At 35.8% G+C, this 144,179-nt stretch overlaps 2 protein-coding genes, 2 long non-coding RNA genes and 1 pseudogene across 7 annotated transcripts; 2 read left to right on the plus strand and 3 right to left on the minus strand.

Moving 5' to 3' along the window:
- The first annotated feature begins 1,937 nt into the window (after positions 1–1,937).
- On the plus strand, positions 1,938–25,002 carry Pdcd4 (programmed cell death 4). 2 transcript variants are annotated; one of them, XM_003475153.5, is made up of 12 exons: positions 1,938–2,094; positions 5,336–5,440; positions 9,988–10,290; positions 11,382–11,476; positions 13,210–13,323; positions 15,625–15,846; positions 17,389–17,486; positions 18,355–18,469; positions 21,191–21,298; positions 21,499–21,609; positions 22,337–22,476; positions 24,280–25,002. In XM_003475153.5, exons 2-12 carry the CDS (start codon positions 5,398–5,400, stop codon positions 24,338–24,340), a joined length of 1,410 nt encoding a protein of 469 aa, XP_003475201.1. In that variant the 5' UTR covers positions 1,938–2,094; positions 5,336–5,397; the 3' UTR covers positions 24,341–25,002. The 2 variants fall into 2 exon arrangements, with proteins under 2 accessions (XP_003475201.1, XP_013013670.1); XM_013158216.3 differs by lacking the exon at positions 1,938–2,094 and adding an exon at positions 2,254–2,758.
- Positions 25,003–26,284: 1,282 nt separating this feature from the next.
- Positions 26,285–37,230, minus strand: LOC100717117 (uncharacterized). Its single transcript, XR_216389.4, has 3 exons — positions 36,891–37,230; positions 27,086–27,151; positions 26,285–26,416 (listed from the first exon to the last, which is right to left on the minus strand). It is a non-coding gene; the product is annotated as an uncharacterized LOC100717117 (long non-coding RNA).
- On the minus strand, positions 36,191–36,884 carry LOC134475211 (uncharacterized). The gene is made up of 2 exons (XR_010046231.1): positions 36,404–36,884; positions 36,191–36,273 (listed from the first exon to the last, which is right to left on the minus strand). It is a non-coding gene; the product is annotated as an uncharacterized LOC134475211 (long non-coding RNA).
- Positions 37,231–37,575: 345 nt separating the features above from the next.
- Positions 37,576–104,580, plus strand: Shoc2 (SHOC2 leucine rich repeat scaffold protein). Of its 3 annotated transcripts, XM_063244696.1 has the most exons (10): positions 37,640–37,677; positions 54,149–54,236; positions 64,765–65,701; positions 79,986–80,123; positions 92,384–92,514; positions 96,426–96,614; positions 99,037–99,159; positions 100,619–100,756; positions 101,061–101,178; positions 102,519–104,580. In XM_063244696.1, exons 3-10 carry the CDS (start codon positions 64,999–65,001, stop codon positions 102,725–102,727), a joined length of 1,749 nt encoding a protein of 582 aa, XP_063100766.1. In that variant the 5' UTR covers positions 37,640–37,677; positions 54,149–54,236; positions 64,765–64,998; the 3' UTR covers positions 102,728–104,580. The 3 variants fall into 3 exon arrangements, with proteins under 3 accessions (XP_063100767.1, XP_063100766.1, XP_063100768.1); XM_063244697.1 differs by lacking the exon at positions 54,149–54,236 and having other exon boundaries at positions 37,576–37,677; XM_063244698.1 differs by lacking the exons at positions 37,640–37,677; positions 54,149–54,236 and adding an exon at positions 56,019–56,086.
- On the minus strand, positions 89,964–91,141 carry LOC106028771 (protein arginine N-methyltransferase 6-like; annotated as a pseudogene).
- Positions 104,581–144,179: the final 39,599 nt, after the last annotated feature.

Below are 144,179 nucleotides of genomic sequence, written 5' to 3' on the forward strand. Positions count from 1 at the left end.
GGCAGTGCTTGAGATGATGGAAAGAAAGGATACAAACAGCTTGTCTCTAATGAGTCTTTGTGGGGAACATTTGCTAAAGCAGAGGTTTTTAAAAAATTTTTCAAAATGATAACCATATCCAATTTTTACAGATTGCAGGGTATTTTAGAATATTCCATTGGTGCTTAATAAATGTGCTAAATGAGTAAGTAAATAAAATAACCTAACAGGAATCAGAGGAGGCTGGTGGCAGGAAAGAAGAAGGAAGGGGTAAAAAAACTAAATCAAGTGATTAAAGGAAAGATGTGGAGGAAGAAAAGGATGAGTTTTTTTAAAAAGGGAGCCAGCAGTAACTGGTTAGTGGATAGGAAAGTTGGGGACCAGGGAAAGGAAACCACTGCAGATGAAGGCCAAAACAGCAAAACCTAGTGGCGGGGAAGCTCTGATTTTAAAAACTGAGTATGGCCCATGAGGTGAATGTAGATGCTGCCCAACAGATGAGGATGACCACTAACTGCTAACAACCTTCGTGAATTCAATCAAGGTATATTTATTACATGGACACAAGGCATCTTCTTAAGCACTGTAACGATAACTGATGAGTGAGACACAGATATGGTCTTCAAGAATATCACATCGTTCTTAAGCAGAAGAGATAGGACAGCACAGGGACTTAGGTAAAATAATGCCAGGTAGAACGTGACCAGTGCCTCCAGAGGCCCAGTAGGCCAACACTCTGAGGAACTGGGACAGGAAAACAGATCATATCAAGTAATGAGGCACAAGTGAGACGCTGAGGGAGGGCCATGAGGCATGGATAGCACTGCACCAGGTAGAGATGGGAGCAAGAAGGGAAGCAGTTCAAGGTGATGGAAAAGACCCATGATGAGACAGAGACGCATATGGAGTAGGGAATGCTGTCAGTGGTAGGTTACAGTGAGGGGGTTGTGTATGAACTGGCAAGGTGGAAGGGACACGGCTGCGAAGCTCTGAAATCATGCTATTGAGGCACTGACACTCTCCTGAGGCAGTGGGAAGCTAGTGAGAGGCATGTGTGTGTGTGTGTGTGTGTGTGTGTGTGTGTGTGTAAAAAGATACTAGCATTAGCAATGCTTCCCAGGCAGGTGCGACTGTGCAGAAAGCACTAACTTAGAAGACGCTGATGGGGTCGGCGGCCAGTTCAGTTCTGGACAGGCCAAGCAACCAACGAGGTTTATGCTCTTCAGACAGGAGGAAAATCCGGCCAGAGACAGTGACCTCAGAGCACCGAAACTGCATTTTCAGGTCGTTACCTCAGGAGACAGTGACCTAGAAAGTATGAGGAAAAGAGGAGGCAGCCAGGAGGAAAAGTCCGAGAGCAGCCACAGTAAGCTGTAACAAATCCGCAGTGATAGCCAGGTTGCGGAATCCCAGACTTGGAGCCCCTACTGTGTGCACCTGAACTCCAGTTGGGAGCGAAAGGACGCACGAGTTTCGAATCTCTGAGGAATGGGAACTATTTCTGTCTCAAAGGGTTGCAGGTATTCGTTGAAACTACTTTGCACCGGCTCTGGACACAGGAGGCGCCATGGAGAGAGAGAGAAGCTGCAGAAGAGGGAGAAGCTGCAGAAGGGGCTAGCGAGCAGGGCGACTCCCCCGGCAGCGCCCAGACACGGAGCCGGGCGCCTCGGGAAGCCCTAAGCCTGGCTGTCGCCCAGCCTGCCGAACGGCCCCTGAAGGGGATAGGCGAGCTGGGTCAGGGCAGCTTCCTGCTAACCTGTGACGTGGTATAGCTGCCTTGGCCCCGCAGAGCTAGATTTCCAGCTCCACTCCCGCCCCAGCTCCCGCCCCCGGGGGGATGGAGCGGCAGACGCGTGTGCACTCCCTTCCCCCACTTTCCACGTTTCACTTCCCTCGCTTTTCCTCCTGCGCAGCTCTGCCGCCACGATTGGTCAGGCGGTCCCTTCATCTTGGCCAATCAGCGCCACCCTGTCGCCCCCGTGTTACTGGGTAGAACAAAACAAAAACAGTGTGAGGAGGGCTATAGAGACGCTCGGAGGCGGCGGCCGAGGCTGAGGAGCTGGGCAGGGGCCGGCGGACCAGGGACCTGGGCGAGCGGCAGTGGTGGCCCGAGGGGTCAGTAGCTGTGGGCGCGGCTCGCGCGCTCGGGAAGACTGCGCCCTCTCCCCCAGCTCCTCAGAGGCCGCCGCACGTTGGGCAGGGGAGGGGGCGTGGAGGCCGAGCCCGGTCGTGTCGCGGCGGTGGCGGGGTGACTGGCTGACGGGCTGACGGGGTGGCGGGTGGGGGCCCCCAGTTCTCCGAGGCCCCTAAGGCCGGCCGCGTTCGCCCCAACGCCCTAGGCCGCGGGGCTCCGGCGGCGCGGGGTCCCGTCCTGTGGGCCGGGGCGCGGGCCTTCCCGTCGCCCCCCCACTCTTCCCTCAGCGGGGCGCTCAGGGGCTGCTCCTCAAGCAGCCCCCCGTCCGCCGAGTTCTTCCCGAAGCGGGACGCGGGCAGTGTTCCCTGCGAGACTGGATCCCGTGGGAAGGTCTACGCCCTTAACCCACCTTGGGGTCTCTAGGAGCCCCCGAGCTCCCATCCCCCACCGCGGCCTGGCTCCTCCGGGGGGCGACTTGCGGGGGGGGGGCAGACTCGTGTCCCTGCGCCAGCCTAGCAGCGCCTGTCCTCCAGCGGAGGGTTTCGAAAATTTTAAAGTATCATCTAGAGAAAACAAAGCCGGAAAGGAGCTCCCTTGCCGTGACACGCGTGCCGTGCGCGCTGCGTGTCACTCGGGGACCGTGAGGTACGCGGAGATATTTGCCAGGGCTTGGAGCCCTGCGCGAAGCCCCTAGTCCGTCTGCCCCTTGCGCGAGCGGGAACGGGCCGCGGCCGGCAGCTGTAATTAAAACGCGGTTAGGGGTGTGTGCAGGGAATGGTTTCCAACCGTTCTTAATATGTGTATTGACTGCGCGCTTTGACAGTTAGGCTTTGGCATACTTGTTAATTTTGGACTTTTTTGGAAAGCCAGCCTATGCTTTGAAGAAAAGAGACTGTGCAGATGACCTTATTGGTATTTATGCTCTTAACGTTTCATTATAGGTTCATTAAACTTAACTTATCAGTAAGCATTTAGAATTACAATTTGATTGATTTTCCTGTAGCACTAACATGAAGAGAAAATAATTGCTAGGACTGCAGAGATGCGGCTTGTATGATTTTCTATTTTTGCATTATTGTGCCAGTGTGCTTTTAGCTGATGTTAAGTTGCTAATTCGTATGACTGTAGCCCAGTGAATAAGTATAAGTAATTTGTAGTTAATGTGGTCTAAATTTGACTTAAAAATGTCAGAGTAATTTATAAAGTAGGGTTTTTTTGGGGGGGGGGAACCAGCACTGTTTAACTTCAGCCTTAATTTTTTTCTAATTTGTGTGGTTATTTTCTCATTGAAAAATAATTTTTACAGATTGGTATAAATGAGCTGGAGTAAGATTTTTAGGGCTTGGGGAAAGAATTTTAAGGGTTTTAAATTGGAAAAAAAGCCTATTTTGAAGAGAGTGAAGATAGGGAATATGAAACATTAAAATGCCTTTGTTGCTATGCAGTGTGACTTAAATTCTTTTCTTCATCAGGTTAACCATTGTCTGAATTGTCTAAACTTCTTTTGTTGTGCTTATTTGAAAAGCAAATGTAATCGTGGTAGTCCTTACCTGATAATTTTCTTTGCCCAACTGAATGTATTCTGTATCATAGTTTAAAATAATTGGTGTTTGGAAAGCAGTATTTAAAAATTTTGACATAGCAATAGAAGTCTGTTTTAATAAGCTTCTTTCTGTTAACCTTAAAAAGAATTTTGCTGTAGGATGTTATAAAATCTTATACTGAGTTTACCAGCTCTGGATTCTAGTACTTGTTCTTTCACTAAGTAGCTGTCTCAGCTTGAACAAATCACCTACCCTCTCTAATCTGTTTAATTGTAAGCAAACTGGAATATCTACCTTAAATTATCTTGTGGTACATGAAATAATGGGTGTAAAACTCAGTTTGAACTACAAAGGGTTTTGTCTGTATCAGTTAGCATTTCCACTGTTAGATTGTTCAGAAAATAGTCTCTCACATATTGTATCTGCATCAAGAATGAAAAAAGACAACTGTAGTTCAAAAAACTGACACCTGCGTATGACACGGTATCCCCTTCCCAGAAAACATTTTCCACTATTGAGGATAGTAAATGTTTGGATATACAGACTACCTATGTTCATATATCTGTGTGAATATTTACATTATTTTAAGATTCATTTTTTGTAAGTGCGGAGTTTGGAATTATGATGTTGAAAAGTTATATAGGCTTACAAGTTAGTCTGTATAGAATTAGAGAATGATCTTACAATTTTCTAAGTTTCTGAAGCAATATAGCATTTTAACATAGCCTAAGGATTATGCTGTAACTTGACCATTAGTTTTTGATTTTGTTACACAAATTGATACTTTTTTTGGAGAAAAGGGTAGTGAACCTAACATGATTTTAACATAGTAGTATATATTGAGAAATCTGAAGGTGGGTTTCACCTTTGAATCCCAGGAGGCTATATACCCACCCACCCACCTACTCACACATATATACATATGTGTGTATACATATAATAGCTATAGGTTACATTATATAAAAATAGTTTTTTTGCAGTTTACTAGGCATTTTCACTAATTTGTGTATTTTATGTATCAAAAGATGAGCACATTGCTAATAATTTTTAAGTCATTTTGAAACTAAAGCCTACAACATCTGTGCCACCTTTCTGAGATGGGTTAGATTATTTTTAAAAGAAGAGTAGATTTTTTTCATATTACAAAAGTAATAGACTCATTACAGAAAAAATTGACTTAAAAATTTCTCCTAATCTCAGTCTTACAACATGAATTATGAAGACCTAGGTAGTGTGATGGTACCTCTTCTGTACCTATATTTCTCTCTCTCTCTCTCTCTCTCTCTCTCTCTTTTTTTTTTTTTTTTTTTTTTTTTGTCTTTTTCCTTTTTATCAGTACCGGGGATCAAACTCAAGACTGCCTGCTTGTAAGGGAGGTGCTTATGCCACTGAGCTAAATCCCCAGTACCTATATTTCTTAACTTGAAGTAAACATATGTAGCAAATATATCTTTAAATTAGAGGGATATATTGACATATATTGAATTCCTTGGGATTTTTTAGGTTTTAATTTTCTTCTCTTTGACTCAGACTTGTCAAAATAGGAGCCAAATGTTAATTAGATGAAGCCACTTTGAATGATAACTTGGTAAAAAATGGAATTACACATTTCTGAATGACTGTAATTTTCCTTAATCTGTTTAGACAATGTTAAAACATTTTGTGTTTTTCTTTGAAGATTCTGACAGAAGACTTCCATTTGGTAATTTGTTTAATCAGTGCAAGTGAAATTAAGGAACAATGGAAATAGAAAGTGAACAGATACTGAATGTAAACCCCACAGGTAAATAATGTTTTGAACTCTCTGTCTTGTGAGCAAACATCACATCATTCTATGGTTTATGAAAACATGAAAGTAAAAATTTTTAAAGTACTATCTTAATTCATGCTATAGGAAAACAGGACACATTTAAAATCAAGTTTATAGTTCTTACTTTCATGTGAATTCATCACGTCTTTGTTTTTTTGCCTATCCTTTCATATTCCATGTATTTTTACTTGCTATTATTTATGATAAAGTATACACTACAGAATGTAGAAAGATAGCCTACTTATGAATATTTTTACATAGGCTAGTAATTTTTTTAGGTTAATAATTTCTATAATATAAACTGTAATCGGTATGTTTGATCTTTTCTCACAATTTGTATTTTATAAGTTACATGTGCTATTTTCCCATGATGCTTGCATACCACATTAATATATATATATGTATATATACACACACACATATATATTAGAACAGATGATCAAATGTTGAATAACTTAGTCTAAAAATTTTTTTGCGTGTCTTTTGAGACAAGGTTTCTCTGTGCAGTTCAGGCTGGCCTTGAGACTCACTTTGTTGCTTAGGCTGTTGCTGAACTCACAGTTACCCTCCTGCCTCAACCTCCTAAGTACCGGGATTACAGGTGTGCACACCATGCCCAGCCTCAAAACAACCTAGAATATAGTTATTGTATAGTTTTCAAAATAATCTTCCCAAAGAGTTAATTAGATTTTATAGTATAATAATGGTGAGAACTTTTCATATTGGTATATTTTAGTGGATTCTATGCTTACTAATTTTATTAATACAGAAAGTTTTCTATTTCTCTAGTTGTAAATATATTTCATAATTAAATATTATACCTTCCTTTAATGACTTTAATTCACTATGTGTACAACTTTGTGTCATTTTCTTTGACCTAAACAAATACTTTGCTGTTGAAACTTGTCATTTTATGTTTACAAACCTTTGATTTAAACTATGCTAGAAAATTATAGTTGAAAAATTGTTGCAGTAGTTAGTGATTATTTCTGTGCTCCTGTATACAATAGATATGTGAGAACTTTTTTTTTAGGATTGTGGGTAATATGTCCTTACTTAGGCAGGGATGGCAACATGGCTTGAGAACGTATTTCATATACAGGTAATTGCTTTTTTCCACAGTCCAGTATGACCATAACTATTAGGCACATAACCTGAGGTACTTGAATGTAGCTAGTCTGAAATGAGGTGAAGATGAAATTGCTCAGTAATTTCTTACATTGATTGGATGTTAAAATTATTATTACATTATTTTATTTATTATTTATTTATTTTTGGTACCAGGGATCAAACTCACAACCTCTCGCTTGCCAGGCAGGTACTTATGCGACTGAGCTAAATCCCTGACCAAAATTATTATTACATTAAGTATGTTAAAATTAATTTACTTGCTTTGTTTTACTTTTTAATATGGTTACTGGAAAATGTAAAATTACACATACAGTCCATGTTATATTTCTGTTAGCACAGCTGTAACCCATTTTTTGATTTAAGACCTAGTTATAACTCTTTTGGGTTCCTCTTTCCAGTACTTCCTTAAAATAATAACTCAATTTTTAGGTCTAAGTCTGACTCTCTTTGCAATAAATTCTTCCTACAGCAAATAGTCTTAAGTCAGGGAGACTACTTCCAGTTTCTGTCTTTACTAGTTTTGTTACTTTGAGGAAATAAATTACTTACTTTGACCTTCAGTTTTTTTATACATATAATTGGGATAAATATCCTCTTATTGTTAGGATTTAATGAGATAGTGTGTACAAGCATAGAGTGTATATTGAATATACCATGCATGAAAATATTGCTAATAATGTTATTATAATTGCGCCATTCATTGGGCACCAGAAATGAAAATGTAATTGTCTGATACTGTGGGCATATAAATTGAGGTGGTTATTACTGAGATACGAAAATTCTGAAGGAGGAAATTAGTAAACAGTAGAAAATAATTTTTATGATTACACATGCCATGTTCAGGGTTTTTATCCTTTTAATTTTGTTTTTTTTTAAAGTCAGATCAGTAATTATTTGGGTTCCATAATCATTTTATTGTGATTTTCAAACTTAGGTGAATAACAAAATATAAAAAAAACAATTGATGTAAACATGGGTCAAATACATAAAATATACCTAGGGAAAATGTTTATTCTTAAAGATCTGTACACACATACTTTATTTGAAAGATGGTTTAAAAGGTTGGAGAAAAGAATATGGGAAATAGATATTTTAATACTTTAATAATTCAAGGGACAGGTTAAAGCATTTTATTATACTATTAAATTCTTTGTCTTCTGGACCAGTTTTGTAGTTTACCTAAATGGTAGAAGGAATATGTTAGAGGTAGATGTTTAATGTTTCTCTCAGCTATCCACTCTTAAGGAAAACCGCATCTAATGTGTATATCTCTGGTCTTTTTTTGGTCTCCTTTACCTAAATCTTTTGTTTCTCTCTCTCTGTGTTCACTCCCTTGTTCATCCTTTTTGTGACTTTAGCTGTCAACACTGCTGTATTCTAGCTTTGAATTTTATGTAGTTACAGTCATATGTAATGTAAAATGGTAGTACTACTACAAGACAACAGTTACTACTACTAGGTAGTTTTGAAAATGTCTCAAACATACCATTAAAACATCACTTTCTCACCAGTTCATACTTGCAGGGTGGTATTTCACTCTTATTTAATCCCAAATCTGTTCTGCTGGAAAGCTCTATTTTTAAGAGTGTCACATTATTATTAACTCTAGTTACTACTCTTGCTTTTTGCCAGTTTGTGACTGAATTACTGTAATGATTTTTTAGCTGGTCACTTTTATATTTTGTTTTTTTTTCTAATATAGGCTATGTTTCTCTGCCAAACTAATCCTTCCATCTTTTGTGATAACAAATCTACGCTTTGGCCATTCAGATGTGGAGGTGGTCATTAGTGATTTTGCTGAGGGAAGCAGGGACGAGATCACGAATGACATTTCTTAAAGCTTTAAGTTAAAGGGTTTGTACTTTCTTGTGAGATAGTAGGAAGGTCTTTAAAAGAGTTTTCAGTGGGGGCTTGTTTTAGACAGTCTCTTCAGTTTGGAGATGGTTCTTGAAGGCTATAGCTAAGGAGATTCCTTATAAGACTAGTAACTCAATGTTTTCATTTTTTTTTTTTTGATGAGCACAGTATTTGTTCCTAACTTATACTTTTGTCAAGAATTATAATTATGCTTATATGTAACCCATGTATGCTTTTTATAGGATGATTTTTAGGTTTTTAGCCACAAAATATCTTAAAACATGTTAAAGTTCATGGACACACTTGACACATTGTAATTATAATTAGGCATATTTCAAAGTTTGAGTGAATTGCTCTGATGTTTGTTAATGCTGACACACAAAACTCAGACCTAGTGGTAGCTAATTCTGTAGTCTTTTTGGCTTAAAAGGTTTTTCAGAGCAAAGCTAAATAAATGTCTACATGTGTTTGCCATGGACATTTTAGTTAATGTTATAGAAGTTGCTTTACTAAGGGCTGATAATACAAAGAAATGGTGTCTAGTTGTGGTTCTTCCTTGAGACTTATGTGACTTAATTTGAAAAGCAAGACTGCTTATAAAAGGGATAAAATGACTTCTGTGTTGTGTTAAATGAACACTGGGCATTAGTGTTGCTGTGGCTAGAGTTGTTATGAAAGTTTTCATGGATGGAGTAAGATCTGAGGAATATCTTAAAGGAATTTTGAGAAGAATTACTTTATAAACTGGGGAATGATAGTGAACTCCAAATAGATTTTCTTTGAGGAGATAATATATGTAGAGTAGGAGGTTTTCAGAGGATAGGCAGTGATACGAGTCAGGTTTAGGGCAATGAATTAGGACTTTGAGATGATAGCTTTGAAAGCAAGTCTTGTCCCGAAGGGATAAAAGTATCAGCCCTTTGGCTTCCAGTCACACATATTGCCTATTGATTTTTTTTTAGGCTCTTTTGGACTAGTGGTAACCCCCGAATCCTAAAATGATTTTATAATTATAAAATGTGTGGCACATTATTTGAACACTGTTACTGTGCTTGTTTGTATGAATGGTATAATGATTATCTTTGAAACCTGTGAATAATTAGCAAAGTATCCAGGACAGCCTCTGATAAAAAATAGTAGACAGTCTGTAAATACTAGTTTATTTCCTTTTTTTCAAGATTCTTTGTCTTAATGTCTCTAGTCGCTTAACTCTCCTCTCTCTACTCACAAAAGTGTGTGTATGGTGTTGATATTAACATATGATCTAAATATGTGAGAAAAAAATACATTTTTTTCAGGAAAACTTGTTCATTAAGACTGCCTCATTTCTTTGGGAAATGGGAAAAGTAACCCTGTTTAGTTGTCATTCATTGGGTTGAACCATATGAAATTGCCAATATGTGATTATTACTAGTCTATAGAAATGATAAATTTCATGTGATTCACCTTAATGACATTTAGCAACTATACTTTGTATAGATTCAGTAATAGAGAATACTTAAAAGTTTACATTCTTCATTTTTCTCTTTAAGATCCTGATAATTTAAGTGACTCTCTCTTTTCTGGTGATGAAGAAAACACTGGGACTGAGGAAATAAGGAATGAAATAAATGGAAATTGGATTTCAGTATCCTCCATTAATGAAGCTAGAATTAATGCCAAGGCAAAAAGACGACTACGGAAAAACTCATCCCGGGACTCTGGCAGAGGCGATTCAGTCAGTGATAATGGAAGCGAATCCCTTAGAGGTGGAGTAACTGTGCCCACCAGTCCAAAAGGAAGGTTGCTGGATAGGCGATCTCGATCTGGTAAAGGAAGGGGACTACCAAAGAAAGGTCGGTATATACCAGTAGGAAGTGGGCAGAAATTGTCTAGTTCTTGTTCTAGGATTTCTGTTGTCCTAGGAATGAAACAGATTTAAACATGATAAAACTTCATGGTTTTTGATAGGATGATTAAATTTTTAGCTTCAAAATATCTTAAAGTCTAGTAGCAGTAATTTATTTGAAGATCATTTTAGGTTTTTTTCCTTGAGTAGTAGATTTAGGTTTCTTTTTTTCTCTGGTGCTCAGGATCAAACCTCGGTTCTTGTGCGTGTGAGGCAAATGGGGTATTGCTGGGGACATAGCTCAGCAATAAAACCTGGTTTTCTTGAACAGAATTTTCACTCTTATGTCCAGCAAAGTAAAAGTATACACTCATGTCTCTCAGTTGATTTGTGCATGTATTGTCTTTGAAAGAGGTAGCCAGAAATTCATTAAATCTGTTATTTAATGATTATATTTATGTCAATTGTTAAAAATAATGAATACAAATTTGGTAATATCTGGGAAAAATTTTCACATATCTGGTTCTGAATGCACTTTAGTTCTTTCTATTTTGGATATTGGAGTCAATTGATGTTCACTGTTCTGTCTTCAGCACCTGCAGTAGTGACTAGCATATGGTAGACATTTAAAATTCGTTGAATGATCTATCAGCTTGTCTTTAGTATGATTTTTGTATAACTTTAGAGTTCAGCTGCAGTATCATTTTTCTCAAGGTCCTTAATATGGCTATTTTCCTTACTTTTTGTTTGTTTGTTTCTGCTTTAAAACATTTTTTTTTTTAAACCGGGAATTGAACTTGCAACCTCACACTTGCCAGGAAGTGCTTATGCTGCTGAGCTAAACCTGGCTTAGCTTTTTGGTTTTTGACTCCATAGGTATTTCAATTTGATGTTTATAGAAATATATTTAAAAGAAAGTCTAATAATTATTGCAAAAGTGATCTAAATAAAAAGGACATATAATTTTTAATTGGAAAAACCAGAAAATTAAAAGTTTTTTTAGTTGTTATTTAACATTTATACATTTAGAATTGTTTCAGATTTCAGTTAAAGTTCGTGAACTATGAACTTTCCATATTCAATTCTAAACTCTGGCAGGTGGTGCAGGAGGCAAAGGTGTCTGGGGTCCACCTGGACAGGTTTATGATGTGGAGGAGGTGGATGTGAAAGACCCAAACTATGATGATGACCAGGTATACATGGCTTACTTTCTTTCATATTTAAAATGTTTATAAACTTTATGACTTTGTGTCTGTAGTTAACTCATAAATTTGTCAAATTCATTCATGCAAAATAAAATGCCTAAATTTTTTCAGTGATCCAAGATTACTTTGGTAAGTTCTGCTTCTAATGGCATTTTTTTATATCAGTCAAGTAATGTGTATGTATATATGCACATATGTACACATGTATCTATACAACATATATTTCTCAAACATTACACTCAGTACTTCTGGATTTTTAGGTTAATTTTAGATGAAGAAGCCATCCAGTTAACTGTTACTAATATATGCATAATTTTAAGAAAATCTTAAATTATTTTAGGATTATATTTACCAGTTTTCAATAGCTTCTATTATGTTTCTGTAGTCATAATTAAGAATGTTGTTTTGAAAATCATAAAAGATGTATAGATGTTAGGTTCCTTTTTAATACTAGTATTTAATATGCTAAATTTTGTTTTGGGTATATGCACTTTTTTCTAGGTATAGTACTGATGATGTACACTTTGAATACATTTTATGATTTTTTATGTTTATCTTTTTAATGGAAAAACATGAAAGTGAATTCTACAATGAACCTTCTTGTGCTCATTTTCCAGTTTCACCAGTTTCAATAATTATTAACTCATAGACAGTCTTGTTTTATCCTCTACCTTCATTTACTAGTCTTCTTCCCTAACCATATTCTGGATTATTTTCAAGCAAGTACCAGATACTAGCTTTTTAAAAAACAACTTTGTACAAAACAGTCTTGAGAGTTTTATATGGGAAAGTGTCAGGATACATATTAGGTTGTTTTTATGGTGTATTGTTTGTGTGTATGTACATACCTACTTATTTTAACTAACAGCTGGACATGGAAATATTTCTAAGAGAATATAAAAACATACATATTTAAAACCAGAGGGAGTCACATGCTGTGGACTCTGCTAAGTATCTATAGTCTATCAAGCATATGTTGTTAGACTGAAGTCATAACTTGCAAATTTAAAGAGTTTTTGTAGTGGAGAGAGGGACGATTTGGTATGGGCATTAACCTTACTTTTTGAAATTTCATTTGAACAGTATTTTTTCTTTAGAGATTTTTCAGTCACTATGATATTGATGATTTTATACTTTTATTATAATGTCACTCTGGAAGGTTTTGAATCCCACTTTTTTAATTGACACATAGTACATATTTCTGAGGTACTGTTTCATCTTGTAAACAATGAGGGTGGTTTTCTTCTTGTTTTTTGTATTTTGTTTTTTGTTTTTTGAGATGGGGCTTCACTTTCTCACTCAGCTGGCCTTAAACGCTCTCTCTTCCCTTCTTAGTTTCTTGAAGTGCTGGAATTACAGGTGCCACTGCCCCTGACAGGAAGTGAAGTTTTAGTAAAAATACTTGATATAATAGAAACCATAGCATAGGTTTTTGGATATTGAAAGATTTTTGAGAGAAACAGAAAATTAACACAAGATGATGGGGATAGAAACAAAGCTTATATTTGCTGTGGTTGATGGTTCCAACCTGCATACTGGCTTATTGAACTCCATATTTTATAAAACAGCAGTGATATACATTGTTAAATATAAGTGATTAAATCAGATAGCATATCTTTATCATGCCCTAAATGGAGATTACTAACCAGTTGGAATATAACTTCAATTTACCTGAATATTTTGCTCTTTAATTCTATAATTCTTTTTTCTTTTTCTCTCAGGAGAATTGTGTTTATGAAACTGTAGTTTTGCCTTTGGATGAAAGGGCATTTGAGAAGACACTGACACCAATTATTCAGGAATACTTTGAGCATGGCGATACCAATGAAGTCGCGGTAGGTTTAGTTACCAATATGATTTATCTAGTGTAAGAGAGAAAATGCCATTAGAAGCAGAACTTAGCAAAGTAATCTTGGATCACTGAAAAAATTTAGGCATTTTATTTTGCATGAATGAATTTATAACTCAAGGAACAGAATAAAATCTTACTACAGCTAATCAAGTTTTCTTATGTATTTGTGATATGCTAAGACCTGTGTGCCATTTCCTGCACTGGAAGATGGCACAATATGCTTTATAGTTTTATTTATGAAATCTATTCTTATGAAATATATGAAATATAATTTATGAAATATAATTTTAGCAGTTTCAGGGCATGAATGGACTCTCTGAAGCCTCTTTGGGGGCTGCAGTTGAGATTCCTACTTGTATTTTTTGACATTTACTTCAGTGTTTGGGAATAGGTTAAAATTTATCTTTGTACTTAGTCCAAAAATAAAACAAATACAAAGATTTGAAAAAAGAATGTATATAGTATAAGAGAATAAACTTACGTATTTTTCAAGTGTACTTTGGGGACATTTAATGTGTGTATTATAAATTATGTATAAAGTAAATCTAGAGGTAAGTGAAATTATTAGTTTCATTAGCATTACTGAGTTAAAATACAATTGTAACTTCTTAGAAGACCTATAATTTAGATCTTTTAAATTCAGACTAGATTTTATTCATTTTTCTGTTATCATGAGATTTGTAGAATTTTAATATAAAGCAAACATTTGTTTAGTAAATGCCACATGGAGGCATTTGAGATGGGTGATTCCTACCCTTTTAATGCTCAGTGAAATATAAATAGATTATTAAATATATTAATATATTAATTATTAAATATAAGGTGAAGCATTTCATTACAGAGGAAGAGATTTATTTTAAGTCCTATGAAGGGAGAAACCATTGAAGTCTAGTTATTTGACTAGGTATTTGTGTATACTGTGGTTAACAGGACTACTGTGAGCAGAGGGTTGTGGAAGCATAACATGGAGAGCAGTAAAAGAGGTGATTCTGGCCATCTGAAGGATAGGAGTTTGCCAGGAAAGGTGGTTGAAGGTGGTTTTCTAGAAGAATAGAGTATCATGTTTGGAAGTAGTGAGTTAGTTGTTCAGTGCAGTTGAAGAAGATGACATAGTGTCAGAAGAGAGTACTAACAAGGACATCTATTTAGATAGGTAGTGTACCCCGATTTAAAGATTCTAAGGAATCTGAGTGTGGTGGGTGCACTCCTATAATCCTAGCACTCTACAAGGTTGAGGCAAAAGGATTCTGAGTTCAGATCCTGTCTGATCAAGTTAGTGACTGAGAGATACCCTGATTCAGAATAAAAAAAGGAGGCACTCTTGAGTAACTGAGTTAGAATTTAACCTTGAAGGCTGTATTCTTCCAGTTGTGCAAGATGCCCTCTTGTATTATACTTGGATGCCCTCAGGTAGTCCCTGATTTGTTTGTGCTTTGAGTATGTCGAGAGTGATAATTATATTGAGCATTAAATGAGGTAATACAAAGTGGCTGCAATGCTTCACCCTTTGTAAGTGGTATTAGCTACTGTTATATTTTTAATAGGAATATTTGACTTTATCCCAGCATTTTTTTTTACTATAATCCCACTTTAAAACAATGGTTTAAGATTTTTTTTAAGTGCGAATTGCTTCATTTTATGTATACTATTTCACATCTTTTAAAAAAAAACTATAATGGTATGTCTTGGAAATACATCAGAACATAAAGAATTCCACATATTTAAAAAAAACTGTAATGATATGTCTTGGAAATCAGAACATAAAGAATTATATCTTTTCATGGCTGCATAGCATATTTGCTTCATTTAATCAGTACCTGTGTTTTTAATTGTTCTGCTGTAAGATCTCATTTTAATCTTAAGAAATACAAATTTTGTTTTCAAGAGCATAGTGGAGTATATGAACAGTAGAGTAGTAGAACAGTAAAATACATTAAACAGCTTATGATACCATACAATGAATTTTTCCACAAATACTCATCAAATGGTACTCTTAGAAATAAGATTGCAAAGCAGAAGGTTAAGTTAACTAGCACTGAACTTAGTGATGTTACGCAGTTTAGTCAGCTGTTTTCAGTGTAATTCACAATCTTGAATTTATGATACTCAGGTAAAGCTTGACAAATCAGCATTATTAATCCTAGCCCACTAAGTATGACTGTTTCTCTAATTATTTCTAAAGGAGACATAAAGATATGTAGATAAAAGCTTTATTTTCCAAAAATAAAATTGTATTGAACTGTAGGAAGTGACATAATTCTTAAAAAATTATTCTTTTGAATAGGAAATGCTAAAAGATTTAAATCTTGGTGAAATGAAGAGTGGAGTACCGGTGTTGGCAGTGTCCTTAGCATTGGAAGGGAAAGCTAGTCACAGAGAAATGACATCGAAGCTTCTTTCTGATCTCTGTGGGACAGTAATGAGCACAAATGATGTGGAGAAATCATTTGACAAGTTGTTGAAAGACCTACCTGAATTAGCATTGGATACTCCTAGAGCACCACAGGTCTGTATCATCATCATTTGGATCATTACCTTTCCCCTTTCCACTTAAAACTGTACCACTATCTGGGCTCCTAATGAATTCTAGTAAAGGGACAGGGCATAGGTCAGAAGTCTTATATAAAAACAGTTCCCTAACAGGTTGGTATATTTGTCCTAGCTGTTTTGCTTTTACTATAATCCCACTTTAAAACAATGGTTTAAGATTTTTTTTTATCCTTATGAGACTAGAAATTCAATTTTATACCCTACTACCTCACATGGCATATAGGTTTTTATATGTATATATTTAATATTTTTTGTTGACTATTTGCTAAATTTTTTACTAGCTATTATACTATTCTAAAAATTTAGATTATGATTTGCTTAGCTAATTTTAAATAGTTGTAAGTACTACCATTTCCTTTTGTAACTTTCAAAACATGTAGTGCTATTTAATATCGAAGTTTAAGAAAGAATATTTTTAGGGGCTGGGGATTTAGCTCAGCGGCATAAGCACCTGCCTTTCAAGTGTGTGGTTGTGAGTTTGATCCCCGGTACCGATAAAAAAGAAAAAGACAAAAAAAAAAAAAAAAAAAAAAAAAAAAAAAAGAACATTTTTGAAAGAGTATTGGTAGGTTATTCCCAATGCTGTGATTGATGGTAGTCTGTCTCAAGTATTGAGTTGTGACTCAAAAGTGGACTTCTTTTTCTCTATATACTAATGAATTTGTGAAAAGCCAAAAAGAAAGTCAGGTCAGCAAAAATAATCACTGTTAAGATTTTGACATTAAGTTTTCCATTCTATTTTTGGTTATATATCAATACATGACTTGTGTTTTTATTTAATTAAAAATAAAGTCATATTACATGTACCATCTCATGTATGTACTATTTAACTTTACGTTGCACATTGAAGTTTGAATTTTTATCATAACTATGCTAGCCCTATTAACATATTTCCAAATACATATTCCTATACAACTTTTCTCCATAAGATAAATTCTTCTAACTAGTTTTTTTTTGAGAAAGCCTAATCTAAGGTGTTTTCTTTTTTTAGAAAAGATTTCTCTTGATGTTATGTCATTCACTTAACAGATGATTTTGATCATGTATTAGGTCTCATGCAGTGTGTAAGGCGAAGGGGATTCAGCAGTGAGCAAAACATATGTGGCCCCCACTCAGGTGGTACTTAATTAAATTTTCAGGTTAAGATGTGTGGGAGTACATGCCAAGCATAATTCACAAGAAGTAGAAGGATCGTTGTGAGTTTGAGGCCAACCTAGGCTATATAGAGAGTTTAAGGCCAGCCTGAACTACATAGTGAGACCCTGACTCAAAAAAAAAACCCAAAAAACAAAAAAACACACACACCCCAAAACCCAAAACTGAAATAAGATAAAAACAAAAGTGATTAACAGGTGCTAAACAGGTGTTTTGAATATTCCAGCATATCTTTTAGGTACTAAGGGTGTAGTTCAGTAGTCTTCATTATTTGTGTGTATAGAAGTTGTATCCTATTAAAGGTTTTAGCTTTTTTTAATACAGCTGTCTTTCTTTCTTATAGTTGGTTGGCCAGTTTATTGCTAGAGCTGTTGGAGATGGAATTTTATGTAATACCTATATTGATAGTTACAAAGGAACTGTAGATTGTGTACAGGCTAGGTAAGTAACTTTACTACTTAGAATTTCAAAATAGGGTGAAATTTTATAGAATCCTAGTAAAATGTCACATTATATATTGTGGACATCTGTCACTTGTGTGTATTCTCTCCTGTTAAAATTGAAAGATTATTGACATGAAACAACTGGAAGAGGACAGAAGTGTTCTGGGTTCAACTAACTTACTAACTGCTGTCATGAGAAGCAACCCTTCTCTGAGCTTCAATGTCTTTATAAAATGAACGAATTGGCTATAGAATGTTCTTGAAGGTCATCTCAAGTTCTAACATTCTGAAATTATTGAATAGTCTGTTAAGACATAGCAACATAGATGTCTCATTTACAATTTTATTTTGTGTTTTATCTGCTCATATAGAAAAGTCATGTCTTTTGTGCTTACTCTTTGATATAATTCATTTAAAATTCAATGTGATATTTGGGATTTACACAATATCGTTTTTTTTCATAGATTTGTACTTAGCCATGTCTTAGGCTACACATATTGACTTAATTTCCTAGGGCTACTTCAAGTAATAGTAAAAGTCTCCTTGGGGAGGCATGAATCTGTGTAAAAATTAGTTGTATATGAAATGTTCTTGGTGTCCATAATTATTTTGTAATATCTTTGGATTTTTCTTGCTCCCAAAGTGGAAGTAATATAGCATAAAACTGTTAGTGAGAATTAACTTTTTGCTCTATAATTTCTAGTTTGAAAAATAGTTTTTTAAAGAGGAGTTTTGAATTTTATATTGCTTTCATATTTAGGCAAGTTTTCAGTACATGTGAGATTTTGTCAGTTTTATCTATAATTTAGCAAAATTTAGGCATATTTAGGTGTCAAAATTAACCTTTTCCTTTCTTTTTTTTACAGAGCTGCTCTGGATAAGGCTACTGTACTGCTGAGTATGTCTAAAGGTAGAAGGCGTAAAGATAGTGTGTGGGGTTCTGGGGGCGGACAGCAGTCTGTCAATCACCTTGTTAAAGAGGTACCTTTGAGTATTGTTTTTATTTTTTTTGTCTTTTTTGGTACCAGGGATCGAACTCACGACTGCCTGCTTGCAAGGCAGGCGCTTATGCCACTGAGCTAAATCCCCAGCCCCAAGTATTGTTTTTAACTTAATTTATACATATTGTGAAACACATGAGTAGTCTTATAGCTACAAATACAAATACAGCAATTCATTTATTTTAGGTTTATACTGTTATGCTACAAATTGTGTAACAGGTATAGTTAAATTTTTTTTTCTTTTTCAGTGACTTAAAAATGAGTGTTGGGCCAGGGATTTAGCTCAGCAGCACATATGCCTGCTTGGCAAGCGCAAGGTCATGATTTCGATTCCGGTACCAAAAAAAAAAAAAAAAAAAAAAAAAAGAAAAAAGACTGTTAAGCTAAAAGGGCTTTCATGATTACATATAAGCCCATTGCCAGGCGAGGTGGTGCATGCCTTTAATCCCCAGCCCTTGGGAGGCTGGGATAGGAAGATGAAGAGTTTGAAACCAGCCTAAGCTACATACTAAGATTAAGGCTGGCTTGGATTACATAGTGTGTCTAAAAACAAAATAAAACCCCAGAAAGACTATGAAATTTTAAGGAATTCCTAGAATCTTTTCTTATATTAGTATTTAAAAATTTTTATATACCTACTGTTAAGATTTTTGTCAACTATGTCTTTATATGAGCAACTTAAAACTGGATAGTCTCAGGTCAAAAATTACGTTGGCATTTGCAGTGTCAGAAACTTTTTTTGGGGGTGGGTATGGGAATCAAACTCAGGATTTCACGCTTGCCAGGTAGGTGCTACTGAGCTACATACCCAGCCTTCAGTGTCACAAAACTAATCTGTTTTTTTAAAAAATAAAGGTAGAAACATTGAGATGTAAAAATAACTAAGATGCCTAGGTAGTTAGGCAAGAAAAAAAATGAGTATCCAGATTGGAAAGTAAGAATAAAACTTAGCTGTATATATCCAGATGACATGATCTGTAGGCAGAAAATACAAATGAATGCACAAAAAAGCTCAAAAAATTAAGTTCCATAATCAAGTAATAATCAGTTGACAAGGTTGCAAGATAGAAGATCAGTATAAAAATTCAGTTCTTTATCTGTGCAGTAGCGAGTGATCTAAAATAAAATAACACTTGGATTTACAGTAGCATCTGAAATAAAATACTAAGAAATTAACCAAAGAAATGTAAATCTTGTACTCAAAAACTCCAAAACATTGCTAAATCAAAGACCTTAATAGAAAAGGATACTACATTCATAGATTAGAAATGTAAGATGATAATTATACTACTCCCAAAAGTAAGTAAGTTGACTGCTTTATGGTATGAGAATTTCCTCTTAGTACAAAAACAGACAAGATAAAAATTGAAATAAAACTACCAGTGTACAATCTGAGTTTGAGGCTGCAATTATTTGGATATTCATTTACATGGAAAGAAAGGTTAGACAAAGATTTTAGAAATATTTACATACTATTGTAACTTATTTTCAAAAATGCATGGAATTTGATGGTGAAACGTTTTATAACAAACTAACATAATTTAAATAACATTACAGTGATTCATAATCCAAAGCTCAGGAGCTTAATTCTTTTCACAGTTCTGATCACAAACTGAATTGGATGAGAACTGAATCAAATTTAATGGTTAGATTCAGTGTTGACCTTATGAGGAAATTTGATTGGGTTCTCATCCAATTTGGTTTGTGACCAGAATTGGGAAAGAATTAAGTTTGTTAACCAAGGTACCACTATAATTTGTAATTATAAATTATGAATATTCTATTGCAGTACTTTAAATATGTTTCCTTAAGTCACGATAATAGGAATTATTCATCAGGATATATTGCAGTGATTTTTACTTTTTATGAAGATATATTGTGTAAGTTGGAAGTAGAGGACACTTAAGTATGATTTTATTTAATCAGCCAGCATTGCTCCCCTAAAAGCAAAGATGATTTTACAGGCAGTTTATGGAGAAAAACATTACTGATTGAAGCTCTTTAGCTGGAAAACTTCCCACTTTTTCCCCTAGAGTCATAGATGTTACTGTACAGGGAGAGTTAGACTTGTATCTATAACTGGAAGCTGAATTACTGATGAACATTTTTATGTTATGGGTTTCAAATCCACAATTATAGATAAAAGAGAAGCTACATGGAAATCTTAACCCTGTCTGGTAATGCACATTGTCATCTTTAACTTTTGACTTCCATTGCATTTTTAAGATGACTGATAGAAAGGAATTATTTTTTGCCATCTTAAAAAAATTCCTATCAGATTTTCAGTTAGTGCCCTCTAGTGGTATTTAAAAATCCCTTCTTTTCAGTCTGAAGCACTGATGCATTACAGTCCCAGTCCAAGGCATGTATATTGTAAATCTGCTTGGCGGATCTTGGTGACTATTCAGGCACAGTAAATCACTGCATCTGCTTTATGGTTTTTGCCATTTAAAAGTTTGAAATTTATTTATGAAAAAAGTTCTTTTATGTTAGTTTCATGTCAAAGACTGTTCTTCGATAACTGGGACTTGCTGTTTGATTGTATAATACATTGGGATGAGCGTTAGTAGTGGTGCCACAGCAGGCTGTGTGTAACAGTGAATGCTTTAAAGGGTTCGCCATCATTGCTGTGAATCACCCTTTAGGCAAGTACAATTTTTAAAAACACATTCTAATATATTTCAACTTTGCAATCTAATAGATTGATATGCTGTTGAAAGAGTATTTACTCTCTGGAGACATTTCTGAAGCAGAGCATTGCCTTAAGGATTTGGAAGTACCTCATTTTCACCATGAACTTGTATATGAAGTAAGATTATTTTGCCACGTTAAATTTTTTAAATGTTCCTATTGTATTCTAGTGACTTAATGCTTCTTAGTAACATTTTTTTGAAAAATATTAAAGTGATTTTTAAAAAAATACATCCTTTGTAATTCTCAATATTAGTGGAAACATTTGATACATTATAGGCACAACTTTTATGAATTATTCTTTCACTCATTTTTTAGGCTATTGTAATGGTTTTAGAATCAACTGGAGAAAGTGCGTTCAAGATGATTTTGGATTTATTAAAATCTCTCTGGAAATCTTCTACTATTACTGTAGATCAGATGAAAAGAGTAAGTGTAACATTATTTTGAGGCTTATACTGTAAATATATACTGAATAAAGATTTTGAATTGTCAAGGAATGTTTCTTTTAGTTTAATATTATTGTCGGTAGGTTTTGTTTGTTTTCTTAATGATAGTGTTTGAGGTTTGAAACTCTTGCAATCATTTTTTGGAAAGAAAAGCTGCAGGGTTTTCTTTTTGGCCTATTTTTTTGTCTTTCTCTTTTTCCTTTCTTTCTTTTTTCCCGTACCGGGGATCAAACTCATGACCGCCTGCTTGCAAGGCAGGTGCTTATGCCACTGAGCTAAATCTCCAGCCCCTTTTAGGCCTATTTTAAGAAATTGCCCTACTTTAGGGGTTCAGTTTTTAAGATACAATGCTGTTTTATATGTAGAGAAAAATACCAGTCTTTAACAAATTATGCTTGTTTCACATATAAAATTTTACATAGCATTGAAATGACAAATGACATTTGCCATGTATTTTTTAAAAGGTAGTAAGTGTAGAGAAATACATGAGAAATTTACCTGTCTGATGTTTTCCTGCAGCTGTTTTGAAAGTTTTAAAGAAAACATTTTGTAACAAATCTACCTCCATACTTTTTAAGGATGCAGATCTGATACATTTGATCATACAAACATTTGATATTAAATAGATTGATGTAATAATGGACTGTTTCAGGCTATGTATTTTATATAGGCTAACAACAATTCTATGTATAATTTCATTGTTTTAGGGTTATGAGAGAATTTATAATGAAATTCCTGACATTAACCTTGATGTCCCACATTCATACTCTGTGCTGGAGAGATTTGTAGAAGAATGTTTTCAGGTTGGAATAATTTCCAAACAACTCAGAGATCTTTGTCCTTCAAGGTATTTTATTTAAATAGTATTTTCTTAGTGTAAAATACTGGATAAGACACTTTAGAAGGCTATCTATATAGTTTCCTGCCATTCCAGCTATAAGAAAAATACCGTGATAGTATCTTCTCTGATGTGTTATATAAAGAGCAAAAATCATCTTATTTTCAGTTTATGGAAAAACACAAGTGAAGCTTGTTTTGCCTTCTAATAAATGTGTGGGTAGTACCTCATGAAGCTCTAGTTCATTGTAAGGAAGTTAATTTTGTTTTGTGTAACCTTAAAGTAGTTTCAGTGTTATTTCAGAGTAGGTATTAATCACTAGTAAGATGAGAAAATTGACGATTATGAGTTTAATATACTGTTTCTAAGTTCACACATGGTAGAGGCCAAGTGTGAGTTCAGACTTTCTTAGGCTTCAGAGATCCTAGGATGCTTTTCCATACTCTGTGGCTTTGTTTCCTCATAGGATGGAGAATTGGGGCTATTAGGAAGTATGTGCAAATGCACATACATGTAGGAGTATGTTGCGTCTTTGGAGGCAATTATTTGTACTGCTAGGATGTAATGCTTGAGTTAGTAAGGATTTTTGTCAGTGATAATGCTTATAATGCAATAGTGATAAACTTAAAATTTGCTTTAATTTATGCATTTTAAGTTTTTGTAATTTTTTATTCCAAAAAACGTAAACTTTTGAGTATTTTTATTTAAGTGCATTGTGAAAGTTCAATCTCTCAAAATATTTCTTGGTAGGGTTCTTGATGCTCTACAAAGTGTAGAAGCCATTAAGACTGAAGGAAAACAGTGGAAGATGGTTTGATGGTTTTGAATGAAATGTTTGGAAATGTAGACCTTGGCTTGGTGATGACACCATTTATGTACTGACGTGCCAAATGGTATTCATTGGTAAAATGTCTCATCTTTTGAAAGGCTTCATTCCCTACCTGGTCTCAAATCTTTTATATTGAAGAAAATGTAGGTGATTTCCACTTAGTCATAGTGAGTTTGAACAGGCACTGCTTAAGTTTTTCAGCCTCCGTTTGAAAGTCTGATTTCTATTGTGGCTTCATTCTTGCAGGTCATTTCAGAGACACCTAAATTTTCAATGTACATCAACAACTTTGACTTTTGTCATATGTTTTGCTTATTTTGGTGAAGTGCATAACTGTATGTGATCTTACATGTTTGTACATGTTGGTCTGTGATAAGATATTGAGGGATAATTCAGAACTAGCGCTTTCTCCTGGGCTCTTACTACTTACCTATAATACCTAGAGTTTGGTGACACTGTAGGGATGAGCTTCTTTAGTCTGAAATAGCAAAAATCCCCAATAGGCTAGAATTAACTGTATCCTGCGTTACCTTTCCACATTGAGTTAGTGGCTTTTCTTGCAGCTAAGAAAAATTTTAAAAATTGTTAAGCATAGAGCCTATCAAACTAGAACCTATCACAGTTCTAGTTTGTATAATCCTATTAGTGTTTCCTAGCTGGCTCATTTGTAACTTTCAAACATGATGTGGTAGAAATAAATATTAAACTGTAAACTCAATGTCTTAGTTTCCTGTCAACATTTAACATAGTCCCAATAAGAGAATGATTTAGTATTTTAGTAATTAAGATTTTATTTAAACAAAACGCCTTGGATTTGCTGTTCATTTAACATTTTCTGCTACGATATGCTAGAGAAAAATGGTCTTCAAAAAATTAAGACATGCTGATAATTTTTCTAAGCCAACTGTATAACCAAAAATTGCCAAGCTTTTAATTGTATATAGTGAAATTTTGTTTTCATATTTTTATTCTTTTCATTACAGGGGCAGAAAACGTTTTGTAAGTGAAGGAGACGGAGGTCGCCTTAAACCAGAGAGCTACTGAATATAACAACTCCTGCAGTCTTAGGTGTTACAAAAATATATATCTGAATTGTAAGAGTTGTTAGCACAGTTTTTTTTTTTTTTTTAAATTTTAGTACTTGTTTTGGGTACAAGACTTTTCTGAAATTTTATAAATTTTAAGGGGAATTTTTAAAAGGAAAAATTTTTTCTTTTTTCTTTTTTTTGAGGGTAGAAAGGAAAGAGAGAAAAGCAGCCACTTAGGTGGAATATTCTAATAAGCTACCTTTTGTAAGTGCCATGTTTATGACCTAATCATTCCAAGTTTTGCATCGATGTCTGACTGCCACTCCTTTCTTTCAAGGACAGTGTTTTTTTTGTAGTAAAATCACTGGTTTATACAAAGCTTTATTTAGGGGGTAAAGTTAAGCTGCTAAACCCCATGTTGGCTGCTGCTGTTGAAATACTGTGCTTTGGGAGTAAAAAACAAAAACAAAAACAAAAACTTTGTCTTAAAGAATTTTTAAAAAAACGAGTCATGAGATTTACTCATCTTTCCAGGGAACACATTGATTGGTCTTAAAGACTAGACAGTTAAATAAATGGTGGCTGGAACATCTATTTTTCTACAAAACTGGAAAAATGAACCTGGTTCTGCAAGAATGTACAACAAAATAAAACATGTGAAGCAGTGTTGATTCTTTATTGGGAGTATACTTATTTGTGGTCTTCCAAAAACTTTTTAATTTCTTCCCTAGCATGGTATTAGACTCTTAAGTACCATTCCCAGTACTGCACAAAGCAAAACACAAAACTTAAATTTCATACAGCACATGTTGAGTTTTATATAAGGACATTTGAGCCTAGTGCATTTGAGCTATTAACAATCTTTTTCCTCTAGACTTTTAAGTAAACACAATAGTTTAAAAACAGTTCTTCTAGTATTATACTGAAATACATGTACACTTTATTTACTGATCTGATCTACAGCCTAGCTTCCATCATTCTTAAAACTGTATTACTAATAATGACTAATGTTATAAAATATTTTCCTCCAGGGACTCAAAGCTTTATATTTACCCAGTGTCTGAGAAAATACTATGAATAAATAACAGTTACCTAAAGAATGATTATATTTCTAAACTCCACTTACAAAGCCTAATTAGTTGGCAAGACATCAAAGTCTGGTAATTTAAATTATCACTGACTACAGCAAACCGAGATTGTATTCATTTATAAAAGTATTTTTAGGAAGGTACCTGGTACAGGTTTAGGTACTGCCTTTGAGAACAGCCTAAATTTTATGTTCATATTTGTCTTACAGGCTCCTTAAGCTCATATTACTCAGGTTTCTATAATTATAAGCATTTTCATATTCTTGTTTGATGCTTGGATGGTAAAGATATTTATGTAATTCTTCAGCCTTTAGAGTTAATATAAGTAAAAGCTAACTACAAAGCAAGTGACAGTTGCTTAAAAATCACATTCAAGAAGCTTGTGACAACTGGTAGGATCATTACTGATCAGGCAAGATAACATTAAACAGGACGTGGCACACAAAATTGGTTAAAAATGTTTTAATTAGATAATGTAAAAGCCAACATGAACATTTTATGTTTAAGTTGTAATACACATGTAAAGATCTTCTGTATAAAAGGTGCATTTAGTCATTTGTGCCTGTGTCAAACTTGTAGCACTAGGAATGGAGAACACTAACTGAAATTATAATTTGGAAACCATGAAGACCCCAAAATATTTGCTTCAAAGTTAACTCTACTCAGTTCAAATGAGTTTAAATTCACAGGTTTTATCAATCTTTGGTATTTTAAAATAAGTATTACCAGTCTTACTAATAAGTACTACTTTCAGCGTATAGGTACAGATTAACATTTTAGTTGTTAATACACTGTAGGTAAGGTAGGGTGCTCTCCTACATGCTAAAAGTTTACTGGTCAGTGAGCTTTTTCCCGTTTTTCATTTTCTGTCATTTTCTGTTGGCGAATGGTCTCTTGTGCTGCTTGCTGCATTTTCTCCAGTTTTTCCAGAGTCAGAGATTTTAAGGGTAAAAGTTTGGGTTTACACAGCACCATTGTGGTTACAGCTTCCACCGATAATTGCCCTAAGTTTAACAAGAAATAAAAATTAATTCAGTGATAATCAGTCATTTGGTGAATTGAGTACAGAGCTAGAATGAACTTCTAACAAATTTAAATCTGTTGTCAGTGGGAAAACTTGTCGGACTGAATTCTGCTTAGGATCAGAATGATCATAGCCACCTCATAAGCAAATACAGTACTGAAGTGTTAAGGAAGACAGACTTGAAATTTCTATGAAGACTCACATGTCCATAAGTAAAACTTTTTGTGTCAGATGTTTAATTTGAATTATGGTTTGGGAGAACATACAATGCACACAAGTAAAGCAAGGTATGGTATTTAACAAATTATTGAATATATAAAACCTTCAGCTTTTCTTACTATTTAGTTACCCTTTCCCCCATTTTCAGCCACGTTATCACTTTCACTAAAAGTTTCATATTGTAATCTGGACTGCTGGCTTTAACAGGATTTCTAGGTATAAGAAATAATGTTCCATTTTTTACTGTTTTACCAGGGGAAAAAAGTTAAGATCTCCTTTAGAAGCTATTCATGCCAAAAGTAGAAGGAGAAATTGACAGTAAATAACGACAACAGTCTGTAGATCTGTAGCTATTAAGTGCCTGCTGTGTGGCACCATCACTTTATAGGTTTTTATAATATCCTATAACACATATCGATGATGTAGGTACCTTGTTTTGGAAGAACCTCCCGGAACACTGGTTTCACATCTGCCATGTTGCCCATAGGATGTTCTCCTTCAATGAGAAAATTGTTACTGTTACTCAAAAATTCCCAAAGCTTATTTGGGGACATTTCCATCATAGTTTATGTGAAATCAAATTTCTTATAGAACTATCCTTGCATAATTTTCCCATTAATTTCCTGCAGTTATTTTTATAGAATCACGGTTCAGATTTACATAAACATACATTTTTATTAATCACTGGTGGTATTAATTTGAAGGCTGGGTATTCTAAATTTTTCTTCTCCCAGGGGAAAGTTTCGCTTTTTAGATGAAGATTATTAATATCAGGTGAAGAAAATAATTTACAGGGCAGCCATCTTTGCAGACAGATATTTTTAAAAACCCATTAATTGACAAATGAGTGAGGTGAGAGGAGGTATTAGCAAACATTTCCTAACATTCCCATTTTTAGTAGTTAACAACTGGTTTCTACTTTTACACTCTGCAAACAGAAGGCTTACTAAAAGTACCTGCACAGCTACAGTCTAAGGAAGCACACAATGAGTACAATGGCTTGTCACAGAAACAAAAAATGCTTTCACTTTACTATTTCCCTCTAATATAGAGCAAGTGTGAAAGGACCAGCATAGCTGTTTCATGAGTATTCTGTTCCTGGATTGCTGATGTATATTCAGGGTGTTCTGCATGAGGTAACAGAATGATTCCTTTCCAAAACCATGCTTTTCTACACAGTCCCACCTGGAGATGTTTCATCATAGTGATGCAACCTTACGCTTTCACAACAGCCCCACACGGGAGAAAGATTCATTATTTATAACGTGGTGATGCTGGCGTAGTGCCTGCCCTCTCACTTGCCTCACACTAACTTTAAGGGAAGCTGCTGCTCTGTTGTTCTGCAGCACTGCTTTGACACTGCTGATAACAGCTGCCTACTTCCCATCCTCCAAGCTTCTCGCTCACATTATTGTGGACCAAGTTCCTCAGGAATCCCTATGTGCTTTCCAGAAGTCTGGTCATTACCTCCCCCCCCCCCCAATCAGGGAGAGATGCAGGGGAAATTAGCCTGGAATAAAGCAACTCAGCATTAAAGGGACTGTGGTGGGAAACAAAATAAATAATGCAATTTCCTCAGAACACATTGCTTCTACCACATTCTTCCTGCTTCTTAGTCCTGCCAGTGATACCTGATACACTTTTTTTTCCTCCATCCATGTTAGGTTGGACAGCATTAACACTGCAGACCTTGATTAGCTTTGGTTGTAACTATAAAAAACACCTACCCTCTCCACTAAAGATATAGCAATGAAAATATTTGGTACACATTCTGACATGCCAATAAAAGGGCTAATAAATTATAAAGGTGAAATAGACACACTGGAGCTAAGGATTTTTAGTGTATTGCCAAAATGCTAAAACGCTGAATATTTGAATCCCTACCCTTTGTTTTCTTAAGTCTGTGCCTCCCATGTCAGAAGTCTGGCCTGAGGAAAACAATGAAACTTGGTGCCCTACCAAATTTCAGATTTCTGACTAAGCTGCCATTGTTAGTGGAAAGGGTGTGGAATCAAAGGACTGGTAGAGAGGATCAGTGTCGTCACCTGTCTACATGGTTCCTGCTTTCTAGGCCCCCTTCGGCACTGGCAGGAGAGAAACAGGAAGGGAAGGGCTAGAATAACCAAGCTGGTGGTTGGACAGCTGGCACTAGTCTGGTTACATTGTCTTGATAATTGACTGCTTTGAAAGCCCAGAGTAGGAAGGAACATTTAGTTTCTTTTTTCAGGTGGCCTGCTAATAGCCAAACACGTGTGTTTTGTCTGGTGTAATGTGCCCTAAGTAGCTGTGGCTTCAAGAGCACTTTCTCAGTGATCAGGTAAGATGCATAGAAAATCAGGACAAACTGTCAAAGGAAAGGTAACAGCCTGAGCTGAAACACGTCTGTTATACAAATGCCACAATCATTCAATTTAATAATCATGAATGTCTACCATGTATCAGGCACTGTTCATCAATGAATGAAAGACAAAAAGGAAATTTGGAGCTTATAGCCTAATGCAGCAACGGCAAGTCTTTTAGAACTTTCAATGATACAAACAGCCTGCCATGGCACTCATGCCACAGGTTTGCCACCTCTGGCCTAGTGTATGGTGAGAGAAAGAACACAGTGCTAGAAGACAGTATTACAGAAAGATAAGATCACTTAAGGGGATTTAGGAATGCTGGGGGAGGGTATTTCAATTTCAACAGGAAAATGAATGATCTCATTAAGTGACAGCCTAAAACTGCTTTTGTGGATGACAATACAAGTACATGTTTTACATCTCTGAAATCGGGAAAAATCAAAAAGCATGACTGCATCCAGAGAAGGAAAATGCAGGGAATTGCTCAGACAACTGTCTTGGCTGCTTTCCTTTAGTCTTGCTTAATGGCTCCTAAATTTTAGTTTAGCAACAACACGATGTTTAATGCAAAGTAATGCACGTACTTTTATGTGGACACGTTATACCCCATCATAATTTTAGAGCAGCACTGCCTCTAGAAGACTGGCATAGAAGGTGACTTAGTGCAGCATCCACTGAAGGAGCAGCAGTATTTGAGGAGATGTTAGTTCAGAGAGCAGACTATGATGAGCAGGAGCCAGTGAAAGCTGAACTAACATATACTCTTTAATATTTAGTGGAGGAGGTAGTTTTGAAGCCACTATAACCTTTACATAAAACAAAAATAAAACAGGAGTCAGTTAATGTGCGGAATGAGGTAGATCAAAACAAACAAACAAACAAACAAGTGCAATACAATCACTAATGTCTACATGTCCCCCACCCCTTTAATTTGGGAACTACGTCACAAACCAATGTATGGATCTAACCACCATGTGGATGTTCTTTTTCCTTGTAACTTGTGGATTCAGCATTCCAATTGTTTGTCATATTTATTATCACTCTGAAAGCAATCTTTTAGGACAAACTAATTTTTGACCATGAATTTTTGTTTATACCACTGACATTTTTTCTTGGTGCTGGGATTAAATCCAGGGCCTTATGCATACTTAAGAAAGTGCTGCACCGCTGAGTAGTTTCCAGCCTGAAATATTATTACTGTTTGTAGTATGGGAATTAAATAAGGAGCTCTGAGCTATAGCCTCAGCCCTTTTTCTATTTTGGGGCTTGCTAAGTTATACAGAATGACCTCAGATTTGCAATCCTTTTGTCTCAGCCTCTTGAGTAGGTATGATTACAGGTGTGTTCCACCACAGTAACTTATTATTTTTAAAAAATACAACTTTTAAGTCTCAAGCTTAATTTCTTCAGAAATATGCAATATTTTAAAAAATCCAGTATTTTCTTCATCATGATATATCACAGAGTATATTAGATCCTCTGTGACAGCTCAGATGAATACATTGATTAGACTAAGATCATAGGTTAAATAGCTGGATGTAATTATTAGCTCCAGATCACACTGTTTTTATCCAGCCATCCAAAAAACATAGGCTATGGTCACGCAATAGGCAGACAGAGAAGGGGACAAGAAGAGTAAAATTCAAACTGAAAAACACACTGTGAATGGCAAAGCCAACTCTTGGTTTCTAAAAATATTCAGGAGAGGACTGGATTTCAAAAACAGTCCTTATAGGTTACAGTGTCTCCCAATACTTGATTATTGCTAGAGGCCCCAAGGAGCCACTCCATGAGTAAATGTTGCTGCCCTCTTTTGTAATATGGGCCTCATACTACTAACCTGTTACTAGGTCTCCACTTTACTACTTTATCCTCTCCATTAAATTATCTAAACTTATCCACTTATCCTAATTACATGAAATTCTATTTTTAAAGTCTGAAATGGATTGCTGCAAAGTATTCTAGGGCTCCAAGTGTTTTAAGTAAGCTATGACAGTAATGTGTGGTGCAAATAAAAAAGAAGATTGGAGTAGAGATATTTTGTTCCTATCAATTTATTACATATTTGAAGTTTAAATAGTGTGTAGGGTTCTAAGTCTGGTGCTAAGTAGTTGTATTCCTCACATTCATACTTTAAGTGGGGTACAATGCTGTACTCTGACCACACTAATAACTAGCTATGTGACTCTTAATATATTTAACTAACCAGAAGCTTTATTACTTCATAAAAACCATGTTTTCATACCTTTCCTTGGTTGCAAGGTTCAAATGAATATAAAGTGCTTAGAAGTACAGAACAATAAATCCAAACATTATTCTAGGTATAATTTTCATAGCGCTATATATAATAAAGGACTTGTTATACAGAGTATGAAGGTATTGTCCAACTTTTAAAATAATTTGAATCTTTATAAACACTGTGTTGCCTATAAGACAGCAGGATCGATTTAATGGTGTTTTCCTTTAAAAACCTGTTTATTTAAAGTAGCATAGACCAGGCATGGTGGTGCACACCAGCAATTACAGCTATTGGGAAGGCTTAGGCAGGAGGGTCCCAAGTCTGAGCCCAGCTCGGTCACCTTGGTGATTTAGTGGTAACCATGTATGAAAACAAAAAGTGTAGCCAAGTATGGTGTTACACATCTATTATCTCAGCACTCTGGAAGGCGGCAGCTGGAAGACTGCAAGTTCAAGCTTAGCCTGAGCAATTCAATGACTTTGTCTCAAAATATAATATTAAAAAATGCACTATGGATATAGCTGTGTGAAGGCCCTGATTCAATACCCAGTACACCAACCAACCACAAAACAAACAAAAACAAAAAACCCCAGTATGTCCTGCCAAATTGTGTCCTTAAGTTGTTTTTGAAACTATTAGGCAAACCCTATTTCATAGCAGCATTCAAGATTGAAAAACTTTGGATACCTCTTTTGTTTCTGCTCAGCCTAGAGAAGTCATAGCACCTGAACTAAGGCAAAAAAGAAAAGACTTCCAACCCATTTTGAGATTCTCAACCAGAGTACTAATCATGCTTTCATGTAGAAATACACAGATCATGAACTGGTAGCTTATGGTTCCGTCCAGTTAAATGTTTTACTGGCTTCCTATATGTTTAAAAAGTATTTGAATCAATATTTAAGTCTGGAGATTCCACGTAAAATCCAAATTTTAGCTCTACATCAAGTGTACATTCTCCCATAGCAAAATACAGCTACCGCTGGGAAGTGATGCTCCAGTTAGGTGAGCATATGCTCTAAAAGTCTTTACTACTGTGTATAGTGATCCCCTTTCCTTGCCTAGCCACTAAAGACACTTGGAATTTTTTATTTTTTATGTGCGAGATGGTGTCTAGCTATGATTGCCTAGGCTAGTCTCTACTCCCTTTGGTCACATGGTCTTATTTCAGCCTCCCATCTAGCTGGGTCTGCAAGCATGTGCCTGCCTTAGTGGGTACTAAGAAATAAAAATACAGTCCCTGGTAATCTAAGAAGGCCTCAAGAACAATCCTATTTATGTAAAAGACAGCAAAAGGTATCTTTCTTTTGTGAATATGTTAGGTCAGCTTCTTTAGTGCAGGCAGTGAATGGCTTTCCAAGAGTGGGCTAAATAACTAATAAAAAAATCATCTTTTGTCGTATCCAAGATTTGAGGTTGACCGATAGATGAAATTTCAAACACATTCTGAAATATAAATGAGAAAAAAGTGAAAAGGGAACCTCAGAATGAATGTGTTTTTCAACAGACACAAAGTAGTAATGTTCACTCTCACTTGAGCAACTGCCCACATGCTAGCAGAGTGCTTAATATGGATTGATAGCGTTCATCTGGAGATGCCAACTAACATATGTCATACAGTTGGAAACTATAGTAGATTCTATTCTGCTTTGCTATCTGGCATCTGCTGGTAGAAAAATGCTGCAACATGCTCAATTTGGCTAATTAATTCAGACTCATGTGAATAAAATTTGAAGGGTCTAGTTTCTGAAATGTGCCTAGGCCTTAGAACAGGAATGTACTTGGTGTTTTTTTTTTTTTTTTTTAAACTTGGTGAGTTTTGATGATGTTGGCTTTGGCACACTGTAGTAGCAGACATTATTAGTAGACAATGACACATCCTACTTGTGCACAATGTCTTTCAAAATTTAATACTAGACAATGGCCTTATCAATACTGTTTATTAGCTTTTAGAAAAAGTATTTGTTCCACATCTGAGATATTTAATTAGCTATTTCCAACATACATAGGAAGGAGAAATGCTGGATATTTTACATATTCCTCAAAGCCTGGTCCTTAACTACCAGCATCAAAAATTGTTGGGCTATTATTAAAAATATAAATTTTCCTAAAGCCCTCTAAATAGCAAAACACTGAATCAGAATCATTAAGTTCCCCACATTAACTGTGGAGAATTTTCTTAGATTCACTCATTCACTAAAATACTTAATGCCTACTATGTGCCCAAATTGGACTGTTGCAGAAGTTATTTATGATAACAACCACATTTTGATCACATTCCATGTGCTATAAATTAAGCCAATGCACTTTATATATGTTAGAATTCTGCTCAATGATCTTAGAAAATTTTAAGGATGCTTTCAATAGAGTAAGTAAATTGTTCAAGGTTACCCAGCTAGTAAACATACTGTTTCTGAAACTTAGGCATGACTGTAAAACTTACATTTTCATTTTGCCAATTTTTAGATGCCAACTAACTTTAAAAATATATTAATTTATATATATGCATATATATATATATATATATTTTTTTTTTTTTTGGTCTTGTTGAGACAGGGTCTTGTTCAGGCTGGCCTTGGGCTCAGTTTGTAGCCCAGGCTGGTCTTGAACTTGCAACAATCCTTCTACCTCAGCCTCCCTGAGTGCTGGGATTACAGGAGTGTGCCACCATGCCCAGCAAGTTTCAATATATTTTGATATTCATCTGTTTCTATTACTTTCTGCTCTTCCTGTCTTGTCCAATGAGTACAGTAGCTGCTCTTCTACTTTTGTCTTTAAACTTGGTATGTTATTTTGCCTTCCTTAAATCTGGAGTGAATTTAAAATTGTTTTAAACTGGGCAAGTACAGTGGTGCATGTAATCCCAGACACCTGGGAGTTTGCGATAGGATTGCTGGATTTGAACCTAGGAATTTAAAAGCAGCCTGAGCAAAACAGTGACCTCTATCTGGAAAAGCAAAATGAAGTTACTTCAAAATCCCATATAAACAAATTTCTTTCTACCCAATGAAAGCAACTGATAATACATTAGGTAACTTTCCATATGATGCTAAAAATATCAAAATCTGCTGTCCTATTATAAAAAATACAGACTTTTCTAAAGTCCCCTAGAAATTAGGAAAAATCTTTAACTTTGTTACTCCAATAGCATTTTCTTCTGCTTTCTTAAATGCATTTTCTTTCTTTCACTTATCTTTTATAATGAAATATGTCTATGGGAGGAGGAAAATATGAGCTTGGTAACCTTAGGAGTTTTCCTCTTGTGATCACGAAGTAAATTCCACAAACACTTCTCTATTCACTGGTTAGAGACTGTTTAGAAACTGTTTCTTATGACTTACGTGTTAAATATAATTTTGATTTTGCAGTTTTTAATAGGTTCTGTTTAATGCTACCAAAAAAAAAAAAAAAACCTATCTCAGAAACAGTAGGGCCAATTAGAACTTGCAAAAGAATTTCAGGGAAAAAAAAATTACTTGAATTGTGGCCAGTTGGGTAACAGTTACCTAAGTATATGCTTTAATAGCAAGAGTCATCTATATTTGAATTGCAGGGCCCACACATCTTTCATCAACAAACAGCAGGGTGCTCAGAGTTGAAACTCATGAAACTATGCTGACATCAGTGTACTTTGCTAAGACTGCATTGCATCAGCTTCAACTAAAGGCAAAATAAGCAGCAACACTTTATTAAAGGTAGGCAGCTGAGGAAACATACTCCACTCCCAAGATTAAATGCTAAATTCTGTCTGCTAAGTGGGAGGGATTTAACTAGCAAATTACAGCAAGGGTACAAGTTGCATTTAAGAAGGCTTAATCATGATTGGAAAAGTAATTGCCAAGCATTCCTTCAAAAATTGTTAAACTTAACTTTTTATATTAACTCCTGGTTCACAGAAAAAATGGAGGGGGGGCTTTTTTTTACAAAGAGAATTTAGTATAAAAATTCTTCAAAATGCCAATGTCATGGGAAAGATGATAGTTCTAGGTTAAGGCTAGAGTTGTAGCACCCAAATACAATACATAAATTTTGACTGGATTCTGATTTCGGAGGTATGGGATAGGGACAGGGTGTAAGAGATATTCTTGAATCATTTAGGGGAATTTGCACAAAAACTTTAAATATTATAAAAGTATTAATTTTCTTAGCTGTATTAATAGTATTGTTTTGCAGAACTGCTTCAAATTTCCTAGGAAATTCATGTTAGATGTCTTAGAGGCATCTACCTAATACTGTCTGTAATCTATTTCCAAATGGTTCAGTGACAATAAAATGTAGAGGAAGGAAATAAATGTTACAAAATGTTTTAACAACTGTTGAATATAGTAGGGCATAAGAACTTTGTACTCTTTTAGCTTTTTAATGTATGAAGATTTTCATAATAGAACATTTGGGGAAAAATCATGTGGCCAGAATTCAGAGCGAAAAATCTAAGAAAAAGTTGAGTAGTAGCACTATACTAAATTTCGGATAAGCTGAAGATCCATAAAAACGGACTGGCAGTGTCTTAGGCATCCAGGAAACACTCAGTATATTTACTCTTTCAGTTAAGTATTTATCCAAGTACTATCCTACACGGAGTGACATCTCAGGTAAGTGAATTTGATGCAAACCATTCTGTTTAGGCATGGACATGGTAGAGAGGATAAAAACAAGCAGCAGTCGCATAACAAATAATTGTCATAAAAAGATACAGAAAGAGCTAGATAAGCGTGGAGGAAACTACTTCCTGTTGGGGTGCATCTGGAAACACCTCCAGTGATAAGGGAATCATGGTATAAAATCACAAAACGTTGCTGCTACAACAAATTACAGTGGTTAACCTCGGAACAAATGGGTACCTATTTATCCTTGCTGGATTACAAGTACTAAGAAATTATAAAGAAATTAGGTAGAGAAGGTAGTACTTGCACTGTCAGCTGGCTAGGTTCTGTATAATCAATTTTTAAATGTACCTGAACGTTCTGCATTTTTTTTTTTCAGCTTTAGGCATCTAATCTGGGATTATCAAGATGATTGAGAGTTCTTGGCTCAAACCTACAGAAAGAATCACACAAGATACTATCATAATCTTGGCAAAAGCAGTGTAAAATACGGTCTTTCACGAAAAGGCACAAGCAATAATTTGCCTAATAAACCTGAGAGAATTAGAACAGTATACCCTTACCTAGAACTGTAAGATTTTCAAAGGCCCAAGGAAGGCCAGAAAAGAAAAAGCTAGAAAAAATCTGGTGAAGACAAGCGATGGGAAAATAAGACTTGTGGTCTCGCCGCGGAGGTGGAAAGTGATTTCCTCAAGCTCTAGAATTGTCCAGGGTCAGGGAGTGAAAGCGTTGCACTTGACGCGAACCTGCGGAGGCTCCATCCTACAGGAATTAGCGGAGCCGCCCCGCGGCGCGCTCCCACCCCACTAGGGCCCTCCCGGCCCTGCCGGCTTCAGCTGGCCTAGGGCAGCCAGTCGAGCGGCCTCGCCCCACAGGGAGCCTCAGAGGGGCGGAGGGAGGCGGGCCAGCGCCCGGCCGGCCGGTCGGCCGGAAAGAAAACCTCCTTCCAGCGGAAGCGGTCTGGAGCCCCGCGCACCTTCTCAGCGCTCAGTCCCCCGGGGACCGTGCGGCCCTAGTCGGGCCCGCGCCTGGGGCCCCAGGGACACTCACCTCGCGCTGCCGCTCCGCTCGAGAACAGGCTCTACCTGGGGCGCGGGCGGCGGAGACTATTCTCATCCCTCTGCGCGACCCTGTTCGGAAGTGCCAAATGCAACTTCCGGACAGAAGAGGGATTTTGGGAGCCCGAATCTGTTGTCCACCCAGGTCTTCTCTGCAAAATAACGGCCAGGAAAACAAACGGGTAGCCTTGAGTATGAATTAACTCCCGTAATACGGGAATCTGGTCATGTATTGCCCCTCCTGGGTCCTGCCTAACAGAAGCGTCCCTCCCCAGTCGGCTCAGCCGTTGCCCCGGGTAACGGAGAGATTTGGGCGAAGGAAAAGTTACGTCACACCGGAGACCGGAAGCCAGGAAACTCTTGCTGCCACTATCAGTTATGGCTGCCTTGGCTTCAACTGTTAACTTCAAATCGGGAGTCGTCCGCTCTACCCCGCTGGAGGTTTACTCAGTAGTCAGGCAAACCAGCGGCGCCCAGTGGGCAGGAGACCGAGTAGAGCCGCAGAGCTCAGCAAGAGGGCAAAGAGAGGGAAGCAGGCGCCAGTGCGTCACTGTAATTGGGCGATTTCTTTAGGTTTTGGCTCCGCCCATATTTCTTTCCCAGCTAGTAAGCTGCCCGCGCCGGAGGGGTGGGGCGGGGCGGTGGGAGCCACAGTGTGTGGAGGGGCGGGGCGAGTGGGGGAGGGGCGGACGGGGGGCGGCGGTTGGGCAGCGTCGCTCCAGGAGAAGAGGAGGAGGAAGAAGGAGCGAGCGAGGATGGCGGAGTCGGGGCTCCCGATGGTAACCTGGGGCCGGCGAGGCGGAGGGTGTCTGTTGGTCGGCTCTTCCTGTCTGCCTTCCTGCCTGTCGAGCAGCCGGGTAGCTGACGGTCGGGGGAGGCCCCGCTTCCCCTGACAGGCGCAAGCCGGCGCGGCCGGGGCGAGGCCCGCGGGGCCGGGGCCCTGGGAGGCGCCCGCCGCCGCCGCCTTCCTGGGTGCTGTCGCCGGCAGCGCTGGGCCTTCGGCGCCGGTCGCACGCAGAGCTGCAGCCTGGTGCCTGGCGCGGACCGCCGGCTCTGACAGCGCGGGACGGGCCTGCGGCGCGCGGGCAGCAGGACAGCGGGGCGCGGGCCTGGGGCGCCCTGCGAGGGTCCCGCCGCTCCAGGCTACTGCGGGCCGGCGGGCCGGGCGGGCAGCGGGCGGGGGCCGGGGCGCGGCGGGGCTCCTGCGGGCGGGGACCCCTCGCCCGGTTCCGAAAGTCCACGGCGCCCTCGAGGTCTTCTCCCGCTGAAGATCCTGAGGAGTGGCGAAGCCGTGTAGAGTGTGTTGCTGGAAAAGCGAGTTGTGGCCACCGGGACCGCCCGGTTAAACGTTTCTGATGGCAATCTCCGGTGATAGCTTTTAGGGATAGAGGAAAAGTAGTATGAACTCCCCGCCCCCCCCCCTCCGCCCCAGCTTGTAAGCCAGAGGCTTCAGGGCGAAACGAATTTTTCCCCCAGCCCCTCCATATCCATTGTTTTGTACTATCCCCTCCCCCATGCCTAGGTAGAAGAATAATGACTCCTCCAAAGCTTTAATTTGCCTGTTTTCTTTCTTTCTTTTCTCGGCAGAGGGTTTGTGTTAATTGTGGAAGTATGGATTTACAAACAGGTGGAATGAATACCGATTCAGGAGTTGGAAAGAAGATGCTGTGTGTGTGTGTGTGTGTGTGTGTGTGTGTGTGTGTGTTAAATCCAGCTCTTGCAGTTGGCGATTTGGTTTTCTTTCTGTTGGTTTGTATCGTCATGGGTGTGATGAGCATAAAAGAGGAAGCACAGTTTTGCAGCCTATCCCCCCAAAATATTTTTCAAGTCTCTGGGGATGCTGAAGCAAAATTAGGTTGCAGATGTGTAGTGTGTATAGTGTTTGTCTCAGAGGTGATAACTACTGGTGGCCTCTAAACTTACACCTGTGTAATCTTGTACGCCCTTCTTCGATAGCAGGAGGTCTAATACCGCCTCAGAGGGATTACTGTATCCAAATCATTTTTTTGTTGTTCTTTAGAATTCTAAGCCTTATTTGTGTATATTTTCATATCTTAAATCAACACTGAAAAATATTTTAATTCTTAAAGGCCCCGATGTATTTAGTCTCTCCCTAAACCCCTCCATGTTTTCACTGTTCGAAGCTATGTATTTGCAGAGGAGTAGCCATTATTTACGATTTGTAACAGTCAAGAAACTTATAATTTGAATTTTACTAAGTAATTTTTTTTTCTGTGACAGTGACAATTTTTAAGAGTAGATTGAATATGGAATAAACCTCTTGTACTTATTAGGACATAAAGTTCACCCTAAAATTTTTATATAGTTACGAATACGTGTTTGAAAAATAGATCCCAGACAGAATTAAAGATTTTTGTCTAAGGTTTGTAGTTTTAAAATGGCCTAAATGTATAAGTAACATGTAAAAGTTAATAGTCTTGACCTCCTAGTTTTCAATGTGGCCTTTCTTAAAAAGTTAATAGTCTTGACCTCCTAGTTTTCAATGTGGCCTTTCTGCAGCATTTTCTCAAGGTACTCAAGTTTTTGAACAGCTACATTTGTCTAGATTACCATTTAAAATGTTTTCTGACCGACCTGGCATCATTAATTAATTTCCAGATTTTAGTTAGAAATCGTTATGAAGAGTGATGCTTAGGGATACGTTAAGAATTTGCAGCTTTTTTTTTTTTTTTTTTTTTTTTTTTGCTTTTTGAAAATGAACCATATTCAGAAAGTTGATTAGAGCTTTTCTTCTGGTAATTGTAACCTGTAAGGGTCAACTTGGAAACTGCGTGCCAGTCAGAAATTTGAAACATATTCACATTTAAGTAGGAACACCAAAACTACATTCTTTCATTGTGCTTGCTGGAATTGTGCTTTTAAAATACTACTATTTTTTTCTGTGACTTGAGATAGAGTAGAATGACCCACACTCGAAGCCCCCAACGAAGGACTCATAAATTGGAATTGTGTGTGGAATACACCCAAATATGGCTTTTGAATAGTTGCTGGTATATATTGTGCTTTGGCTTGGCCGTATGGATGGCTGTGTGTATGAATAAAATTGAAATACTTTGTTCAACAGGTAAATTTCAGTCGTATTTGTTTTGAAAGTATGCTTGGTTTTCAATATTTGCTGTGTAATGTTTCAGGAAACCTTGTGTTATTTGAACAGTTTAAAGAACTTTTACCTTGTTTTTTTTTTTTAAAAGATGTTTAAATACAAAAACTCTTGTGTTTTTGACAAAAAAAAGTATGTGTAGATAAAAGGATGAATTTTTTTGGACGATGAAAATTAAACAAGTGTGTCTTAAAATTCAGGTTAGTGTATTGTTATGTCCTTTATATATGAAAAGACAAATTATCTGACTGATATAGTTATAACAAAATAAGACCAAAAAAGTCCCCAAAACAGTAAAAAAGTAAACCAGTCGAACAAGTAAACTCACGAATTCTTCAGTGAATTCTAAGGTTTGTAGCTTGAACTTGATGCAGAAATTCTGGAACTTGTTTATGAAGTATTGTTTATGATAGGAAATTTAGTTACAAAATGAATTACCTTTTCTAGAACACTGGAGGGGGATATTTTGTAGATGAATATATGGATATGGCAGTAATGTAGCAGTAGAGTGATAGACTAAGTACTTTTATGTGATATTTAAGAAATGAATACTACAAATATTATGTTGGTAGATACTTTTGTTTATTGTTAGACTTACTATATTTCATGCATCTTATATAGCATGCATTAGACATTCTATAAGACTGACTAAAATATGATGTAACCCATCTGCTGTCCTTTTAGCCTCTGTTTTAACTGTTGAGGCTTCTGTATTTTGTTTCACTACCTATTGTACAAATCAAATTTGAGCCCTAATGATCTTTAAAACATTTTTTCTCTATTAAAAGTTAAATTTTTGTGTTTTCTATCTCTCTGTCAAAACTTGATTTTAAAATCTGGAAAAAATTTTTAGCAAGTGACCTGTGGTATGCTTGGACTTGTTATGTTCTGAAATCTTGTTGCTAATCAATGCAAGTTGAAAGAAACAAGAATTAAGTCTTAAAAACTTGTGTTATGTTTTAAAATATGGAACTGCATTCTTTTATTGTAAAATAGTGTTTATTCGAATTTTCCCCCCAACTTTTTAGTACAGCATCTTTAATTCAGCAAAGTTCAGACACAAAAAGAATATTATAATTACAAAGATCCCTTAAGCTTTTGAGATGATGGTAACATACCTGCTTCTTGAGGAAGTAGGCAGATCCCATTATTAAGATTTAAAAGAAAACAAATTAGATTTCACACTATATATCTCATTTTGATTTCTCTGCAGATCAGCACTGATTGCAGTAAGTACTACATTCTGTATAAGATGAAGGATCCTTAAACAGAAAAGAATGAACATATTGCTTGTAACTAAGCATTAGGGGAGACCTTTAAAAAAGAGTGTGATTGGGTCCCATGTGAAATTAACCTTTTGGCAGTGTATTTTGTGTTTATAGTACTGTGAAGACTTCTAATGTTTAAATACATTGTTTGCCTTCCATTATTATCTAGAAGTTCTACAGTTTTAATTAACTTCACAGCTGATTAAGATAAATGTTTAATTTTGTAATGTCTTGAAGTTAACATGGAAATGACTTGTTCTGACGCAGATAATTTCTACAACCTGGAATGTCATCAGTTTGACTTGGGCTTTCTCATTTTTCAAATTTTGTGTTATAGTACTGTTTCTGCTCTCACCTTAGTCTTGCAAAATAGTCTTTAACTTTTCAATTTAGTTCTAAGTTTCTTACTGCAGTTTCATATTCACTACTGTCATAAAAGTTCTTCCAAATACTTTGTATATTGCAGCCTCTGAGGATACAAATATAAATACATCATGTTTTCTGCGTTCAGTAAGTTTAGAATTTGTCTTGCAAACTAGTCAAATCAGTGGTGTGCTAAGAGCTTTAATAGCACTGTTTCTTGGCAGTAGCCTGTGCGCTAAAGACAGACTTATGCATCCCTGACAATGCTTACTGGAAGGTAGAAGCTGAACTTAACTCCTGAGGAGTAAATATGATAGATGAAGTGCAGACAAAGAGTAAAGGTAGAAGATAAGGTTCTTCAGGAAAAGTGCAGGGAGATAACTATTTGAATTCCAGTAATATTTTAGGTCCTACAGTAGATGTTCTTTGAAAGCTTGTATTTGTAAGCTGTTATTTCTTGTATGCCTAGCTGAGACCTTGAGCTGTAAACGTATATTAATGCTGAGGGGCTGTACAAAATTTTTTAAAACTTTTACCTAAGTGAACTTTTCATTAATGTTTTAATTAAATATGAGAATATATCAGCCTAATTAATGTGTAATGATTCCCAGACTTAAAACTTGGATAATGATAGCATGTTTCAAAATCATATTTAAATATCTTTTTATGTAATATGTTGAAAATAATGTTTATGAACCTCACTAACTTGTGATAAATTTTTGTTACATAAAAAAGTACCTCTCTGTGTATATTTTAAACTTTTTTACATACTTACCTGTCTTTAGGTTAAGTTGTTGAATAATGAGTAACGATACTCTGATAGAAGTCTTTGTAAATTGCACTTGAAGATTGGATAATTTTTTTGTACAGTATGATGTAATACTTCTTTAGGGCCACTTAGATGTTGCAAACTCTCCCACAAATACCATAGTTTTTCATTTTAAAACATTCTTTCCTAGTGACTTTGATTCTGGGTTTATTGTAGAAATTTGAGAAATTTCTTTTTAAATTTTTCACATTTTAGTGGTTACCTTAAACATGTTAAAAAAAAAACGTCATCTCAAGAGTGTTAGGAATCCAAACCTTTCTGGTATTTCTTTGCTTACATACTATCACATGAACCCTTTCCTGACTAAACTAATTACTCTTCAGGCCGCAGTTTTATGTTACATCATTTGTGAGACCTTTGTTTTTTTGTTTGTTTATTTTTTTGAGGGGTGCCGGGAATCGAACTCATGACCTCATGCTTGCCAGGCAGGTGCTGTGCCTGCTGAGCCTACATCCCTAGCCATTTTGTGAGACCTTTGATCTGTGTTCTTCTGTTTTAAAGTACCTTAACAGTTGGTCTTCCTCTTTGATAACACTCATCATAGTTTTATTTATTTATTTTTTTTGTGGCTCCAGGGATTGAACTCAGACCTCTTGTTTGCCAAGCAGGCACTTATGCCCCTGAGCTAAATCCCCAGCCTCCATCACTCATCATTTTTGTAATGATGTGTTTGTCATTTTTGCTAAACTGTAAGCTTCATATTGAGCATTGAATATGCCTGGTTTTACTATATCTCCAGCGTATAATGTCTAGAACTTACAGGCTCCTGGCAGAAAATTAGTTTTAAATTAATGGTTTAGAGCCCCAAATAAACTAAACTTTTTAGGACAGACACATCATTATGTTTTTGTTCTTAAATGTACATTTCCTGCCTTTAAAGGTACAGCCCCTCAGGTCTTAAATTCAGACCTGTTAAAAAACTCTCATATATAATTTAAAAATGTTTTGTAACCAAATATTAAAAGGGCCAAAATATTCTTAGAGGTCATAAGAGAGTTGAATATCATAACAGAGGAAAAACTCTTAAAAAGCAGTTACAAGCTATTAAAAAATGGTAGTTTATAGCCAACTAATGTGGTAAACATGTAGAAACTTTTCAAGACACATTTGTTTATAATTAGAGTAATATAGCAATGATAATCTAGGATCTGAAAAAAGGTTAATTGATACATTTTGTTAAAGATGATAAAAGACCATGTATTTTCTAAAAGGATCAAAATTTAAAACTTCTAATGTGTTAAGCTTTTGTTGTGGGAGAGATTTACTCAGTGAGTTGAAATAGTAGGCAGCAGTATTTATTGAACAAAATGAATTGAAGCAGTCTTAAGGTACAGAATCACTGCAGTTTAATATTTGCTGCCTTATAATTTGTAGAGGTAGATTTTTACATTTACCCATGTATATTTTGTTCACTTAGTTATGCAGTATGTAAAACTGAGTAACTGAACATGTTTTTCTTGATTAGTGTTGAATGAAAACATAACCTGTTATAATGACATGACAAAGTGGTATGAATATCGCTGCAACTTTTATTCTGTTAGAGAAGGAGCTTTATTTTCTTGGCCTCTGCTGGTCACCTGGACTGGAAAAATTAGGTTGGAGTTCATAGCAAATTCTTTGCTGTAATTATGTGGTGTGCAAGAAATTGGTATGAAAATAGGTTATTATTAATTTACCTTTGGTCTGTATATATTTGGGATGTAGAGCTCAACATTTCACTATAAGACTTTAGTTATGGTTCAAGTACATTGTATTTTATCTTACTATTGTGATCTCTTGAATTCTGTGACTATATAAGGATAGGTAGAAGAACTGGCTGTTTACTTTGTTGCTAAAACAAATACCGGTTTATCTACTATGTGTTAATTACAGTTCTAAATTCATAGAAGTGGGATGCTTACATCTAGGCAGCTTAAAGTGTCTTATGATTTAATCTTGAAGATATTTATTTCTGCACTTTAGAAGTAGTGATTTGAAATTCTTAATACTAGAAATATGGCCTTGTTTCAGAACACCCACTAAGCAACTGTGGGAATGTAGCATACTAAATGACTGCTAGTGCTGTAATATTTTTAAAAAATTTCCCCACCTTCTGTTATGTAACAGCATATAGTAATACATATGGAACAAGGGTATTTGAAAATATTCTGTACAAAGTGTATTGAAACGAAAGTATATGTAAGGTTGTGTCAAGCTTTGCATTGGGTGCTCCAGACCTAAAGATGATCAGATAAAAAGATGGTCAGTAAATGTTTGATGTAAATCTGGCTGCTATAAGGTATGAGAAGCAAGAATTAATCAAGGGCTTATACAAAATTTATTTTAAAAATGAATCACTTTTCAAAACTTTAAAAATTTTGACCATGTAATAATTGACAGAAACATGCCTATAATGTTTATATATACGTAAACATTTTAGCATTTTCTTCAGAGTATTGTGCACCCCAATATTGCAGTGAAAATGATACTGTGAAAAATGATACTGAAATTGATTAGAAACTATTAAGAATGAGGTTTGCTAGTTTATTTTTGTTGCTTAGAAAAATGTTTATATTTAATGATACATACTTTTACTACTGCATGTTGTTTTTAAAAAGAGACCAAGTTAATCATTTATTAATTGCACAGAAATGGATATTACAGTAAGCGTTTTAGTTTAAGAATTTTTGTAGTCTGCAAAAAGAAAGACAAATTGGCTTTAGCAGTTAGATGTAAAACTCTTGTAGACTTAGGTCTATGAGTAATGCTTTAATGTATGACTAATTATCAGTAGACAAAATTATAAAACATTTATCTGGCCTTTTCTCACCTACAGCTCAACTATAATTGACATTTTTGTATAGAGAATAGTATTGTGATAACTGGTATAACAGTGGCCTTGTGGCAAAATCTGGAAGATTTTTGTTTCACCAAAGTTGAAATTAAGTTTAATTTAATTGAAGTTCTGCCATTTTTAGTTGTATGCAAATTCTCTGAAAATTGATAATTTCAAAAATGTTAATTGATAATTAAAATGTAAATTGATACAAAAATGTAAATTGATAATTCAAAAATGTTGGATTCCTGTGATAATTTAACATAAGCACATGTAACTCCTATGACCATTATCCAGTATTTATAGGTAGGCAAACCAGTTAGTCTCTGAATTGCTTCTAAGAGAAAAAGTCTTTTTTTGTTAAATAATATTTTTTTCTTTCTGGTATGATTTTAATAATGTGTTACTTGCCCCCTGTAAATTACTAAATTATTTACATATTTATGGGAGAGTTCTTTTATGTCAAGGTTTATATACCTTGACATAAAAAATATAAGTGGAACTTAACATTTTGGAATTTGTCTTAGTGCTCTCCTACTGCTGTAGTAACAAAATAGCATAGACTGATATGCTACACACAAAAAATAAAATTTTTAAATTCTGAAGGCTAGAAAGTTCAAGAGTAAGGTGCCAACTGGCACTTCGTGGTGTGGGCTGTTTTGCAGATGGTTACCTTCCTGCTCTATTCTTACTCTGCAGCTCTCTGGTTTTTAAGGGGACTAATTAGGATTTTACTTTTACAACTTCATCTCATTTCACTTACATTCCCAGACCCAGTCCCCAGATACCACCTTTGTTTCAACATAAGCCATAGCAAGGAGTTCAGATTGTATGGATTATATTCAAATAATAATGGATAATAGTTGGAATATTCGATATAGTTATATTCAAATGATAATACATAATAGTTGGAAATCTGGGGTTGTATTTATTGTGCTAAATTATAAAAATAATAAAATGACTCTTACCTTTTAATAGTTTAGAAAGCTTCCAATAGGAGAAATTTCTTAACCTAAGTTAACTTGAATGTGACGCCTCATGTGTTTCCATTGGTCCCCTATGTGGAATAGTTCTGCTTTGGATTATTTTTAAAACTATAGAGATAAGTGAGATTACACTTTAAAATCCAAAGTGTATCATGTAAATTATCAAACCCAAACTGTCAGGATAATAGGTAAATGAAATAATTGGTAGAGCATAGAAGTCTTCCCATAAATAAAGTCTCCGAAACAAAAAAAAGACTGTTTGAAAGGCCATTTGTTTTGTAATGATGGTAAATTACTAAAGTACCAACGTTGAAAACCACATACTGAAATCTTACTGTTTATAGTATTTTTAGGACAGTTTCTGAGCGTTTATATAAAGAGTAATGAAAAGAACTTACACAGATTTAGTGAATGAAAGTGTAGATTTATACATACAAAAATGAAATATTAAGTGTAATTACTGCTTTAAAGTAGGAAAGTTGTTTTTAGCTGAAAATACTCTTGAGTATCTTAGTGTATATGACCTAATGTAGCGATTACATTGGTTTCTCTTGCTTTATACACTGGTAAGTAACTGTAGAAGAGGAAAGTGGCTTCTTTTCTACCCCTTATCTTTGACTAGTCTGAATTAAATTGGTATAGACAACAGAAAAACCATATTTATGTACTTAAGCATAGGAGTCCTACACAGTAAGAGATTCGAAGGATCTGATGATTAAAGACTATTGTCCTCAGTTAAAGAAGAGAATAGGGGTGTAGGGGCCTATGAGGGATAGTAGGAGTAGAAATTATTTGTGGGTGAGGGGAAGAATTACACAATGAGTAAGGGTTTTTCTTACTATGGGGATAAAGTCAGATAATGAAAATTATCCCAGAACATCTTTTGTATGTTAGTAAAATATAGCAGATACTTTACTAATGTGGATTTTCTTTGTAGACATAAATCTCTGCTACATGAGGACAACTTTTTAGAGCTGCTGCTGTGTCTGCAGTCTCAAACTTAATAGCTGAAAATATGTGTGTCAATGGAGTATACTTTGTGTGACACATTTGGCACTTGGTGTGGCATACGTAGTCATGTTGAGTTGGTATCCTGAACCTCAACAATGTCAACTTTTTAATTTATTGTCATGTTGCCAGGGAAATTAAGAATAAAGTATATTTTGAGAATATTTAAGTTATATATGACTTGTTTGGAATTCCGAGGCAAGAAAGACAATTCAATTAGTATTCCAAGTAAATCTTTTTGGTAATGTTTATGCAGGGCAAATGAAACTTTTCACATAATATTTGGTCAAGATATTTGATAAGGGACTTCACTAGAGAATTTTGTAGTTCATACAAATGATGAGTTGATGTGCTCTCTGAAAAAGGTGTAATTCCAATTATGGTTTGTATTGTGGCAGAGTGAACAGGAATTTTCATTCTTTGAACTTTTGTTTGGAATCTAAATTATAGATAAAATGATTTAGATTTTCTGGAAAACTTCCATTTATTTGCTCTTGTACAAAATAAATCCTGTATCTGTCCAAATTATTTTATTTTGCTCCGTTATCAAGAAGAAAAATGATGAGTGAGTGATTTTCAGAGTGCTATGAATGTGGACCCCTGACTTAGTTCTCATTAATATGGACATATATAGGACCTTTTTTTTTTTTTTTTTTTTTCTGTCAATGAATTAGGTTCTGTGAAAGTTAGTACCTCAGATTCAGGTGGCTACTTAAGGATGTTTTTTTCCCCACTGTCTATGAATCGTAGCATTTTCTTGACCAAGTTAATTTTGTCTGAGACTTTCCTGTTTTTTGGTCTTGGTCTTTTCACTTTTTGAAGATTCCTTTTAAAACTCTTAAACCGAAACCAAAATAAAACATAAAAAGACAGTTTTTAGGTTATTTGGAGAGGACAACCATTTATTTTTGTACTTTAAATTATTTAGAAGAATAAGGAACTTTTTAGATCTTTATAAACACATACTACTGAAATCTTGTCATTTTTAGATATTGATATAAAAATGAGTGGTTTTAAGTAGGATATAAAAAAACTATGCCTGGTCAAGATAAAGCTTTGTCATTATTACTCAACTGTTCATAGTGTGTTGTGAAGCAGTTCCATAGAGAAAAATTGCTTTGTGTAAGGAGCAGGTTGTGTAATATAGCAGGTAAGTTATTCAGTAAGTGTAAGTGCTCACTGTGTGCTAAGTATTATTTATGCTGGGATATAGGCCCAGCTTATTTAGCTTATAAAGCCGTTCCTTATTTTCCCTTTACCTTTTAAATGAATCATGTAACCTGGCAGATGTAGTACTGGGCCAGTGCCAAATGTTCTGATAGCGAAAACTAAGTGGGGCTCGGAGAAGATACATAGAAAGGTTTTCTGTAAGTGGGAGTGTTAGCAATAAAGAGCTATAAGTCTGTATTTCTTGAAGAAGAAGATAGTTTGTGCAGAATCCTGGATACAAGAAATGTTAGGCCATGCAGGATGTGAAAGAAATTCATGTAGCCAGTGTATGAAGTAGAAAACTTTGTGACAGAAGTAAGCAGACTATTTCTAAGAATTTTGAGTTTTATCCTGAGGGATCCAAGATTTTTAAATTGTACAGTAACCTGGTTAAATTTGAGTGAACAATCATTCTAATCATAGTCCACTTAGACTAAGAGCAGGATGAGGAGTGGGTATGAAATCATGAGGTCAGAGAGAAGGCAACTAGATGAGAGAAGCCAGTGCACACTGTAGTGGGGCAGTGATGTTGAGAATGAAGAGAAGTTAAGTGAAGTCAGGAGAAATTTGAGAGAAGAATTTAGTTAAGGATTTGGTGATTGTTGAGATGTGAAAATTGAAAGAGAGAGGAATGAAAATGACTTCATGATTCCTGGTCCCCTTGCACCTAAAAATTTTTGGTTGATTTCTGCGTAGATGCTACCTCTTTGAGAAGCCTTCCCTGACTCCTCCAACCTTTAAGCTAGGTAAAACGCTTTTTGTTTGTGCCTCAAACACACCATTTTCTTGCTTTATGTGTTTGTCTATAAGACTATAGACAAGGACTGTACTTTATTATTATTTCATATTTAGTACCTTAGCACAGTGACATTTATTATCTATAAAATGTTGAATGAAAACACTTATTTATAAAAATTGAATGAAAACACTTATTTATAAAAATTTCAATGGTTATAATTGGAGAAAATTGGTTTTCTGAACTGCTAATAGCCAAAAACTTGTTTGCAACTTCAAAGTGAGTCAGCTATTTCCATGACTTTTTTTTTTTTGTCTTTTTCCTTTTTATTGGTACCGGAGATCGAACTCACAACTGCCTGCTTACAAGGCAGGCACTTATGCCGCTGAGCTAAATCCCCAGCCCCTATTTCCATGACTTTTGAATATCAATTATATAAATAGTGTATATTGCAATTCTCTCCAAAGTTCTGTATAAATTAAGCGCTTTATTGGACTACACTTACAAACATTCGAGTTGCAAATTTTCATATACACAAACTGACCTTGTATTACTAATGCTTGGTGATGTGAACAAATTGTGGAAGTAGCTCTCTTGTCTGCTGCACATGGTCACAGTTGTGCTGCTGTGTGTTTCCTAACACAGTGCATTAGTGTTCAGTACTACAGTGCTCAATCAGAGCCCAGGATGTCTGGAACCAAGAACAAAAGTAGTGATGAGGAGAGAGTTGCTAGAAAGTGCGAAGCAGTAACTGTGGAAATAAAAGGCAAAATGTTGTACTATACCACAATTTTAAGGTAACTATAAAAATAGTTTCTTTACAGTATTTATAAATTTTTTTTATGCTTTACATATTTATGTCAAACATGTATAAGACTGTCAGATTTAGTGAATCCAGCTACAAAGTTCTCCCAGAATGGAACTCCTTCCATTAGGTATTTACTGTATTGCAGACTAGATGAAAATTACTAGCTGGGGATTTAGCTCAGTGACACAAGTGCCTACCTAGCAAGCACGAGGTTGTGAGTTTGATCCCCAGTACCAACAAATGAAAAAAACCCCCCAAACCAAATCATTACTATTTTGACCTTTTTTTGTATTATGGCATCAGGCTTTCTTTATTAAATTTAATTGAGTTTTACTTTGTCAGTTTAAAATCAGTATAACCAAACTGTTAGTGTTAGGTTTTTTTTTTCTCTCTGCATCAAAATGAAAATACAGTAACTTTTTCCTTTTTGCTTATAAATGAATGATTGCTTATTATATACTTAAAAATATACATACAGAGATGAAGAAAGTAAAAATCACTCTTAAACGAAGTGTGACACATAAATATTTGAGGAACATTTTTCTGGACTTGCAAAATTTTATGTATATTCATACTTTTAAGTATTGGTAAGTTCAACAACTGAGAGGAAGAAATATTTATAATATGTATATAAGACAAGATATAAATGTTTCATACAAAAGAATCCTCATAACTAGAATATAGCCAAATAATCCAAAAGAATTGGAGTCTTCCACTTGAATTCTGATAGGCGATCAGACAGGTAATGAAAATGCAGTAATCAGCACAATAGGGCAGATGTACAAGGTGGCTGAGTTTAAGAGTGCTCAGAATGGGCGGGTTCTGTTCAGTGCTGGCTGGCTGGTGTCATTAGGAGTTACAGACCTAGTGATACCCGAATATTTTGATATTTTTGATGAGAAGTAGAGGCCTGGGTTTTTATGTGAAGCTCTCAGTTATTTTAGATTTTGATATAAAATAAAAATTAAAACCACAGTGTGTCGCACATGTGGTAGCTTTGAATACCTCAAATGGTGGGAAGAATAGGAAGATTTGCTCACTAACATAGATTAACATCATTTTTCATTCATTAGATGGAAATGAAAAAGATTTATAATTTGAAAAGTTGGAGCATATAAATTGATGGAGGCTCTGGCACAAGGCAGTTTGGAACTAGGAATAAAAATTTAAAATGCATATTGGTTTTGACTTAATAGTTCTGCTTTCAGCAGTCTGCCTTGTATAAGCATTAGTTCTGATAAATGAAGATTTATGCTCAATAAAGTATTCTTGGTCCTGACCAGAAAAGAGTTTTTAATATAAGTTTAAAAATGCAAATAGGAACAACCCAGGGTGAGTTGTGCAAGAACGGTTAAATTGTAATATGGCTATATTACAAATCACAACAGTAAAGTATGAACAAATCATAGCAATTAGGAGGTGTGAAGTATATCTGTATTACTATGTGGAAAGAGCCTAGAATTTGCTATTCATCTTTTATATGCAAAATTTTAAAATAATGATGTGCACATAGGTACATACATATTGTATGTATGGGATTGCATAGGGCCTTGCACGTTAAGCTTTACTACTGAACTACATCCTCATCTCTCTTTTTTCTTTTTTCTCTTCCTCCTCCTCTCATTTTTGGGTCAGAATCTTACTGAATTACTCAGGCTGGCCTGCACCTTGTGATCCTCCTGCCTCAGCCTCCCAAGTAGCTGGGATTATAGGCATGCACCACCACACCTGGTTCTGATATTGTCTGTAAAATATGCCATTATATGGCACCATAGTTTAGTCTGTTGATGTACATGTAGGTGTTTACAAAGTCTTGCCATTTGTGTGCACATTGCAGTGAACATTCCTTTATTTATGTCTTTGGAGTATTTTCTTATAAGATAGGTTCCTTCTGTATTTTATATGGTGACACATTAAATATTTGAACTTTGATGGATTGAGGGAACATGTGTCAGGGTTTATTTGGATATCATTGAAACTGAGTAAATGTGCCTTGGGTATAGTAATCAGAACTAACTAGAAAACTGGAATTGTGTTCAGTCATACTAAGTTCCTTTAAAAGTAGTTAGTATAAGTAGTAGTTTCTGTCTGTTCAGTGCATATAGTATAAAATTGGAAAGATTACAGAAGTACAAAAATTTCTGTCGTACTCTGAAACTCATAGTTTCTCTTCTTGGTAAACCAGTACTTGTTTTATGTTTTTTATTTATTTATTTTGTGTGTGTGTCTCTGTGCAGTGGATTGAACTTAGGGTCTCATAGGTGCAGTTTTATGTGTTCTTCACAGATGTTTTACTCATATGGAGAGTTTATTCATATATATATAATTTTTTGTAAGTGGGAGCATAGTAATGCTTCTTTTCAGCTCAGAGTTTTCTCACTTATGTATGATAATATCTAGCGTTTATATAGTGTTTTGAGTATTCTAGGCCCTGTTTTAACAACAGTTGTTGGTGGTATTCTTCATCATATCCTGAGAAGCAGATATTATTTCCTTATTACAGAGGAAGAAATCAAGGCACAAAAACTTTTAAGTAACATGCTAATAAGCAGACTGGCCTGTTTGCCGTACAGTTGTTTCTTATCTGTTACGTGCCAGAACACTCGGTGAACTTCTGAAACTGTTTGATTCTGAACTGTATGATTGTATATATTTGTGTGTATAATGTTTCCTTCTAAAAACCTACCAGTGATAGTTTGATTTATAAACTAAGCACAGTGAGAGATTAACTGTATATAGTAGAACAGTTATTAAGGTAGGACAATAGATATGAAGACAGTTTAGTGTATGCAATATAAAGACACTGGAGAAGATAATTGCACATCCTATGTAGACTGGTACAACTAAGACTTCATGCTCTTCAGATGGGTGTATAATTTAAAACCTATGAATTGTTTGTTTATGGAGTTGTCATTTGTTATTTTCAGATTATAATCTATTGAAGATAGCTCAAATTGCCATGGAAGCAAAAGTATGGATAAGAGGATACTGAACAGTTTCATAGCCATACATAGTTATTGCTCCATTCTTTTAAGTAACTACATAGTGTTCCATTGCTTCAACACTGATATTTAATTGAATCAGTCCTTTTGGTGGATATATAGGGGTAAGAATTAATGCTACTCTCAATAGCCTTGTGCCTATATAATGTCTATCATTTTGAAAACAATATGTAGTCTTTTTTCATATTTTGGGGTAACAAAGTCATGTATTCATATGGTTGTTCTATTTTGTAATCTAATCTTAGATTTTTCTTTTAATGGGTATATTTAATAGGCATATTCATCTCACCTAAGTTTATTCTGGCATTATGCTTATTTCCTCAAATTTATAGCTAAAAGGTTGACATAGATTAGGGTGTAATAATAGAAATATACTTAACTATATAGAGCAGTACAGTAAAAAGATATGAGCATGTCTCAGTTCATTTTCCCAATTTTGTTTGGTTATACAACATGGTCAGGAATTACACATTTATATTACATTCTGCAGCTGTAGTGTTTATTAAAAAGTTTAGACCAGTATTTAAGTAGATTATTGCTCAAAATTTGTCTTTTTTGCTGCAATTTTTATTCTTTGAATAGCCAAACTTTATCTTCTAGTGTTTTCTTCAGGAGCAGTTCATAGAAATAATATTTCTTGAGTTTTTGCATATTTAATGATATCAAGCTGTTTTTATGCTGAACTATGTAGTTAGACTAGATATAAGTTCTTGAGGCATATTTTCCTGTTGGACTGTATTCCTCTACTGGTTTCTAGGATTGTTTGCCCTTTTTCTCCCATTTTTAGTAGCAGTATTTCTGCTTATGTTCTCAAAGGACTTTTAAAATTCTTGAAGTATATTAATGTTACTAGTACTGTATTTATGACTAATCTCTGCCTATTCCTGGGAAAAGGCTTGCCTTTTCAAACTGCATGATTTCTCTGTTCATTGTTGACTCTTCATCTTGCTGATGACAAATGAGATCTATAGAAGCTTTGGGTTCTTTAGTATATTTTAGTTACTGATTCTTTTTTCGTCTGCATCTAAAGATTGAACTTTCATCTGAATCTGAAAGTTGAATTTTCATCCTCTAGATTCTGCTACTAAAATGTTTTTACTTTCAGGTCTTTGACATCCTAAGATGAGTTGAGTGCTGAAATAATTTATTATTCTGAGTGGTATCATATTTGAAAAACACTGTATTTCTTTGAGGTGAGAATCTTGCTATATTACCTAAACTGCCCTCAAATTTGTGATTCTACTGCCCCCCGCCTCATGGGATTACAGGCACATACCACCTTACCCTGCTCTGAAAAATCTTGTTGATAGCCTACTAGCTGGTAGGCAAGCCTCCTATTATTCTCTGATTTGAATACATTCTTGAATTTATATGACTCCATTGCATTTTACTTGTTCTTTGTCCCTTAGGAAGAGCTGGGTGGCAACTAAGAGAGGCTCGGTATTTTTTTCTACTTTATTTCTTCTATGGGACTATCTTACTTTCTTAGTCCCAACTACAAAATCATATCTAATAGCCCCAGAGAAATTTTAGTGCTTGGTATGCTACTGGAACTTTTAGTTGAAGTCTTCACTGTTTCACTTATTGATAACTTTGTTAGTCCATTTACTGATTTTGTTTTCAGAATCTTAATTTTTAATATTTTTGCAAAAAATGTCTTCTAATATGTAACTCATATTTATTACTACATAGTTGCACTGTAAGCATTAAAACATTGAGAGATTAATAGTCACTCCTCAGAAAAAGCTTTGTTATCCAAAATATATTCTCAAATAAGTATTGTCCCTTGTGAATAATGTGCTTTGAAGCAAATAACACAATATCTATTATAAAAACAGTATAATTATGTTTGAAACACATCTTGAACCTTTCTGATCTGGATCTAGATAGATGCTGTAGGAATACACTTTGGGAAATGTTGAGAATGTATTAGGGAATATTTGTGGATTAACATATTACAGTATGCCAAAATATGCATTTGAATAGCAGTTGTAGTTACCTATAGGCATGGCACCTTTAATAATAAGCTTTTTAATTTTGATAAATTACTATTGCTCCAGTATGTAAGTATATTTAGAACATTTAAGTGTGATGATGGTATCTTTATAATCCAAGGTGTTTTTGATTTAGGAATTTTGTTAGAATTGATTTTCCAGATTGAAAACAATTCTTGAGTGCCTACTACATGTTAAACATGCAAAATCGGTTATCTCTGGAGATACTTTGGTTTAAGACTTAGTAAAAATGTTAGCACTTTAAAATGTCAGTCATGTCATATAGTCTCCCACACTCAATATTCAAATGAAAAATCTAAGGCGTAGAGTTTTTGTTCATATCAGACTGAAATTTATTAAAGGCTTCAGAATCAAAACCTTAGTTTCAGGTTTATTTAAACTGCATTTTTTTTCTGTTTATTATTTTTAAGTACATTCCTTTTTAGATGGAAATAAGCTAAATTTTATCTCCTTTTAATTTTAATGGGAGAATTGAGGGAAAAGATTATATCACTTTGGTATCAGATTATAAACTGAGTCAAATTTAGTATAGTTCAGTGCCCAAGTAAGTATCTGGATATCCAGTTTCTTCTTTACTCATTTGAATTATTCATTTTTTTCTCATTCTCTCCAGACAAAGATATTAGCTTTAAAATAAGCGTGTAGTGTTATCACATGTTTATTACTAAGAACTGGCACGTGGATCTAGGATGGAAGAGTTGTCTTTTCATTATCTTAACCGGATCTTTGCTGTACAAAATTTTAATTTTGATGAAGTGTTTTTCTCTGTTAAGCATTTTACTTTTGGTGGCATGCTTATTAGCTCTGCCTAACTTAGATCATTTTCTTGCTTTCTTTTAAAACCTTTGTAACTTTATTTTCTTTGTTTGATTCATTTGAAGTTATTTTTTGCAAAGGTATGAAATTATTAAGGTCACGATTTATTTAATTTTTGCCTGTAGAGGGATTTGCTTTTGTATTTTTCAGAACTCAATTGGATACCATTAGATGGTGATGAGGACTTAGTGCAAGAACAATTCTGATTGCTGGTGAGAAAGCAAATGTGATACAGTCACTTGGAATTTTTCTTACAAAATGAGGGATACTCTTGTGTCTTGGTTACTTTTCTCTTGTTGCTGAGACAAAATACTTCACGCCCCAAATCAAGGAAAGGTTCAGTTAGCTTATAGTTTAGCTTACAGGTTTCAGTCCATACTCTGCTGGCTTCAAGGCAGCTGAGTGGCTTGGCTAAAGGACAGCGATTCATGGTAGCTGCAAGCAACAAGAGGAAAAAGTGCAAAAGGGGGAAGGCACACCTCCTTCCCTCCCTTATATTGTATGCAGGTTACCCACCCCTGGGCGGGTGCAGCACTCACACCTCCCAATACTACCAGTGCTAGACAATGAACCAAGCACAAACACTGGATTCAGCCGCCTCCGTGACTGTATGAGGCTTTGAGGGGATATTTAAACAAACCACAACATCTTGTGTGACCTAGCAGTTGCTGTCCATAGTATTTGTCCAGATGGGCTAAAAACCTCTTGTCTGCGTTAAACCTAATTTTGAAGCAGCTGCAGTGTTTCTTAGTAGATAAACTTGTGTATCTGTACAATGAAATAATATTCTATTATTAAAAGCTGTGAAGATCTGAGAAGACATTTTTGAGGAACCTTAAATCCCTTCAATGAAAGCAGCCAGTATGGAAGGCTGTAATCGTATTGTGTAATTCCAACAATATGATGTTTTGGGGCAGGCAAAACTATGGAGGCAGTCCAGTAAAAAAATAGCAATTATTTGAAGGCGCTTGGGGAATTGAGAGGAGGAAGAGAAGAATGGGTCAGTGACACATGGGAGTTTTAGGACTAAACATTCTGAAGCATGATTGGTGGATATATGTCATCATACATATATCAGAACTCACAAGAGGTTCAGCATAAGAAATGAACCTTCACTTAAACTGTGCATTTTAATTAATTTTATGGTATAAATATAGATTCACTACTTCTAAGAAATGCACCACAGCACCGCAACTGTTAATATAAGGGAAACCGGTAAAACTATGTTCGAGCAGTTTGTTTGTAAACCTAAAACTGCTTTAAAAATAGAATCACTTAGTTCTCATTAAAAATCAGTTGAGCATACTAATGTGGCATCATTTCTGAATTCCCTCTTCTATTCCATTGGTCTTTGTGCCTGGCCCTCTTGCCAATGGCAAGTTGTCTTGATTGCTGTAGCCACATACTTCCTAAGTCTTAAAATCAAGTAAGGTAGCTCCAACTTTATTCTTTTTCAAAATTGTTTTAGCTACTATATTTCTCTTTACATATGTGTTTTAGAAAGTTGTCAGTGTGTATGTAACAAAAAAGTCATAAGGGAATTTTGAGAGAAATTACATTCACTTGTAATTAAACCACCAGTGATACACAGATGAGTGTCCCATCTGATGACTAGTAATGTGGTGGTACATTTGATGGTAAAAATGCATCTGATCACTTTTATTGGTCTTTTTATTAATAAAAAGCTGCTCGATTAGTCATATGTGGCATTATGGCCTAGTCATGAATGTGAGTGTGTAAACATCATCAGTGTGTTAAATGTATAGATCAGTTTGGGGAGAACTGTCATCTTTACAGTGTTAAATTCTTCAGTTCATGTATATAATCTATTTGCATTTATTTAGATCTTTGATTTCTTTGACCTTGTTATGTAATTTTAAGTGTACAGATTCTGCATATGTTGTGTTAGATTTATAAATGGTATTTTAACTTTTGGTACGTTTTTAAAATTTTGGTGTCATTTTTTTTTTCTGTTTCATTGGGAAGATTTATGTTAACCTTATTTCTGAGATCATGGTGAACTTTTTAATAGTTCTAAGTTGTTTTTGGAGAATCCATTTAGGCAGTCAAAGGAAAATTTTATTTCTTCCTTTATACTATATGCTGTATATTTTTTTTTCTTGCCTTATTACACTAGCTTGGCCATCTATTTTTTGTGGTACTAGGGATTGAATCCAAGTCTTCACGCATGCTAGGCAAGTGCTCTAGTGCAAAGCTACATCTCCAGCCTTTTAAAATTTTATTTTGATACAGGGTCTCACAAGTTGCTCACACAGTTTTGGAACTTGTCATCCCTCTGACTCAGCCTCCCAAGTAGCTGAAATTTCAGGCATGAGACACCATGCCTGATCTGGCTAGGACTTTTAGTACTATGTTGAACAAGGGTGGTAAGAGCTGTATTTGCAAATGTGTATATATATTCTCAACACACACACACATACAAAATCATGTAACCTTGAATTCCTTCATAAACGCATGAAGAGTAATACTTAAGACAGTATTATTGTAAAGAACATAAAATAAATCATGCTAAAATAATTACATTTTACATGAAATGGTAAAATGTTGATAATAGTAGTGCAGTAATTTAAGAATATGTATTCTGTTTCCATCAGGAAAAGAAAAAGAAAAAACTTTGAATGTGCTATCTTAAAAGACTGTAAATAAAATGAAATCTTTAGGAACATTTAAGTAACCCGTAGAAAGCAGGGCAATAAAAAGGAAAAAGACAAAAAAAAAAAAAAAAAAAAAAAAAAAGAAAGAAAGAAAAGAAAAGAAAAAGCAGTTTACCCTAAGCATCACTTGGGCAGTGTATTTATTACGTACTGATTATTCTGTAGGTTGGCCACCTTTCAACCAGTTGATTCTCGTTTATAAGAGATAGATTTATGTTTATTGATTTGTTATTTATAGCAACTACTTTTTGCATACTTTTTTATTTATAACGTGTTTACCTTTGATATTTGTTTCTAATGAAATTTCATAATAAGTCTTGGTTATTTTCTTTTATTAATTCATATTTATTTGTGAAAACTAACTATAGTTTTGTGCTTCAGTCTATGAAAATTCTTATTGTAAGTATATTAGATACAATTTTATACTTCTCCAGAACTCAGTCTTTACCAAACAGACACATTTGGGACACTGAGACTGAATAGGAAAATAATGCCAAAGATCTGCATAAGAAAAAACTGAGTAAGAGAGAAATGTTAGTTTATCAGAGAGAAAAATATCTGTGTTATGAAACGGAAAGACAGAAAAAGATGGCTCTTTACTGTCTACTATTGATAATACAGAAATGATAGACCTTGAAAAAAGAAAATGCCAGTAGTGGTCAGTGATTACAGTAATTTTATGGGTAGTGTTGATAGAGCTGACCAACATCTACTAAGCTATCTTATAATCAAAAAGCAAAGAAAAAGTATTATTATAAAATATTTATTTACCTTCTGGACCAAACAATACAGAAGTTACTTGATTATCAAAACAAAGGGGTTCAAAAGTCATTTACAATTTAAATTGGGTCTAGTTAGACTAATTAATTGAAAAATATGGGGTAGCACAAAATGCCAACCAAGGCATTAGTCATTGACGTGTTCACTATTGCATTTAGTGGGGAAACATTTTACTGAAAATACACTACCTACAGAAAAAAAGCAAAGGCCAGTGTGACAGTGTAAAGTGCATTGTTAAAAGAAAATGATGCAGAAAGAATTTGGAAAGTAGATAGAACTGTCCAGATTGTAACCTCATGCTGTGTTGAATATTTTAAGATATAGCATGCACAGAAAAATTACTGAATAAATTTGATTAAATTGTCCTTTTTATATTTCCTATTATAAAAGTTAACAAGAAAACCCTCACAATTTTGAGTCATCTTGTATTTAAATAATTGTACTGGTAAGTGATCAAAAGATTGATCACTTGAGATTGCCAGAATGAATTTACAAGAAGCATGACCTAACTGTATGCTATCAATTCAGATAACGACCTGGGGCATTAAAAGTAAAAGGTAGGAGGGAGTGTACTATAAAAACACTAATCAAGGAAAACTGAGATGGATTGTGCTGTTTCTCTAGTAAACACTGACTCGTACCTGGATGTATTAATATCAAAGTAGAATCCAGAACAAAGAAATGACCTAGGCATAAACAGGAAACTTAGGTAAAGATCGTCAATTTCCCAAAAAGATAAACAATCCTAAATATGTTCACACCAAAAGAACTTAAAATACGTAAGCTATTTTAATCTGATAAGCTTAAGAAGTATCCACAGTCTGAACCTACAGTTTGAAATTTCAACATTCCCTCTTAGTATTACAAAATTACAATATAGAAAATTAACAAGGATATATAATAATGCAAAATATCATATATTAACTGGATCAGTTGGATATTCATAGAACATTCTAAAAACAGAAATATAGCTTTTCCAATGTAACTTTTTTCCATGTAACTTTTACTATTTCTCGTAGAATGTTATTATCTTAGCATGACTTACTTTATCTTCTTTATGATACAGTTGTCTTAAGTATTATTCACACATTGACAGTGGACTCAGTTACATGATTTTTTCTTTGTGGTACTGAGGATTGAACTCAGACCTTCATGCAACCTCTGCACATGTTGTACCACTGAGCTCTGTCCCCACTAAAGTTGTGATTATGATTTTTTGTTTTACTTTCAGTAAACATAATTCATAGAACCAAAGAAAAACAGTGACCAGTTATGTTTTACCTATATTTTACCTTTTCCATTGATGTTTCATCTTCATTCCTGATACTCAAAGTTTTAATGTTTACTTTCCTGTGTGAAGAACTTCTTTTGATAGTTCTTTAGTGCAGATCTGATAGCATCAAATTCTCTTCATTTTCCTTCATCTGAGAATCTTTATCTTCCCTTCTTTCCCAAAGGATGTTTATGCTGGATAAGTAATCTTTGATTGACAGGTGTTTTCTTTTAACGCTAGAAAAGTTTGTCATTTCCTTCTGCCTTGTATGATTTCTAAGAAGAAATTCATTGTTGTTCAAGTCATTATTTTTCTGTAAGTTCACACTTTTCTGTTGTTATCTTTAGTTTTCAGAAATGTGATTGTTAATGTGTAGGGGTAGGTTTCTTTGAGTATTTCACGTTGGGAGTTTCCCTAGCTTTTTGTCTCTGTAAGCTTATGTCTTTTGCTGAATTTTAGAAGTTTTAAACCATCATTTTTTAGCCCCATTTGCTTTCTTCTGTCTTTCCGGAATTTCTGGGAAACAGATGTTTTGTTGTCATACATCTATCTTCCTGAGACTCCACTGACATTTTAAAATTTGCTTTCTTTGTGTTGTTCCTTTGTGGGTAATTGCCAGTGTTCTTTCTTTAAATTCATTGAATTTTCTGGAATCTGTATTCTTATATTGAGCCAATCTAGTGAATTTTAGATTTTCATTTATGAATTTAACAATTCATAAATGAATTAACTAAGATTTTCAATTTTCTCTTTATTATTTCTTTGCCAAAACACTCTACTTATTCGTTTAAGACTACACATAGTTGTTGGAGCAAAGCTGCCTGCCTGCCATCCTTCGCTCCAAAATTTTTTCAGATAATTCCAACATCTGCATCATCTCAGTGTTGGTGTCTGTTGACTATCTTTTCTCTTTAGACTTGGTATTTTCTTGGTTCTTGATATGACGAGTAATTTTGGACTATACTATGGGTATTTTGAGGCTCCTAAGAAACCCAAGTTTCTATTTATATATGGATTCTGTTTTAGCAGATAGTTGACCTATTTGGTTCAGAACACGTATCCTGATCCATTTTTGTGGTCTTTGGTTCCATTTTAGTTTTCAAAGCCTTTTCAGTGCTATTCTGGTTTGCCCTGATTGTGTTCTACCACAAAACCAATCTGAAATATGAGTAGTTCAGTTTTCAGTAATATTTTTTATTTTTATTCTGGTTGCTTTCATGTATGAGCTACTACTAGGAGTTATGTTTGGAAATATTACATAGATTGAATACATTTTTCTTCATATCCCTCTTAATCTTTTCCCTTTCTCTGGTTGGGAAGATGGCTAACATTTGCCTGCAGTTCAAGCGATGATCAACAAGGCTGGAGCTCTTCCTGTTTCAGTTTTTATCCCAGTAAGACCAGAGGAGGACAGGCTACCACTTTTTGTCTTATAGAAGTGTGGGTATGGTTAACAGCCTCCATATAGCTCTCCCATACAGCATATATGAAATGCAATCTTTTGTTCAAGTTAGTGCATAGTTCAGATGGTTGGAAGGATTTCATTGTAGTCTTAGTTCCAGTTGAAGATGTGGAAGAATATGACTTCGTAGAAGTGTTTAGTCAAAGGATCTCACCCTGCAGTGTTACTCTGCGGTCCTTTAACTAGTGAGAGAAGACTTTTCATGAAACTTGCCTGTTAGTGCTTTGTGGTGCTTCTTTGATTCTGAGCCTCTTAACTGCCTAGCTGTTGTAAAAGACAAAAACAGAAAGCAAACAAAAACCCTAATGGACTTCACTACCAGGTAATTTTTGGGGCACTGGTTCATAGTTTGCCATGAGAATACTGAAGCAACTAGTAAAGGAAAGGTCAAAAATAGGTATACCTGTTCAAAATCCCACCTACAATTTTTCTTCTATTTCATGCTGTTTTTATTTTTCTGTCTTATTTCAATTGCTTTATAGATTTTATCCAGGATTTTAGGTTGTAATTAGTGGGAAGAACTGGGTATAATGAGCCATCTTGTCTGAAACCAGAAGTCTTGGCCATTGTAATTCAAGATCCAATATTGTGACACTGACAAATCTACTTTTATTTTTGGAGATTAAAAGGAAAATGTATTGAGAGAAGGAATGAGGAATAGGAATAGCTCCTGAGAGACAGGAGGGGTCTCCTATCAGAAATACATCTGTATTTCAGATAAGGCAAAGGAATATATTTAATGTATATGACCGACTGACTTTTAAAAATAAATATTATGTGGTAATTACCATTATAGTATTTATACCAAGTATAGATCCAAACAAGTCAGTGCTTCTCTATCCCATTTTCTTTCTACTGTCCTTCTCCTAGATTTCTCATAGAAAATGTATTTAAGGGGGTTGCGGATTTAGCTCAGCGGCATAAGCACCTGCCTTGCAAGCAGGTAGTTGTGAGTTTGATCCCTGGTACCGATTAAAAAAAAAAAAAAAGAAAATGTATTTATTACAAGAGCAAGGAAAAAGTACTTCTTGTGTCCAAGTTGCATAAAATATAGTTCCTGAAATAAATGATTTAAAACCTGAAACAGGAATTTAGGACGGGGTTGGCAAACTGTGAACCAATGTCCACAACTAGTGTGAGATCTCTTTTGGTCAGTACTTTTTTCAAAACATTTACCCTACTTTACATATTATCTTGAGTGCCCACAACGGAGACCAATCTGGCCTGCAATCTCTGGTCCTTTGTAAGAGCAGTTGTTAACTCATTAGTGGTTTGGATCTTAAATATCCCCTAAAGGCCTGGTCCTCAGCTGATGGCACTACTGTGAGGTGGCAGAACCTTTAAGAGATGGGATTTAATGGAAGGAAGTTAAGTCACTGGACATATGTCCTTGAAGAAGGGATATTGGGAACCTGGCCCCAGCTTTAAAATTCTGTTGCTGGCTGCCATTATATGATCAGCTTTTCTCCACTGTGCTCTTCCCACCATGATATGTTGTCTCACCACGGAGCCAGGTGACCTTGGGAACCTCTAAAGTTACGAGGCAAACTAAATCAGTCTTCTCGTAAGCCTTTTATCTTAGGTATTTTACCACAGGAATGGAAACCTGAGTGACTTCTGAAAATATTAAAAACCTAAATTAATTGTAATAAGCATCTTTGTATAATCATGATTTGAAGCTGCTTACTTTTGAAATAGCATGATATAGAAGAAAGAATATATATGGAATTTTGAACAGGCATGCCTGTTTTTGACTTTTTCCTTTGTTAGTCGCTTCAGTATTCTGTTGTAAATTAGATTTAGGAATTTAAATTGGTTATAAGTTGAGAAATTTGTTTTAATATCTTTCTTAGGATATGATGGTAAGATAAGAAGTGGGTGTAAGATTCAAATTTGGGGGCTGGACCTGTAGCTCAATGATGGAGTGCTTTCCTGCTATTCTTGAGACTCTGGGTTCAATCCCATACACACGCATATACACGCATACATACGCATACACACGCATACACACACAGAGTGTAAAATTTTGTACAAGTGTAGCTGTTTTCAGAATATTGTACAACTAAAGTGGTTTTTTAAAAAAAATTATTTTTTAAGAAACTTGAAAGGTTATTCTTAATTCTTTTTTCCTCATCTAAAAGTTTGACATTGTCACCTGATTTAGACCTGGGCTAGACTAAAAACTTAATTTTAGGGTGCCAAATCATTTTTTAGTTTACCTGGACAAGATACATTCTTACTAGAAGTACAAATTTTTTGTAATAGTCAAGATTGGTTGGTTGCTTAAATAAAGCATTGTGATGATACCAAGATCCAAAATTCTGTTCTCTGACTCATTATATAATTCACTTACAGTTGTTAAAACAGAATCTCATTAGATGTAAGAGCTGAAGGATGACTATAAGAATCACTTAATTCAAATTTATTACTACTGCATTGAGCCAGTCATAATTGTTCACGTATCAGTGGTTTGAACTTCAGACACCTGAACAGTAGTTATAGATGATGAGAAGGTCCGTTAGCCTTCATTGGGAACTTTATTTTTCGTTAATACAATTTATTTCCTGATCTACTTTCAACTTTCATTATTTTAGGATTGTACTTATTACAGTATTAAAATAGTCTTAGCAGTTACTGCTTTCAGAGGTATTTACATAATATAACCTAAGATAATGTACTGCTCTCTGTATTATATTTCAGGAATTCTAATGCATCATTGATTGACCAGCACCACTTTACCACTCAGAATGAATTACTAGAAATGAACACAGTGCTTTTAGATCCAATATGTAACAGATGTTATTCTATGCTGGTTGCATCAAGTCAACACGGTTTCGGTTGTGCAGGATCTTTGTCTTTTCATCTTTGAATTTGGATTGCTGGCAAACAGAAAAAGAGGAGTTCATGTAGTTTTTTATCCAAGTTTGAGTCACCATGAGTACTAGTTTAGGAAAAGAAAAAGACTCTAAAGAGAAAGATCCCAAAGTATCATCAGCCAAGGAAAGAGAAAAAGAGGCAAAAGCCTCTGGAGGTTTTGGGAAAGAAAGCAAAGAAAAAGAACCTAAAACCAAAGGGAAAGATGCCAAAGATGGAAAGAAAGATTCCAGTGCTGCCCAACCAGGGGTCGCTTTTTCAGTTGACAACACGATCAAACGGCCAAATCCAGCACCTGGAACTAGGAAAAAATCCAGTAACGCAGAAGTAATTAAGGAGCTCAACAAATGCCGGGAAGAGAATTCAATGCGTTTGGACTTATCCAAGAGATCTATACACATATTGCCATCATCAATCAAAGAGTTGACTCAATTAACAGAACTTTATTTATACAGTAACAAATTACAGTCCCTCCCAGCAGAGGTGGGCTGTTTAGTAAATCTCATGACACTGGCTCTCAGTGAAAATTCACTTACCAGTTTGCCTGACTCTCTTGATAACTTGAAGAAGCTTCGGATGCTTGATTTACGGCATAATAAATTGAGAGAAATTCCTTCAGTGGTATATAGGCTGGATTCTCTCACCACTCTCTACCTTCGCTTTAATCGTATAACTACTGTGGAAAAAGACATCAAAAACCTGTCAAAACTCAGCATGCTTAGCATTCGAGAGAACAAAATCAAACAACTACCTGCTGAAATTGGTAAGAGGACTTGTGTTATCATTACTATTTTTAGTATTTGTTATGCAAAATAATTTTATTGAGTACTTTTCCCTATCAGAAAATTCCTGATATTTACTTAAAACAGCTAGTTTCTAAATTTGGTCTACTTAATAGTACATGAGTTGTATGACCTCAGTTAGAACTGAGTCTAACTGCATCTGGAGTTAGACTTACCACACAAATGTAATCTGCTTTAAATTTCATAGGTGAAAAATGCTGGATTTAAAAGATGTTTGTCATCTTTTTGTTTGTTTGTTTCATGACACTGGAAATTGAATCCAGGGCCTTGCACTGAGCTATATTCCCATCTCTTTTTAAATTTTTTCTTTTGAGGCAGTCTGAATCACTTACGTTGCTGAAACTTGAGTTTAAAGTTTACATCCTCCTGCCTCAGCTTCCCAGGTCCTGGGATTATAGATATGTGCCACACGCCTGCCTGTTGCCACCTATGTATTTTTAAAGTGTCTCTTTCTGTATTTGTATAGATATGTATTAAATCTCCACTTTGCCATGCTCTGACTTTTCCATCTTTTAAATTCTTATCACTACCTAATATACCACAAAAGGTTGTCTTTGTCCTTGAGAAAGAATGGTGTCAGGACAATAGGAAAAAAACCTTAGTTTTTATTCATTCACGAAACCTAATACTAGGGAAGCTCAAGATGATAGGGAGTCCCTGTAAGTCCAGCTTACTGGGAGGCTGTGAGGGCAGGAGGGTCCCTTGGGCCCAGGGCTAGAGGCTTACCTGGGCAATACAAATCCTGTGGCAGAAACAAAAGCCATACAGTACAGGAGCTGGAGAAGGATAGTTACCGTAAATACCACTGTGTTAACATTTTAATGGAGTTCATTCTAATCTTTTATATAAAGCTAAATTGTACTGAAAGAAATGTTTCTAAAAGGATGATAATGGCAGAAAAAGAATATAGATACGTAAATAAGTCAGGTAAAAGAAATTCTTTGGATATTTTTATTTATAGAAAAAAGTTTTGAACCATTTGGAATATAATTCATTGGCATCAATGTTTGAAAAATTGGTAAAGGTATTACCTTTGTGGGATCTTTATAAAATCTTTGAAAATGAGACTGAAATGTAGATTTTGAAACTTTAAGGCAACCATTTTTTTGTTAAGTGGAATTTGTTTTGTTCTGAATAAACAAAGATGTGTTAAATATATTTATTGCTTTAAGCATTGGTCTTGTAGAGAGTGATAAAGAAAACTTTCTGGTGTTAGGGTCTGCATTTTCCAGGACTTAATATTCTGTGAATATTTTAAATTTTGTTCGACTTCACAAACATGCACTTTTTTGATATGAACAAACATAAATTTTTGATATGATATTCTATTACATTTAACTGTAAATACTAAAATGTTAATTTTAAGCCGGGCATGGTGGTGCATTCCTGTAATCCTAGTACTCAGGAGGCTGAGGCTGGAGGATCCTTGCAAGTTTGAGACCAGCCTGTGCTACAGAGTGAGCACGTGGCCAGCCTGACTGCATAATGAGACCCTGTCTCAAAAACAAAACAAAACAAAACAAACCAATAAAATGTTGCTTTTAGTTTAATTAAGTATGTTTAGAAAATCTATAATAGATTATGCTCAAATAATGTACTTTGTATACAAAATAGGACTTACTCATGAGATATTAAAATAGTCCTAAGAATTTCTGGGTGTGAATACCTTATTGCATGTCAATTAAGAATATGGTCTTTGCATAAACTTAGTACCAGATTTAGTCAAAATATAACCTGCATACATAGATCATTCTGTAATAGAAGACTATAGGTTGTTTGAAAAAGAAATGGCTGGCTTTCTATATAGAAATATAAAATGTTCTTTCTTGTATTTATTCTTTTTATGTTTGTGATGTACTTAGTCTCTCTCTTTAAGGATTTGGTTTCATAGCGTTACTATCAAATTACTTGGGAATTTAGAATATACGCTTCTCCGTCATTGTTTGCCTCTCTGTCTCTGTTTTTGCATCTCTGTTTCTGTCACTCTTTGTCTCTCTGTGTGTGTGTATGTGTATGTTTATGTGTATGTGTGTGTATGTGTTTGTTTCTCTTTCTTTTTTTTGTCTTGGGTATTCAACCCAGGGCCTCCAGTGGACTAGACAAATGTTCTGCCACTGACCTACATCCTCAGCCCTTTTTTATATTGAGCCATGGTATCACTAACTTACCCTTGATGGCCTTAAAACGTGATTCTTGACTATGTCTGCCTCTCAGATAGCTGAGATACACATTTCTTAAGTGAGGAATTATTTGGGATTCTAAATTTAACTTCAGCTTGTGCCTGAGCATATATCTGTACAGCATTTACACTGGAGGTGAAGGTGTCTTAAAATTAGCATACCTTTTGTAATTAAAGAGCCTGTATTTGTGACTAGCTAATCATTTGACCTTTATTCCTAAATTTGTAATTTAAAAATAGCTGTTTAATTTGTTAATGAGCACCTTCCACCTTTAGTGACAATACTAAGATTTGTATTCTTCTAATTGCTGTTTTCCTGTGGAAATGGTAACATGATAAACGTTTATTTCAGGCAAGGCTTCAGGTGGAAAGCAAATTGCTCTTAAAAATGTAATTTAATATTTACTAGGAGTTCTAGTTTTAAGGTTTGGTTTAGATGCATACATTTAAGTTAGACATGCACAAGTCTGGATTATCCGTTTCCTTCTAATGAACAACAACAACAAAAAAACCCAGTAAAAATAACATAATAGCTGTTGTTTGAGCACAATGTCACATACTGTGTATTGATTTTATATGTGTATATTACTCAGTTTTCTGTTACTAGAATGAAATATATGAAACAGAATAACTTAATAAAGAAGAAGTTTATTTGCCTAACTTGGCTCTGGTGAAGGCCTCAGAGTCAGCAGCATCACAGTCATTAGAGCACCTAAAGAGGGAGAGATCATATTGTCAGATAAGAAGTTGGGTCGCAGTTCCCTGAAGGACGTAGAATTTTTAATTTTTAAAAGCTATCTTTTATTATAAAGAAAAATCAGAAATATTTTTTGTGACGTAGATCTTTGGCATTTTTAAGTGATAATGAACATGTGAGGGTAGGGTTGTAACTCAGTGATAAAAGCTTATGGGTAAAGCATGATGGAGGCCTTGAGTTCACTAAAACACTACAGCACTAAAAACAAATAAATAAAAATAGAATAACCTGAACTCCCTTGAGAATATTTTTGGTTTGTGGTGTGGGGCATTGATCCCTGGCCTTCTTGAATACTAGGTAGGTGTTCTACTACTGAACTGTGTCCTTTGCCACTTTTGGGCATGTTTACAAAATAAAAAACTCAACAACTAACCAGTATATGGTAATTTGACATTTTAATATACTTTTTAATATAATTTGAGTTACTGTTTGGGCCCAAAACAAGAGAATTTTCCATTGAAGATATATGTTAATTGTGGTATGCTTTTGAGTTTCATGTTACATATTAGAGATGTGTAGATTTATAAATTATGTATATTAGATGCTTATTGTTTTGTTGCTTGAATGAAGTGCACTACTTTGGATCGCTCAGCTTGCATTTAATAATGTAGTTGAATGTAAGAACTTAAAAGTCTTTGAATTGTAGCTTCCCATTTACTTAAGTAAATTTACTTGGAATTTAGCCATTACACATGAGTATCCTGTGCTGATGCCTTAATAGGAAATATATTAAATCTAACATGTTTATCATTTAAGCCTTAATGAGATCATAATGTGATGTGATTTGATACTAGTAATAAATTCACATGGGTGAAAACTGGCAGAAAATTATAGAAAGATACGTAACAAATAGTTCAGAATTGGCAATAAAAAGTCAGAAGTAACCAGAAAAATTCTTGTTTGGTAAGATCCATTTGCTTTTCTTCTTTTGTGTAATAAACCATGAAGTAAGCATACTTTCTTTGTTTATATAGATGAATACCTTAGTCCATTGCTTTCTTTTACTGCCAGGTATCCTTTCCTAAGGAAACCATGTTTTTAGAGGGAAAATAGAAATAATCACTTTTGTTCTTATCTCATTGATTGATTCCTTTGAGTTTTCTGCTAAAGACCTTGCTCTTTTGTGTATTCTTTTATTCTAGGTGGTTTAGGGTGGAGGCATTCAGTTAGATGGTCTGCATAATTGATTCAATTCAAGAAACTCATTTTTAAGGGATTGTATTTTTCTGTGAAAGAAATGGTTGTACTTGAAACCAGAGATGAGCTCCATTTTAGTTTCATACTAGTACTCTTGTGATTTTTTTTTTTTTTTCTTTTAAATGCCTCATTGACTATGGGCTAGTTTAGGATTTTTTTTTGGAAAGTTTCCATATTTATTTTATTTATAAAAACTAAGAAGTATTTTTTTTAAATTTACTGTCTATGCTGTATGTTCGATGAAATGCTACATATTTACAGAGTGTACCTTTTCATATGGAGCTCATTGTAAGAGTAATATTTTTCTTAAGAGAATGATCTAGTTGTTAAAATATATAGGCTCTCTGAGAATCAGGATCTTTTGTTCTTGTTTAAAAACACCACTTGAGCTAGGAGTGTAGCTCCGTGGTAATGAACTTGGGTAGGCTATGTTGAGGGCTTTGGTTTCATCCCCAGAGCCACAAATAAAACAAAGTCACAAGTCTTAGAATATCATTTAGGTATGTGAGAAATTAGAATCAACAACTATTTTTACTCATTTGATTTAGTAAGATTTGATCACATAATTTCATAGTCTGCAATATTAGTGTTACATTGTATCATTAAACCAATTAATGCATATAACTGGTATGTAGTAAGTATGTGTATAATCAAAATATATTCATGTATAAAACAACAAACAGCACCTTTTAAAAAAGTTGAGTGATCTTAGACATTTAATTTCCTCTTGCTATATAAATTTTCTGTGCATTTCTTAGATTTAAATAATAGACTCTCAATACCTATGATTTGAATTCAATGAAGCCCAGTACTATTTCCAGTTTTCACTGGTTTTTGGTATTTCATATTGTATTTTATTGTTTATATTGATATTTTATATTGTATTTTAGTGTTATAAATTGATGATATATTGTATTTTTAGTGTATATTTTACTATCCTAGAATTATAACAGTATTTCAGTACCAACTTAAATTATTAATGTTAATATCTAAAATTCTTGAAATTCTCCCAGGATTGCTAGAAGTGGTAGAATCGCTTTAAGGTCCAGAAAAAGAGTCTTATTTGAGTGCTTTGTACAAATACTAATACTTTACTTTAGTAGTAACAAGAAATTAATAAAGGGCATTAATAGTTGTTAATTCTTTTTGGCTGGAAATCAACAAAACCTAGGAATAAACTATTATTCTTAGCGAATTATTAAGTCTTATGTACCCATCAGAAGGTTGGAGAAGTTTTTGCAAAGGGAGCAATAGGAGAATACAGAAAATAGTGTTTGAGCCATTTTAGAAAAGGATTTGATCAGAGCATAGGAGGCACTTGACGTATCATACTGTTGAGGTATTGGAAAGAGGGAGAAGGAGGCAATTTATAGGGCATTATATTGCCCTAAAGACAGAATGATGGTACCATTCAAAGGAATAACTGTTATCTCCTTAGTTGCAGAAGCACTGCAAGTGCTTTACAGTGCACTTGTAAAGACTGAAGTCTTTGTAGTAAAAGGACGAATTTTACCTTAACACATTAAGTAATGTGGTGATACAAACTGTAACATAAGCCTGGTCAAACTTGTAGTTCAGGTATTTCCAGTTTTGTGAATTATGTAATTTTACAAATGTGGTTTAGTAAGGCTTGATGTGATTTCCTAAAAGTGAGCCAAACTGAATGCCAAAAAATGTCCCTCTAAGAACAGAAGTTTTTCTTGAAATATAGGCATCTTTAATGTGAGTTCAGTACATCATAACAGTGTTCGTTGTTTCAGTAATGGACATGTATGATGGCAGTCCCTTAAGATTGTGACTAGTAGCATTTTAGCTGTCTTTGTGCAAGTATATTCTGTGATGTTTGTACAGTAAAGAAATTGCCGCACAAACTGAATTTCTTAGAATGTATTTCAGTCATTAACTGATTTGAGACAGTAGTATTGCGTTCTCAGCCTATCAAACAAGCCTAAATTAGTCGTTTACCAATTTTTGAGTGCTCAATAGGCACATTTTAACAGGACCGTAATATATATGTGTTTTCTGATTTAATTTAGTAAATTTGTTTTCAGAATTTTTTGTATATATTCATCATGAATATGGACCTGTAATTTTTTTTCTTTTTTGAATTGTTGGTATCAGGGTAATGCTGGCTTTAAATTGTAGAATGAGCTGGGCCTCTTATAGTCTGTAAAAGTTTATAAAGTTAGTAATACTTCCTTCTTAAAAATTTAGAATTTGTTATGCAACCAAACACTAGGGTTTTCTTTGTGGTCTCAACTTTTAAATTATTAACTCAGTTTAATAGATACAGAAGTACTCAAATTTTCTAATTTTTCTCAGTGGAAATGTGGTAGCTTGAATCTGTTGAAGCACTCGTCTATTTTGTGTATTTCGTTGAATTTATTAGCTTAAATGCATAAAATTTTTGAGTATTCCTTTAATGTCTATAGGATATAATATGTTGTCTCCAATTTGTTGCTGATCCTCATAATGTGGATCTTTTTCCTCATTAGCCTTTTCAATGTCCTTGTCTTCTAATTTCATCATCTCTTGTTTTTTCTTTGCTAAGGAATAACTTTTATCCTAGTTGAGGTTCATATATTTGTATTTCTTTGTACACCTGGTAATTTCTTATTAGATGTCAGCATTATAATTTTCACATTGTTGAGTCTTAGGTTTTGTTGTATTCCTTTAAATAGTGCTAGATTTTGTGCTGGTGTATACTTAAGTGACTGTGGAATCAGTTTGATTCTTCTCTCACTTGATTTTAAGCTTCATTATTATGGTTACCCTGGTAGTATTATCTAGGTCTAATTTACCTTCACTAAGTGAACTAAGATGATATTCTGAGAACTCTGCTCAGTAAATAGTATGTTATGAGGTCTATTCCAGTTGGCAGGAATTCAAACTATTTGTCAGGCCTGTGTGACTCCTGGGAATTGTTTGGGTTGCTTTTTACTGGCTTTTTGCCTGACTTTTCATATTTATTTTTCACATTTATGCAGATCAGAATTTGAGCAGACTTTCTGCAGGCTGTATAGATCTCTCCCCACCTCTTTTCCTCTCTGTCCCCCCCACTTCCTCCCACCTTCCTTCCCTCCCTCTCTCTTTTCCTCTCTCTTCCCCCTCCTTTGTTGTTTCACATTCTGTCCAAGCAGCTTTAGCTACCTTGGTCATCCTATACTCAGATCTTTTGCTACACCTCAGTGTAGCTACTGGCCTTTGTTCAGCATTCCTTCCCTGCTTTTTTATGATATGGAACCTGTCTCTAGCCAGTAACCTGGGGCAATCATAAGGCTTATATAGTTTCCCCACAGTATCAGAGGGCACATTCATATCTAGCTTTTGTCTACTTGCTCCAAACCATTTCTTAATATAATTTTATTTTCTGGTTTTATCTTGGCCAGAATTGGAAGTCGTCTAGTGATTCTTGACTGAATGGTATAAATGTATGATGTTTAGAGGATTGCCTTATCCTCTGAACAGTATTAGAAGGTTTTATTTTGCCACGCAGTGGAGTTATTATTGAGACATCTTAACCATGTAGAGACTGGGGTTTAGCTGTGCTTAGGGTGGTATGACCTTAAGCCTAGCACAAATTCCTTAATCTTGAAATGTGACCTTTACCTCTGTAGATATTTTGCTTTCTGACACCTCTGACTTGGCAGGACTGAGGTTCCAGACTCTCATATAACATGGTTGGCAGCTGTCAGAATCTCTGCTGCTCTTTGAGCCTTGGAGCTGCTGTTTCCCCCTTAGGTTCCTCCAGTCTTTCTCTTTCTCTCTCTCTCTCTCTCTCTCTCTCTCTCTCTCTCACACACACACACATATATGGAGTCAGAAAAGAATTTGAGGAGTATGAATATTACAGATTTTTCAGACTTCACTTTTTGTAGTTTGCTCGTTTCCATGATTTTCAACCTTGAAGTCCAGACACACATAACTCTGAACTGTGTTTGCTGACTTCTTAGACCAATAGAACTCTTGTGTTTTACTTTCCACAAGGAGACTGGAGTAATAAAAAAAAACAATTGTCATGTGATTCCTGCATTAGTTATCTGTTTTATAGTAAATTACTCCAAAGTGTAGCTCTTGTAATTTAACAGTCACTTTCTTTGGTTCAGGAGTCAGGCACAGCTTTAACTAAACCTTTCGATTCAAGGTGTCTCACGGGGTCTGTTAGTCAAGGTGTTAACCAAAGCTGGGGTGGTGTCTGAAGGCTAAGGACAAGATCCTTATCTAGGGCTTGCGTGTTGTTGTCAGAATTCCCTTTCTGTCCGTGGCATCTTGCTTCATCAAAGGGTATAACTAACTGAGGAATTGATAAACTACTAGTGAGATTGCAGTCCCAAGCTTCACTAAGCACTTGCAATTATTTATGAGGTAGCGATATCATCGTGAGCTGTCTTGGAAGTTTGCCTACCACGTTTTCCTTCTTCCAGGAGTAAAGGAACTGGTCCAATCATGCAATAGTATATAAGTGGTAAAAGGTCATCCCACAGGAAAAAAAAGAAACCGTGGGGTGTGAAAAGCCAATCTGCTATGCATGCTATATAATTCCAGTTGCATAATTTCATGGAAAAAAGGAAAGTAAAGGCCAACAGTTACAGGATGTCTTGTGGAGTCAGGGAAGAATGGAATCAATTAGGTAAACCATAGGAGATTTTTAGAATGGTGAAACTGTTCTGTATGGTGATACTGTAATGATGTATAGATGAAGCATAGAATTGGATAACAGAATGCTAATGTAAATGATTATCTTTAGTTAATAACAGTTATTAATGTTGGCTCACCTGTAACAAATGTACCATGCTGATTTAGTTCAGCAGCACAAGTACCTGCCTGGCAAGTGTGAAGTCATGAGTTCAGTCTCTGGTACCAAAAAAAAAAAAAAAAGCAAACAAAAAAACCCAAATGTACCATGTTAAAGCAAGTTGTTAATAACAGGAAATGACTCTTGGCCACTTCATCTTCTACCACTTGCCTACTTTAGAGTATTTTCAGTTGCTATTCCCTCAGTCTGGTATGCCTTTCCCCTGAGTTCTTCCCACTGCCTTTTCCTTCCTGATATTAAGGTCTTTTTTCAAATAATAATTCTCCTGGGTTATTTTCTCCCCTTACTATTCTATCTATTACTATTAACACCTCTAGTCTCTTTCCCCATTTCATTTTCTTATCCAACTTTATTTTCTTTCATAGCTTTTAATATTTCTTAAAATTGATTATGTTACATTTATTTTTTCCTTGTTAAACACAAGTTCCAAGAAGGCCAGTTATTGCCACCCCCTAGCACCTAGAACAGAATCTAGAATATGATAGATACTTACTAGTCAGCACTTACAGAAACAAAGAATGAATGAAGTTTTATTCTCTTTAGGCAAGTCTAGATGGGAAACTAAATTTAAAATCAAAATATTAAATAGTAGGCATGAAATATGAGCCATAAATATGTGTATTAATGGCTGATTTATATGCATGACACATTTATTTTCATTAAGCAGATACATCTGATTCACAGATGGGAAACTTCTATTTGTAGTGCAGAAAACTTACATGTAAGATGTAAGAGACTACTAATGCTTATCTGCTGAATCTCTTTTGTTTTTCTCTTTGAATTTAAAATTGAATAGGGCCAAGGATACAGGTCAGCAGGCACAGTGCCAGCCTGGCCAGCATGAGGCCCTGTACCAAAAAGGATACTGATAATTAATCTGTTCTTTTTGCAGAGGTATCAGACTTGTGTCATGAATACAAACAAAGAAACAAAACCAAGCCAAACAAAACAAACCCCAAAGTGTTTGTTAATGCAGATTTTAATCTGTGAATCAGTTTTTAGCAATTAAGGATTAGATCTTATATAGAAATCTAGATTTCTAGCTTCTTTTTAAAAAAATAGGAGAATTGGAAAATAGTGAACTTTTATTTTAACACAGTAGTGATTTTCAACTGATGACAATTTTGGCAGTGTTTAAACAGGACAAATTGGCCCTGTCCAGAGGCAGTTTGGGTTTTAAGAACTTGTTGGAGAGATGGTTATTGGGATGTAATGGGTGAAGGCCAGAGATGCTGCTTATGCATAGAACAGCCTCCTCTAATAAAGAGTTACTGTAAAAAATGTCACATTTTGAGATGCTCTATAAAATAGCACGGTAATTGTTTAATTGAATTGAATTACAGTTGTTCTTATGTTCTAAAATTAGCTGTATTTTCCATTCAATTTGCTTTATTTAATTACTTAGCCCCTACACACTGAATTTATGAACTTTCCTATCATGGAAATTTCTTTAGTGAAACCTGAGACAACTTCAAATATTGTTAGAAAAGGTGATGACACCTTTATTATTAAAATCCAAAGTTAATTTCTTTAGTTTCTTCGTTTTAATTAATATGGTGCTTTGCACTGACATTTTCATAGACATAAAGGAGGCATGTGTTAGTTACCTCATTGCTGCTGGGACAAAGTACCTGACAGCCACTAGTAAAGGAGGAGAGGTTTATTTTCACAATTTGTGGAGATTTCATCCCATAGTTGGCTCTGAAGCAACGGGCAGGGCATGCTTGAGGAGCAATAGTTTGTGGCCTGGCAGGCAGAAAGGACAGAGAATTCAAGGGGTGAGGAGGGATGTATACCTCTCCAAACCTGCATTGCTCACTTCTTCCCACCAGGCTTTATCTCCTTACTTACACCCAACTGTAAACCTATCAATGGACTAATCCAGCGAGTGTCTCACACCCATTATACAGTGCCTTTCAAAACCCCTACCATGAGGTTTTGGGGGTCATTTACATAAAATGTACAAAAAAGTACAAGTGCTTAAGGATTATGTCTAGGAAAACTTCCGTTTATTATTAGGGTAATGCTTTCTATATCATTGATAATTTTCCCTGCTTTTAAGTCTGCTTTGTCTGAAATTATTTTCATTCTAGCTTTATTTTGGTTAGAATTAGCATTGCATTTCTGTCTGCATTACTTTCTTTTAGTTTGTTTATATATAAAATAGGAGTGAGTTTTTGCGGGGGGGGGTGGCTTCTTGAGACAGGGTCTCACTATGCAGGTCAGGCTGGCCTTGAGCTCACTTTGTAGCCCAGGTTGGTCTTGAATTCAAAGTGGTCCTCCTGCCTCAGTCTCCTGAATGCTGGGATGCTGGGATTAAGGACATGCGCTACCAGGCCCTGCTGAACCAGTGGGGTTTTTTGGTCTACTCTGACAGTCTGTCTTTTATGTGGTACATTTAGAACATTCACATTTAAATGCAAATTCATTTTTTAAATTGATTTGATTGTATTTACAGCTATTTTCTACTATTTAAACTTGTTCCTTTGTTTCTTTTTATGTTTTCCACTTTTTTCCTGCATGGTTTTAATTGAACATTTTATTATTTTTATTCTCCTTTCAGTATCAGTAATGCGTGTGTTAATTTGGGGGTGTGTGTTTGCCCTGGAGTTTGTAGTATAGTATGCATTTATTAATGTAAGTTCACTTTCAACTGACACTATACATATCACTCTATGAGTAGTGTGGGTACCTCACAACAAATTATTCCCATTTATTGTCTTGTGTCTGACAATGTGGCTGTCATTTCACTTCACTATCAGTAGTGTTTTATTGCCATTAATACTTTGAAGAAACTGTCAATCTGTTAGATTAAAAAAATGAAAGATTTAATCTATCCTTTATTATAGAGATTCACACTTGTATATAAATACTGTTTTGTTTTAGAAGAACTTTTAACGTTATTTGCAAGATATAGCTATTGGTGATGTCAAGTTCTCTAATAAATTTCTATTGGTCAGGGAAGTATTTCTGCACTACTTTTGAAGGATAATTTCATTGGAAACATACTTTTAGGTTGATTTTGTTTTTGCCTTTTCAACCCCTTAAATGTTCTACTCTGCTGTATTTTTGTGTGCATGATTTCTGGAGAGAGATCTAATATAATTCTTAAGGTATTTTGTCCCTCTAACTTCTTTAAAAAATTTGTTTTTGATTTTCTGCAGCTTTATTTGCATGGAAGAGAGAATTTTTCTTTTGTCTTCACTTGTAGACCTGGGGTTAAAGCCAGGATAGAGGAGCCCCATTCTCAGGAGGATCCCCATATTCTGTTTTTATCTCTTACATATTCCAAGCTCAGTTTCCAGCAACTAGTTCATTACCCTGTAAGTGCAGTAGTCTTCCAGCTATTCTTAGTAAACTCTAAATCTCTGTATTTGCATTGTCCTACAGTTTTGAGCACAGGGATTTGCCCTTTGTACTCAAGTCTCAAGGATGTAAGTAAGAGTTACTGATGCTCAGTGTGTTGATTGTTTTTCTTGTTTTGAGGTAAAGAGCAAGTAACTTTAAAATTTTTTACATCAGACTATAAACCAGAAGTTTTGTACTTAGACTGTTAATATAGTAAACTACACAGATTGATCTTCAGATATTGAACTAGCATACATATTGCAATTAGTCCCACTTAGTCATGGTATATAATTCTCAAGTTATTGTATTCAGTTTTCTAATATTTTACTGAGAGTTTTGGGGTCTAAGTTTTGGGTTATTTTTTTTTCAGGAGAGACATTGGTCTGTAGTTTTTTCTATTTGTTTTTTATATCAAAGTAATGCGAGATGTATGAGTTTGGAAATGTTCTCTTTTTGGAAGAAATTTTGTGAAATTTATCATTTATAATTATATATAAAATTGCTTAGGCTCTGTAGTTCTGTTTCATCACTAATATCTGGTGTAATATGTGTTAATAGGTAGTAAGTGTCTTCCCTTTCTCTTTTCAATCTTTTTTTAGAGAGTCAATCTGTATTCTTAACTTTTTTCCAAATAATCATCTTTTATTAAAATTGAGCCATCTCGTTTCCAATATTTTTGATTTTATACTCATTTTTAGTACCTTCTTTTTTTCTAATATAAAGATTTAGTATTATAAATCGCCTTGTTAGTATTGATTTGAAATGTATCCTGCATTTCATTATTGGCTTCTTTGTGTGTGAGTCTTTTGTTGTAGTTCTCTCTATATATGCTAAATGCTAATCTGTTGTCTGATAATTTGCAGATAGTTCCTTCAGTACTGTGGGTTGCCATTTCACTTTCTTGATGGTATCTTTTAATGCACACAAATTTAATTTTTATGAGACTCAGTTGGCCTGTTTTCTATATTGTTGCTTGTGTTTTTATGATGTAGCTTAATACTTTATACATACTCAGTTTTCAGAGTTCTGTTCAGTTTGTCTTTGTCAGTATCTCTAGCCAGTGCCTTTTTTAAAAAACAAAAGTCCTGAGTAGGTCAATACATTGCTATAAGTGAAAAAGTGTTGTAAGATTGAGTAACACTAAGAAAAATCTAAATTGTTAAATGCAGAATGGGCCGGAAAAAGATATATTTTTTTCCTTCTTAGGGAGGACTTTCCTTCTTAAGTCCTATTAAATTCAGAAGCAGGTGTTATTTATAAATCTATTCAGATAACATGAAAATATATGCCTATTTGTAAGTATGTATATTCTTACATATTTTAAGGTAGAAAATGTCCTTCAAATTGAACTCAAGCTGTGTTTAAATTTGGGTAGGGAAATTATGTCTTTTTAAACTTTGGAATATGTCAACATTTATGGTTGAATTAGCTACTTAAGAATATGTAACATAGGAGGTGTGGGGGTGTGGCTCAGTGAAGAGTTTATCTTCATGCTTAATTAACGTGTCCAAGGCCCTGGGTTCAATCTTCCAGGACCAAAAAACAACAAACAAACAAAACACACCAAAAACCAAAACCATAAAACAGATTGATAATCATTTACATATATTACACATATAATATTTTGATTTTATCAGATACTCTTACAACACTTTGAGATTTTTGTGTTTGGCTTTTAATTTTTCAAGAAAGTGTAATTATGATAAAGAAAAATGTTTTTTGTATAAATACATGTTCACTACTTTATTATTTTCAAATAAAAACTAAGTAGTAAGATTGTGTTTCCAGTTTTGTTTAGAAATTATGAAATTGACTTTGGTTACTTAAAAATACTGTGTTTGCCTGCTGGGCAAGCAGCAGGAGGTTGCAAGTGTAATCCCTGGTACTAAGCAAAACTGTGTTGTTCTTTAATAATGCCTATTAAATGATTCTGTTGGCCAATTGCAGGTGACTTATGTAACCTCATTACGCTGGATGTAGCTCACAATCAACTTGAACACCTCCCAAAGGAGATTGGGAACTGCACACAGATTACCAACCTGGACCTGCAGCACAATGAACTCCTGGACCTCCCTGATACCATAGGTATGAGGGTAGAGTAGGATATTGGTATCTGGATGTTAAATGAACTATTTTTAATCCATATTATGATAAAAATTGGAGAATAAAGTTCAAAATTAAATAGTAAAAATTTTAAGAAAGTGCTTAAAATCTCTTGAGAAAATACATTTTAAGAAATGAACTTGGAGTATAAGGAAGGTAAAATACTGAGTTACATGTGTAAGTTCTGTTCCACCTTATTGTAGAATGGATGGATTTTCTGTTTTGCTTATTTCAGAATATTACATGTGAAACATACAAGCTACAGCCCTGTTATGAATGTGTCGAAATGTGTTTGAAGACTGGCCCACTGCAAAAAGTTGAATTAAGCTGTGATATGTTCTATATTTATTTTCCAATTGGCCCGTACATTTATACAAACAGAAAAGGGAATTGAAAAAAATTCTGATGGCTTAGTTACTGGTATGAAAACATTATGTTTATTTAGAAAAATTATATCTATATTTGATAACTGTTAATAACCACTGTTTCAGTGATGCTATTATTGAATCATTAGAGGCCAATGGTGATGATTTTTCTCCAGACTTATTTTTGCCTTTGTCAGGTACTTAGGGGTACCACTTTAATCAGCCTGTGTTTGAGATGAGATTTTTCTGGTCTCTTTGGCGATAAACAACTGTTGCAACTAATGAAGTGGTAGATAGTTTTACTTTTAGTTCTTATTTATTTATTTATTTGGTACCGGGGATTGAACTCATGACCTCCTGCTTATGCCGCTGAGCTAAATCCCTGGCCTTGGTTCTCCCTTATTAGGGGGAGAAATCCCCAAAGGGCCCCATCCTTGGCTGGCCTTAGTATTTTTTTTTTTTTTTTGTACCCTGAACTTACAACCTCCTGCTTGCCAGACAGGCTCTTGTTCTGCTGAGCTATATTCCTGGTCCCCAGGCCCTAGATTTTATCTTTCTGGAAACATGACTGTCTTGGATCTTTAATGGAAGTGTTCTCAGGACAAAATTTTCTCCAGTGTTTTGCTTGTTTCTGGGTTCCCAGCTTTTTTGGTGGGACTGGAATTTAGGCATTATCTTATTATCCATTTTTGCTTTGGAAAGTGTTTTTAGTGCCCCCCCCCAAGATTTGAATTACTTAACCATTATTTGACATAGAAGTAATTGCAATTATTAGAGAATTTTTGACAGAGTTGATGTTTCAGGTCATGAGACAACTATTATAGAAAAGGAAGCTGAGACTTCAGTATAATTACTAAACAGTCAACTGTTTTCTTTGTGATTCTTGGCCCATGATTCTTGTTATTTTACTATTTGTAATAGTAATAGGTTAAGTATTCCTAGCATACTTCATTGGATGCATCTGGATGCAAGACTTGTCTGCAACACATAATAAGTTCTTACAATATCCATAGTGAATATTTATTAAATTTCTTATATAAAAGGATCAGATTTATGATTTAAGATAATAAGGACTAAGGACAGTTATTTCCTACTTTCCTATCTTTAAACTATTGAAATGTCCAAGATTTAACAAAAAGTGATCCTAGAAGAAAGTGTACTGGAAGAGTTATGTGCTATATCAGTCATATATGATCTGGCTGTGTAAAAAAAAGAATAAAATTCAATTCTTAGATGGTTGTCAAGTTGAATTTAACAACAAATGCAGTATAATATAGTGAATATAGACAGAAGACCAAAGTAATGATCTATAAGATAAAATAGAAGTATTTCTTTAGACTAAAACAAAAAGAAGTATGTATAAGTGAAATTTAAAAAATCAGGAGAGAAAAGACTTGATGTTCTAGGAAGAGAATAGATTGAAGAAGCTAATAAAATACATTATACTGTTTTCCTGATGTTCACTAAAATCCAAATAAGGATAAGATTGGAATTGTTTATCAAGAAAAAATAATAGAAAACATGCATTCTTATAGATGTTTTTAAAATCAGATTGATTTCTTGAAAGAAATATTTGGATATATTATTATAAAAGCTATCTTTGTCTAGTTTTTCTGTCATGATAATTCTGATCATGTATAGTAAGTTAGGAATGTTTCTTTAATTTTTGGAACAGTTAAATTAAATCACCATTATTTGATTCCTTAATATTTGCTAAAATTCACCAGTGAAGACATTTGAGTCAGGAGTTTTCATTGTAGGAATGATTTTTAAGTACAATTTCAATTCTTCTAATAATTACAGGGCTGTTCAGCTTATCACTTTCTTCTTGAAGAAAGTGTGTTATATCAGCCTTTCATAAAGTATGTTCATTTAAGTTTTGTTTAAAAACTTGAAGTTGTTTAAAAGTATAAAGTTCTAATATTTAATATCTACAGAATATATACTAATGCCATCTCTCTCATTCCTGAACACCTCGAGGAGTAGAGAGGCTTACATTTTGGTAGTTTCAGTCCATGTTTGGCAGGCTTAAACGTAAAATGAGATGGCAAAAGAGCTGGCATGGAGGAAAGCTGTCCACCTCACGGTGGGCTGCAGAGTGGATGGGTGATACAGGCAGGGAAGTATGCCCTACTGAGTCATCCAGTGACCTACCTGTTCCGACCAGACCCTGCCTCCTGACATTACATTCATTACAGAGCCCTCGAGATGCAGTCACCTTTCTAAAGCCTGCCTATGCATGTACGAGGCCTTGGAGGACATTTAGATACAAACTGTAACGCTTTATTTCTGAAATTTAGCAATCAGGTTTTGTTTTGTTTTTGTCTTTTTCATTTTTATCGGTACCGGCAATCGAACTCATGATGGCCTGCTTGCAAGGCAGGTGCTTATGCTTGTGCTGAGCTAAATCCCCAGCCCCCAGGTTTTGTTTTTCAATATTGTTTTGTCAGGGTTATGTTTTCCTGGTATATTTTAGGCCAACTCAGTATACATGTTTAATTTTTATTTCAGTTATACTTTTTAAAATTAGTGACATGTTTAATTTGTGTCTTATGTTCTTATATTGAAATAATTTGTTTTAAAATTTTGAACACAGAACTAAATGGCATGATTTACAGAATAATACGTAATCTCAACATGACAATTTTTCAGTGGAACGTCACATTCAGAAGTGAGGCCCCTTTCAAAATATAAAATCCAAAATCTTGCCTAGAGTTACAAAGAAAGATACATTATGCAAATCAGTAGAATCAAAAAGCATTTAAGATATTTGAAATGTTAAAATTATGTTCTTACCTTCTCCGTGGTGTTTAGTCACAGTACTTCTTTGGATTGTATAGACGCTTATTCTTTGAACATATCAGGAAAGTTCTACCCTTGAGACTCTGAAGTCTTTGTGCTTACCATCTCTGCTTAGAACTCCTTTCTCCTATTCACATAACACTCATTCAACTGATCAGATGCATACAGAGCATGGTCATCAGTCCAACATAGTTCTTTCTGACAGTGTAACAATATTTTATTTAATAATTTTATACATATATTTGTATCTCTATGTGGTAAATGATAACCAATATTATGATCTGAATAGTTACTAAAATGGATAGTCTTGGCACATAGAGAAAGCATAGATAATGCTGATAAAAATCTTCCAGTTGTATGACTAGGATCCTTTGGAATCACTTCCTCTAACAAAAGATAACTTCCGTGTATCTTCATTTCTCCTTGGTTTCCTTAATTTTGCATGACTCTTTTCTGTTAGAAATAATTTTTTTGTGTTTGAGTTATTAATATGAAAGTATTTGACTTCATATTCATCTCAGAATTAAGATGCTATCTCAGAATAACATGTGTCTTATATCTAGCATATTTTACATGGCCAGTTTATAAGTATGTATTAGAAATCAGTGAGAACAAAAACACTTCTAATAAGAAAAATTTAATGTGCTTACATGCTGTGATAATTTCAGCAAATTTTGTGTAAAGGCAAAGTTAATAAGGAACATGTATTTTTTATTATCATTTATCATGTTTATTAAAAATTTTTCTTCATCCCTCCTATTCCCAGTATAGTATTTCATTTTAGAAGATTGATGTGTGATGAGAAATGTCAACATTCAAACCTTGATATGTTAAATAGCAGTCTAAATTGGCCTTTGAGATTCTCTCTCTTCTTCCTGGAGAACAATTCACCTAGCATGGTCAATGGCATTCTTAAATGGAGTGTTTTTCTCTTGATACTTTTTTTTTTTTTTAATGCTAGTGTAGTTCTTAAAATTTGTAAATTAAAATGAAAAACAAAAACCATAACTTCTATCCTAGGGAGTTGATGATAGTTTTTGCCGTGGCTGCCCAGCTTTTCTTTTCCCTAGACTAAAGAATCTCACTCTGAACCCACAACCGAAAATCATCTTACATCACCTTAAAATCAGTTTTCCAAAAATCACTTTATTGCTCTTCACTCCCACCTTGTGTACCTTGCTTCTTCTCTTCCTGAGTAGATTGACCAGGATGTTTTTCCTTTTCTTTAATATCTTCACATCCATACTTCTAGAGTAGATGTCATTCTTTGGCAGAAATCAGTGCCACTGGCCTACAAGCTGAGCAGTGCCAGAATCACTTACACTTCATAGGGTGTGGGAAAGAGACACTTTCAGTTAATTGTGAGCCAAAAAAAGTACAAAGCTTTATATAGTAGTTATTTTGTCTCAGATCATAAACCCAGTATCCTTAACGTCTGGAATTCCTGATTGTTTTATGTAATCAGAGGAGAAAGTTCATTGTAGGAAAAATATTTTACTATTATCAGAATTGGATAAAAGAGAAAAATATGCAACAAATCCTTCCCTTCAAGGCTGGAGGACAAAACAGTTCACAAAAGTCTTTTGTTGCACTGAGCTCTGAAGAAATGTCACAGTAATTAGGGTTATACCAAAAAGTAGAGTTTTAGTAATTAGGTTTTAGATAATTACAATGCTGCTCATGTATAGTAACTTTACCAGTTTTTTTTAATTATGATATTCTTTTGTTTGTGACATTCAAGACCTTTTATATTGCTTACTTTTCAGTTTGCTTTAATTTAGTCATTTTAATGTTGGAGAAATTATACCTTTGACATTATTTCATCTTTAGAACTGTGTTTTTAATAATGGTTTGCTACTTTGTTAAATAAGATTAAGGCCATTTGAATTAGTTTCAATCAAAGGTTACACTGAATTAACCTAAAGATTCTGATTATATTTGCTGAAATTCAGAGCACCTAATCCTAATTCATACACATTTGATTTTTTAAAATGTGACTGTATGAAAAAGCAAGCTGTCAAAGTGAAGCACAGAACAATTTACAGTCAAAATTAAGCACTTAAAAGGCTAATTGCCAGTGACTTGTAATGATCAGCTTACATTTATACACAGGAGCTCAGCCACAGTGATTTTAATTTTTTTAGTCCTAGTGGTTTAACATTAAAAGAAGCTATCTTGCTTTCTAGGTTGTAGTTTAGCTTATGGTTTAAAACATCCATTGAAAGAAGTTTATGTAGAAACCACTGCAGAAGGAAAATCACAGTAAATGTTAAGACTTCTGATGTCATAATTTTTGTGGCATAAAAAAAAGTTGACATTTATCTTTAATTTTTTAACCTTTTTTTGTTTGTTTTGCTAATAGAGTTTGTCAAAATATCGACAGTTCTTCGAACATGTATATTAAGTAAATGATAAGGCCTCTGCAAATGTAGTTTTTGCAATCAGAATATCATATTCTTCTAATTTTTATTTTAGTACATGTTTGCAGTAATTTTTATACTCATTAGAGTGAGTTGGTATATGTTAATGTATCTTAATTCTTTTTATTTTTCTTTCCCCACCGCTTCTATCCCAACGTCTATCTTCAGATCTCCTTCTCATTTGCAAAAGATCTATTTTTCTGTTTATTATCTATTATTTTGCTCTTTAGTTTATATGTTTGTTTCTCATATAAGAGAAACCGTGCAGTAGTTAAGCTTATGTGTGTTGGTTAATCTTGTGTTTGCATAATTTCTGTGGTTTCTTTTGCTATTGATAATATGCATGGGACATTTTTTATTGTTTTATATTTATTTACATGCTTTATGGGCTAGTTTGTATGTGTTCTTTTTTGGAGAAAGTTCTGCATGATGCTGAGAACAATACTGGGTATGACACTGTAGCTCTTTATTAAGTCCATTTGTTTTAAGGTATGACTCAACTATTTTTTTTGGTTGTTTGTCAAAGTGGGCTGTTGAGATCTCCCACTGTAATTGTTATGTTTATTTGATTTTTTTTTATGTTCAGTAGTGTTCGTTTTATTAAGCTGGGTGTGCTGGTGTTCAGTGCATACAGTTTTATAGTTGTTACCTCTTCCATTTGAATTGTTTCCTTCATCTGTATCTAGTGACTTTGTCTTTTCTGATTAGTTTGGGCTGGAAGACCATTTTGTCTGAAAATAGGATAGTTTATTCCTGTTTTTTGAGGGCTTTCATTGCGTACAGTATTATTTTCCATACTTTGACTTTTTAGTGTATACATTTTTATTTAACTAAATGTGTTTATGCACTGTTCTGTTTCATTGTTTGATCCAGTCTGCCAGTCTGTATCTTCTTATTAGGGAATTGAGATCTTTCCAATTTAAGAGTTATTACAGTAAAGTATTAACATTATTTTCCTGTTGCTAGTGTCTTTTCCCCTCTCTCCTACTTTCTGCTTAAATGTTCATGTGACATGGTGTGTGCTTGTTTTTGGTGTTTTTGCTTTGTTTGCTCCATTGTCTCTAGGATAGCACTCACTCTAGTGCTGGCTTAGTGTCATAAATTTCCAGAGGTGATCTTTGTCAAGGAAGGAACTTCTCCATCCATTTTGAAAGATGGTTTGGGGGGACATATTAGTCTGGCTTCAAAGTTGTTTTCTTTTAGGACTTGAAACACTTCCCTCCAAGTTCTAGGCTTTAAGGGTTATGTTGAGAAGCTTGCTGTAATGCTAACGGTTTACCTTTGTAAGTAATTTGTTACTTTTCTCTAATACTTTAAGATTGTGTCCTTATGTTGGACTTTTGTGGGATTTTTGACTGTGTTGTGGAGTTCTTTTCTGATTGTAGTTGTTTGGAATTCTGCATGCATTATTTAGCTGTGTGTCTGTGTTAAATTATTTCTCCATATTTAGAAAGTTTTCGGCTATTTCTGTGAACAGAATTTTTATGCCCCCCCCCCAACTAATTTCAGTTAATCTTAGTCTAGCAGCTATGGCTCTGTTTGTCATGTTCTGTTGTGTTTAAGGTATCACTGAATATATGGTCACCTGTATCATTCCTATATTGTAGTTCTCATACTGTCCTCACACTGGTCACTTATGTTGCTCGTACTTTCAACAGAAATGTTTTATCTCTTGAATTTAATTGGTATCTTTTCATTAACTCTTTTATTTCTTTGCTGAACTAATCCTTCATGTTTTGTATTACTTTGTTTAAGCTAGCTCATTATTATTGTCTTCTATAATAATTTTATTATTTCCTTTATTTATTATCTCTTTAGTTATATCATCTTTGAGCTCACCAAGCACCTTATCAGTCTAGATTTTTTTTTTGCCTCCTTTTAATGTTTTTGTGTAGTTCAGCTGTTTGACTTCAGATTTACTCCTGTTGCCCTATCAGTAACCTTTGGAAGGAGTGGAGAATTTGTTTCTGTTTATATATGTGTATGTGTGCTGAGGGTTGTGGGTCGGTTATAGTGGAAAGGCTTCACTGCTAGTATGCAGATCTCTTTAATGTCTGCTTTTCAGTGATATAGTCTGGGCATGGTTATCTATAGGATTATGCCTCTGTCCTAAGATCTGACCCCATCTGATAATTTAGGGAGGAGAGAATGCACATAGGTCTCCAGAAATGAACTCTAGTATTGTTTTTTGACAGAAAGACAAAACATATTGGCATCCAGTAAAAACCAATTAATTAGTAACATCTATGTTACCCTCGAAATTGCAACAAAATCAGCAACAATAATAGATTCAAAGACCATAAGAACCAATGAGAGCTATCATTGCGTACCATTCTGAACATTTAAAAAGAGATGTGTAATTATAAACACAAAAATAAATATTGATGAGCAGTATCTACTAGATACAACTATTATGCCGCCACTGTTGGTAGAATTCAACAATAATAGTATAGAGTCAACTAAATATCTAATAATTAATACATAAAACTTGATACTAGTAAAGATGGATGGGGTAGAGAAGGAAGAAACGAAAGAAGTAAAATTTGAAAAATGAAAGGAAGTGAAAAGAAAAATTAGATACAGTATCCTATTAAACAGTAAAAGAAAATAACAGACAAGTACAAACAACCCCCCCCCCCAAAAAAAGGAAGAAAGAAAGAAAAAAACCCTAGCAAAAATAAAGGGACTAAAAGGAGAAAAAAAACCCAAGCTCCCCCAAACCAGTGATGTAAAAGAGAAACAAATGTTTAAAAAAAAAAAAAAGAAAAGAAAAGGAAAAAAAAAAGGAAAAAAATATCTTGTGTTTTTGAATGAGAGGTTTCTTTCCAAGGTCTGCAGTACTAAGTCAGCCAGACTGGGGAGAGATTGAGTCACTACTAAGTTTCCACACTGTTTTTGTGTGTGAATGCTGAATCCTGCCCGGTCTTTCCTGCTGGGCATGACTCAGTGGTTTCTTCCCTAGTGCTATATATTGACTCTGGCTGCTTCCAGTGTCCCTGTTCTTCTGTACCCTTCTTGCCTTGCTCCAGGGACCTTTCTGTCCCTATACCATAAGCTGTAGCAACCCTATTAGCTGAGGTATTCTTTGATCACTTGGAAACCAGGAAAGTAGATGGCTCACTGAGCTCCAGCTGTATGGAGGCAGCAGGGCTTAGTTCTAGCAGCTCTTTCAGATTCATCAGGCCCTCCAGAAGCTAGTCATGACCCACCTGACTTTTGTACCTCAAGGACTTTGTGTCCTTTCTAGACTGATAGGAGACTTAACAGGAGATATACGCCTAACCTGCTCCTTTCTCCACTACTGTCTCTTTTGGCTGTCTCCCACCAGTCAGTATGGTAGCGTGACCCCAGAACTCCTGAGATGAAGTTGTTCTGTAGGTGTTCTGTAATTCAGATTTTTTAAAAAGTGGAAATACCAATGTTTTATTTACCAGAGATATGGAGGGGAACATTAGTGAATTAAATTTTATAACATAACTCACACTTCATTACAAAAGATTTTCCCAAATTTACAACTTTCACATTTTGCTAAACTAAAAAGATAAAAAAACCCAAAACAGTTAAACTCTAGAACTTTCATTAGATACAAGTAGACCAACTTACGGTTTTTCTAAGTGAGTTTAAATGAGAATGAGCGCTTTTCTTAGCTGGGAAAGTATTTTCCGTAACTTAGCAGACATGAATAATTTTAAGATTCCAGATATCAGTGTTTTTTGCTTATGTTCCCTTTTGACCTTCCTTAGATATACTGTATAATTATACAAGAAACACATTTTTCTTAATGCATTCACATGTTCATTAACTTTAGCACCCAATGGATGTAATAAGAACACAGCTATTTAAATTACAACTTTACTCCTTCATTTAGAAAATGAGGAACTAATACCCCCACCTAAAAGCACCTAGAAATGGAAGACATTCCAAGACTGAGAAAATATATCTCCAAGAAGATATTAAGTCATACTGGAGATTTCTGGAACCTAATTTTCTCCCCAACTTCAGACCTAGATAAGGTATAACATGCGGTTTGTCCATGGACCATTCTGAAAATCGTTTTTACCCATTTTTTCCCCTGTGAAACAAGAGAACTGTAACGAGCTTTGATACCCTTTTATAAGTGTACTGTGCATCCGGGAGGAAATCACTTTTTAAATGAACACGGCCAGAAGACTCAGCTCAAACAAAGCCCAGAAAGGCATTCTCCCTGAAAACCAAGGGAAAAGAGACTTTGTCCCCTACTTATAAAAGAGATCTTTTCTCCTCCGACTTCCCAATGCCTCTCCCCAACTGGCAAGGCTGGGAGAAAAAGCAATGCTGCGTCCTCCATGACAGTCTTTATTCTTTTCCTCCTGATTCCCCACTTTGTAGCACAGCAGTACACGCAGGCATCGGGTGTTGTCCCCATGAACTGTCCATGTCCTGCTTCACCTGCTCTGGCTCATTCAGTTAGAGGACAGCCTGATTCCATTGAGTGGCCAGGTGGACAGCACCAGGGGTCTCTCCGAGTCCCCTCTGGGGAAGGTCACCTGGAATCAAATGGCAGAACCGTGCAGTGGCGCCAAGCAATAGCAGCAACAGCGGAAGCACCCGCCCACTCTGGCCTCCAGCTCCTGCTCCAGACTGACGCCGACCTGCTGGAGCTGAGCAAAGTGCTAGGGCCGGGAGGGCACGTTTTCGCCCGACATACCTGTACCACGATCTCTGTGGCTGTGAGGCAACGCGTGACGAAGCTCTCCGTGCAGCTCACGTCCACTCCGTAGTGTTTCACTGGGCTCCAGAAACCTAGCCGATGGGAGAGAAGGAGAGCTCCGCGGAAGGAAGCCTGTGGGAGGAGACCGCCCCCTTCAGCCATTTGGTCAGCGTAGGTCGTGCAGAGCTCAGCATGGACTCAAGCAGCAGTCCATAGCCCATCCACGCATTCACAATGGCGTCACCCGTTCTGGCAATGCCACTGTCTCCACCGGACTGGGCAGGACGCCCATGCGGTCCTCTAGCCTGTTCAGCCGCGCCACCTTGCGCACCTGTTGCAAGATGGCGCTAGTCTCCACCATGTACACGCGTCGGGGCCGGCTTGGGCAGGGCAGATGCTCAGGATGCCAGTGCCCGTGGCCACGTCCAGCACCGTCGTCCTTGCAGTGCTGCCCAGTAGCGCAGGGTGCATAGGCGGTAGGCGGTAGTGCGGGCGCGGACAGTGACCACCACCTCGTGGACAGACATGTCTGAGTAGCATTTGTGGTACAACTGGTCCCACCTAGTCCTCCGTCGTGGTGGTGGTGGGGGTGGTGGTGGGGGTGGTGGTGGGGGTGGGGGTGGTAGCAGGGATACGTTGAACTCCCCGCCACCCTCTGCAACTTAAGCTTGCTTTCCTTAGTCTACAACATTTTGGCTGCTATAGCCTGCTCCCGGCAGCCATTACGCGACCTGTTTTAAGAAATTAATCCTTTTCCAAAATGGCTCCTCGTTACATACTCAAATGTGGCAGGCACTCCCCTGAACTTTTTCTTGAACTGTAGATTGTCATGTAAAAAGGAGTCATTCTGAGAGTAAAATCCTATCTTACTTTGCAGTTTGACTACCATGGTATTTCCTGGGGCTAACGCTGCCAGCCGAGTTTTACGGGGAATAGATTATGTTTCTTCTTTATAAGAGAATCTTTTTTTGTCTGTGCTTTGTAAGTTTAGTAACTACTTTGAAGATAATGATACAGTGTATTATCTGTTATTTTCTTATGAAATTTTGTTATTTCATAAAAAGAAAGATGGTCCTCTAAAGTTTTATATCAAAAACTAGCAAAGTGTTTACAATTTATTGGTACATTAGGAAAATAATTTTGGGGTTTTTTTTTGCTACATGAAAAGGGAATTCCACTTACTATAGTATAAGCTTGAGTGTTAATAACTAGTGTCAAGAGGCTGCTATCATGATTTTGTTTTGAGGTGATAAATGGATTGGAGAAGGAATAGATACAAGAAATGTATTTTGAAAGCACAGAATTTGACTTAGAAGTGGAAAACATTTTCACTTAATGAAGTAATTATATAATTTATAATAATTATAATTATATAATTATTTTCTTATATATATTATTTGGGAAATAATCTTGGTTTGACTCTCTTATGATAGCAGATATTATATTCTTACATATACCCTGCCATGTAGTCTTGACAATGAAACTAGACATGCCTAAAAAATAAAATGATCTTTTAAAAAAATATTCAGGATAATATGTGCCCCAGCCACATGTGTTTATATATCACTGATATTTGTGTTATGATACTAGTAAGGTTTCTTATTTTGGAACATTTTCAGATTTCGTATTTTCAGATTATGGTTGCTCACACTGTATCACCATTTGTTATAAATAGTTGGACCTAAATACTAACTTGTTAAAGGATATAGTACTATTTTAAAAATTAACTTACAGCTGTGTTTCATTTCTTGCATTACGTGTTTGGTTTTGAAAATTTAGGATCTTGTCTCATGGACTTCTGAATTAAAATGTTCGATCATTTTATATCTTAAAAACCTAGACACAGAAATGCTGCAGCTAAAACACTGCTTCAGAGTAATTTATAAACATCCCATGGACAGCCTAAGACAGAATGAAACTCATCAGGTTTTCTGAAAAATAAATTTGTTTTTCTTGTATTTACAGGAAACTTGTCCAGTTTAAGTCGTCTTGGTCTGAGATATAATAGACTGTCAGCAATACCCAGATCATTAGCAAAGTGCAGTGCACTTGAAGAATTAAATTTAGAGAACAATAACATTTCTACTTTACCAGAGGTAAGAAGTGGATTAGAGAAAACAAGTTGATTGAAAATAGTCTGCAAAAATGCAGTGGATTTATGGATTGATTGAGCTATGCGAATCTTTTTTTCCTAAGGATTTAAGATGTTCTATTATAAGTGACCCTACCATGTTTTGAGTCTTGCTAGTATTTGTTTGTATATGTGTATATGTGTACATATATGTATATATTTGAATATGTATTTCCACCTCCCACCCTTGAGTTACACTTGATATATGAAGAAGCGTTTGGGTTGTTGAGGCTATAGGTTTATATCAGTTAATGTATAAAATTTATTCATTTGATTTCTTATGTAGACAAAAATAAAGTGTATAGCACCTGTTTGGCTCATGTAATTTGGATGTCTGTATTTTCAGTTCACAGCTCGGTCGGAATATAAGTAGTTTTCAAAGATTGCAGTTTTTAGGCTGTTTACTAGGACTATAGACTATGATCATATTTTACTTATGGCAAAAAGAGTATTACTGTTTCTAGTAGCTTTAGTTGGGGATAAGGATCAAAATCCACAGAGACTGGATATAATGCTGAGAACTAGACTATCTGAATTTTTGTCCTTCTGTGATTGTGGTAATTTAGAATTACCAAAATGGTTGAGGTTTTACTTGTTTAATGTTACCCCCTTTTAAAGATATGATTCATATCCATAATAGAGCAAACAGTATGTTATTTAGTTCTGGATATTCTCTTTCAGTGTGATTTGTGAGTTCAAGGTTAACTGCCTTCACTGTGTCCTTAATACCCAACTGGGTTGTATCTAAATTGAACAGACGTTACAGACACATAGTGAAGAAAAACATAATTTATTGGGTACCTCTAAGAATACAGAGAGTGTGCTGCTTTCATATACAATATTTTAAAACTGAAACAGGTTAGAATTTTTTATTTTGTTTTGTTTTGCTGAGACAGGGTTGTCTTAAATAATTCAGGCTGACCTTGAACATACTATGTAGCCCAGGCTGGCCTTGAATTTGTGGCATTTCTCCTTCGGTTTCCTGAATTGCTGGGATTATGGGTGTGTGCCACTTTGCCTAGCAGGTTAGAATTTGAGAAGTTTTTGGTTCAGAAAAATTAAGTGGATGGTGCAGACTTTCTATATATTCCTCATCTCCATGTATGCATAGCTATTCTCATTATTAATATTCCCTACAAGGATATTATATTTGTTAAAATAAATATTAATGAATCTCTGTGAACATATCAGCTGAGGTACATAGCTTAATTTAGGGTACGTTTAGTATTGTATAGTCTGTAGATTTAGAAATATTTGTAATGGCACATATCTACCAATACACTCTAAAACAGAAGAGATTCATTGCTCTAAAAGTGTTCATTCCTTCCTCCTCCCAATCCCTGGTAATTGCTGAACTTTGTACTTCTACCTTTTAAGTAGGAAACAATACCCCACAAAATTTGTTACATCCCTTAGATATGGCATAGTTTAATGATTATGAAAAGAACTCTTCAGTCCAAATGTAGAAGACTGCATTGTGTGTGTACGTGTGTGCATTTAAACTGGTCATTTTAAATGCTATCGGGGAAACCTTTCACTTTTCTCAAATATGAGAATGTTTTTGGTTCAAATATGAGAAAATATTGCTTTATTTAAAAATGATCTATGAGCTAGACATGGTGGCACACTTCTGTAATCTTCACTAACCAAGTTTAGGGCCTGCTTGGCCACTATATGAACCATTCAAGTTGGTTTAGTCAAGAAGAATCTTGAAAATGATTTTCAAAAGAAGCTCATTATATTGCCGAAATAAGAGATGGAAGAATGACTATAAATCTTTGCACTTGAAGATCATCTGCCAGTGGGCTAGGATAAGAGTGCTACATGTTTTATCTCTTAATCTTCATTATAATCCTAATTATTAAGATGTTCTTAGCAGATAGGGAAATAACACACAAGAGGTTATATTTTAGCCAAATTTGTTTCCATAAATATTTTTCTGGGTCAGGAATATAGCTCAATGGTACAGCACCTGCCTGGCAAGCACAAGGCCTTGAGTTCAATTCCTGGTACCGAAACCAAAACAAAGACCTTTTTTTTCTTCTGAAAATATGGCAAGGAATATATTATCTAATTTACCAGAGTTAACAAAGCTGTTAGGAAAAGATCTAAGATAGGACTCCATGTTTTTGGTTCTAAAGGGATGTGGGTCAGCCCCCATGTTTCACACTGACAGAGGGAAGGAATGAAGAGCTGATTCTCTTTTGCACCTTCTCCGTTACTCAAATATTAGCATTTTGTCATAGAAGAATGTTACTTCAGTAAAGTCAGTTGGAAGAATAACGTTTTTGCCATGAAACACAATAAAGCTTTATTATTTTCAGTAAAATAGTTTGAAAATGTTTTCCCTGAATTGTCTGCCATGCAGTTTTCTCAAGCACTGCTCTTATCTGTATTCTTTCTTTAGTTTTGGTGCAATAGATGAGTATAAAGAACATGTTCCAATTTACTACGTAATACACCTTCAGTTACAGTTACTTCATTCCTTCAGCTTGCCTTACTAGTTATACTCACATCTTAAGTACTGTCTTCAGTTTGCTCATGGAAGACAACTGAAGTTAAACATTATTTAAAACCCATGCATCTCTTTTCTGCTTCTTTTTGCTAGTGTTTTTGTCAGTCTACAGTGGTTTTTCCTCTCTTAATTTTTTTCATTTTTCAAGAACTCACCTTAGCCTTCTTTTTCTGTATATGTATTCCAATATTTCTTTGAATTTAAATAGAGGAGGGATTTAGAATTTAATCACTTACATATAATAGGTAATATAAAACTATTTCTGTATTTTGTCTCTTTTTCAGTACAACCTACAAATTAAGGCATTCTTGTTTCAAGAGTGAATAAAGTTTAGGCAAACTGGTTGTCCATGGGTGTAATCTATTAAAAAGATACAGCCAGGGTTCAAAATTATCATAATAGCCAATACCAGTGTTTCTCAAATATTAATGAGCATTCAGATCTCTGAACAGTTCTGTTGAAATGCACACTGAGTCTGTAGAAGTGGCAGAGTCTTCATTTCCTCCAGGCCACGAGGGATACAGATGTTGCTTTTCCTTGACCTAGATTTTACATAGGAGGAGCCTGTTCTAGGTAATTTACTGTTGATGTTACACATTGTGTATTATTTTCTAATTATTTCCTACCTGTATATTTCTCTAGTCTTCTAAATGGCAAAGATTCTTTTATAAGTATGTGCTTTGCCCTTTGTTAGGCAATGGAAAGGTTAAGTAGGGGGAGAGACCAGGTAATGTGCACAACAACTACTTGTTAAGCAGACACTTCTATTCTCTCAAACTCTGCCTTACAGAAAAGCAACATCAAGGAAGTATAGTTATGTTTGGAACTAAATAGTCATAAAATTATTAAATTATTATAGCGTACTTTGTGCCAGGGATTATATTAATCTTAATACTACTTTAGAAATAAGTATACAACTAAGACAAAGATATGATTAGTACACAGTCAGTGGCAGGGCCAGGACTCAGACCAAGACAGTCTAAGTTTCTGCTCTTAGGAAATCTCAAACTAGCTATTTATGAGATACTTCTCATCATCAGATACATTTTCTTTACTCCCATTGAATGTTTTAAGTAAACTGAAGCCAAAGAAGACTAATCAGGACAATTTCCTCTTTCTGGTGAAACCTGGAAATCTGACTGTATTGTTGCCACAATTTTTACAAAGCAAGGTAACAGTTTGCTAAAATTAAGTCATGACTGTCTCTATAGGTCAAATAACAGAACCAGCCCAACTGGTCTCTGTCATTTATTATCTGCAGGGCCCTTTAAGACATTCGTATTTGGAATTCATATTTTGTACAAAATAAGTCTTGTTTCAGATCTACATCGTATGCTTATTCTATGTTTTTTTTTTAACAGAGTCTTTTATCCAGTCTTGTAAAACTGAACAGTTTGACCTTAGCTAGAAATTGCTTCCAGTTATATCCGGTGGGTGGTCCATCTCAGTTTTCTACCATCTATTCCCTCAACATGGAACACAATCGAATCAATAAAATCCCATTTGGAATTTTCTCCAGAGCAAAAGTATTAAGTAAGCTGAATATGAAGGTAAGCATCTGTTGGGAGGAAGGGGTTGATGTAGAGAATGGGTACTTAACACTTTGTTGATGGAAATGTGAACTGATAACAAGGCACTTTAAGGCAGTTTTTGTCAGGTCACAAATAGATTAGAATTGCATATGCCCTTAGGAATGTGTCCTCAAATAATCATAAATGACTATTAAAGTACAGCTGTAGGAATATTTGTTTCAGAACTATTTTGTATCAGTTTATTAATACTAAAATCAGTTTATTAATACTAAAAGGTTTAATTTTGGTAAGTAATATATCTTAGTGGATCATATGCAGATACTAAACTAGTATTCTAGTCTTGAAGTACATTAAATACCAGTTGTAGTCTTTGTTAGGTAGAAGAAAGTTAAAGCCTGTAGAAATCTTTTCCTATACATAATTTTTACAAGCTGTTGTTAATATGCTTAATGTAGTAAATACCTGGATGCATATATATACACTTTGTATATTTTTTTCATTGTTTTCCAAAATATGTTTTACTTTGGAGAGCAGAATTATTTATGGGTGGGTGATCTTTAGTTTCTTTTGCCTATCTACGTGCTCTGTACTCAATGAGTTTCACATTTGTAACAGAATTTATTGTGAAAAGAGTAATGCAATGGAAAATTATCTAGTCAATGATTTAATTGCCAGTGAGCAAAGTTAGGCCTAGAGAAAATAACTAAATTGGCCACATAGCTACTTCATTGTAGAGGAAACATATTTCCTAATTGCAAGTAGTGTCTTCATCTTTCTATCACACTTCATCTTTCTGTCTTTGAACTATTTCATGTAATTGTGATTTTTCTTTTTTTACAGTTTAAATAACAGTTAATAAACTATGCTCTATCATAAATATAGTATGTATTTTTTACAAGAATTCTTTGGAAGTGGGCTAGTGTAAATCCACGATTTTACAATCTTAAAACTTAATAAGTATAAAACTTCATTTATCTGGTATACTCAGTGAAAGTGATGGAGTGAAATGGCATTAATTTTAAATGCTCATTTTTTATAATAGGCTTTAAATAGTGGTCCAGATGTTCATTAGTTTGCATTTGACTATACATGTTTATGGATCTGGGTTATTATGGTATGTTAGCTTTGAAAGGCTTGCTATTTTCAGTAAAATAAAAGATTGTACAGAGCTCTGCCTTTTCTTCAAACGTGGTAAATGTTTAACAAAACTTTTTCTTCAAGAAAGCAAACTGAAGCTTGATGTTTTCTTTTATGTAAGCACCAGTAGTAAATTTTTTAAAGTGAAAATACTTTACCATAATGTAACTATCAATTGTTCGGGTATAGACAGGTCATATTTAAAAATTACAATAATAAATATCATATGTAGTTCTTTTATTTAAGTGAAAAGAAAACTTGGTATTCAAGTAGGTATTTGCTAATTGAGATTTTTTCATGTGGATGATTTTTTTATAAAGTTAGACTAGTAATCCATGTGTGTTTCAGGAAAACATTTAAAAATAGAACATAAAATAATCCCATGACTGAGAGGTTAACATATTGACATTGTATCATTAATGTCTATCAGTGCAGGGGTACAGATTGTCCTCTTCATTACCAGTAACTGTAACACACAGGCACGTGTTGTGTTACTGATCCAAATGCATCTAAAAAGTAAATATGTGAAAGCAGGGGAAAGATGGTGAATTATTGAAAATTTTTAGACAAAATTAGAATCATATGATTTCATCATCCGTTTGTTATTATTACTATTACTATTTTTGGTTTTTTGAGATAGGATCTCACTATGTAGTTCATTATGTACTCGTTATGTAGCCCACACTTGCCTCCAATATTCATCAGTTCTCCTACCTCAGCCTCCCAGGTGCTGGGATTACAGGTGTGTACCACCACCACAGCTGTTTTTATTTAATGGTGAATATATTTTTATCAAATTACAGATTTTTAAAGTGGAAATGTCCATATATTTAGTATTTTAATGATTTAGTTTGCTAAGAATGTTTTTCCCTCCTACTGTATAGCCACGCAACACCTGAGTTTCTGAGGTCATGTGGTTTTCCTTTATACTGTATCTTCATTGTGCTTCTGTTTTACTTTAAGCATTTTGATTTTATTCAGTGATTTTTGTATATTATTGTGAAATGGGGAAAACATCATATTTATCACCAGGACCTTTGAAATCTGAGATGATTTCTCCATATATTATTTTTCTAGTTCCATTAGAGATACTCACATGAGAAACAGCGTTCACCTTAAAAGTCTACTTGCTGTACAGAAAAACTTTGAGGCTGAATTTGTTTTTTTTTTTTTTTTTTTTGCTTTTTCTTCTCTCTACATTTAGATATCAAAAGAGGAATGTGGTTTTCAGTTTAAGAGGAGGCAAACATGGTGCTTTGTTTTTGTGGTTTCTGCCTATCATACTTGTTTTTATCTTTGCCAGGACAATCAATTGACATCACTTCCTTTGGATTTTGGAACTTGGACCAGTATGGTGGAATTGAATTTAGCTACTAATCAACTCACAAAGATCCCTGAGGATGTATCTGGTCTAGTTTCCCTCGAGGTGTGTGTAAATGACATTTAGAACCCTCAGATTCTTGCACAGTTTTTTTTAAATAAAATTTTAGGTTAAAGTAAGCTGTTTCTGTTTTGATGAAAATCCTAATTAGAGCTCTTTTAAATACACATCCTCGTAGGATGATGAGGTACTGAGTTAATTAGTCTAGGTTCAGTACTTCTGAATTACTCTTGCCCACTCTTGGTAGGTTTGAGTGCTATAAAGTGTCTTTTTGAAAACAAAGTTCTTTAAAATCCAGTATTATTCTATCTTTATTCTTTGTCTACGAGAAAAAAAAATCATAAGAGTCTTCAACTGGCATTTACAGTCTTTCTTTCTATGACTCTGGCCCAATTTCCATCCTAATCACTATGTTAGAAATGGGATACCCACATTTTTAGCTTCATATGTTTAATTCTGTTGTTCTCAGTATCTTATTGTCACTTCCTTAATAAGGATGACTTCTCCTGCCTCTGACTCCCTAGAGTTTTAATATTTTTGGTGAAAAGACTTACTAGTAATACATACAATTTCTCCTATGTGCTTTTTTTTTTTTATAATCCTATTTTTTTTAATAAGGTGAAGTCATATGGTGTTATGGTTAAAAGCAGAGTCTTTGAAATCCAACAGATCTGGGTGTAATTCCTATTTGGTCTCCCTGTATTTGTGAATTTAGCCCGTTGTGTTTCCTAAGTGCTCTGGGTTCCTAGGACGATAGTATTTACTTCATAGAGTTGTAATTAGGATTACATGTGGTGAGGCATGTACTGCATTTAGTATAGTGCCCCACAACTGATAAACTCAGGTGGTAGCTGTTATTTTTTTGGTCTTACATATTTTTATTACAGGTTTTATAAATTAGGATGAAACAAGTTTACATAAACTAGCTGTAATCTTATGTAGATCATTTCTATTTAGTGCTTTTTCTAGTATCCCTGTTTTCTTTCCTGTCTACTTCCCTTTCAGTTTGTAACTTTGAGAACAAAGATAATCTGCCTCAGCCTTTTCCCCCTTCTTTATCTTTTAGGATGTCTTAAAATGTAGTAAATTCCACAAATAATAGCTGTAGTGGATTGATGATAATAAGCTGTTACTGGCCAGTTGCTGACCTCCTTAAGTGGAAGTTTATAATAAGGGGTTTTAAATGATCAGTTATCTAGTAGACAGTTGTAACTATTTAGCATCAAAATATATTAACTATATATGAATCTCAATGCAAATAATTTTACTTCATGTATTTTAGTTGAAATTACTTCTATTCCTTTGATTACTTTTGACGTACTTGAATAAAAATCTATAACAGTGGATTTTTAAATTTAAAATAGTAAATATTTTATGTTACATGATTGGCATTTTAGCATTCATTGTTTGGAAAATTAGCATTACTTAATAAGTTTTAAGCTACATGACAATAATAAATAATTTCATTTTATGAGTTGCCAAACTATGAATAATTTCTCTTTAGGTTCTAATACTATCAAACAATCTTCTAAAGAAACTTCCCCATGGTCTTGGAAACCTTAGGAAATTAAGAGAGTTGGATCTAGAGGAGAACAAATTGGAATCATTGCCAAATGAAATTGCTTATCTTAAGGATTTACAGGTAAAATGTTCTGATGGCTTTATAACACTATGATTAAAGTTAATAGAACTCATTCTAAATTATACATTTTTTCTTAAGATTTTGATCTAATTCTTTGACCAGATATCTCTATTACAGCATTAGGATGGGTTTTGTGTTCATATAACCTGTCCTCTTTTGTTCTAACAAATGATAATTTTAAAAAGGAAATCCTGCAACTTCCTAAGTCTTATTTAATTTGCCTGTTCTTTGGTAGATGTGTTGATTTATATTTACTTTGGTTGTAGGAAACACATGTGTTAACTGCCTTTTGTTAACCTTTCAGAAATTAGTCTTGACAAACAACCAGTTGACCACGCTTCCCAGAGGCATTGGTCACCTCACCAATCTCACTCACCTGGGCCTCGGAGAAAATCTGCTGACTCATCTTCCAGAGGAAATTGGTAAGAGCCCTTGGGATACTGACTCTCTACTATGTTCTTGTGCTTTCATACAAGTTTTCAGATAAATTTGACAAATCTGTTTTTGCAAACTGATGTTGTATCTGGCATAAGTTTATTTCCATAGTTGGTTGATTTTTGATTAGGTTTCCTCATGGAGTATTTGAATTAACACTGTATTTGAGAATGTTTCAGTATACTTATATTTAAAATAAGTTTTATATAATCTCAATCTAGAAAAACTGTTTCTTCCAGATTTAAAAATTACACAGACTGTGCTTTATGAAGCTTTGTGATTAATACCTATAATCAAATATCAATATTTGGATGTACTTCTGAATTTTTCCAAAAGTTTCATGCATGCTGGATGAGCACTCACTTACTAAGCTATCTTCCCATCCTAACTAGTAGTTCTAACATTATTAATTATTAGTTCTATGGATTGTCTTCTGACATCTATAGTGTTTTATTCCAGAAGCTCTGTAGATTAGTGATTAACAATGGTTTTGGTGATGGTAGAAAATTTAAATTCTGACTCAGCTAGTTACTGGCTTTGTGTCTTTAGATAAGGCGTATGAACTCTCTAAGCCTCATAAATTTTATTTTTAAAATAAGGTTAATAATAGTTGCTTCATATAGAGTTGTTCTAAATAATATCTCTGATGTGTAAACAAATCCATAACTGTATAGCTGTGTTTATTATTTTTCTAATACATACCATTTTTAAGTAATTACATTTTGACATTTAAAGTTGGAATCATGTAAGACAACTTAGAGATTTTATTTCTAATAGGTCAATTCATCTGTCTTCGTGCAATTTACCTAAAAATATGATCATCTTAAGATAATGTAAGAAACAAATTTTAAAACTATATAAATTACCTTTCGGTTTACTACTAAATATGTGATAATTGTTAATGAAAAATTTATATCAAAACAAAAATTTTCCACATGAGAAATATATTGTACTGTCTGTAAAAGTATTACAGACACTGGTTGCATGAAGAACTCATTCCTAGAATTACACATACAGATATGTAGCCAAGTTATCCTAAACAGAATTTCTCTAGACATGGAGAATTTTCAACAAACTCCAAACTTGACAACTAGTCATTAAAGACAAGGTTCTGATTTTGTCAGTATTGATACAGAATGTGATCTGAATGTAAGGATTTTAAAAAACATCCCCAGTTGATTTGAATATGCAGTAAAGTATGAGATCCTTCATTGTAGAATTTTAAAACTATAAAAAGAGATTAAGAGATGTATATTAGATATATGCAGTCCTCAGGGAAATTTTTAGAGTAATGTTTAAAAATAATCAATTTGATTTTTTTAAATAGGTACACTGGAGAACCTAGAAGAACTGTATTTGAATGACAACCCCAACCTGCACAGCCTTCCTTTTGAGTTAGCTCTCTGCAGCAAGCTTTCAATCATGAGCATTGAGAACTGTCCACTCAGTCACCTCCCCCCACAGATTGTTGCTGGGGGCCCTTCTTTCATTATTCAATTCTTAAAGATGCAGGGTCCTTACCGCGCCATGGTCTGATAGAGATCTGCGTGTCCTACACACTGTTCAGAATCAGACTGCCGTTCACGTTTCACATCCGTATCTGTGTCTATTTATGTAGATATTGATATATATGGCAGATTTATAAAGACTGCATTATGTGTTTCTGCTAATAGAGGAATCATAGCCATTTAGATTTTTTTTAAAATTCTGTACAAAAGGCTTACGTAAGTTTTCTTTGCTGAATTTGATGGATGTTTTTCTGTTGTGTAATCTGATATGCCAGTTTGCTTAAAAATTGCGAACAAATTATGAATTTATTAAATTTAAGGGACAAAGGTAGTATAGTTAGATAAACATTTCTCTTAGAAAAAATAATGGCAAATGATTTTGTTGCAACTTTTCATAAATATTTTCCCCTTACCAATTGTCAGATCTTTATATATGATAGGCCCTGAAAGTGGAATATTTCTTTAACTTATTTTAAAATTTGAGATTTAAATTTTATATATTGTTTACAGTCAGAGTAAATCACTGGATTTTTTTTGTTTGTTTGTTTTGATTTGCTCTGTTTTTAGTCACAATTACATTTTATATCCTATGTTAAACAATTTGCATCTGCTAGTTTAAATATGAAGATACTTGCTTTTTGAAACAACTGGCAAGATGAAAATAGTGAAAAATCTAAAATTCCTTTAGTTTTACTTCTTCAGTAAGTTGTGAAGCAAAGTATCTGAGGTAAGTCTTTAGATAGGGGTTGGATATTAAAACCTTTCCTAGTATAAATACTTTTTTTAAGTTTTGGGGAACAGAAATTTGTAGTAAAAAGGATTTTTTTTCCATTTCTGAAAGTTGCAAATCCACAAAAACTAACAAGTTTGGCAAATAAATTATACATAAACACATTCTATATATGTATATACAATGCTATATAGATATGTATTTATTATATCATGAACTACAATAGGTAACTAAGGATTTTTCTCCCTCTCCTTGTATAATGAAATGAATGTCTTTCTTTGAAAACTGCAATATATGTATGTTTCAAGGTTATTTAACAGTGTACTATGGTTTTATATCTTGACTTGCCTTGTACATCTTTCAGTTCTGGAATATCTGTGTCTAAGCACAATATCTTCACACTGTGCTGTATTGCTGCTGAATTAAATGCACTTTTCCCATTTGTGGGGCACTGGCTTCAAACAATTCAGTTCAGTATCATTACTTTTAAACTCATGTTTTCTTTCTTGGTAGTTGGTAATACAGTTATTGAAAAGAGGCACATTGCATAGAAGCCATTGGAAGTTCCATGGAAGTTATGTAAGATGTGCATGTACTATTTGATTTATATTTTTTTCTCTTTACTGCCTTTGAGACTAGCAGAATTGTAAATGTGTGCCCCTTATATAGTGCTCTTATTTTTAGTAGTGTTGATCTAAGTAATTTTATATTGAGATGGAGAGAGCAAGTGCATTCTCAATACCATACAGAAAACAATTCCATACAGTGAGTGACCATTATATATAATTACACATTGCTGCTTTTCCTCCCATTTAGTTGGGCATTGTCTTCTAAACAAACATTTTATAAAAATTAAGACTATAATATTGATAGAAATTTGGAGTGTTTTGCTTTTTCTGGAACTCAAATTCAGGACTAGCCTTGACATCAAGCCTATATATATAATTGGCAGTTTTGTAAGGAACGTCTGAGAAATGGAAGGCAAGTGAAGATATAAAACCCTAGAATGCTTAAATGTGCTGTAAAACTATTGTAGATGTCACTGGATTTTACCAAGTAATATCCTTTCTTCTTTTCCATCTACTGTGGCTTTTCAGTTAAAATTTTGTTTATAAAAGGAATTTGTTAATTACAGCTCTACCTTGAGTTTATGTCTGTGTGTTTGTTTTACTTTTAGTGTCATATCCAGGTTTGTTTTATTTAAGATGATGCAATTTGAACTTTAAAGGTGGTGGTAGCCTGTTGTGTGGTAATTTCTTAAAATGAAAGTAGATTATCATTTTAAAGTAATTTAGTTACCGTACCTTTTAAAAATTTTTCATCTATAATAAAACTGCAAAGTAATCCTAGTCATGGTAGAAGTGTTCTACATATAATTGGTATATGGCTGAGAAGTTACTTAAAAAAATAATTTAAGATACATAAACCATGTCTTTTGCGTGGATACAAATTCTGTGAGCTCACTGATCTCATTTAGTTCTTCAACCAAGAAACTAAAATGGACTCAACTAGGATAGCCTTTGAAATTAAGGTATTTTTTAAAAAGTTTGAAGAAATATGGGGAATATTGTTGAGTGACACATATGAACTAGTATTTTTGTGCCCCCGCCCTCAAAACTGCAATGGGATTATCTGGCATAGCCAAAAGTTTTCCTTTCTTTAAGGAAGTGTTTAGTTTCTCTCTCAGATTCAGAAAGAAAACATGAATATCAAAATGTTACATTACAAAAACTGATTTAAGCTTTACTTTTTGTTAATTGGTAGTGAAATGATAATAGTAGTATCAAACAGTCCTCCTTTTGGGAGAATTTAATACTTTTTAAATTACAAATGGTTACACAGAAAGAGGAGAGATACTGATTATGGGCTTGATGGGTACTGATGAAAATAGTGGGCAGAAAACCTTGAAAAATAAAATAATGTATAAAATATAATTTTTACTTATCTGAGAAATCAACGATATAATTACACCAAGCAAATTTAAAAGTAATCACAAATTTTAATTCATCTTGCATAGCTTGAGTTATAACTCTTCGCCATGGCATTCATTTTTCTGTGATCTTTTGTTACAATCTTTTGTTTATCATGAATTATATCCAACATGTATCGAGTGCAGATTTCAGCTTGCAGAGTTCATATTTGTTTTTATCAATAAGAAAGAGTAACGTAAGTTTATAAAGTGGGACAGGAATGGTACATTATCAAGTTATTTTAGGCCGATGACCTGTGTCAGAACTGTCTTAGGAAAATCAGGCTATGTGGTCACTCTTGTGTTACTAAAACTAGATGAAAGCAAGTGACATAATCTAAAACAAATAGTAGAATAAATTCCCAAAATCTATTGAGGTTGTCTTTTGCTTGTATTTGAGGGTAAGATGGCATACCAAGTATATTATTAGCTCCGTTGTTTGCTTGCTTTATCTATTAGTTTAGCCTTCACAAATCACTGGGGCAAGTAGAAAAAGCATGACAACCTTTGGTCAATTGGTCACTGAGAATCTGCATATGTAAGCATTATGACATTAATTTGATATCTAAGCAGGGAGTATCAATGTTAAAATAGAATTTTTGTAAAACAAATATTAGTACCTTTGTTACTAAATATGAAACTTCTGGTAACACTAATTCTGAGGAAACATTTCAAGATTTATTGATTTTTGGTACCAGGGTTTGAACACAGGACCTCATGGGACAGCTGCTTGTGCTGATGAGCTATACCTATGGCCCATGATTCATTTTTAACTTTAAAAAAAAAGTTAAAAATAAGAGACTTGTGTTTTTCATTTTTAAAACTCGAATTGGTTGTCATTAATCTTAAAATAAATGCTTTCTTGTAGAGCACATCCCCCCCCCACACACACACACACTGGCAGTATACATTCTGAATAAAAAATTAATATTTTAGGTTGGAAATTTTCTCAGATTTAGTAGAAGTAGTTTACATAGTTATCTTAGGACAGGCCTATCAAGTGACAGATTTTGTGGTTTGAGCAGTGTATCACCATTACATGTTTGGTAAATGTTCATTAATATCCTAGATTTGTAGATTTATTATGACACATTCTTTTTCCTTAGCAGATGGCAGTAAAATTGTGTATCGTAACATAATTGGAGTTATGTCAGATTTCTGATAGGTAGAGAAGTAAGTTTGGAGGGCCCCTCTCCGTCACTTGCACAATGGTACGAGTTTGACTAATGTGGAGATTCAGTTTTTGTGCAAATTATTAGAAGTTCGTTCTAACATCCTTTCAACAGTGGAATAATATTTAAATGGAATTATTAAGTAGTATATATTTAATGGATACTCTTACAAGATCATCTTACTTGGGAAGTCTAATTCAAGGCCATGGGTGCTTTATCATTGATTGTTACTGGGTTTCCCATGGTACCTAATTTACCTTTTAAATATATTACTCAAGTCATTTATATAGAGAATTAACCTTACAGTCGTCTGATCAAAATTAATATACAAAGGACATCTGTATGAACCATTTCTACCATCTTCTTTTCATGATTTTGAAATTACTAAATTCTATCTATCTACCTAGTACTTAAAACTGGTTGCCCTTTAATAAAGCAAAAGTTAAATTCATGGCTCAAATAATTATTTTAATACTAGCCTTTAATAGAAAATTATGCCAATGTATAAGTTTTCCTCGTTTACAGTTTTTCTACTTCAAAACTCATTTTTAACATAGTCTAAAATGTTGTCCTATAAATGCTAAGAATACAACAAAGTATTTATTGATTTCAATTTTTTAAGATCACATTCCACTTCTGTTTAACAGAGTTTGTACTCTGTAAATACTTGCCTAATCTGAATCGTGATTCAAAACCAAAGGCATAAACAGCTTTCAAATAATGTATTTTTTTACCAAATGTATTTTGACCATATAAAAAGTATCTTAATAGTATATATTCTGTTGGATGTAAATAATGTATTTGTAAGTGTTCCACCAGTGAGACTCTTAAAATTCTAATGCTGTGTGTCACTAAAGCTGAATATAAATTCAGTGTCATAAAATCACAAAAATATGGAAATGAAATAACTTGCATTACCATTTAATCTCCTGGAAAATTGTAACAGGTGCAGAAAATTAGGTGTACAAAATCAAGCAACCAAATATTACATATAGTCAAGTAGTGTCCTTCTGTGTAGTTGTATGTGTTTTCATTTATCATTTAAGAAACCCCAAATTTATGGGAGGGGCGCTCAGGATGCTGCTGTACTACTAGTTTAAGCATCTGGTCATGGGGTTTTTGGGGGGGACCAGGTACTTAGAGTTTGTTTGAAGGTGGTAGGGGATGTGTTCTGGTACCCCTGGGACATCAAATGGTGATACCAAGAAAGTAACTGAATGCATTGGTACTGAGAAAGTCAAGCCTGGAAACGTGATATGGCATAAAGATCATACTTGAAATAAGGATTCCCATTGGAGATAGTATAGGATGGGAAAGAAGATGGAATCCCAGTTGTCTTAGTTACTTTTTACTCATCACTGAGACAAAATACCTGAAGCCCAAAGTTGGGAAAGGAAAGGTTTATGTATAGTTTTTGGAGGTTTCAGTCCACACTCAGTTGGCTCCAAGGCAGGTGGGCATGGCTGGGCTGCAGTTCATGGCAGCCACAAACAGCGAACAGGAACCAGCAAAAAGCAAGACACACCTTCCTGCCATTACATCACATCCTGGCTCCACCCCCAGTGAGTGTAGCACTAACTCCATCAGTCCAAGCAGTAGACAATGCAAAAGCACAGTGCAAACTCAGAGGCCTGGTGGACACAGACATAAACCATGACACCAGTGAACTGCATCATTTAGCTTTTGTGTAGATAGGGAGAAGCTATCAAAAACTAAATTGATGTAATAGAGGGGAAGTTTTATTTTGCCAAGATTTGGTATGGATATTGGAGAATATTACGAGAGAGATGTATCTTTCTAATAATCTTATATAGCTTGTTCTTTTTCTAGAAATTTGAGGTTAAATATTAAGTTGTTTATTTGAGCTTGTTTTGTTTTCCTAATACTTTACTATGAAATACTTTGTTATAAATCTCCCTGTTAGGACTGCTTTCATTGTGTCCCATGAAGTCTTATATGTTGTGCTGACACTAATATTTAATTATTGATATTGCTTCATTTCTTTAATTTCTTCTGTGGCCTGTTGATTGTTCAGTAGGATATTATTTAATTTCCATGTGTTTGTGGAGGTTTTGTTTCTTTTGCCGTTTGTTACAGTTTATGTCTGGTTTTCCCCTCAAAGCCTCATGTGATCATGGGGGCAGGGTTTTTGAAGGCTGCTGAATCTATAGTTTATGATTGGTTTATTGTTTAGTGCTGGGATTGGCAGTGTGAGTGCTGCACCCACCCTCAGGAAGGTAGCCAGCAAACAATATAAAGGAAAGAAAGAAGCATGCTCCTTTTGTTCTTGTTGCTTTTGCTGTCTTCTGTTGCCATGAACAGTTGCCCTCTGTCATGTGCCACTCCGCCTTAGAGCCAGCTGATAAAGTACTGAAACCTCTATGAACTATGGCTAAGTAAACCTTTCCTTCCTTCATTTTGGGCTTCAGATATTTTGTCTCAGCGGTGAGAGAGAAATAACCTTGACACCATTGATTTCCAATTTCAGATAATTGCATGGTCAGATAATATGCATGGGACAGTTTCATTTCCTTTGCGTTTACTTAAGCATGTTTATGAGCCTAGTATATGATCTGTTTTGGAGAACATGCCATGTAAAGCTGAGAAGAATGTGTATTCTGATTTAGAGTGGAACACTATAAATCTAGTAAGTTCTTTTGTTCACAGGTTTATTTAGTTCTGGTATTTGTTGATTTTTTTTTTCGTTTTGGTCTGGTTGATCTATGTATTTGTGACAGCAGGATATTGAGGTTCCCCATTACAGTCATGTTATTGCTTATTTAATTTTTCATGTTCATTAATATTTGTTTTATATAGTTGGGTGTACCTGTATTCAAGGTATATCTATTTTTTATTATCTCTTTTCTCCCTTAATAAGTGTGTAGTGACCTTTATCTCTTTTTTATCAGTCTTGGCTTGAAGTAGCCAATAATCTTACATGACTCCCTTTCGTCTCCGTTTTTGAATTTGATTGCTATAAATCGCCCTAGACATGTGTCTTAAATATTGAACTTATTCTGCATTTTAAAATTTACTGCTTTTTCCAAATTCTAATGATTTAATCAGCTAGTTTATTGTGACCACTTTCCATGTATTTTCACACTTTACTTTGTGGTTAACTTTCTCAAGTAGCTCAGGTTTTCTATAATTAGCGAGCTCAGTGTATTTGTAATGGATTTGTCTGGTGCATCATGTTTTTATCCTTGCTAACAAAGTTCAGAGCTAGGAATACAATACCTTAATTTTTAACACATTTGAATACTTCCTGTGTCTTTCCTTCCAGGAGCCTATTAGGATCTTACAGTAGAGACTGGATGTGGGTTGAGGAGGGGGGAGATTGTTTACATGCTTCCAACCTGCAAAGGGGAAAAGAAACATTTTGAAATATCCCAGGAATCTTTTGTTCCTAATGAGTGTTGGCATCCAAAGAAACTTTGTACCACAGCCTAATTATTTTGGAAAAAGGGTAATACCCAAATCCCATGCCTGTTTGTTTCCATGTAGGAGAAGAAAAATAACAAATTCTAGCCTTCATGCCTCACTTAAGTGAGGAGAAACATAGATCACTAAAAGATTGAGACCTAAGCATAGGAGTATAAAATACTTCTCTTTTCCCTAACACTGTAACACTGTGTCACTAAGACCTGTTTACTTTAGCTTTGTGTATCCTGCATATCATGTCTAGTTACCAGAAAATCACACATTATATAAAAAGAATAGCATAGTTTGAAAAAAGCCAGCAGAATTAAACTTAGATATGGCAAAGATGCTAGAATTTTCTGATCAGGAATTTTAAAAACTTGATTAATGTGATAAGGACTCTAATAGAAAAAAATGCAAAAACGTATAATGTAAGAGAAATAAAGTATCAAAGTACAAGAAATCAAACATTTAACAATGAAGAATGCCTTTGATAGGTTCATAAGGAGAACACAGCTGAGGAAACAAAGATGTGAATAAAAATTGCTAAGTGAGAAAAGGAAAAATATTAAAAACCAAGTGAAACCAAGCAAGAACTGTGGAACAACAGAAAATATATAACAATGAGAGATACAAAAAAAAAAAAAAAAAAACTATTTGAGCAATAATGACAATTATCAAAATGTCAGGCACCAAACCATAGTCTGAGCAAGCTCAGAATACCAAGAGGGATATAAATGGCCCTAATCCTATAATTAGGCACATTTATTCAAGAGGGAGAACATTAAAGACAGAATTTTGAAAGAAGCCAGAAGAAAAATAAAACGTTACACCAGAGCAAGAATAATTAAATCAGACTTCTTTTTAGAAAGCAATCAAGGTACATGTAAGTGCTGGGGTTGGGGGCCACCTAGAATTCTCTTGTTGGACGTATCGCATCAGGAGGGGAGAGGGGTCTGAGAATGTAGCTCAGTGCTAGAATGTTTGCCTTGAATTTAGCATGAAAAAGACCTGGATTCAGTCTGCAATGTGGCCCTCATCACCAAATAACACTTCTCAGACTAAAATAGGGAATTTATCATCAGTAGATCTGACTTGCATGAAATGTTAGAAAGTTTTTACGAAAACTGTTAGAAACTTGAATCTACCTAAAGAAAGGAAGATAGAGTAGGTTAAAAAAAAAAAAAAAAAAAGGGAAACTCATACTATCAGGCTAGAAGAAAAGGTTTTAAGTATTTTTACCATAAAGAATCAAATGTGTGATGTTTTCCCTGATTTCAACATTATACCATATATGTATGCATATATCAAAACCACCTGCTAACCATAAATATGCCCAATTTTTGTTCTAATTTATCATTTGAAATTCATTTTTTTAAAAATAACAGCTTGCTCAATAATAGCTGCCTTGTGCTCAGTGATTACAGTGTACAGAGGGGTGAGGAATTGAAAATACTGTGTTATAAAGTACTATGTTGTAAAATGTTGTTGTACCCATGAAATGATATATGTCATTTGGAAGAGGTTCGGGGTTGATGTAAATCTAGCTTGCAAATTCTACAGCAACTGCTAAAAGAAGTGAGGGAAAAACTTATACTAAGAAATGTTACATAAAATGCTCAATTCAAGTCAGAAAAAGTATGGAAGATGAGGATGAAGCAGAAAACAATTGCAGTAGATACTAAGCCAACACTATCAACAATCTCTAAGTATGAATGGTCTTAATATGCCAATTAAAAACCCAGGATTATCAGAATAGTTAAAAAACAAGACTCAACTGTATACTGCCTACAAGAAGGTCACTTTAACCAGATAAGGAATGGAGAAACATTCCATGCCAACTCAAAGTTGATTAGCTTTAGTAATTGGAGACAAAACAAACTGCACAGCAGGAAAATTTGTAAGGGATAAAGAAGGCCATTATAGTATAAAGGTCGTTCTTGAACATATTTGTAGTACATAGATAACTTCAGACTATTAAAATATGTGCAGAAATATTTGCAAAGAAAGTGGATCAATTCAGTATTGTAATCGGGGACTCAGAAATGGACATATCCAGAGGCAGAAAATCAGGACAAAATTAACTCCATGAGTCCACTAAATATAATTGATATACGTGGAGTACTTCACCAACAGCAAAGCAAATGTTCTTAAGCTCTCATGTAACATTCGCCCCATGCTGGACCATAAAACATCAAATTTAAAAGAACATATAAAAGTACATTATCAAACCATGATGAAATTAAACTAGAAACAAAAGTAGCTGGAAAATTCTAATACATTGGAGGTTAAATTACTAATAAATAATAAATGGGTTATTTGACCAATGTATTTAGAATTTAAGAAATATTTTGAGTTAAAAATAATTTGGTGTAAACACTTGCTATAGGGAAATTTATAGTGTGGTTTGTATATGAAAAATAAAAAGCAAATTTAATCCAAAATAAAGCAGAATAAATGAAAAGTACAAAACAAAAGTAGGAAATCGGTAGAAAAAAATAGAAACACCCTACAAACTGGTTATTTGAAAAGATTAGTAAAACAGGAGGAGAAAATAATGGCGGCTTGTTAGGAAGCTGGATAGAGAACCTCTCCAAAGAAAACAGCTCAAATGCTAGAATTTGACAACATGGAGAGGGCCAGATGATTGGAGAACGATTCTCACTAACCCAGGAGGAAACCAAAATGAAAAATAAAATTAGGAAGAGGAAGGAAAGGTGCAGGTGGAGGGCTGAAGCCCGACATGCTCAGGGACCAGTTCTGTGCTATGCTGGGAGCGCTGATCCAAGGTCAGATGATCTAAGGTCACGCTGAAGCTGCAGCTGCCGATAACAGGAATTGGTGAGTCCCCAGTTCTTGGCACGAGGGTGCGGTGCAATGTGGAGTGGAGCCAAGGTGGAGAGCTTTATTGGCTCTAGGTGAGTACTGGAAATTGGGCCCCTGCGGCGTGGGTGGCTGACTGGAAGACATCTTGGAGTAGGGCAGAACCTGGCACTGCAGTGACATCAGTCAGCCGCCCCTAGCCCAGAGAGGATTGGTGGGAGAAGCTGGGGCTGAACCATGCTGCTGGTCACCAATCAATAGCCAGGGGCAAAACTATGACCTATGGTGGACCCTATGACGTCCACCACAGCACAGCATAATTTGCTGAAGGCACTTACAGATTGACTGACTCAGAGGGGATGGGCCAGCCTGCAGTGTTGCTGCGCTCACCTCAGATATCAGCAAACTGGAGAGAGCAGCAAGCCCCCAGCCAGCACACTTTAGAAAAATTGTAAGTAATACAGAGAGGGCCTGAGACGTCCTCCAAGCACCTGTCTGAAAGAAACCAGAAACATGACAAGCAAAAGGTAAAATTGACCCTGGGAAAATAAACCCAGGAGAGGTAAATAAAGAAGAGAACCAGTCCAGCAATAATGCAGTATTAGCCACAACATCAGCAGACAAATACATTCATGACTTCATAGATGAACTTAAAACTGAAATTCTAACCCAAGTGAGGCAAGAAGTAAAAAGGTAGATGAAAGAAATGCTAAGCCCCTCTCAAAAAACAGGGAAGAAGGGAAGAACCCAGAAAAGGAAAAGAAACCTTTGGTGAAGAATATAAACAAAATCTAGAATATATGAAACATCCAAAAAGACTACCAGGAAACTAAAAGCTCCATTGAAAGCTGGAAAAATGCCTTGACAGAAATAAAACTTAGCCTTTCGAAACTTGAGGAGAGGTTTATAGTATATGATCGTGAAAGAAAAGACCTATTAAAAATAACAAGGAACCAAGAATTAACAATTCAAAGGCTAGAAGACGACAAAATGATCTATAACTTCAGAATAAAAAAAGTAAGTGAAAAAGCAGGAGTAACCACAAATGAATTACAGACTATTCACAGAAATAAGGAAAACTTCCCAAGCATAGGAAAAAGAAATGACATCCAGATAAATGAGGCATACAGAACTCCACCCAACTACAACCAAAACATCTACACCCAGACATAAAATAAGATTCCAGAAATCTACCACAAGAATAGAATATTAAAAGTGGCCAGAAAAAAGCAGATCACCTACAAGGACAAATCATTAAAATAACAACAGACTTATCAACTCAAACTGTTAAATCAAAAAGAGCCAGGAGGGAAATAGTCCAAGCCATGAAAGATAATAACCTCCAACCAAAATTGATGTCTCCTGAAAATCTCAAAACTAATGGAAAAACAAGATGTTTCCCAGACAAAGAGGAACTCTGGGAGTTCATGGCCACCAACCCAACCTACAGAAAATACTGAAGGATATTCTAGAGAGAGAGACAGAAATACTAGGATTCCAGCAACAGTGGCAGAGAGCCCTCAATGAACAGGGAGAATAGTGGAATGAAGGAGAAAAATGGGCAAATAATGGCAGAAAAATGGAACAGCAGAATTGAGGCAAAGAAGGTGGGCTATAATTTTTAAAATAGCATAAATACACTAACAAGAAGAAACAGAATAGATTAGGAGGCAGGATCCATCGAGATGCTTTGAATAGGAAATACACTCAACCTGAAAGAAGGTTAATAAAGTGAAAGTCAACGATGAGAAAACGAAGCTCTAAGTGATGGAACCAGAGAGAAATAGGGACAACTTGTCCAGCAGCCACAGATAGGTTGGAAAGTTATGACACTTGTGCAGTGTCTACAAAGAAGGAAGGAAAACCTTGGCTTTAGTAAGTAAAGGAGTACAGCTCAAGATCAAGCTCAGGGGTAAAAAGATTCAGCACCACTCAGATAACAGGTTGAACCCCTAGTCTTAAAAACTAAAGGAGTTAGTAGGACCCAAAATATACAAAGCATCCTGAGAAAGGGAAAGATGAGAAATTGCCTGAAAAAGGAAGGCAGAGGACATTGTTAATAGTGTATCAGGATTTAAAAACCACAGTAGTCTTATCCCTCTGCTTAGTTTTATTTTATTTTGTTCCGGTCAGTCTACTCATACTAGATTTGAGGGCACAGATCTCCAAAATAGCAGGCTATACCATGGTAACTATTCTTAATTTCCTATTAACTTAAACTGAAGCCCTGTATTACTTACATTGTCTTACTATGACTGATATTTGAAGCTGGTTAAACTGCTGTGTTGCCTTGACTGATTTTACTCGAATTTGGTATGCTTGATGGTGACGTGCCTAATAGTAGAAGCAACCACTCTGAAGATGACAAGTTGTAATAACATATCTGTTCTGGTTTGATTATTAACACCTTTGAAGTCCTATAATGTCTCCAAAGTTGTGTTTTTATTAAAATAGTTATGTAATGCTATGTTCAATTATTATGTCTGATGAAGTGGACAACTGTTGAAAATAACAAGAGAAAGCATAGTAACTACTGTAGATCACCTAATATTGTGGTTTTATGTGTTTTTTTCATTCCATGTTTTTCTAAGAATTTGGTTTTTTTTGTCTTGTTACAATCAGTTTTTTCCTATAATACAGAAAGGATATATATGCATGTAGAGATTCACACATGGAGAGAATTTCTAAACAGTTTACAAGAACAGAGTATATAATGCATGAAGTAATGAACAGATACTCTGAAGAAGAGACACTAAGATATCCAGTGCTAATTCTGTAACATTATGATATAAAATCTAGCAAAACTATTATTCACTATTTAGAATCATAGTAGTCTAGTCTCATGTTCAATTCCAGGGTACATAAAGATAAGGACAGCTTACTATGAAAAGAATGAGGGACATTATGGCAGTCACTATTGACTTCCCTAATGTCAGGCCTTGAAGACCTAAAAAGTCTTCATCGTCCTGTTATGATTAGATTAGTTCTATAATGTTCAGTATGTATTCGATGCATATGAAGATGGGGACAAGTATTTGGAAGAAAACTAAAGACAACTTCTGGGAGAACATGGCGGACAGATAACAGCAACTATCGGAGGCTCTCTGAAAGGCTCGGCTCAGAAGTCAGGAATGATGTGGACTAAGGAGACATGACCCGGTAGAGATATGCTCTGCTGACTCAGAAACGAACTGGGCTGAGAGAAACCAACTTGGAATGCAGTCCTGGCACTAAAATAGGAACAGAAAAGACTCGGTGTGGAGGCTGGACCCCGTGCCATTGGAAACCGTGATTTGGGTTTCCCACCACTCTGCGGCTGGCTGCCTCCACAGCACCTCGGCAAGGAGAGACGCGCAGAAGCTCTGGGAATGGGAGCCTGTGAACGGAATCGAAAACAGGACAGACAAGGAGGCGTACACTGACTTGTGGCGAGGTGAGTGAGAGAAACTGACACTCTACCACAGTTTGACTCCAGCGGAGGACTTTCTGGGCTCGGGCAGTCCTGTAAGAGCAGGGCGTGGTGGCGACTCCAGCAACACATTCCCCCCTCGGACGGGATTGGTGAAAAGTGCCTGGCCTGCGTGATGCTGCGGGCGGACTTGGTAGGCTGACCTAACCCAGATCCTAGAGCCTGACGGTGGTCCGGAGGGGCGACTGACTCCCACGTAGGCTGCCTAGTCCATAACTCCCTGGTGCGCAGTGGTGGGCGGGAACACCTAGCCAGCGCAATTTGATCAGGCTGTGGCTGACAGGCAGGGAAGCTGGGCCTCCTATGTAAACTTGCATATATATAAGGAACAGAGAATATGGGGAAGAGAAGCAACAAGAAAGGCTCCTCGGCCCCCAATTCTGAGAAACAGGCAATAGCGGACACCGCACCAATAGACATTAAGCGCCATATAGAGAGCCTCATAGACCAATTCAGGAATGAAGTTATCAACGACCTGAAGCTAGAAGTATGCAGGATAGTTAGAGAAATGCTAAGCACCACCCAGGAAAAAACAGATGGTGGAATGGAAGAACAGAAAAAGAGGGGAGAATTGTTTGATGGAGAAAACAGAGAAAGCATAGAGTACGTGAAGCAGGTTCAAAGGGACTATCAAGAAATTAAGAAGTCTATCCAAGAGTGGCATAACAGCTTGAAAGAAACTAAGGACAGACTATCTGAGCTGGAGGGCAGACTTGTAATATGGGAGAATGAAATGAAAAACTTCTTAAAAATAACAAAGAAACAAACAGCAATAATACAAAGACAAGAAGATGATAAGAGGAACCATAACTTAAGGATTAAGAACATAAAAGAAGAAGTAGGGACACAAACAAGTGAACTACAAAAGCTACTCACAGAAATAATCCAGGAGAATTTTCCTAATTTAGCAAAAGGTAAAGATACTCAGATGTATGAGGCATACAGGACCCCAGCTACCTACAACCCTAACAGAGAAACACCCAGGCATATAATAATAAAAATTCCAGAAATTCAATACAAGAACAGAATATTAAAAGCTGTAAGAGACAAGAAACAGACCACTTACAAGGGAACACCCATCAGAATTACCGCAGATTTCTCTGCACAAACCATCAAATCACAAAGAGCATGGGGGGAAATAATTCAAGCTTTGAAAGGAATAATCTCCAGCCAAGATTGAGATATCCTGCACAACTGTCCCTGGAAATTGATGGAAAAACAAGGTGCTTCCAGGATAAAGAGGAACTGGGGGAATTTGCAACCACCAATTCAACCCTACAGAAAGTATTGCAGGATATTCTAAAAAAAGAAAAATACAAAGAACCCAGAAATAGTGGCGGGGAGGCCACAATGAATGGAGCAGAGAACAAAATGAAGAAGACAAACTGACAGCTACTGACAGAAAAAGAACTCAACAGAAATGAGACAGAGAAGATTGGATGATAGGAACAGCTATTTTGGAGAAAATGACATCTTAATAGGTAATACTGATTTAGTATCATCTTGTTTTGAAGTCTCATCTAGCTTTTGTTCTTCTGTCTCCAATGGTCTAAACAGGTTGTATCTTATTGGATTTTATTATGTACGATAGTATAAGCAAAAACCTTTTAAAGACAAGGAGATTATACAGAAACCATTGTTCATTTTCTGTTAGTCGATTCTAAATACTCTGTAATGCTGTCATTCTCTTAAATGGTTTTACATTGTTTTGATATACTTAATGCTACAGTATACGAGGTTGTACTCAAGGACTTCAAGGAAAGAGTCAATATGGTAACTACTTTTGGGTCAGAATTATCTGGTGGTGAAACACTATTCTGCTTAAATGGTTATGTTTTGATCTGCGCTATTTCGCTGTTATGCCCTCTTTTTTCTCAATCTCCACTCCATTATTTACTTTTTTATTTTTATCCGTTTAATTAAAGGGAAAAAATAGCAGGATATATTATAGTAACCCACTTTGACTTTCTATTATCTCGATTTGAAGCCCTGTATTACTCTCACCATCTTGTTTTTGACTGATGTTCCCCTATTCTGTTTTGCTGGATAGTATCAGGTTCGAAAGTTTAGGCATCAGCTGTGAAGATAATGAGATTCATTATAACGCCCATTCTCGTTGACTTTTATCTACTTTTGAAGACCTACAATGTCTCCAATGTTTTGGTTTTGTCGGTTTTGTTCTTTACTGTTTTGTTCAATTGTATTATAACTAATGATATAGGCAATTCTATTAGAGATAGCGGGAGGCATTATAGTAACCATTGTTGATCACCTTGTATTATGTTTTTATATTATCTATTATGTCCACCCTTTTGACTTGACCAATTCTGTTCTGTTATGTCTCATTTGGTTTTACTCTCTTCCAAAAAAGCAATAAGAACCGTGGTAGCAATGAAACCCAAAATGTGTAATAGTCATTGTACAAAAGAGAGGAAAAGAAAGTGCTCTAAACTATATAACTACATGTATATTTAAGTGTATAAGATAGAAAATGATATCACAGAGTTTTATTGGATCATTGAACAGAACTGTTTGCAGTATCATTGTTGGAATGTCCACTTTACAAGCTTTAATTTTGTGACTTGAACAATTATTTCTAAGATGGCAACATGTAATCCATTAACTAATGATTTCCTACTGTTCATTTTTTTCTTCTGTAAATCTGTTTTTTTTTCTTTTCTCCTTAAATTAAAAAAAAAAAAAAAAGAAAACTAAAGACAATAAGACAGACAGTGAAGATCTCCAGTGGACTTGCTCTGAAATCCATGCTTCTTAAAATTGTTTCCTTAAGATTTGTTTTGTTCTGTTTTGTTATGTTTAATCTTACCCTCTTTAAGATATGGGCAGTTCTTTTGTAGATAGTAAGAGGCATTATAGTAGCCATTGTTGATCACCTTATATTTTGTTTTTACATCATATACTATGTCTATTCTTGTTTTAACTGACTCCATTTTGTTTTGTCACATTTGGTTTTATTCTCTTCAAACAAAGTAATAAGAACTGTAGAAGTAATGAAACCAAAAATGTGTAATTGTTTTTGTAAAAAAGAGAGGAAAAGAAAGTACTCTAAAGGATATAACTGCATGTATGTTTAATTGTGTAAAACAGATAACCATACTACTAAATTTTTGTTGGATCATTAAACAGAACTATTTGCAGTCTCACTGTTTGAATGTCCACTTAGTATGCTTTAATTTTGTAACTTGAACAGCAATTTCCAAGGTAACAATATGTAATCTATCAACTAGTGATTTCTTACTATTTGTTTTTTTTTTTTGAAATTCTGTATTCTACTCTTTTTTTCTGTTTTGCTTTTTTTCTCTTTAAATAAAATTCTTAAAAAAAAAAAAGAAATGATTAATAAAACTGATTAACCCCTAGCCAGGCTGAGAGAGAACATAATCAGAATGAAAGAAGGGACATTAGTTCCCATGGGTATTTAAATTTTTTTTTATTTTAAAAAGCAAAACAAGGATAGAAATTATACAGAATTTTAAATACAAAATTAACACTAATATAACGCATGTTATTATCTTAGAAGTAGTTCAGGTTACAAGATTTAGGCATAAAAATGAAACAGTCAAATGATGAAAGCACAAACTTCTTTTTGAGGAACTAAAAGATTATTTATATGGTTGTATCATATATATATACACACACAAATATATGTATATGTATATGTATATGCATATAATATTTTTCTTTCTTCCTTCTTTCCCCTATTTGAGTTGTTCTTTCCTTTTGAGCACTTTCCCTTTCATTATTACAATATCTATTACACATTTTGGATCTTATTAGGCTTTCAATTTTGTTTTTTTTCACACTAGGGAGACAATACAATGTTTACAAATGTGAATTTGATTTATTTCACGTATGAATATGGTCTCATGTTGCCTCCATTTACCTATAAAAGCCTCAAGATTATCCTTTATAGCTGAATAATACTCCATTATATAAAAATACATCTATTTTATTCATTCCATGGTTAATGGGCATTTGGGTTGCTTCGAAGATTTAGCTATTACAAACTGTTCTGCTATAAGCATGGATGCACATATATCACTGTAGCATGTTTTCAATTTTTCTGGGCAAATGCCCAGAAGGGGAATAGCTGGATTGAATGGAACTTCCAATCCTAGTTTTTTGAGGAATCTCCATACTAATTTCCAGAGTGGTTGTACCAGTCTACCCTCTTGCCAACAGTGGAGAAGTGTTCCTTTTTTCCCACAGCCCCACAAACATTTGTTATTGGCTGATTTCTTGTTGGCAGGCATTCTTTTAAGAGAGAGATTTGGAATCTCAATGTTGTTTTAATTTTCATTTCTCAAATGACCAGTGAGGTTGAACATTTCTTGTGTTTGTTTGCCATTTGTATTTCTTTATCTGAGAAGTACGTATTCATCTCCGATGCCTATTTTTGGATTGGGTTTTTGAATTTGGGAGGCCCAATGTTTTTCATTTCTTTATGTGTCTGAGATATAATTCCTTTGTCTGAGGAACAGCTGTCTATGCTTTCTGGTTCTGTGGGTTTTCTTTTCATTCTGATTTCTTTTGAAGTGCAAAAGCTTTTTAGTAAGATGAGGTCCCAGTTGTTGGTTCTTTGAAATGCTCCCTACATGATTTGTGTTTTGTTCGTGAACTCTTTGCCTGCCTCTGTCTTAGATTTCTACCTACCTTGTTTTCCAGTAGACACAGTGTTTTGATATTAATATTTATATCTTGGATCCATTTTGTTCTGTTTCCTGATGTGACAGTTCATTGCTATGTACTTTCTTGGAACCACTTTCATTGTGCCACACAGGTTTTGTTATAGTGTATCTGCATTTTCATTGAGTTGTAGATATTGTTTAATTTCTTCTTTAATTTCATCTGTAACCCATTAGTTCAAGAGGGTATCATGTAATTTTCATGTGTTTATGTAGGTTTTGCTGTTTCTTCTGCCATTAGTTTCCAATTTCTTTGCACTGTGGTCAAATAGCATGCATAGAATAGTTTCAACCCCTTTGTATTTGCTGAAGCATGTTCTGTGAGCTAGTAGATCCTCTGATTTAGAGAATATCCTATGGGAAGCTGATAAGAATGTGTATTGTGATGTTGTAAACATCCAGTAAGTGCATTTATTCACAAGTTTGATTCAGTTCTCTTATTTCTTTACTGACTTTTTGTCTAATTGATCTGTTTCTTTGTGACAGTGGGGTATTAATGTCCCCTATTACAATTGTGTTATCATATATTTGCTTTTTCATGTCCATTGGTTTTTGTATTATATAGTTGACTATTCTTATATTTGGTGCATATATATTTATTATTATTATCTCTTCCTCTTGAATTTTTCCCCTAACAGGTATGTAGTGACCTTCTTTATTTCTTTTGATCATGTTTGGTTTGACATTCACATTATTTGCCAACAGAATAGCTACCCCTGCTTTTTTCTGGGTTCCTATCACATGGAATATTGTTTTCCATCATTTGACTATCAGTCTGTGGGTTTCCTGTAGAGTCAGATGTGTTTTTTGTATACAACATAGTGTTGATCTTGTTTCTTGATTCTGTCAACCTGTTTCTTTTGATTGGTGAATTGAAATCATTTACATTGATGGTTATAACTGACATGTAATGGCTCAACTTTGTCATGTTATTTTCCTAGTGTTGATTACCTGGTTTTCTCCCTTGTTTAATTGCTTGCCCTGCCTGGTGTTTCTTTCTGGTGTTGTTCTGGTAATTGTAGTCATTTTTGTCTCTACTATGTCTTTTGGTACTTTTTCTAGGATTGGTTTGGTGGACATGAATTTCTTCAGTTGTTCTTTGTCTTGGAAGTATTTTATTTCTCTATTAATTTTGAAACAAAAGTTTTGCAGGGTATATCAGTCTGGGTTGAAGGTTGTTTTCTTTCATGGCTTAAAACAGTTCCCTTGAAGTTCATCTTAACTTGAGGGTTTGTGTTGAGAATTCTGCCATGATTCTAATTGGCTTTCCTTGATAGATGAGTTGTGTCTTTTCTCTAACAGCTTTTAGCATTCTGTTTTTATGCTGAATTTCTTGAATCTTGATTATTATATGTTTGGGTACAGATTTATTTTGGTTATGACAGTTTGGAGTTCCATATACCTCCCTTATCTATACATCAGATTCTTTTCCCATGTTTGGGAAATTTTCTGATGTTCTGTGGATAGTTTTTTTTTTTTTTTAATGTCATTTATATTGACTCCTGGAGTTTCATTGACACCCATTAGTCTTACATTGTTTGTCTTGAAGCTGTTGAATTGTTATCTCATGACCCTTTGTTACTTTTAAAAGTTCTTTCATTCTGTGATTGCTAGCTGTGATCCTTTCTTTAAGGTCTGAAAGTGTATCTTCAGTTTCATTCGAGTGGTTTCACCATTTTTCAGTGAAGTTTTTAATTTCCTGGATATTGCTTTGAATTTGTTTCATGCATTCTGTTGCTTTCCTACATTATTCATTCAGGGTTTCCATCACTTTCCTATGCTTCTATACTTTTTTTTTTAATCTATGACTTCTCTAGCTATGCTGAGCATCTCCTTTGTTGTCATTTTTTCTTTACCTGAGAGATTATTTCTAATCTGATTTCCTCTACAGCCTCATGTATTTGTTTCTTTATTCCACTTGATATCTTTTCAGAAATTTCAGGTGTATGACTTCCAATGTCCTGTATTTTGATGTCTCTTGTATATTTCCTGATGGACTAGGTGTTTGAGATTGCATTTTGCTTTTTCAGTTTGTCATTTTCACTTCTTGGGTTAATAGTTTGATCTTTTCAATCCTGCTAGTTTCAACTGTCTATCCTGTGTGTTGCTCATTTGTTGGCCCTACAATGTAGAGGAGGGGTCAGTCACTTGAATTACTCCTGCAGGGCCTGTTGGCTGAGTCCTGTATTTTTCCTAGGCTGACTGGTCTAGGATTATTGATGTAAGCCAACCCTTAGGTCCTGTTGTTAGGGCAGTTTTGGGCTGTTCCAGGCCACCAGATACACCTGTCTATAGTGTGCACCCCAGACAGACCCTACTGTGTCAGTGGAACTCTGGTAAGCCACTTCAGACTCCTCCAATCTGGAGGCAGACCACATGGGGAAGACCACATGGGCATGCTTGTCAACCCACCCAGGGTTCTCTGTATGGAAGAAGGAATCACCCACTCTTGCTCACCAAGATCCTACAGCTGGGGGGAAGGTTTACTGAGGTTCCTGTTGACCCACTGAGGTCCTGTGGGAAAATTCACCACACTGTCACTGGCCAGCCAAGGTCCTCTCCATGGGGGAAGGATTGCTGAGTCCCCCAACAGCCAACCAAGGTACTGCAGGTAGTTTAAGGGTCACTGACAGTCTGTGGGCTACTGAGCTCATCTGGGGTACATGGGGAGCATGGCCAAAGCTCCCTTCAGCTGCTGAGGTTGTCTGGGTACAGGGGAATGGTGGTTGATGATCCCCTCAACTGCTAGGGTGTGGAGGAAAGGCAACTGAGGCTCCCCTCAGATGCTGAGGTCATCTGGGTGCCAAGGAAAGGTGACCCTGTTTGCTCCTGAGGTCATTATGATGCAGGGAAAACAGTTCCCATGGATTGTAAAAGGATGATAACTATGAAAAGCTATGCTTGTAAATTTGATAAGCTAAATGAATATGGACCAATTCCTTGAAAGATACAAAATAACATCTGTGCAAAACTCATACTAAATAAATGGGGTCTGTGTTAAAGAAATTGAGTATGTAATACAATTCAATGATGCACTGTATCTAATGTACAAGGAAAAAAGTGATACAGTCAGTTCTCTACAGTCTCTTGCAGAAGATAGAAGGAAAATTTCTTCATTCTTTGGGGGTCAGAACTACCCAAAGACTTTACAAAAAAAGAAACTTATGCACAAACCTGTCATAAACACATAACGATATAAAAGTTCTCAACAAAATATTGAAAAAGCAAAAAAAATAGTGCACAATTGAGACACAACTTGACTACTATCTATGCAAGGCTGTTTCAACACTAGAAAATTACTCAGTGTAATCCTCACATCAACAGGTTAAGAAAAATACATATCAATATTGTCATATCAATAGAATCGGAAAAAGCATTTCTCAAAATCCAATACTCCTTCATGACAACTCCCAGGAAATACAGTAGAATTTTCTTAGCTTCTACAAAAACTCTTTAGCTAGCATCATAATGGTCAGAAACTTGAAACTTTGCCAGTAAGTCTAGGAACAAGGAAAGGATACATGATACAAAGTTTATATACACAAGTCAGTTTTCTTACATAGCAAAGAAGAGCTAGAATTTAAAATGAAAAACTGTAATAATAATATTAGCACATCTCCTTCTAAATGAAATACTTGGATCTAAATTTAACAAAATAAGCCAGCTGTGGTAGCCCATGCCTGTAGTCTCAGCTTTCAGGAAGCTGAAACAGGAGGATCACTGTGAGTTTGAGACCAGCCTAAACTATACAATGAGACCCTGTCTCAAAAAACCCAAAGTTAACATATGCATAAGATCTGCATGATGAAAAATATACATATTGGTAGAAGTCAAAACACTTAATAAATGGAGAGATGTTCTATATTCAAGGATAGAGGTACACTGTGGTGAAGTTATTCACAGCTTGATATACAGACTTGACACAATCCCAGTCAAAATCCCAGAATAAGTTTTAGACAATGGTGAACTGATAGTAAAATCTGTATGGAAAGGCAGAAGATCTAGAATAAAAAAAAAAAACAATATTGAGGGCTGGGGATTTAGCTCAGCGGCATAAGCGCCTGCCTTGAAAGCAGGCAGTCATGAGTTCGATCACCGGTACCAAAAGGAAAAAGACCGAAAAGAAAAAAAAATATTGAAAGAAAAGTTGGAGAACTAATACTATCCAAAGACATCATATAAAAATCTGTACAGTGTGGTATTTCTGGAAGAATAAACAAAGAGAGCAGCATAACAGATTAGTATGCCCCAGAAGAGAATCACATAAATATAAACAAATGATCTTTCACAAAGAAGCAAGGCCAATTCAATGGAGAAAGGATGGCCTTTTCAATTTAAACAACTGGCCATTTTTGCAAAATTTAAAAAATCAAATTCTTCACAGAAATTAACCACTTGGACCAGATATCTAAATGTAATATGTAAAAGTGTATAACTAAAAGTCAACCTAGGGAAAGGTCTAGATTCTTTAAAGTCCAGCAGAGAATTTTGTATTAAAAGCATGATACATGAAATATATAGTAGGTTAGATTTAAATAAAATTGAAAATTTTTGCTCTGTAAAAGCCACTGTCAAGAGAATGAGAAGGCAAGTCACATAGGAAAGTGACTTTTCAAAAGGTTTATCTGATTCATTCAAGATATACAACTTTTAAAGTTCAAGATACAGAACTATCTGACTTTAAATGATCAAAAGAGTTAGATATCTCACAAGAGGTTATACAGACAATGATAATAAGCTTCCTAAAAGAGGGTCACCATTAGAGAATTGTAAATTAAAATTTTGAGATCCTACTGTGCACTCATTAAAATTAAAATAGCCAAACTCAAAAACATTGGTGACACCAAATACATATGATAATCTGGAACAACAAAAAGTCATTTATTGATGGAAGGTACAGAAAAGTAAATATTTTTATCTGATGATGCTCTTTAGTATTTACCCAAATGATCTGAAAGCTAATATCCACACAACCTCTACTGAAATGTTTTAGCAGTTTTGTTCATAATTGCCTAGTTTGCAAGAACCAACATGTATTTCAACAGGTGAATGAATAAACCATGGTACGTGCAAACAGTGGATTACTAGTCAGTATTAAAAATAAATGAACTATACAGGAAGGCATGTCAAACACTGTCGGAGTTCCATCCAGATCTTCTTGAGCCCTTGGGACCATTAATCACATGTCAATTTAAATGAATTAAGTAAGATTCGTAAAGCACAGTTCTGGTTGTGTGTGTGGATGACTGCCATACAGGCCAGCAAGCTGAAGGGCAGGGAAGAACCTCCACAGTTGTGAAATAAAAAGAGAAAGGAGTGTGTTCATTCTGAAGAGCTCTAGTCTTCCTGAACAGGTTCCTCTTTGCTGCCATTGCCTTTGGACATTGGTCTCTGCATCTCTAGTTTCTTTAGTCTTCCAGTGCAGACATGCTCTGGTGAAACTCCAGAGCTTCTGGGTCTTAGACCTTGGCTGGTGCTGCATCCTTGATCCTTCATGTTCTGTGGCTTCCATCTTGGCAGAGCAGCTGCTGGATTCTCCACAGATGACCATTGTGTACTCTCCCACCTCTGATTCTGTAAGCCTACCTAATAAACCCCCTGTTTATTTTCTATTGATTCTGTTCCTTTAGAAAACCCTAATTAATATAGTCCTTTACTGTTTTCATGCATGCTGATTGTCACTGGGGGCTGTTTGGAAAATCTCTAAACAAATAAATGTATAGTATCAAACCACAAAAGACATAAAATTACAGTGCTTCTAAGTGAAGAAACCAATCTGAAAAGGATACATACTGTGTTTTTCCAGTGAGATGATATCCTGAAAAAACCAAGTTTATGGATATGGTATAAAGATCAGGGTTTACCAGACATATGAAGAGAGAGGCATGAAAGGTGATGTGGTAGAGGATTTTTAGGGTGGTGCGACTATTACATACAATCATGTAATGGTGGATACATGCCATTATCCTCTGTCAGAGCCCATAAAGTGAACACTAATGTGAACTATTACCTCTGGATTTTAATGATGCCTTAATATTGGTTCATCAGTTGTAATAAATGCATCCTTCTGGTGCAGGATGTGGACAGTCAAGAAAAGCTGTGGTTGTGTGCAGAAGGAATACATGGAAAATCTTTGTACTTTCTGCTCAGCTGTGCTGTTAACCTAAAACTGTTCTTAAAAATAGTCTATGTCTTAGTTACTTTATGCTCATCGCTGAGACAAAATACCTGAAGCCCAAAGTTGGGAAAGGAAAGGTTTATTTCTTACAGTTTTTAGAGGTTTCAGTCCACACTCAGTTGGCTCCAAGGCAGGCAGGCATGGCTGGGCCGCAGTTCATGGTGGCTGCAAATAGCAAACAGGAGCCAGCAAAGAGCAAGACACACCTTCTTCCTGCCATTACATCACATCCTGGCTCCACCCCTATGTGGGTGGAGCACTGACACCATCAATCTAAGCACTAGACAATGAACGAATAACAAATGGACAATTCAAACCCATGAGGCCTGGGGGCCACAGACATAAACCATGACATTCCACCCCGGGCCCCCAGGACTCATGTACATCCTTTATACAAAAGACATTTAGTCCACCTCCAAGAGTTGCCAAAGTCCTAAGTTTCAGCAATGCTGAACAGTCTAAGTCCCAAGTCTTCTCTGTGATCTATGGCAAACTGTTAACTGTAACCCCTGTACAAATGAAAGAAGGTTAAACATTTCTCAAATGCAAAGGCACAAAATAAACATTACTATTCTAAAAGTTACAAGCAGGGGAATATAAAGCATTGGAAACAAAGCACATCCAACATCCAGCAGGATGAACATTAAGTCCTAGAGTTCCATGCACAGCATTTGAAGCAAACTGGTTGCAAGCTCCAAAAGGCTTGGTAGCACTTCCAGGGATTTCAGCTCCTGCAGCTTTTCTCTTAAATCCTCTCTGCTCGCTTTTGCTGCTTTCCTTTGATCACGTTCCTGGCTTTTCCAAACTTCTGGGGTTTCCACTGCACTTTTGGCTTCACCTTTACATCTTCACAAATTGCCCTCTCAGGGGCACACTACTTGGCCTCCCAGGCCCTTTGCAATTGAGGTGGAAGCCGTCTTACCCTCAGAATTCGTGCATTTTCCTTTAACCTAAAATCAGCACCTTGTGGATGCCGCCAAGGTTTGCTGCTAGTTGGAGCAATAGCCAGGCTTTTCTCTCTCTTGGCTGTAGGGGTCAGTTGCCTGGATCACAGGGCTCTGTTCACCTGATTGTGAGAAAAAGCTTTTCTACATTGCTGCCATTCTGGAACCTCATGTGCCCTCTGTCACCATTCTGGAACCTCATGTGGCCTCTGTTGCCATTCTGGAGCATGGTGCTCTGCAGCCTTCTCCTCTGAACAAATTCTTTCACCTTTGCCATGAGGCTGCAAAGGGTGGGGATCCCCTTCTTAGGATGCCCCGGGGCCATCTTTCTTATCTCTCTGTTTCCCATCAACAATCAAAATCTTAACTCTGTCTTTACAATCCACAGCCTTCCTGGAATTTTCCTTCTGGCCAAACTCACAGCATTGTAAATTATACTGCTGGGCTCTTTGCTCTTGATTTGAAACATAAAGCTGGCTGAAAGCTCCCAACAATAGCCATGCCACAGCCTTAAGGTTTGATTGCTTTTTAATTTCTTTTTCAAGATTAATCAGTCCATTGCCCTTTGTCTCAGTCTCAGGCAAAGTCTCTGGGCAGGAGCAAAATGTAGACAAACTTTCTGCCAAGCCATAGCACACATCATGTGGAGTCCAACAACCAATGCAGTCCTTCCCAGCAGAAACCTCCCAAGCCTGGTCTTTAGCATGAGGCTTTCTATCAGCCTTCTGGTCTCCTGAGCTCTGACCAGAACCTCCTCTACAGAACAGCCTAAGCTGCTCCAGCTCTATGCATCCAGGTGACATGTCCAAACCTTTCCAAACTCTGCCCACAAGCCATTTCCAAAGCCTCTCGAAAAACATGGTCAGGTATAGTCACAGCAAACAACCCCACTCCTCGGTACCAAATTCTGTCTTAGTTACTTTATGCTCGTTGCTGAGACAAAATACCTGAAGTCCAAAGTTGGGAAAGAAAAGGTTTATTTCTTACAGTTTTTGGAGGTTTCAGTCCACACTCAGTTGGCTCCAAAGCAGGCGGGCATGGCTGGGCTGTAGTTCATGGCAGCTGCAAATAGCAAACAGGAACCAGCAAAGAGCAAGACATACCTTCTTCCTGCCATTACATCACATCCTGGCTCCACCCCTTTGTGGGGAGAGCACTGATACCATCAATCCAAGCACTAGATAATGAACGAATAACAAATGCACAATTCAAACTCATGAGGCCTGGGGGCCACAGACATAAACCATGACAGTCTATTAAAAAAATAAAAAATGTTTCAATAGGGTGATCTAATCTAGGTAAGCCCTGCTAAAAAAGTGCTATTTGAGTCTGGTTTTGCAGACTAAATTTAGCCATATCTAGAAAGGCATTATAGTTATAACAGCTGATACTTGAGGAAAAAAATGAGGCTTGTGTTGCTGGAACTGAGGAAGAAAGTTAGAAAAAAAATAGAAAAAAAAAAGAACACATGATGAGGCCTTGTAAGTAATTTTAGTTTTTTTTTTTTTTCTTGTGGTCTTAGGGATGACAAGAGCCTTACATGTGCTAGGAAAGCACTCTACCACTGAGCTGTAGCTCCAAGCCAGGACTTAAATGAATACTTGTGGAAATATGGCTCTATCACTACCACTCACGAGCCTGTTGTGGCTTATATGTAGATGTCCCCCCAAAGCCTTGTGTGATCACAAGGACTTTTCAGAGATAGCTGGATCATGGGTGTGTGAATGTGGATTAAATGTGTAATAATGGGATTAAGGGATGTGGCACTAAAGTAGTCCACTGATTGGAATTAGCATAGTTCTGGGTATCAATGCTGGCACTAATCAAAAGACTTATAGCCTGGATGAAATATAAAAGGAGAGGGGGAAGGCAGGATTGCTGCTGCTGCTTGCTGCTTCCCTGTCTCCTGCCTGCTTGCCATGGACTGTTTTTCCTCTATGAGGACCCTCTGCCATGCCACTCAGCTTTGGAGCTAGCTGACTATGGACTGAAACCTCTATAAACTATGAGCTGAAATAAACCTTTCCTCTTTTAACTTTGGGTGTTGTGTTTGTTGTCCCAGTAATGAGAAAAATAACTACACAGAGTTCTAAGCAAGTTATTTTACTTCTCTGTGCTTTAAATCTACTCAGATCTGAGAGATAAGAGGATTGAACTACTAGTGTTTATATGAACTAAATGAGTTCCTACATGTAAAGTTCCCAGAATAAGCTAGTATTTATACTTTCATCATAATTTGAGCAAAGGAATAATATTATTTGATTATGTAGTTAAATATTGTATGCTATGTTGAAAATATGCAGGTGCATTGGTGAGGAGTGGAGGAGGTTTATGGCAAAAGACATGAAATTGATCTATAAATGTATGAAAAGGATATAAATTTTATTTGTAATAGAAAAGTAAATTAATGCTACATACTTTTTTTACTCATCAAATTGGTAAATTTAAGCTTGTATGTTCAAGTTGTAAAACTTTAGGGAGAATAAGCTCCAGAGTTCGTTACTGGTGAGAATGTGAAATCACACAACTTCTGTACAGGAAGATTTAGAATATATAATACAATTAGATATGCATTTTCAACTTAGTGCCACTTCTAACAATTTTTTCCAAAAAGACATCTTTGACAATAGGAAAGTACATATGCATACATTTATTTATTGCACCATTATTTATAATTTTAGCAACCAGATGTCCAAGCACATGGAATTGGTTAAATGTCCTGTGATACATGCCCAATGGAATACTATGTAACTTTCAGAAAGTGTATGAAGAGAACATCTTTACAATCAGAAGCTGATATGGAGTTCTTTTTAAAGACTGAAGAGGGAAAATTATCATAGGCCATCATCCATGATAAACATACCTACAAAAATCCCCAACAAAGTACTAGCAAACTAAATTTTGCAGCATATCAAATGGATTATATAACATGATCCAATGGCATTTATGCTATGATACAAAGATTATTTGCCATAAGCAAACACATGAATATAACATACCATGTCAATAAAATGAAGGAAAAGATCATTTGATCACAGTAGATACATAGAAAGCATTTAGTTAAAATCAACATTTTTCATGATAAAAATCAACAAAGTATATATAAAACGAGTTTATCTCAATACAGCAAAGGCTGTGTATGACAGGGTCACATTTAATATACTCATCAGTGAAAAGTTGAAAGCTTTTATTCTAAGATCAGCAGTAAGGTTATACAGCATCATACTGAAAGTCCTAATTACAAAGCAATTAGGCAATTAAGAAACAAAGGAAAGAAAACCAAAGAAAGAAAAGAAGATACTAAATTGTCTCTTTTTGCAGTTGATGTGATCTATATATAGAAGACCCAAAGCGTCAAAAAATTATTTATTAGTACTTTATTAGCTCTAATATTCTAATGAGTAAATTTGGTAAAGTCTCAGGATAGAAAATAAACACAAAAACTAGTTGTTTCTATATACTGACAACAAACTATCTGAAAAATTTAGGAAAAGGTCTCATTTACAAAAGCGTCACAAAGACTAAAGTGCTTAGGGATAAATTTTGCCAAAGACATGAAAAATCTTTATATCAAAAACTCTAAGACATAATGAAATAAAGACACAAATAAGTAGACATCCCATGGAAGAATTAATATTGATAAAATGTCCATGCAAAGTTAATCAAAGTTATTGGCAGATTCAATGCAACACCTATCAAGACTCCAATGGCACTTTTTAGAGAAGTAAAGAAGCACTCAGATTCAGATGGAACCACAGAAGAACCTGAATAACCAAAGCAATCTTGAGTTAGAACAAAACTGGTGACATGACACATTACAAAGTTATTGGAATCAAAACATTATGGTTTGGATACTGTACTGGGGATATAGCTCAGTGGCACAGCATCTGCCTGATGAGCACAAGGTTATGAGTTCAATTTCCAGTACTAAAACAAAATAAAACAACAGTATGGTGCCAGTGTAACAGACACATAGATGGATATAGACAGACTAAAGAGCTCAGAAATAAACACGCTCAGATACTATCATCTGGCTTGTTTGTTTGTTTGTTTTTACCAAGAACACACAATGGAGAAAGAATAGCCTCAATAGATAGTGTTAGGAAAATTAGATACCTATATAAAGAATGACTTAGATATAGTCATGAAGCCTGGGGCACAGGAAACAGGCAGGCGGTATACAAGCCAGAACATACAGTGCTCTACAAACTCTAGTGAGGGCTCAGATTTTCCTGAGTGGTCCTAAAGCTTAGAGCGTTCCAAACATGGTGAGGAAATCCCAACTCTATGCTTAAGAAGCTCCCTCCTGAGCTGGTTATGGTGATGCATTACATGGTGGTATGATTCCAGCACTCTGGAAAGCTGAGGCAGGAGGCTGTAGTTTAGCAATTTAGCAAGAGCCTGCCTCAAAAGTGTGTGTGAGTGGGGTTGGAGATATATTTTCCCTCCTTCTCTCTCTCCCTGTCTTCCTCCATTCTTTTAAAGCCAAGTTTTAAAAAGAGTGAATCGGATCATTTATCTTACACCATCTATGAGAATTAAGTGGAAATAGATTAAAGGTTTAAATATGACTTGAAGTGATATAATTCATAGAAGAAAATTTATGAGTTAATCTTGATATTGGCCTCAATAGTGACTTCCTGCATATGTATGATACCAAAAGCTCAGCTACAAAAGCAAAACAAAAAAGTGGGACCACATCAAAAGAGAAACTTGCACAGCAAAAGAAACAGTAGCGAAGAGACAATCTATGGAATGAGAGAAAATATTTCCAAATGATAAATCTGATGAGTTAGTATTTAAAATATACACAGGACACACACAGGCAGTTTAATAGCTAAATAACATGACTAATTTCTGGACAAAGGACCAGAGTATAAATTTTCCCAAAGAAAGATACAAATAGCAAGGAGGCATAGGAAAATATGCTTAACAATGTTAATAATCAGAAAAATGCAAGTTAAAGCTACAATGAGGTATTACCTCGTGTAGTAAATTAACTAATGGTCAATTTATAACACCCAGCTGTACTGGGTCAGCATGGTCTTGAGTGTGGAAGGCCCCCTGAGGACTGCTGCCAACAGCATGAAAGGAAAACCAGAGGGGAAGATGGTGTGCTGTGGCTGGAAAAGCTTGGTGCACTGGTTTTCGTGCTATGACCTAGGCTGTTATCAGAGGAGGCTGGATCCCCACTGTTGCTGAGGATAGCTGTGGTTCTTTTTTGGGGTGCTTTGGTCCTTACTTTGAGCGTCACTTCCTGGCTCCAATGTAGATCCCTCAGCCTGCTGGCACAGATCCTTCATCCCGCTGGTACAGACTTTCTAGCTTCCCTCACTGGTCTTTGGGCCTTCCCATTGCGGATCCTTGATACAGGGCTTATATGAGACATTGTCATGGGCTCTAGGCTTCTAACTGACCTTGTGAAGGACATCGTAACGGGATCCAGGTCCTCAGCTGGATTCTTTGGGTCTCCAATGTGTGGACAAATCTCATGCGCTCTTTTGCTTTGGACTCTTTGGGAGAGTATTATAAAATAATCCTATAAATTATCTGTCCTGTATTAAATCTTTTCCCTTATCAACCCTGATTACATGAGCTCACATTTGCTAGAATAGTTATTCTCAGAAAGGTAAGAGATAAAGACTGTTGGCATGGAGAGGCATGAAGGAAAGATAACTCTTCTACACCATGAGTCGAAGTGTAAAGTGATATAGCTATTGGGAACAACACGGAGGTCCTTCAGAAATTAAAAACAGATACTATTTATGGCCTACCAAGCCCACTTCTAGGCATATACCCAAAGGAAGTGAAATTGGTAAGTTAAACACAGGTCTACATTCTCGTAGTCATTGCAATGTTATTCATTATTACATGGGAACAATCTAAGTGCTCATTAGTGGACAAAGAAAATGCAACCAACACCAACAAACTTAGTCTTTATTTTAGGTTTTTTTTATTATACATGTTTGCAGTAATTTTTACATTCCTCTTGTGGAGTAGATACATGTACTTAACATATCTTAATTCTTATTATTCTCTTTCCTGTCCCTTTCCTTCTCTCTCCCTGTCTCATAATACCATACTTCCATTTTTTCTTTCTTTCTTTCTTTCTTTCTTTCTTTCTTTCTTTCTTTCTTTCTTTTCTTTTCTTTCTTTCATGTTTGCTGAAAATACCAGTTTCACCCATTGTGAGTAGTTGGTACATGTATGCAACATAGCACAACTCTTTCCGCATCCCACTGGACTCCCCTCTTCATTCACCCTTTATCTCTTGGTCCCTTTCCCATTTGCAAAAGATCTGCCTGTTTTTTTTATCTGTCTTTTATTTTGTACCTTATTTATACTTTGGATTTATCATATGAGAAAAACTATATGGTATTTAGGCTTATGTGTCTGATTTGCTTCACTTAAACATATTTTCAGGCCTTCTTTTTATAGTTCAGTAGTATTCCATTGTGTATAAATATCACATTTTCTTTATCCATCTGTCTGCTGATGGACATATAGGATGCTTCCAACATTTAGCTACTAGGAATTGTACGGCTATAAACATTGATACACCTGTATCACTGAAATATGATGTTTTTAACTTTTTTGGAGTGATGCCTAGAAGGGGAATAACTGGGTCAAATGGAATTTCTATTTATACTCTTTTGAAGACTCTCCATACTGATTTCCATAAGAGTGGTATTACTTTACTTTCCCACCAGCAATGTAGGAGGTTCCTTTTTACCACAGTCTTGCCAACATTTGTTATTATTTGATTTCTTGATTACTGCTATTCCTTCTGGTGGGAGAGGGTATTGTTTTAATTTCTCTACTGCCACAGATGTTGAATATTTTTTCATAAATTTATTGGCCATTTATAATTCTTCTTTTGAGAAGTGTCTATGTATTTCATTGCCCAGTTTTGGGAATGGCTGTTTTATTTTGGGTGGGTCTAATTTTTTGAGTTCTTCATGTATCTAGATTGGTGGTGGTGAACCTATGGTCCGAGCGCTGCAGTGGGCACACAGAGCGCTATCGGCTCTCAAGTCGAGTTGCCCAGCAACAGAGCATTGGATAACAGGGTTTTGTTTTCTAAACTAAAATCTCAGTATTCACATTTAATTGCAGTATGCAATTTGTGATAAATAAGTGGTTTTGGGTTGCAGTTTAGACACTTGGTCTCTAAAATAAATGTTCGCCACCACTGATATAGAACTTAATTCTCTGTCCAAAGGTGTAGCTGGCCAAACTTCCCTACTCTATAGGTTATTCCTTTACTGTTTGTGTTTTCCCTTGCTTTTAGATTTATTTGAGATAGCCTCATTTGTTAACTCTGGCTGTTATTTCTTGCGCAATTGTGGTTCTGTTCAGAAACTCCTTGCCTGTGGCTGTGACTTCAAGGGTTTTACCTGTTTTATCTTCCAGCAGGTTACGCTTTTGTTTTAATATTTAGATATTGGAACTATTTTTACTTTAGTTTAGTATGTGGTGAAAGATATGGGTCTCGCTTCAATCTTCTGATGTGAGGAGCTAGCTTTCTGAGATCGTTCAACAGCTAGGTTTCCTCCAGGTGCCTTTTTTTACTCCTTTGTCAAAGATCAGAGAGCTGGATGTACCTGGAGTTGTTTCCGCTGAATATATTCTGTTCCACTGAGCCACATGTCTCGTTTCCCCCACCTAATACCATGCTAATTAAATCACTGTAGTTTGTAATATAACTTGGAGTCTGGAATTACGATATCTGCTGCTTTGCTCTTGTTGCCTCGGACTGCCTTTTGGGTGTCATCTTGTTCCATATGAATTTTAAGATTATTTTTTCTGGTCCTCTGAGGAATGTTTTTTGACATTTTGATTAGGATTGCTTTAAATCTGTATATCAGTTTTGAAAGTATGACCATTTTAGCAATTGATTACTACCTACCCAGAAACAAGGATCTATTTCCATTTTCTGGCAACCTCTTTTATTTGTTTCTTTTTTTCAGAGTTCTATAGTTTTCATTATCGGGACCTTTCATTCCATTGGATAGGTTAATTCCCAAGTATTTAATTTTTCTTGATACTACTAAGAGTGGCACTGGTTTTTGAATTAGCTCTCCATGAGTTCATTATTGGTGTGCAGGAATGCTATGTATTTTGGCATGTCCATTTTGTATCTTGCTACACTGATGAATTTATTAATTTTAGAAGTCATGTGGTGGAGTTTTTAAGGTCATCTATGTAAAGGATCATGTCATTTGCAAATAATAATAATTTGATTTCTTTTCCTATATTTATCCCTTTCATCTCTTTCTTTTCTTGTTTGCTATGGCTAATGTTTCAAGTACTATATTGAGCAAGAGAGGTGATAGAGGGCTTGTTTTGTACCAGATTTTAGAGGGAACACTTTTGGATTTTCTCTATTTAATATTATTTTGTTCATTGATTTGTCATAAATAGCTCTTATCAGATTGAGGTACCATCTTTGTATACCTATTTTCTTTGGGGTTTTTGTCATAAAGAAATTGGTGTTGGACTTTGTCAAAAGCTTCTTTGGCATCTACTGATACTGATTCATATGATTTTTGTTCTTCTGTTTATGTGGTATATTATATTTATTGACTTGTATATGTTCTACTATCCTTGCATCCTTGGGATAAGCCAATTTGGTCATGATGTATGATATTTTTTAATGATTTGTTGCATTCTGTTCGCCACTACCTTATCGAGGATTTTGTGTCTATATTTATTAAACAGTTACCTGTAGATTTCCTTTTCAGTTGGGATCTTATCTGGTTTGGGGACCAGAGAAATGCTAGTTTCCATGAATGTAACAAAATGTATTCCTCCCTTTCAATTTCTTTGAAGATTTTGAGGAATATTGATTTTCTTACATCCTCTCCAAAGTTCTTATAGAATTTAATGGTCAATTTATCAGGCTGTATACTTGTCTTAGTTGGTAGGTTTTTATTACTGCCTTAATTTCATTGCCTGTAATTGGATTGTTCATGGTTTTATGGAATTTGTATCTTCTCCACTTTAGTAGTTCATACATGGCTAGGAAACTTAATTTCTTCAAGATTTTCCAACTTGTTGGAGTATAATTTTTCATAGCACTTACTAACAAATCACACATGTGGGTCTAAAACAAGGCCAGCTGTGAAAGTATGGAGAGCCCAAGGCAAGCCAAGCAAACAAGCTGATAGGTGGAGAGGTGTCATGTGACATCAACATGCTGCAGTCCTGGGGCAGTTATTTCCTTCCATCAGGGGAGAGGGCTCCGCTGACCTGAGGTTTTTGTTTTTGACTCTTGTCTTCATTTCTTCATCCTCCACTGTCTGCTGCCCAGGGAAGTTCAAGAGCTGTGCTGGACCCAGCAGGGTGTAACACTCTGTACACATCGATTAGTCCATTTCTTTAAGGTTATGGTTCAGCCTTGATATTTCTTTGTTGACTTTTTTGTTTAGTTGATGTGTCTTTTGGTGAAAGTGGGGCGTTGAAGTCATCCACTATGATTATGTTGGTGAGTGTTTGGTATTTTATGTTCAGCAGTATTTGTTTTTTTCAAGTTAGGTGCTTGATAGTTGGCACATATATATTTACAATTGTTATATTTGCCTGTTAGATTGTTCCCTTAAGTGATAGGTAGTGACCTTCTTTGCCTCTTCTGATCAGTTTTAGCTTGAAGTTTACTTTGTCTGAAGGTAAGATTGCTACCCCTGCTTGCTTTTAGGGTCCTGGTGCATGGATTGTTGTTTTACATACTTTGATTTTTAGTCTATGGATTTCTTTTTGGATTATATGAGTTTCTTGAATATAACATACTGTTTGATTCTGTTTTTTAATCCTATTTGTCTATCTGTATCTTTTAATTGGAGAGTTGAGGTAATTTACACTTAGAATAATTAGTAAAAAGTATTGATTTATTCTCATTATTGCATTCTTTTTCTATTGATGACTCCTCTGATTTTTCTTCTTTTTTTCTTTCTTTCTTTCTTTCTTTCTTTCTTTCTTTCTTTCTTTCTTTCTCCTCCACCTCCTCCTCCTTCTTTCCTTAACCACTTACCTTGCTTGATGCATTAATTCCCTAAAGATTTTTTGGCTTTGTAGGTCTGGTTGTCTCTATCTAGGATATTCTTGAGTATATTTTGAATGCTGGTTTGGTGTTCACACATCTCTGAAGATGTTCTTTATTGTGAAATGACCGGAGCCGCGGGAGACAGGAGACCAAACTCGAGCAGGATCAGCTCTCAAACTTTATTATGTACAGCGAACCGGACCTGACAAGGTCCGCCACCCTCAACGTTGGTTCCTCTTCCGCCGTTGGGGGCAGGAACAACCTCTTATAAGGGGAAGCAGTATCCAATCACAGAGAAGCGCGCCTAACAAGCTGATAGGCTAGCGTCACGGGTAACTGGGCAGATATGACAATTTGGCGGGCTTGTTCAGGCCGGGAAGAACCCGGAAGCAGGAAATGGGCGCCATCTCAGGCGGCTTCCTACATCTCCCCCTTTTTTATTTATTAAAATAGGATGGTCTGTGGGTCCCTCCAAGGTGTCTATGACCTTGTTGCTGTTAGACACCTAGGAGTGGGCCTACCTTGTAGGCCGAGGCATGAGAGAATGTAGAGGTCTATACCCTGCTGTGCATCACCCTGTTTTGTGCATATCCTTGCGCCAGGACCATGCTCAAGGTGAGTGGTTCATTTTTTCGCAGGGCCAGGCTTTTGTGAACCGAACCTGGATGCATATAGACATTCATTCCTGCCTTCCCCCCAACCTTTGGGGCAGATGGCACTGCAGTACCCTTGGTCTCGCATCTCAATGCCAATAATTTGACTCCGGGAGGGACCCCTTGCCTTATAAGCCATGTATATCTGAGTGGAGCCTGTCTTAGGTTGACCGGGAGGGCTTTTCCCGTCTTACCCGTCATTGGCTTGCCCACTCAGCTCTTATAGCTGATGTTTCGCAATGTGAAGGAGATATGCGGCGGCCTGCTGGCCTGATGGGCCACCTGCTGCCATTTGCATGGCTGCCATAGCTGTGACCTTGACCTGCTGCTGAGTTTGTATGAGGCGATCTAACAAGCATTTAATAACCACAAGCCCCACTAGATGGCCACGGCAATCAGGATCCAAGTAGTCAGGTTGGGCCAGGAGAACCAGGAGGTGATGCGTTCCCACAAACTGGCTATAACACTGCCTAAAGTTGATAAATCGAACCTGACTGGACCTAGTTGGATACCGTCCATATTGTCAAGTTCCTGACCGACTATGAGGGACAAATTGTGAAACTTAGGTAGGTGTCTTGCAGCCAAGCTGTAGTTTGTAGATGGTCTCGGGCGCTGAGCATCGGTCCCAGAAGGGTCGAGTTGACTTCTGTCCGCGGGCTTATCCTCCTGTGCTTTATCAGGAACTGGTGGGGAGTTTACTGCTCGCGTCAATCTTTCCGGGACCCACAGCGGCTCGCAGCCTGGTTCCTGTGGGAAGACACAAACCGCACCTCGGGTCCAGCTAACCACTGGATCCGGGCCCATCCATTGTCCCGTAAGGACATCTTTCCATCTCACCAGCCCTTTGTCGGTTGGGGACGGATTGCTATGTTCCATGGCAGGGGAATGATTATTGTGGTTTAAATTGAGAAAATTTATGGTAAAGAGTGCCAATGATATTCTTCCTTTGGGCGTTAGGCCGTGGCCACCCAATTCACGGCACAGGCGTGTCCACTCTTCTAAGGACCTATTTTTGTTAGTTCTTAGGACATCACGGCACTCCTTAGTGCACTGTTCAAAAATCAATTGTTTTATGAGAGGGTGAGCCGCCTCAGCATCTGGAAAAATCCTGTTAGCGGCCTCAAGCATGCGGGCCACAAAGTCTGAAAATGGCTCTCCCTGCCCTTGTATAATTTTTGTAAGGTGACCCGTATGTTCTCCCTTTCCAGCCAGCCGTCTCCAGGCCTGGAGGCCACAGCGGCTAATTTGCTCATAAACCTGGCGAGGGTATTGAGTTTGATCTTCCTCAAAGGCTCCTCGCCCTAATAGCATATCCCTGTTCCACTCTCTCTGGTTATTTTCCCTGTTGGCTGCCGCCTGCTCTACACAGAATTCCTCATTCCAGGACTTCCAATCTAAATATTGTCCGGGGGAGAGGCAGGCGCGTGCCAGCTGGGTCCAATCTCCAGGAGTTAAAAGCAGACCTGCCAATGCCTCTAAAAGCGCCATGGTAAATGGCGCATTGGGCCCATAAGCTGAAACTGCGTCCTTGATAGTTTTAAGTTGTTTAATTTCTAAGGGCCCATAATATCCTCCTCCTCCCCTGCCTCCTACTTGTACCGGGAATGCATGGAGACCGGAACACTCAAAGGGAAGCCGCGACCATACCCTCTGGTGGAAGGAACGTCCTCCTCCCTCCCCAGATGGGGGCGCAGAAGGCAACCCAGGAAGTAGCTCTCCCTCTAACCAGGGCGGTGCCATAGGTTGTGGTGGCAGCCCAGGGAGCAACTCCTCTTCCGGCCACGGCGGTGCAGTGGGGCCTGGCGCCCTGAAGGGAGCGACCATGGGTCGCGAACTTGCCAAAGGGCGGAAGGGCTTAAGCTCCTCCCGTAAGGTGGAGTAGCTCGGGCAGGGTGGTGTTTGGTTCCCCTTTTTATCTTCCCGAGCCCTAAGTTCCTCTTTTAACGGTGTAGGAGGGTCATGCTTAGCAAAGACGACCTCCTCTTCTGAGCCTTCCAAATCCGAATCAGAATTAGAGCCCTGAGGGTCCTCTGGAGACCCACAATCGGCAGTGGCTCCGGGCTCCTCTGAGCATTCCGATCGAGCTCTATCAAAAGCCTGTCGGGCTGTATTAGCGAAGCGAAAGCAAAACAGATGCAAAGGGAAAAGAAAAGAAAAAAAAAAACCCAGCGTCCACTCGTGTGGCGCTCAAAATCTGTTAGGTGCGTCCACCCAACCCAGGTGACCCAGTACTCACCTGTCCCGGGAACCGCTGTATCTCATGTAGCTGATCAGGGTGAAGAGAAGAGGCGCTCGCGGCCTTCCGTTGTTATTGGGCCAGGTCCTCCGTCGTACCGCAGGCGACAGCAATCGCACCTCCCGGCCGAAGAGGCACGTCGCTGAGTCTTTTACCTTTTTTTCCGAACGGGCCACCAGATGACCGGAGCCGCGGGAGACAGGAGACCAAACTCGAGCAGGATCAGCTCTCAAACTTTATTACGTACAGCGAACTGGACCTGACAAGGTCCGCCACCCTCAACGTTGGTTCCTCTTCCGCCGTTGGGGGCAGGAACAACCTCTTATAAGGGGAAGCAGTATCCAATCACAGAGAAGCGCGCCTAACAAGCTGATAGGCTAGCGTCACGGGTAACTGGGCAGATATGACAATTTGGCGGGCTTGTTCAGGCCGGGAAGAACCCGGAAGCAGGAAATGGGCGCCATCTCAGGCGGCTTCCTACAGTGAAATGTTCTAATTTCTCCACCAAATTTGAAAGAAGTTTTGCAGAATATATTAGTATGCTTGGAAGTTATTTTATTTTAGTATTTGAAATACTTCATCACAAGATCTCCTGGCCTGTAAATATTGTTGATAAGTCCACTGTAAAATGCTAAATTTACCTTTATAAGTGAGTTTTTGCTTTTCTCTAACAGCTTTTATGATCTTTCGTTGGACATCTGGTATTTTGACTAACGTGTCTTGGGGAGTTTCTTTCTTTATCATAATTAGTTGATGATCTGTAAACCTCAGTTACCTGTATGTTGAAATCTTCCCTTATATATGAAAGGTTTTCTATTATGACTTCTCTAAACAGATTTTTAAATTCCATGTATGCTGTCTTCTAATTTTTCTCTAACTCTAAGTTGCCTTACGTTAATTTTCTTGGTGTCATCTTGTAGCTGTTGAGTTTTTCTTGTTCTCTTAAGGCTTCTCTGAGCAATTGATTGTGATTTTTCCATTTTGTCCTTGATTCAGAAACTCTGTCTTCATGTTGGTTATTTTTGCAATTTATAAATTCTACACAATATTTTGACCTTTGTTATTTCTTTCTGATGCCTTCTAGTGAATCTATGTCTTTGGTTAATTTGTCATTCATGTTTTGAACAGTTTTAGTCAGTTCTTCAACTTTTTATTTGATTCTCCCATGTCCACATTGGTCATTTTGCATGTTCTGTTATTTTGGGGATTGTCATTTTTGAACTCTCCAAGTTTTTTTTATCTCTTCTTAATCAGTTTGTACAGCTCCACTACCTGGTGTTTGCTTTCCATTCCATAAGTTCCTCTTTGATCTGTTGTAGGAGAGTTGGGGGACCTGAGGGCCTGTTGTTACCTTGTTTTCTCATGTACTGTGAACATTCTTCTTGATGCTGGTAAATGAGGCCATATAGAATGTGGAGAGGGGTTGGTATGAAATTCTCTTTAGTTAGTACTTGCTTTCCAGTGATTTGTTTATGACTTTATTTGTCTAGGAATATTGTTCATTCCTGTAAGCTTTTGAATTTAATTAGGTTGTGCTCTGTCACTATGTCATATGGAGAGGATTTCTATTGGTTCTAACAAGGTTAGCTGAATTGCGCAGAAAAGGCATACATTAAAACTTGTTTTGATAACTTTACCTTTTTGTCAATATTCCCTCTAGACTTCATTGTACTGGGAAGTTTGAGGTGTTGGGATGTGGAGAGGAAGGGTAAATGGAAGGCAATATGCCAGTGGGAAGAAAGAAAAATAAGAGATGTGTCAAGAGATACAAAGAAAATAAGAAATTGGATTCTGTTGGAGGTACTTTATAGTTGGGGTGAAGGACTGGTTTAGAGAGGCTTGGAAGAGGCTTTGTATACTCAGAGGATGTATGTGGGTGGGTGGCAATGTATTTAGAGGTGGGGGAGACTGAGATTGCTGGTATCCATTAATATGTTTGTTGGTAGTTTGGTTCCTCTAAGAGCAAGGTAGGGAGAGAGTTGAAGGATAGAAGTGGTGGGAGGGAAACCCTTGAAAATGAAAGTATTACAATCATTCAATGCCTCTAAAGCCGAGCCAAAAGAAAGAAGGTAAGAAAATGAACAGAGACTAGCAAGAGAAAGAAACAAAGAGAAACAGGGATGAGAACTAGCTCCAATCCAACAAAGTCACAAGGTTCCAATAACTACAATTGCCAAAATCACCATAGGAATAAAAAAAAAAAAAAAAAAAAAAAAAAAAGCATCGTCGGACTGTGCAGATCCTCCAGGCAGCCCCCTCTTCAGGGTGTCACGGGTTTGGATCAGTGGTACGAGCTCCTCCTGCGGAGACGATTTGTCTGTCTGCAGCCTGGGGGACTCTTGCTCCCTCCTACCTTGTGTTGGTTTCTAGCTCTGAGTATGCCCCTCTGAAAGCCTCTGTGGATCAGATTATCTCCATCGATTTGGAGGGTAACTATCCGGGACGTCTCTATGCCTTCTCTTCAAAGGTTTTCGTGCCTATAGTATGGCCTAAGGGCGGCTGTTCCAGGTTCTCCCTAGTCTGCTTTGCCTCCACCCACAGAAACCACAAGAGGGTGCTCTCTCTCCCTCCCTGTCCCGCTCCCCAGGGAAGCACGGTGGCTGTTGTTTTCCGATTTTGTGAGGTTTACTTCCTCCTGCCTTTGTCTGTCATGGGAGATCACCAACACTCATGGGCAGGGTGCCGAATGTTTCCACTGTAGATAGAAGAAATGGGTGGTTAACATTGTTATTTTAAAAATTGCATTGGGGAAGATGCTGTCTCCAGCTGATTTGGGACGCACTGGCCCTGGGCACTAGAGGGCCAAAGCGCAGCTATGACATTTTATCCATTCTGTTTTCGGTTTCTTTGAGTCCCTGGGTTGGCGTTGTCTGACTTCGCCATGACCCGTGCAGAGGATAGCTCGACTGTGGGTTTATTTAATAATCCAGACTGTCTCTGAGGGCAGCCTTGCTCGCTCACCCACTAAGTTGTCTTTTTCATTTAGTATCCTGTGTCAGGCTTCTTCTTTCACCCCTGCCTCAGGGTGATTGCTTTACTTTAGCCCTGAGTCAAAAATACAATTCCTGGTGTCCCCTGGCACCCTTTCCTGGTGAAATACCTCTCCGGACTTAATAAAGAGAAATCCTGCCATATGGA

Source organism: Cavia porcellus, unplaced genomic scaffold, assembly GCF_034190915.1.
Source record: "Cavia porcellus strain 051 isolate PalLab524CR breed Dunkin Hartley unplaced genomic scaffold, mCavPor4.1 scaffold_2, whole genome shotgun sequence".
In the NCBI taxonomy this organism is placed as follows: Eukaryota; Metazoa; Chordata; class Mammalia; order Rodentia; family Caviidae; genus Cavia; species Cavia porcellus.

Excerpts from the sequence above, each read along its gene's own strand:
- Pdcd4 (XM_003475153.5), top strand. The coding sequence starts at position 5,398 with ATGGAAATAGAAAGTGAACAGATACTGAATGTAAACCCCACAG. Across the intron at positions 21,610-22,336 it reads CTGTAGATCAGATGAAAAGA|GGTTATGAGAGAATTTATAA; the intron begins GTAAGTGTAACA and ends TCATTGTTTTAG. Across the intron at positions 22,477-24,279 it reads AGAGATCTTTGTCCTTCAAG|GGGCAGAAAACGTTTTGTAA; the intron begins GTATTTTATTTA and ends TTTTCATTACAG.
- Shoc2 (XM_063244697.1), top strand. The coding sequence starts at position 64,999 with ATGAGTACTAGTTTAGGAAAAGAAAAAGACTCTAAAGAGAAAGATCCC. Across the intron at positions 65,702-79,985 it reads ACAACTACCTGCTGAAATTG|GTGACTTATGTAACCTCATT; the intron begins GTAAGAGGACTT and ends GGCCAATTGCAG. Across the intron at positions 101,179-102,518 it reads TCATCTTCCAGAGGAAATTG|GTACACTGGAGAACCTAGAA; the intron begins GTAAGAGCCCTT and ends TTTTTTAAATAG.